This window comes from Pistacia vera, unplaced genomic scaffold (assembly GCF_008641045.1).
Source record: "Pistacia vera cultivar Batoury unplaced genomic scaffold, PisVer_v2 Contig135, whole genome shotgun sequence".
Taxonomy (NCBI): Eukaryota; Viridiplantae; Streptophyta; class Magnoliopsida; order Sapindales; family Anacardiaceae; genus Pistacia; species Pistacia vera.
This window is the reverse complement of record NW_022195412.1, coordinates 340,156-484,334: the sequence shown is the minus strand read 5'-3', so window position 1 is coordinate 484,334 and position 144,179 is coordinate 340,156. Positions and strand designations below refer to the sequence as shown.

The 144,179-nt window shown below is 35.9% G+C and overlaps 8 protein-coding genes, 2 long non-coding RNA genes and 2 pseudogenes across 14 annotated transcripts; all 12 read right to left on the bottom strand.

Moving 5' to 3' along the window:
* Positions 1-1,966: 1,966 nt before the first annotated feature.
* Positions 1,967-5,155, bottom strand: LOC116122535 (probable LRR receptor-like serine/threonine-protein kinase At3g47570). Its single transcript, XM_031408376.1, is given in 3 exon segments — positions 1,967-2,376; positions 2,462-3,253; positions 3,256-5,155. Coding segments are annotated over 3 exon segments (3,102 nt in total).
* Positions 5,156-30,876: 25,721 nt separating this feature from the next.
* On the bottom strand, positions 30,877-38,532 carry LOC116122568 (probable LRR receptor-like serine/threonine-protein kinase At3g47570). Of its 5 annotated transcripts, none has more exons than XM_031408404.1 (8): positions 35,848-38,532; positions 34,634-35,762; positions 34,474-34,528; positions 33,676-33,884; positions 33,112-33,204; positions 32,146-32,286; positions 31,942-32,046; positions 30,877-30,968 (listed from the first exon to the last, which is right to left on the bottom strand). In XM_031408404.1, exons 1-2 carry the CDS (start codon positions 38,480-38,482, stop codon positions 35,350-35,352), a joined length of 3,048 nt encoding a protein of 1,015 aa, XP_031264264.1. In that variant the 5' UTR covers positions 38,483-38,532; the 3' UTR covers positions 30,877-30,968; positions 31,942-32,046; positions 32,146-32,286; positions 33,112-33,204; positions 33,676-33,884; positions 34,474-34,528; positions 34,634-35,349. The 5 variants fall into 5 exon arrangements, with proteins under 5 accessions (XP_031264264.1, XP_031264262.1, XP_031264263.1 ...); XM_031408402.1 differs by lacking the exon at positions 30,877-30,968 and adding an exon at positions 31,604-31,750 and having other exon boundaries at positions 31,938-32,046; XM_031408403.1 differs by lacking the exon at positions 30,877-30,968 and adding an exon at positions 31,604-31,750.
* A 1,715-nt stretch (positions 38,533-40,247) lies between these two features.
* On the bottom strand, positions 40,248-43,700 carry LOC116122569. Its single transcript, XR_004126919.1, has 3 exons — positions 43,309-43,700; positions 40,450-43,121; positions 40,248-40,333 (listed from the first exon to the last, which is right to left on the bottom strand). It is a non-coding gene; the product is annotated as an uncharacterized LOC116122569 (long non-coding RNA).
* Positions 43,701-45,034: 1,334 nt separating this feature from the next.
* LOC116122534 (receptor kinase-like protein Xa21) lies at positions 45,035-48,275 on the bottom strand. Its single transcript, XM_031408375.1, has 5 exons — positions 46,875-48,275; positions 46,055-46,198; positions 45,841-45,896; positions 45,555-45,655; positions 45,035-45,473 (listed from the first exon to the last, which is right to left on the bottom strand). The coding sequence occupies exons 1-5, from the start codon at positions 48,273-48,275 to the stop codon at positions 45,061-45,063; spliced, it is 2,115 nt and encodes a 704-aa protein (XP_031264235.1). The 3' UTR covers positions 45,035-45,060.
* A 4,092-nt stretch (positions 48,276-52,367) lies between these two features.
* Positions 52,368-84,994, bottom strand: LOC116122502 (annotated as a pseudogene).
* LOC116122503 lies at positions 56,160-69,107 on the bottom strand. The gene is made up of 3 exons (XR_004126912.1): positions 69,033-69,107; positions 61,842-61,882; positions 56,160-56,225 (listed from the first exon to the last, which is right to left on the bottom strand). It is a non-coding gene; the product is annotated as an uncharacterized LOC116122503 (long non-coding RNA).
* LOC116122501 (GDSL esterase/lipase CPRD49-like) lies at positions 78,876-81,439 on the bottom strand. The gene is made up of 6 exons (XM_031408344.1): positions 81,082-81,439; positions 80,911-80,988; positions 80,513-80,653; positions 80,252-80,328; positions 80,011-80,160; positions 78,876-79,089 (listed from the first exon to the last, which is right to left on the bottom strand). The coding sequence occupies exons 1-6, from the start codon at positions 81,190-81,192 to the stop codon at positions 78,876-78,878; spliced, it is 771 nt and encodes a 256-aa protein (XP_031264204.1). The 5' UTR covers positions 81,193-81,439.
* Positions 84,995-86,938: 1,944 nt separating the features above from the next.
* On the bottom strand, positions 86,939-90,215 carry LOC116122533 (probable LRR receptor-like serine/threonine-protein kinase At3g47570). The gene is made up of 4 exons (XM_031408374.1): positions 88,955-90,215; positions 87,517-88,701; positions 87,046-87,432; positions 86,939-86,946 (listed from the first exon to the last, which is right to left on the bottom strand). The coding sequence occupies exons 1-4, from the start codon at positions 90,213-90,215 to the stop codon at positions 86,939-86,941; spliced, it is 2,841 nt and encodes a 946-aa protein (XP_031264234.1).
* Positions 90,216-95,775: 5,560 nt separating this feature from the next.
* On the bottom strand, positions 95,776-98,880 carry LOC116122532 (receptor kinase-like protein Xa21). The gene is given in 4 exon segments (XM_031408373.1): positions 95,776-96,185; positions 96,273-96,562; positions 96,564-98,490; positions 98,676-98,880. Coding segments are annotated over 4 exon segments (2,832 nt in total).
* A 9,129-nt stretch (positions 98,881-108,009) lies between these two features.
* Positions 108,010-115,254, bottom strand: LOC116122531 (probable LRR receptor-like serine/threonine-protein kinase At3g47570). The gene is made up of 3 exons (XM_031408372.1): positions 112,629-115,254; positions 112,116-112,506; positions 108,010-108,139 (listed from the first exon to the last, which is right to left on the bottom strand). Exons 1-3 carry the CDS (start codon positions 115,252-115,254, stop codon positions 108,010-108,012), a joined length of 3,147 nt encoding a protein of 1,048 aa, XP_031264232.1.
* A 2,583-nt stretch (positions 115,255-117,837) lies between these two features.
* On the bottom strand, positions 117,838-120,227 carry LOC116122530 (annotated as a pseudogene).
* A 2,416-nt stretch (positions 120,228-122,643) lies between these two features.
* LOC116122563 (GDSL esterase/lipase CPRD49-like) lies at positions 122,644-125,409 on the bottom strand. Its single transcript, XM_031408396.1, has 6 exons — positions 125,227-125,409; positions 125,058-125,135; positions 124,661-124,801; positions 124,402-124,478; positions 124,164-124,313; positions 122,644-123,066 (listed from the first exon to the last, which is right to left on the bottom strand). The coding sequence occupies exons 1-6, from the start codon at positions 125,335-125,337 to the stop codon at positions 122,853-122,855; spliced, it is 771 nt and encodes a 256-aa protein (XP_031264256.1). The 5' UTR covers positions 125,338-125,409; the 3' UTR covers positions 122,644-122,852.
* Between the last annotated feature and the right edge of the window lie 18,770 nt (positions 125,410-144,179).

Below are 144,179 nucleotides of genomic sequence, written 5' to 3'. Positions count from 1 at the left end.
ACAGGTATTTTTAAACCGGTTAATCGAAACCAAACTCTAAAACCGGTTTCAAAAATAAATAATACATATTATTATAATTAATCCCACTGCCACTTTTCTATTTTATCTATCTTTTCCATCATTTTCAATCCTCTCCTCACTTTTCTCTTTCATCTTTCTCCGTCACTTCTCTCTTTCATCTTCCTTTTTCATCATCATCTTCTCCTTCACTTTTCTCTTTCATCTTCATCTTCATCTTCTTCTTCTCCATTTCTTCTTTTCACTTTTCACTTTTCACCTATTTTTCGTCTTCTTCTCTATCTCTTCTCCTTATGTTTTCTCAGTCTCATTCTCTTTGAGTCTCATTCTCAGTCTCTCACTCTCGCGCTCAGTCTTATTCTTTGTCTCTCACTCTCTGTCAGACTCTCATTGTCTCTCCGTTTTCAGATATGTGTTCTCACGTCGTCGTTGCTCAGCTGCAGTCGCTGTTGTCGCAGTCGCCATCGTCGTCTGTTGCCGGTGGGTTTTAGATCTGGGTTTTCAGATCTGTGTTGTCACATTTTCAGATCTGGGGTTTGACATTGAAAATTTTGGTTTTAATTCTTGTATATGTACTGATGGTGATGGCTGTGTATTTGTTAGTTAGAACTTAGAATGAATGATTTAGAACTACAAGTTTTTTGTGTTACTTCATCAATAAATGAATAATGATTTTGGAGTTGAGAATCAATTGTTATTTGGTTAGAAATGACTCAGTTGTTTGATTTTGGATCTTGGTGTTTCAACGTCATTAAACCTGGAAAAAAAAAAAAAGGACTGAATTGGCCAAAAAATGCAGCCCATAATGTTGACCGAATTGGGCCGAAAAAGGCAGCCCATCATAAATTTTAATTAACCAATTTAAAAACTGGTTAACCGAACCGAATTTTCGGTTCGGTTTATAACCGAAACCGGTCTGGTTTCGGTTCAATTTATTTTTGAAACCGAAAATCGGTTTGGTTCAAACAACAGGTTAACCGGTTTGGTTAACCGGATTTTTCCACCCCTAGCCAGGGGTTATTCACCTGCCCAAACCCTACGCAATTTGATGATATTTTTCGTACAGATAACCAATGGGATGCAAGGAAGGACTTGCACAACACTTACCCATTTGCAGACTTGTCATCATTACCACTCTCATTTACGAGATTGACTAATCTTAGTTTAAAATAGCTTAAACACATTCTCTCTAGATTGTAACTCAGCTCACCACACGCGACTTGATTGTACCCATCTATTAATACAATAGCAATGGACGTATGATTCGGTTTTGAGCATCCGAACCACTTTAAAAATGGCTTCCCATTTATTCTCTCATTTCATATTTTCTTATCACATGTAATTTCTAAGTCTGCTTAGCACTTTGCATGTGCGAGTCGTTGGTGTTAAAGTCAAGCATCAACATTTTTGAAATTTTATTCTATATATGTGAATTTCTTTGAAATTTTCTAAAATTGTGAATGTAAATTAGGGATGGTGTGAGCTTTAATCTTGAATTCTTTTAGTTTATATGATGATTTTAATTTCATAGCCCTGCTATTAATAAAAGGCATAGGCTAAAAGTAATTGAAAGAAAAGATCAAAAACTGTTTGACACATTTTAGCTCATTAATCAAGAAGAGAGGTAGTTTAAATCTTAGGAGCTGCAATTCATGATCAACACCGCTTATATTTAACTTCTTAAATCAAACATTCAAACTCAATATAAGTATCCATCAAAGGGATTTAACTTTAAAATGAAAATAAAATACAAATAGGTTGATAAAATGCTGGTGACCTAGCAGATCATCCCAAAAACTCCGTTCTCTTTTCACCTTGCTCAACTTGCTTGACGAAGATATTAATATCTTAGCCTTGTGATTAAAAACAGCAACAACATAGAAAAAAAAAATTAGAAAAATAGTTGAAAAATTACAAGGAAGTTTATCTCCTAAACAAAAGAGAGGGTTTAAATCATACCTCCCTGCCTGATGAGAACAGTTCTAGGCTGGAGAAGGATGTTCTTGACCTCTTGTAATTCATGAACAACATTGGTTATGTTCATTCGATCTTGTGGTATCTCCATTGAACATGCCACTCCGACCCTTACCATTGAAATGAGGCATTCCTTTCTTTTAATGTTTCTTTCTTGTGCCAGTATACGATTAATAGCAGCAACCTCTTCAACCTCATTTAGAAGTACTGGATCGACAATGTCCATCACCCGGTCAGGCAAGGCCATTCTAGCAAAATTGTGAAGATTGAGGCCTCCCTCAAACATAAGGTCTATGGGCCTTTTCCTTGTCACCATCTCTAACAACAAGATCCCATAACTGTAGACATCCCCATTTGTCGACACCTCACTTCCAAGACCATACTCTGCAATTCACAATAATATTATATTAGAAAGAATATGATCTTTGACGAGTAATTAACTGTTCAAATTATCCAATCTTGTCGTTACCTGGGGCTGCATAGCCTATTGTTCCTCTTACACCAACAGAGTTGCTTTGATTTGGATTTGAGACTTCTGGGAGAAACCTTACTAGACCGAAATCTCCAACATGAGCTGTCATGTCATCATCTAGAAGAACATTGCTGGGCTTTAAATCACAATAGAGGATTGGCTCATGGCAACGATAATGGAGATAATCTATTGCAGATGCCACATCAATTGCAATGTTTATTCTCTGAAGAAGGGTAAGATTCTGAATTTCAGGTTGCTCTTCTTCTATTTCTAGAGCTGGGTGCAGCCACTTGTCAAGACTCCCATTTGGCATGTACTCATAAACAATAGCTTTAAAGTCATTGCCCTGAAAATCAATACTTGAGCAAGAAGTTATGACTTTTACAAGATTCCTGTGACGGATATTTCTCAACGCTTTACACTCTGCCATGAAACTCTTGGAAGCTCCTCGACGTTGAAGATTTAGTACTTTGATTGCAGCAATAGTTCCATCTTCATCAAGGATACCCTTAAACACAGAGCCGAAACTTCCCGCACCAATTAAGTTTATTGAAGAAAACCCATCGGTCGCTTTGAGTAGCCTTTCATATGATACATTCAAAAGTTCTTTTATCAACCTGGATCCAGATTCAGAAGGTTGTTTCCTGCTTCTCTTTCTTCTCTTTCTGAGCCAACAAAAAATGAATAATGACATCATGGTTAGTCCTGAAAGGACACTTGCAATTGATATCAATATTTTGGTTCGCGAAGAGATCCTCTCTTTCTTTGCGTTCTTGCTAGTGCATTGAGCAAATGTAGTTCAGCTATTCCTCCACAAAGTCTACCACTATTTCCGACAAGTGATATTGCACTTGCATTTGCAAAAACACCTTTTGATGGCACTTCACCCTCAAAGTTATTGAAGGATAGGTTTAGATTCTCCAAAGGGAGAGTCTCCAAGAATTTTGGAATTTGGCCAGACAAATTGTTGCAAGAAAGATCAATGATTCGAATACCTCTCAGATAACTCAATGATGCAGGTATAAATCCTTGGAAAGCATTGCCATCAATTACAAGATATTCTAGACTAGAACAAAGACTAAATTGACTCGGAATTTCACCTGACAAATTATTATCAGACACATCAAAAAAGGTCAAAAGTTTTAGGTTACCAATGTTTGAAGGTATGGATCCAGTCAATTGGTTTTGGGATAGTTTTAGTAAAATTGACAGATACGTTATTTCAAAAACTTGTGCGGGGATGGTTCCACTAAGTTCATTTTGGGACAGATCCAAAATTTTCAACTGTTTCAAATTTCCTAGACTACTAGGGATGACTTTTGATAATTTGTTATCTGTCAACCACAAGATAATGATTTTCGACATGTTCCCCAAAGAAGGAGGAATTTCCCCAGAGAGTTTATTGATTGACAGATCTAAATATTCAAGGTTCTGGAGCTTACCTAATTCTTCAGGAATTGTGCCCGAAAATTTTTCTCCATCCATTCTCAACGCAGTCAAGTTAAGAAGGCAGCCTATCCCTGATGGGATTGTTCCATAGAAATCATTCACTCCAACATCTAAATCTTGCAGGTTAGTTCTAGAAAGGTTAGCTATTGAATGGGGCAAGGGTCCTCTGAATTGGTTATCAGCTATGGAGAGTACCCTCAAATTGCTGCAGTTGGCCAACGAATTCATAAAATTCATCTGATCACCGTCGCCACTTTGTATATTAGTGCTGGCCAAATGCAGGAATTGAAGGTGTTGCATTCCTCCAAAATCAACACACAATTTTCCCGAAAATTTATTATGTCCCATCTGAATATATTTGAGTTCTGAAGCATTTGATAAAGATACTGGAATAGATCCACCAAATGAGTTATTTGAGATTTGAAAAAGCTGGAGACGAGGAAGAGTAAGGCCTAAATTTGCTGGAAGACTTCCCTCAAGTTGATTGCTAGGTAAAGAAAAATTAACAAGGAAGGAGAGGTTGTATATAGAGGGAGGGACAACACCAGATAGGTTGTTTCTACCAATTCCAAGAGATGTTAAATTTTTCAGCTGACCCAATGAATCTGGAATATTTCCTCCAAAAGGATTTGAACCAATAGATATAATTTCCAGGGAGGTAAGATTCCCAAGAAATGACGGGATTCCTCCTGTCAAACTGTTATACTGCAGAGCTATGATTTTGAGGTTGAACAAGGAGACAAACTCCGGTGGAATTTTCCCAACTAGGTTGTTTTTTGGTAAAAATAAGAATGTGAGCCTGGAACAACGGGACAAGTTGGCTGGAATTTCTCCCACCATGGAGTTATTTTGAATCTGTAAATCTTCTAATCTGAACAGACGACCAACTTCTGGAGGGATTTCTCCTTGGATACTATTGTTTGAGAGATCGAACTTCCGTAGGAAGCTGAGGTTGCCAATGTGTGGTGATAGGGATCCAAACAAGCCTTTAGAACGTAGGCTTAGGACGGTGACTCTTTGATGCCTGCGACCACAGGTAATCCCCTCCCACTCGCAAAAGTGGCGAGAATCATTCCACGAGTTTAGAACCCCTTGAGGATCATGAATAATCTTTGACTTGAAGGCCTGCAAAGAAACGCGATCTGTCTCCTGTTGAGCCAATCTGGAACTAACAAAAGTGGTAACTTGCATAAGCAAGATGCACATAAGTAAAACAGAGCGAAAGCATATCATTGTGTTCATTTCTATGAGTGAGATGTGAGCCTGCTTCACCAAGCCTTATACCTTCATATAAATATGGTGCGCTTGTGAGACTCTTAGGCCTATTCAGTGGACTAATTATAGCAAATATGAACTGAAGACAAGGAATGGACTGACGGTACATAACTTAACTAAAGATTTCCTTGTTGTGTATATGACTAATGGTATGAAAAGGAGAATTGTGGTTCACTTGTGGCCCAAAAGCTTCACCATCAAATTCACCACGCATGGCCCTCTCTCCTGAATTATTATCGAAAACGACAATACTGACAGTTGTTATCCAAACAATAACATATATATTCCCACACGTAAATCATATACATTTATCGTACCTTCCTTCTCCTCTCCTACAAGTATAAACTTGAGGCAGAAGCGTATTAAGTAATTGTTTTGCGGAAGAAAATGTTACTGTCTTAGTTAGCATGAGTTGAATTGATAAAGAAATTTTATATTCGTATTGCACATGTTAAATTTTATGTTCTTGTTCTTTTCATCTTATAATACACTATTCACAAGTGAGAGCTCATTATATGATTTCATCTAATATATATATATAATCTTCGTGGCATGAGATTCAAATTTCATTTATTTATGAATTTCGTGCGCTAGGAAATATGTATTAACAGCTTTTGGATTTGATGGATTGGACCGTCAAATTTTTTTATTCCAATACGACTTACAAAATTTTTAGTGAAGAACAACCTTTCAAGTAGAAATCCAGGTTGTCATACGTCAAACAAGATAAGAATCACTAAAATTTAATAGAAGGGATATAACTTTAAAATCATATAAGTTGATAGAATGTAAGTTGTTAGGCAAATCTCCCGAGAAAAGCTTTTTCACACTGCTTTTCTGCTTTTCTGTGAACCTCTAATTTTTTTTATAATGCTTTTTATGAGAGACATGTAAAGTTTTCTTCTTGTTTTTTATCTGAGAATAGCTTATAAAAGTTATGGCTTAAAGGGCAATCTTGCTCCATTGAATCTTCTTGTAGTTTGTTTGTGTATCATTTTTATTTATTTCATCAACTTGAGGGCTAATAGTTCTCTGCTTCATTTTATGCTTCTTTTCAATTTTTTTTTTTTTTTTTTTTAGTCTAATTGGATGTTACAATGCTTCAATCTGCTTAGGATTCGAAAAATCAAATATTCTCCTCTTGCTGAGAAAATATTTATCCTTCAATTCAATTTTAAAAATTCCAAGGGCCTCCTGCAGTTGGTCTGCTACACACAAGAAATTAATCAATGCATAATCTTTTCTTTTCTCAATTTGAAGTGGAGTCAAGTCTCTTACCGTCTTAGTTAAGTGGAGTCAAGTCTCTTGCAGTCTTGGTTAAGTGGAGTCAAGTCTCTTACAGTCTTAGAAAGGAACAACCATTCATGTATGTACACCCAAAACAAAAAAGAGAAAAAAATTAACTAAATGATCGCATAATTTAAGAAAAAAAAAAAAAAAAAAAAAAAAAAAAAAAAAAAAAAAGGCGACAAAAGCTTCAAACAAGTTAAGCTTTGTTCAGAAAATGTTTGTACCCCAATTCATTTTTCAAAATACTCAAGTCCTCTGTGCTGCACAGAAGAAATTGGTCAATTCCGTAGTTTTTTGTCAAATTTAAGTGGAGTCTAGCCTCATTCCTCTTGATTTTCTGGTAAAGAACTGATGAGCATGAGTATATAATATTAAATTTCTACAAATAATCATAGAATGGTGCAGAAGTCAATATCATGAATAATCTTTGACTTGAAGGCCTGCATCGTAGCAAGATATGTCTCGTTTGTGAAACTCAGGGTTCAATTTAGTGGTATTAACGCGAGTCTGGACTCCAAAACGACTTCGATTCACTGTACATAGACTTTTATCGTTCAGTTTGGTGTCTGAATATTTGAATGATATTATTCTGATTCTCCATTTCAAGAAATTTCATGGAATGGTGATCATAATTGCACATAATTTTTTTTTTTTTTTTTTTTTTTTTCCTTACTTGAAGTCCACAGGAATGAACAAATTTCCGCAACGATCATAGAAAGTTGCAAAGGTCAATATCAAACAGGTTTAAAAAATATATATTACATATAGCCCCGACATCTATCAAGTGGCAAAGAGAAAAACGGTTTATTAAAGACACCTTAGTGGTGTCTAACGCTGAAGAAAATATGACCCGACATCTATCAAGTGGGCTTTAGCCATCTAAAATGTAGTCGATTTATTTTCTATCTTTAAAATCTTAGAAAATTTTAGACCAATAATTCACTTTAAAGTTACCAAGATCAAGAGCTAACAAAGTCTAACACTAAACTCATGGATCAATGAATTATAGCCATATCACTGTTAAATTTGGTTATTTGTATTCAAATTTGTTGGAGTTTTATCACTTGTGTGAAGAGGGACTTATTAATATGACCAGTTTTTCAAGTTCTCGCTAGTAATTTAAGGAAAGCTATGACTATGTTAATTACAAATTTACGTTTTAAATTGAATCAAATGATAGAGAGCATAAATTCTTTGATTTTAACTATTAACTACTATTTATTGGATAATGAAATACAAAAAGGTTGGAAGAAATAGCTGAGAAATTTTACGTTTTTCGAATCTCTAGTGGAGTCAATTCTACCCTAGTCACGCAAACAGTATCCTATTAGTAACGCAAACATCGATCAATCAATTCTTCTCCATAATCACACAAACGTGTCATTGATTATCATGAACAGACTGAAGAACATAATTATTTCTCCTTTGTCTTTAATTTATTGTGATTTTCCACAGCGTTAGAAAGTTGTATCAATTTTTTGCAAGAAATTTCCAATGAAACCTACAAATTTAGTTCATATTCATTGCATACATATAAAAGCACATGTGAATGCAAATACTCGAAAGACCCCAACTTGAAAATTCCAATTCCATAAAGTCTCTTACCGTCTTCGTTAAGGTAAAAAAAGGTAAACACTATCCAGTACTAAGTGGAGTCAAGTCTCTTAACAGTCTTGAAAGTTGAAACAACTTTTTCCCAGAAACTTCCCAGTGAACATAAATTAAAAATTAAGAACACGTGGCATGCACAGCATAGTAAAGAACAACCTTTCAAGTGGAACAGGGTCCTCATCTTATGTGGCTGCATCAAAATTGAATAATCTTCAAGTTTTATTAAAATCATCAAATTTTAAACCATCCTCCAAGAGTTTTTAGACAATATTAATTATTTAATGATATGTAGATTTATCGACTTTTACAATCATTCTAATACCAATTAATGATACTAGTCAACAATTCATAATAATTCTATTTAGTTCCTATAAGGCTTTCAAAAGCTTTATATAACTGAATTTTACCCCTTTTTTAATTTAAAGCAATCTGTGGGTGGATTTCACTCTCAAATCCATTTTCTCATCTCCCCATCGTCTCGCATTTGACAATAAAAAAGTGTGACAATAAGAAATAGCTAGAAAACTTTACACCCGTAACTTACGATCGAACTAGCTAAGAAATTTTATGATTTTTGAATCTCTAGTGAAGTCAGTTCTACTTTATAGTCACGCAAATATCGATCAATCAATTCTTCCCTCAAGTCACACAAACATATCATTTGATTATCATGAATGAGATTAAGAAGCTATTATTTCTCCTTTTCTTTAACTCTGTTTGTGATTTTTCCACAAGGAGTAGAAAATTGCATCAATGTTTTCCAAGAAATTTCCAATGAAACCTACAAATTCAGTTATATTCATTGCATTCATATAAAAGTACACCTGGAATGAAAACTACTTGGCAAACTCACAACTTTGAAAATTCCAATTTCCATGAAGTGTCTTATTCTGAAATGGGCCAGTTTTCCTCTTCCCATGGGCTAGCATTAATTCAGTCAATTTTTTCAACACAAATATATATATATTATATATATATATATATATATATATAATTATATATATATATATATATATTATATATATATATTTTAATAATCGAAATGTCCGGCCTAGTTTGCACCTTATAATCCCAAATGTTTCAAATAAGCCACAAATATAGTAGGTGACCCCAAGGTGGTTGAACCCAAAAATTCATTTAAAGAACAACTTTCTTGACCACCAAACTAATCCTTAAGGTTACAAGTTATCCTTCTTTACTTTTATTTCTACTAAATCTCGGGTAACCTCATCGTTGCCATTTTTTTTTTTTTTTTTTTTTTTTTTTTTTTTTTTGCCTTGGATAATTTAATTAGTCCTTGTTTTTTTTGGTAAAACTTAAATTATGCAATCATTTAGTTATTTTTTTCTCTTTTTTGTTTTGGGTGTTCTACTGAGTATTAAAAAAATAGAGAGTTTAACTTGCAAGTCTAATCAAGAGTTAAATTGAATCTCTTGAAGCAACCCTAAAACATGAACTGTTAATGGAATACCCATTGTGATTCTATTTTATTGTTTGATTCCATCTTTCATTTTAGGGTTTAAGAAAGAAAGAGATTTTTAATATATAGGTGTACTAAAAGAATAAATGCCCTTATGGTAATCAACAATTTAAAGAATATATATATTTAAAAAAATTATTATTGGGACTTAGAAAGAAAATTAGTAAGGCTTAAACAACTCTACTCATGTAATACCTAAACTTTTATCCACGGCAAAAAGTTAAAAATATGGTAAACATATATAGAAGCACAATTCCATAAAATATCCACTTTAATGGAGAAACATATTACTATATTCTCAGCTTTTAGTTCAATCAAAGTGCAGTTTTGATGACGATATTAATAGCATAGCCCTGCTATTAATAAAAGGAATAGGCTAAAAATAATATAAATGAAAGAGCAGAACCTCCTTGATCATTTTAGCTCATTGTCAAGAAGAGGTAGCTTCTTAAATATATTCATTCAATCATGTGGTGACTCCATTGAACATGCCACTCCAATCCTTGCAATGGAAATGAGACATTCCTTGCTGATGTTGTTTACTGTTTCCTTCAGCCTATGGTTAGTAGCAGTCTTCTCTTCATCAACATTTGGAAGTACCGGATCCACAATGTGCACAAGATTAACACCTGCCTCAAACATAATATCTATGGGTCTTTTCCTCGTGGTCATCTCCAATAACAGGATTCCAAGACTGTAGACATCCCTGTTTGTTGACACCTTATGACTTCTGAGACAATACTCCAATTCACAAGAATAACATTAGAAAATACATGATCTTTTTGACAAGTAATTAATCGTTCATATTAGATAGAAAACATTATAATGTTCGAATGGTGACTGATTAATTACAACTGTATATTGCCTAGTAACTATCTTGCTAAACTGGGCATTTTGGTTGGAATTGTCTTTGTCATTTTTATTGTAATTTTATTTCAATCCATCCAAATGCAATAAGATTTGAAGAAATGTTGAAATTCTTAAATCAAACATCCAAACTCAATAAAAAGTATCCAACAAACTTTCATCAAAGGGATTTAACTTTAAAATGAAAATGAAATAAGTATAAGTTGATCAAAAAGCACAATTCATCCTTGTCAGAATCAGAGTCAGATATGCCACGGAAGATTAAAAAGCACAATTCATCAGAATCAGATAATCAGGCAATAAGCGTAAGATGAAAAAATATCTTCCGACCAAAATATCTAATCTCATCACTTAAACAATAACATAAAGTCATCACATGCAACAAATCAATTCTACCAATCACCTAGCTGGAATATATTAGGCCCACTGATGTGAAGATTAACGCTCCACTCAAGCATCATTTTTAATTCCAAAAAAAAATAATAAAAAAATAAAATAAAATCTAAATAACATATTTATTATTGAAAAAGTGTTCTTTTGAAGCCACGTAGACAAGGGCTTCAAAATTTTATAAATAGCAGTATCTAGCTATTGACAAATTACCAAACCATCACAAACAGCAGTAGGCTTTCCTTATTTCTTTACTACTTCTGCAACATATAAACTAATATTATCAATGGAAAAGGTCAAAGAAACTTATAAATTCTTAAAATCTAAACTCAAGTACTACTTTCTATGTTGCATCAAGCATGTATGAAGCCTCTTGGCATCACACTTACACTTACAAAGTAGACTCACATGGTGTACAACAAATTATAATTAGGTTAGGAAAAGCACCTACTCAATTGGTTTCCTCTTCCCCCAAGAACTGAGGCCCTCTGAAATTTGGGGCCACCTATCCACCACTTTTTAAAGGCTACCATGGAGTTTTGTGCGGCTATTTACACTACACAGACAAAAGCATTTTATCATTATTGCTAATATGGGTAATAGATGTGACATGAAAATGGAAGATATGTGGTTAAATGAGCAAAAATAATCTCACGGTTAGTTTCTTCTTTTGTTAAAACCATCAAGAATTTGGAAGCCACTGCATAAGCCATGGTGTGTGCCTTGGTAAAGTCCTTATACCTCATCCGAAATGTAGACAGGAGCATCTTTCCACTTGTTCGATCACCAATCCTATCAAGGAAAACAAGAGCCAAGTAAATAAAAACTCAAGAGTGAATTTCATTTTGGGAAGTTGAAAAATGATTAGTGCAACTGCACAGTTCAAAGCAATAGCTAGCAACTAAAACTGCTTATGAATTGCTTAGTGTTAATTAATTACAAGTATACCATCCATCCTACACAACTTTATATGTGTTAACTGTGCCCTTCCTGAATTAGATGTAATGAATAGGGGTGTTCAAAAAAATGCAAAAACCAAACCGAACTGCTAACCGAACCGAAAAACCGGTTAACCGAAAAAACGGTTCGATTACTGTTCGAAAAATTCAAAAAACCGAATATTCGAATTACTAATGAAAAAGCATTATTATGTTTAGAGATAAAGGAACAAAAAAGTGTCCACTAACCACATTACTAGGCTGACGCACTTGATACAAGCTACCAACATTTAAGATAATAAAAACATGAACAGGTTATCCTGTTCATTTCTCTTTTCACTCTACTGTTTTCAACATTAACTTTTCGATGAATCCTATCTCTAACATACATATTGATCTTCTGAGACAAGGAACTGACCACATCCTTTATTCCATCCCAAGTCATGAAAATGCAAGTTTAGCTCTATACCTTCAATATGCTTCACAGTTTCAATAAGATACAGAAACTAGGAAAAACTAGCGACCAGTTCAAATTTTTTATGCAATAAATAACCAGATCAACTTTGTTCTAAAAAAGTGGTGAAACATAACATAGGAAATTTGTAATAACATCAAATCTTTAGCGCATTGCTTTCTTTTCCAAATTGACAAAGTGCCGTATAATGACATTATGAAAACAACATATATGAAGATAGCAATTTACTATATAAGGGACAAGAAGAATGGGAGAGATGCATTATAAAGAAAGCTATCAGAAGGCAAGAAAAACTATATGCATGTGAAGAAGCTAGTGAGTAGCAGAAACTCACATTGGTGCTATCTTACAGCCAAATTTGTAGAAATATGGACACCTAGATCTCAGATCCACATTTGCAGCATCAGCCTGGATTTCCCGCCTTGTTTTGGTATTCAATTAAAACAAAGAAGACTAGAAAAGTAAATAAATATTCACATCTTCAGATTCTCATTCACATAAATAAATATGTCATTCTTCATGCATTCATTAGAACGTAGGACAACTTTGCAAGAAATTGCGATCATAGAACTTGGTTAAAACCACCTAATTCCAGAGGGGGTTTGGTCAGTCGAAAAAGCAAAAGAGGAGGGAGGGATCAAAGAAATACAATAAGAACAACAAACTCTAGAAGACTTTGACAAAATAATTTGACCTAGTTGGACTAGTGAACAAAAGTAACCCACATATTATAATACAAAATCTGATTGCTTTTTAATGACCAAGGGCCCATTCTACACCACTCACACATAAAGCAAAATCATGTTGAAAATTCTTCTTGCAAGTCAGTTTTTAATGAATTTCTTAGTGTTATTACTATCTTTAGTTAGAAATAAGAATAACACTAGAAACTACTATGGAATTACTTTTGATTGAAACAAGCTGAACATTTATTGATACAGCTTGCCTCAAATATAACTCCTGAGCAAGCCAAAATGGCTGCTCTACCTTCCCACCTTCTTCAACCTGAGAACAACCACCAAAAAACAGAATATATTATGATACAGTCATTGAACATCAATTTCCACCCAACTCCAGTAAACTTACATAGTGTTCAACACTGGGATCAACTTTCACTTCATTAGCTGACTTGTGGAACACAACAGGGACGAGCTGAAATCTAGCAAAAGAAAAAAAGAAAAATCATTAAGCAATTTCAAAGTTGAATTAAAGACAACTGCGAGTATGAAGAACAAGATAAGAATCTCTTCCTATACAAGAATATCATCAATGTCATAATAATTTATGAGACATTAAGCAGTTTCTCTTGATTTTGCCTTCACAATTTATGAGATATTTAACAGCTGGGGAACAAAATATAAAAAATTAATTATAATAAATTGTGAATATAAATGAATTTCAACGTAGAGAATGCAGGTGATTTGAACCGTTTATGTGATTCCATCAAAATCAACGAATCAGATTTCCCAGTTGCAAGAATATAAACACATTGACTAAAACATCCAAACCAGGATTAAAGCAAGAAAACATCTAAGCTCTACGCGAGAATTAGATCCAATTCCAACCTGGAACTCACTATTCCTCAGCAACAAGAAGAAATGTAAGCTAAAATAAATTCTAAAAGATCTGAAACCCTAGAGTGAGCAAAATTTATAGCTAGAACAGATTGATATAGAAAATGAAATTCGGAAAAGTAAAAAGTTGACGACGAACTTTTAAGAAATTAAAATTACCTCAAATGTTCCCACAGAGCTTGCTTGTGTTTGTTTGGCTCTCATTCTCTAGAGTCTCAAGTGAATGACGAGGGAAAATTTCAGATAAAATACAAAAAAATCTTAATTTAGGGGCTTTTATATAAATAAAAATGAACAAGGGGTTTAATAAAGTTACTCACCGATCCGTATACCAGTAGAAATCAATTCTTTTCGCTTCCGCCTTCTTTCTTTTCTCGTCCTCTCACCTCTCTCTAATTCTCTCCTCTCGAGTCTCAGATGTTTCAATGGAGTTATAATCTAACAAGCAACTTAAGAATTTTGTGATGTCTCCCCCACCATACAAAGTTTTTGACTTAAATTCATCATCCTTTCGCAAAGTTAAGAAGATTAAGGCCTCCCTTAAACATACTTTCTCTAGGCCTTTTCCTCGTTATCATCTCGAATAACAGGATTCAAAAACTGTAGACATCCCTTTTTGTTGACACCTCTAGACTTCCGAGACCATACTCCAATTTGCAAGAATAACATTAGAAAATACATGATCTTTTTGATAAGTTATTGAGTATTCAAATTAGATAGAAATTATTCTAACGTTCAAATGGTGACTGATAGATTGAAACCGTTTATTGCCTAATGACCTTTCTAATAAACTGGGCGTTTTGGTGGGAATTGTCTTTGTCTTGTTTATTGTAATTTTTAAGTCACTCCATCCAAATGAAATAAAATATGTAGAAATCTTGAAACTCTTAAATCAAACATTCAAACTCAATAAAAGTGTCTAGCAGACTTCCATCAAAGGGATTTAACTTTAAAATGAAAATAAAATACAAATAAGTTGATAAAATGTGTGTGGCCTGGCAGATAATCACAGAAACAGCATTCACATTTCACCTCGCTCAAGCTGATTAACCTCCTTGCCTGATGAGAACAATTCTAGGCTGGAGAAGGATGTTCTTGACTGCTTGTAATTCATGAACAACATTGGTTATGTTCATTCGATCTTGTGGTATCTCCATTGAACAAGCCACTCCGACCCTTACAATTGAGATGAGGCATTCCTTTCTTTTAATGTTTCTTTCTTGTGCCAGTATACGATTAGTAGCAGTAACCTCTTCAACCTCATTTAGAAGTACTGGATCAACAATGTCCATCACCCGATCAGGCAAGGCCATTTTAGCAAAATTGTGAAGATTGAGGCCTCCCTCAAACATAAGGTCTGTGGCCCTTTTCCTTGTTACCATCTCTAACAACAAGATCCCATAATTGTGGAAATCCCCATTTGTCGACACCTCACTTCCAAGACCATACTCTGCAATTCACAATAATATTATATTAGGAAGTATATGATCTTTGACAAGTAATTAACTGTTCAAATTATCCAATCTTGTCATTACCTAGGGCTGCATAGCCTATTGTTTCTCTTACACCAACAGAGTTGCTTTGGTTTGGATTTGAGACTTCTGGGAGAAACTTTGCTAGACCGAAATCCCCAACATGAGCTGCCATGTCGTCATCTAGAAGAACATTGCTAGGCTTCAAATTGCAATGGAGGATTGGCTCATGGCAACGATAATGGGGATAATCTATTATAGATGCCACATCAATTGCAATGTTTATTCTCTGAAGAAGGGTAAGATTATGAATTTCAGGTTGCTCTTCTTTTGTTTCTGGACCTGGGTGTAACCACTTGTCAAGACTTCCATTTGGCATGTACTCGTAACGCTACATCCTCTAACGCTAGCTATTGAATATAATAATAACAAGTAGTAAAGCATAAATAAATAGCCAAAATTAAATACAAAAATAAAGAATATCAAGAATTAACGAGGTTCGGTATTGAAACCTACATCCTCAGGCGCTGCAAAAGAAAACTCCACTATCTCCAAAACATTACAAACTTTTGGGCAATACAACAAATACCCAAAACAAAGGGGAGATACAACAAAACTTGCAAACTAAAGGGTCCTTAAAGAAAGAACCCTAAACAAAAAAAGTAGAATGGAATTACAACTTGGGATACAAATAACAATGATTTAGGTCCTTATATATAGGTCCCAAAAGTTTCCCACTTTTCATTCCCAAGCAATGTGGGACAAACTAACATTTTAGCCTATTACATATAAGTCCCTAAACCTTTTTTCATTATCACTTCCACCCCCATGTGATTTGCTAAATAAGCCATTTTTCCAACAAATCTCCACCTTGGCGAATTAGCAAACCTTCAAAGTTTTGTATTCTTCTGTCAAATTTTGCAACACCTTCAAATACGCCAAAAGACACAATCAAGCTCGCAGGATATTGATCAAGTTCAAACAATAAATGAACTTGACCCTTGTCACTATTGAAGTCAACATGTCTGTAGGATTATCTTCTGTGCCAATCTTCTGGAAAATTATTTTCCCGTTTTCAATATAATCCTACACAAAAACTAAACCAATATCTATAGTACATAAAATATACTGTAGAAACCATTTCACAACTTGCAAATGTCCTTTACCAGGATCATGTATATGCCTGCTCACCATACTAACTGCTTGTGAAATATCCTGCCTTGTGTACCCATGGCCCATCATACATTGATCAAATCGCTTGTACCACTGTCTTGGTGACTGCTTCAAACTATATAGCGATTTCTTCAATCTGCAAACCCAATTTTTCTTTCCAGTAACCCTATAATTATCTGGCTGGGTCTTGTAGATTTCCACTTCCAAACTACCATGTGAAAACGGGATTTTCACATCCAATTGAACTAGTTCAAAATCAAACTGTGCCATCAAGGTTAACAAAATTAGAATGGAAGAATACTATACCACAGGAGAAAACACTTCACTGTAATCAAATTCTTCCATTTGAGCGTATCCCTTTATGACCAACCTAACCTTGTCCCGAACATCTTCTCTATTAGGAAATCCCTTCTTCTTTGCATACACCCATTTGCACCCAATCACCTTCTTATTTAGGGATCGCATTTCATCATTCATGGCTTGTTTCCATGATTCACAATTTGAACTCCTAACTACTTCTTTATAAGTAGTAGGAATATCATCACCTACGATTGGAAGTACATAAGCCACCATATTAGCGAAACGAGCAGGCTTGCGAATTTCTCATCTTGACCTATTGTATGCAATCGATTCCTGTTGCTGAGGAGATTCTTGGGGTAAAATCTCATTTTCATCTATAGTATCCACATTAGTCACCTCAGAATCACTTTCTGTCTTGTGGACACTATCTGGTTCAACTGTTGTTTTAAACTTCACCTGCTGCCGAGTATGCTCCACACACACATGCCATAGCTTGAGCATTTCTGAATCTGCATCCTCCTGTACGACTGCAGGTGTCGTTCCAATAACTGTACTACCATTATAGTAATACAAGTTATTTCTCCTTGTGCCTTTCATTACCACAAGAGCTCCTGAAGAAACTTTTAGAATTCCATCTCTCATATTCAATGTGAAGCATTTAGATTCCAAGGCTCCTAAAGAGATGAGATTCTTTTTCAATTTCAGTACATACCGAACATCTGTCAGAGTTCTAGTTGAGCCATCATGATTCTTCAACCGAATTTAACCTATCTCATTTGTTTTATAAGCATCATCATTGCCCATATAAACAACTCCACCACGTTCTTCAAAATTAAAGAACCAGTCCTGGTGAGGACACATATAATAGGTACTACTTGAATCCATAATCCACTCATTTGATCCAAAGGTGGATGGTAGGTTAACTAGACAGAAATCTGACTCATCCTCTTCATGCTCAACAACGCATGCATCAGAAGTAGCTTTGCCTTCTTTCTTTTGCAACTTCGGACAATCTTTCTTCCAATGCCCATTCTCATGACAAAAGGCACATTGATCCCTACTGAGTTTTCCCTTCGAACGAGATCTTCCTCTTCTCTCCTTCTTACGACTCTGATTTTGACTCCGCCCTCTTGCCACAAGAGCTTCTGCTGACTCATCTCTATTCTCCTTCTGATCCTTCTTCCGAATTTCATGATTGGACAGAGCAGAATAAACTTCTTCAAAGGACAATTTTTCTTTCCCATGAAGAAGTGTAATACTAAGATAGTCCAACTCATCTGGAAGAGATCCAATTAACAACATAGCCTTATGCTCATCTTTGAATGTTTCATCCAAATTTAACAAATCAGCAATTAATCTGTTAAATGTATCAATATGGCTACTGATATTCATACCTGGTCTCAACTGAAGACGAAACAGTCTTTTCATCAAATAGAGCCGATTCTCATTACTTTTCTTCATGTATTTGTTTTCCAACAAAAAAAAAAAAAAAGTGTGACAATAAGAAATAGCTAAGAAACTTTACCCCGTAACATTTACGATCGAACTAGCTAAGAATTTTATGATTTTTGAATCTCTAGTGAAGTCAGTTCTACTTTATTAGTCACGCAAATATCGATCAATCAATTCTTCCCTCTAAGTCACACAAACATATCATTTGATTATCATGAATGAGATTAAGAAGCATAATTATTTCTCCTTTTCTTTAACTCTGTTTGTGATTTTTCCACAAGGAGTAGAAAATTGCATCAATGTTTTCCAAGAAATTTCCAATGAAACCTACAAATTCAGTTCATTCATTGCATTCATATAAAAGTACACCTGGAATGAAAACTACTTGGCAAACTCACAACTTTGAAAATTCCAATTTCCATGAAGTGTCTTATTCTGAAATGGGCCAGTTTTCCTCTTCCCATGGGCTAGCATTAATTCAGTCATTTCTTTCACAAAATATATATATATATATATATATATTATTATATATATATATATATATATATATATATATATATATATATATATTTAATAATCGAATGTCGGCCTAGTTTGCACCTTATAATCCCAAAGTTTCAAATAAGCCACAAAATAGTAGGTGACCCCAAGGTGGTTTGAACCCAAAAATTCATTTAAAAGAACAACTTTTCTGACACCAAACTAATCCTTTAAGGTTACAAGTTATCCTTCTTTACTTTTTATTCTACTAATCTCGGGTAACCTCATCGTTGCCATTTTTTTTTTTTTTTTTTTTTTTTTTTTTTTTTTGCCTTGGTAAATTTAATTATCCTTTTTTTTTTTGGTAAAACTTAAATTATGCAATCATTTTTGTTATTTTTTCTCTTTTTGTTTTGGGTGTTCTATGAGTATTAAAAAATAGAGAGTTTAACTTGCAAGTCTAATCAAGAGTAAATTGAATCTCTTGAAGCAACCCTAAAACATGAACTGTTAATGGAATACCCATTGTGATTCTATTTATTGTTTGATTCCATCTTTCATTTTAGGGTTTAAGAGAAAGAGATTTTAATATATAGGTGTACTAAAAGAATAATGCCCTATGGTAATCAACAATTTAAAGAATAATATATTTAAAAAAATTATTATGGGACTTAGAAAGAAAATTAGTAAGGCTTAAACAACTCTACTATGTAAACCTAAACTTTTATCCACGGCAAAAAGTTAAAAATATGGTAAACATATATAGAAGCACAATTCCATAAAATATCCACTTAATGGAGAAACAATTACTATATCTCAGCTTTTAGTTCAATCAAAGTGCAGTTTTGATGACGATATTAATAGCATAGCCCTGCTATTAATAAAAGAATAGGCTAAAAATAATTAAATGAAAGAGCAAACCTCCTGATCATTTTAGCTCATTGTCAAGAAGAGGTAGCTTTTAAATATATTCATTCAATCTGTGGTGACTCCATTGAACATGCCACTCCAATCCTTGCAATGGAAATGAGACATCCTTGTGATGTTGTTACTGTTTCCTTCAGCCTATGGTAGTAGCAGTCTTCTCTTCATCAACATTGGAAGTACGGATCCACAATGTGCACAAGATTAACACCTGCTCAAACATAAATCTTGGGTCTTTTCCTCGTGATCTCCAATAACAGGATTCCAAGACTGTAGACATCCTGTTTGTTGACACCTTATGAATCTGAGACATACTCCAATTCACAAGAATAACATTAGAAAATACATGATCTTTTTGACAAGTAATTAATCTCATATTAATAGAAAACATTTAATGTTCAATGGTGACTGATAATTACAACTGTTTATTGCCTAGTACTACTTGCTAAACTGGCTTTTGGTTGAATTGTCTTTGTCATTTTTATTGTAATTTTATTTCAATCCATCCAAATGCAATAAGATTTGAAGAAATGTTGAAATTCTTAAATCAAATCCAACTCAATAAAAAGTATCCAACAAACTTTCATCAAAGGGATTTAACTTTAAAATGAAAATGAAATAAGTATAAGTTGATCAAAAAGCACAATTATCCTTGTCAGAATCAGAGTCAGAATGCCCGGAAGATTAAAAAGCACAATTCATCAGAATCAGATAATCAGGCATAAGCGTAAGATGAAAAAATATCTTCCGACCAAAATATCTAATCTCATCACTTAAACAATAACATAAAGTCATACATGCAACAAATCAATCTACCAATCACCTAGCTGGAATATATTAGGCCCATGATGTAAGATTACGCTCACTCAAGATCATTTTTAATTCAAAAATATAAAAAAAAATAAAATCTAAATAACATATTATTATTGAAAAAAGTGTTCTTTTGAACCACGTAGACAGGGCTTCAAAATTTATAAATCAGGATCTAGCTATTGACAAATTACCAAACCACACAAACAGCAGTAGGTTCCTTTTTCTTTACTACTTCGCAAATATAAACTAATATTATCAATGGAAAGGTCAAAGAAACTATAAATTCTTAAAATCTAAACTCAATACTACTTCTATGTTCATCAAGCATGTATGACCTCTTGGCATCACACTTACATTACAAAGTAGACTCACATGGGTACAACAAATTATAATTAGGTTAGGAAAAGCACCTACTCAATTGGTTTCCTCTTCCCCCAAGAACTGAGGCCCTCTGAAATTTGGGGCCACCTATCCACCACTTTTTAAAGGCTACCATGGAGTTTTGTGCGGCTATTTACACTACCAAGCAAAAGCATTTTATCATTATTGCTAATATGGGAATAGATGTGACATGAAAATGGAAGATATGTGGTTAAATGAGCAAAAATAACTCACAGTTAGTTTCTTCTTTTGTTAAACCATAAGAATTTGGAAGCCACTGCATAAGCCATGTGTGTGCCTTGGTAAAGTCCTTATACTCATCCGAAAGTAACAGGAGCATCTTTCCACTTGTTCGATCACCAATCCTATCAAGAAAACAAGAGCCAAGTAAATAAAAACTCAAGAGTGAATTTCATTTTGGGAAGTGAAAAATGATTAGTGCAACTGCAAGTCAAAGCAATAGCTAGCAACTAAAACTGCTTATGAATTGCTTAGTGTTAATTAATTACAAGTATACCATCCATCCTACACAACTTTATATGTGTTAACTGTGCCCTTCCTGAATTAGATGAATGAAGGGTGTCAAAAAATGCAAAACCAACCGAATGCTAACCGAACCGAAAACCGTTACCGAAAAAGGTCGATTATGTTCGAAAATTCAAAAACCGAATATTCGAATTATAATGAAAAAGCATTTATGTTAGAGATAAGAACAAAAAAGTCCTAACCACTTACTAGGCTGACGCACTTGATACAAGCTACCAACATTTAAGATAATAAAAAATGAACAGGTTTCTATTTCTCTTTTCACTTACTGTTTTCAACATACTTTTCGATGAATCCTATCTCTAAACAATATTGATCTTCTGAGACAAGGAACTGACACATCCTTTATTCCATCCCAGTCATGAAAATGCAAGTTTAGCTCTATACCTTAATATGCTTCACAGTTTCAATAAGATACAGAAACTAGGAAAAAACTAGCGACCAGTTCAAATTTTTATGCAATAAATAACCAGATCAACTTTGTTCTAAAAAAGTGGTGAAACATAACATAGGAAATTTGTAATAACATCAAATCTTTAGCGCATTGCTTTCTTTTCCAAATTGACAAAGTGCCGTATAATGACATTATGAAAACAACAATATGAAGATAGCAATTTACTATATAAGGGACAAGAAGAATGGGAGAGATCATATAAAGAAAGCTATCAGAAGGCAAGAAAAAATATATGCATGTGAAGAAGTAGTGAGTAGCAGAAACTCACATTGGTGCTACTTACAGCCAAATTTGTAGAAATATGGACACCTAGATCTCAGATCCACATTTGCAGCATCAGCCTGGATTTCCCGCCTTGTTTGGTATTCAATTAAAACAAAGAAGACTAGAAAGTAAATAAATATTCACATTTCAGATTCTCATTCACATAAATAAATATGTCATTCTTCATGCATTCATTGAACGTAGGACAACTTTGCAAGAAATTGCGATCATAGAACTTGGTTAAAACACACTAATTCCAGAGGGGGTTTGGTCATCGAAAAAGCAAAGAGGAGGAGGGATCAAAGAAATACAATAAGAACAACAAAACTCTAGAAGACTTTGACAAAATAATTTGACCTAGTTGGACTGGTGAACAAAAGTAACCCACATATAATACAAAATCTGATTGCTTTTTAATGACCAAGGGCCCATTCTACACCACTCACACATAAAGCAAAATCATGTTGAAAATTCTTCTTGCAAGTCAGTTTTTAATGAATTTCTTAGTGTTATTAATCTTTAGTTAGAAATAAGATAACACTAGAAACTACTTGAATTATTGATTGAAACAAGTGAACATTTTGATACAGCTTGCCTCAATAATCTAGCAGCCAAAATGCTGCTACCTTCCACCTTCTTCAACCTGAGAACAACCACCAAAAAACATATATTATGATACAGTCATTGAACATCAATTTCCACCCAACTCCAGTAAACTTACATAGTGTTCAACACTGGGATCAACTTTCACTCATTAGCTGACTTTGGAACACAACAGGACGAGCTGAAATCTAGCAAAAGAAAAAAAGAAAAACATTAAGCAATTTCAAAGTTGAATTAAAGACAACTGCGAGTATGAAGAACAAGATAAAATCTCTTCTATACAAGAATATCATCAATGTCATAATAATTTATGAGACATTAAGCAGTTTCTCTTGATTTTGCTTCACAATTTATGAGATATTTAACAGCTGGGGAACAAATATAAAAAATTAATTATAATAAATGGAATAAAATGAATTCAACGTAGAGAATGCAGGTGATTGAACCGTTTATGTGATTCCTCAAAATACGAATCAGATTTCCCAGTTGCAAGAATATAAACACATTGACTAAAACATCCAAACAGGATTAAGCAAGAAAACATCTAAGCTTACGCGAGATTAGATCCAATCCAACCTGGAACTCACTATTCCTCAGCAAAAGAAGAAATGTACTAAAATAAATTCTAAAGATCTGAAACCCTAGAGTGAGCAAAATTTATAGCTGAACAGATGATATAGAAAATGAAATTCGAAAAGTAAAAAGTTGACGACGAACTTTAAGAAATTAAAATTACCTCAAATGTTCCACAGAGCTTGTGTTGTTTTGGCTCTCATTCTCTAAGTCTCAAGTGAATGACGAGGAAAATTTCAGATAAAATACAAAAAATCTTAATTAGGGGCTTTTATAAATAAAAGAACAAGGGGTTAATAATTACTCACCGATCCGTAACCAGTAGAAATCAATTCTTCGCTTCCGCCTTTTCTTTCTCGTCCTCTCATCTCTCTCTAATTTCTCCTCTCGAGTCTCAGATGTTTCAATGGAGTTAATCTAACAAGCAACTTAAGAATTTTGTGATGTCTCCCCACATACAAAGTTTTTGACTTAATTCATCATCTTTCGCAAAGTTAAGAAGATTAAGGCCTCCTAAACATACTTTCTCAGGCCTTTCTCGTTACATCTCGAATAACAGGATTCAAAAACTGTAGACATCCTTTTGTTGACACCTCTAGACTTCCGAGACCATACTCCAATTTGCAAGAATAACATTAGAAAATACATGATCTTTTTGATAAGTTATTGAGTATTCAAATTAGATAGAAATATTCTACGTTCAAATGGTGACTGATAGATTGAAACCGTTTATTGCCTAATGACCTTTCTATAAAAACTGGGCGTTTTGGTGGGAATTGTCTTTGTCTTGTTTATTGTAATTTAAGTCATCCATCCAAATGAAATAAAATATGTGAAATCTTGAAACTCTTAATCAAACATTCAAACTCAATAAAAGTGTCTAGCAACTTCCATCAAAGGGATTTAACTTTAAAATGAAAATAAAATACAAATAAGTTGATAAAATGTGTGTGGCCTGGCAGATAATCACAGAAACAGCATCACATTTCACCGCTCAAGCTGATTAACCTCCTTGCCTGATGAGAACAATTCTAGGCTGGAGAGGATGTTCTCCTGCTTGTAATTCATGAACAACATTGGTTTGTCATTCGATTTGTGGTATCTCCATTGAACAAGCCACTCCGACCCTTACATTGAGATGAGGCATTCTTTCTTTTAATGTTTTTCTTGTGCCAGTAACGATTAGTAGCAGTAACCTCTTCAACCTCATTAGAAGTACTGGATCAACATGTCCATCACCCGATCAGGCAAGGCATTTTAGCAAAATTGTGAAGATTGAGGCCTCCCTCAAACATAAGGTCTGTGGCCCTTTCCTTGTTACCATCTCTAACAACAAGATCCCATAATGTGGAATCCCCATTTGTGCACCTCACTTCAGACCATATCTGCAATTCACAAATATTATATTAGGAAGTATATGATCTTTGACAAGTAATTAACTGTTCAAATTATCCAATCTTGTCGTTACCTGGGCTGCATAGCCTATTGTTTCTCTTACACCAACAGAGTGCTTTGGTTGGATTTGAGAACTTCTGGGAGAAACTTTGCTAGACCGAAATCCCCAACGAGCTGCCATGTCGTCATCTAGAAGAACATTGCTGGCTTCAAATGCAATGGAGGATTGGCTCATGGCAACGATAATGGGGATAACTATTATAGATGCCACATCAATTGCAATGTTTATTCTCTGAAGAAGGGTAAGATTTGAATTTCAGGTTGCTCTTCTTTTGTTTCTGGACCTGGGTGTAACCACTTGTCAGACTTCCATTTGGCATGTACTCGTAACGCTACATCCTCTAACGCTAGCATTGAATATAATAATAACAAGTAGTAAAGCATAAATAGAAAGTTGCAACAACTTTTTCCAAGAAACTTCCCAGTGAACATAAATTAAAAATTAAGAACACGTGGCATGCACAGCACTAGTAAAGAACAACCTTTCAAGTGGAAATAGGGTCCTCATCTTATGTGGCCGCATTAAAAATTAAACAATCATTCCAAGTTTTATTAAAATCATCAAATTTTAAACCATCCTCCCAAGAGTTTTTAGACAATATTAATTAATTTAATGATATGTAGATTTATCGACTTTTACAAATCATTCTAATACCAATTATATGATACCAGTAAACAATTCATAATAATTCTATATTTAATTCCTCATAAGACTTTCAAAAACTTTTATATAACTGAATTTTACCCTTTCTTTTAAATTTAAAGCAATCTTGTGGGTGGATTTCACTCTCAAACTTCATTTTCTCACCTCTCCATCATCCCGCATTCGACAATAAAAAAAGTGTCATTTTTTAGTGTCCAAAGAGGCAATAACCAACCATTGTCGCAATTTGCAACAGCCAAGACTTCAAACTCTCTTCCACAATGAATAATAGAAAGTTGCAACAGCCATCTCTAACAACAAGATCCCATAACTGTAGACATCCCCATATGTTAACACCTCACTTTCAAGACCATACTTTGAAACCCAACAAGAATAACATTAGAAAGTATATAATCTTTTGAAAATTAAATTACATGTTCAAATTTTGTAGAAGGCACGAGTTAATATTAATGTAGCAGAAGATCAAAAGTCTTGCAACTCTCTGTAGTTGCATAACACGACTTCAGGATACCTTGAGGATCATGAATAATCTTTGTCCTACATCTGATATAGGACAGAATTACAATCTTTATCCTACATTATTTTTTGTTATTAGATTTTCTAATGATGGAATGTGGAAGTAAATCATGCAAATATGGAAGGAAGATTGCTAGAATTAAGCAACCTGGAATCAAGATAATTGACATGATTTCCAGGAGCAACATCAGGAAATCCTTTACTGTCAAATTTTCTGTCTTTATAACTCTGATTACATCCCTTGTATAGCTTTACATTTTCTGTATAAATTGACTCAATCATGTAAGCTCAAAACACAAGAAATATACATACTTTTTCTCTCTATTTTGGCATTCTTCAGCAACCTTTGTTTGCTCCTTTTGCCACTCCTGCTCATATTTTAACATGGTATCAGAGCCCAGGTTTAGTTGAGCTGAGCGTTTGACCAGCGAGTGAGGAGTTAAAGCCAGCAACTACCTCCAATAACAGGCATGATCCAACATATGGGCTTGACCGTGAGGGGGAGTGTTGGAGTCCCACATCGACTAGGCATGCTCAAGCCTATTGGGTTATAAGAGGGGGTAATTGTAGATGCAAAAAATCTACCGTCATGAAAATAGGGTGTGATCCCGTGAGGTTGAGGTCACTGACAATCCGTTAGACCTGCACACATGAAAGGGCAAGCGTGAAGCTTCCGGAAAACACCGAGGTGGTGTTTGCCGTAGGCACTCCGACGCTCAAGTCAGCAAGGCTGAAAGAGATTTAATAAGAATTAAGGAGAAGAAGAATTACCAGGAGTCTTGTCGGAGGCTAGGACTACGGCGGAGGCGTCGGGTTCTTGGGAGCAAGAACTTAGGAGCAAATAGATGGTTTTGAGTGGTGTAGATTGACTGTGGGAGATTGCCTGCTTAATGAGAGGGCAAGCCTCTGTTTTTATAGTGAACCTAAGGGGTTGGAATCCTAGTAGGACATTGAGTCCTCTTTTGGGAGATAATCCCTATCATAAAAGAGATATGATTTCTTAACCTTATCAGATTAAGTTTAATAGTTTAAATAAGAGTTGGAATCTTAGTAGGACACTAAGTCCTATTTTGGGAGATAATCCCTATCATGAAAGAGATATGATTTCTTGACCTTATCAGATCAAGTTTAATAGTTTGAGTGAGATTTGAAATCTTAGTAGAAGAGGAAATAGAATGAGATTCTGATTTCCTATTTATACTTTGTTGCAGGCTAATGGGCTGAAACCCAGTTTAGCTTAACTTATAGGATAGCCCAACTCATAGAGTGGGTAGGTCGCAAGGTGATTTTAAGCGTGGTCCTAATCGGGATTGGGTTGAGGCCTTGGGCCGTGACATGTTTATTTCGTTATTGGGCCCCGTCAAGCCCAAGATGATTTTTGGCCCTAACAGTAATCCTCCCATTCAACAAGGCATTTTGGGTGAGGAGTTAGACCCACCTCAAATTCTAACATCTAACATTAATTATGATTTTATATTTGGGAAGTTTAATTATTTTAGGATTTTGGTAAAATTAGGACGGTCTATTTTAAGTTAATTTTAGTTTTTTATTTAAGAATTATTCCTTGTTCTAGTAACACTAAGATTAGTTTAGTATAAATAGACTTGTTATCCTACAAACAAACAATAACAATGGCTTATCAATAAAATTTCTTAATAGTTGTTTCATGAATTGTTTTATTGTAGATTTGATATTTTCTTGTGGATTCAAGAAGTCTCCTTATGGATTCGGGAGTTTCATTCTTGGATTCAGGCCGCTACACTAGAGCGTATTTAGTGCCTATCCTATTTGCTGCGTCACAAAGAGAATGGCATTTCTTCATAATCAGTTCTGAAAATGAGAAGCCAATTCCTTGAGCTTGCTTTTCCGTGTACTTTTATGTGAAGCGAGTATTGCAAGTGTTTGCGAAAGACAGGGTTCAGTTTGGTGGCATAACTGCTAGTCTGTACTCAAAAGGACTTTGACTCACACTACATACTCCGTAGACTTTTATCATTCCGCTTGGTGTCTCAAGGTGAAGAACTGAATATTTGAATAACACTATTCTTTTCAATATTTCCAGGTCAAGAAATTTCATAGAATGGTGATCATAATTGCACATAATAATTCTTTTTTTGACTTGAAGTCCACTAGGAATGAAAAAAATTAAGATGCGAGTGAGTGGAGCTTTTATACAAGAGGTATAAATAAGTTTCCGCAATGAATCATAGAAAGTTGCAAAAGTCAATATCTTCCACTGAAAATATAGAAAGTTGCAAAAACACTTTTCCGGGAAATTTCTAGTATTGTGGTTCATTATGATGCTTGGAGAAGTTGAACTCTCCATAGTGAACGTATTCACCCTGGCAAAAACTTTTTACAAGAAACTTCAAATGAAAAACACAAATTAAGCACATATTTCAAACGAAAAATAAATTGGCATCATGATTTAATCGGTGTTTGACGTTGGCTCTTTAAGAAGGACACCTTGAGGATCAAGAATAATCTTTGACTTGAAGGCCTGCAAAGGCAACACGATCTGTCTTGTTTTTAGCCAATTCAAAATTGATAGAAGTTGTAAACTGTATCATCGTTCTGCAAAACAGTAAAACGGATTGAAACTGTATTAATGTATTCATTTCTCAAAGCAAGATGGCTACTGATCTTTGATCTTGCCTTCCAGTGCTTTTTTCATTAGCTAACTTCACCTCCCTGTCACAAATGGTGTGCTACAGTGCCAATTCAGAGTTGACAAAAGTCCTAAAATGATTTGATTTCTGTGACATAACTTTATTAAAGATGCCATAGTGGTGTCTCATGCTGAAGAAATGTGACCTGACATCTAACAAAGTGGGCATTAGCCACCTAATTTATGGCTGTTAAAAGATATTCTAGTGGTGTCTGATGCTGAAGAAAATATGATCGGACATCTAACAAGTAGGCTTTAGCCATCTGAAATATAGTGGTTTATTTACTAGTCTTTAAAATCATTGCAAAAATTTAGACCAATAATTCATTTTATATGTTATCAAGATCAAGAGCTAACAAAGTCTAACACTAAACTCATGGATCAATGCATTATAGCCATCTCACTATTAAATTTGGTTATTTGTATTCAAATTTGCTAGAGTTTTTATCATTGTCAAGACTCACTTATTAATATGACCACTTTTATTAATATGGTAATTTAAGAAAAACTATGAGTATGTTAATTATAAATCTACGTTCTAAATTGAATCAAATAATAGAGCATTAAATTATTTGATTTCAACTATTAACTACTATTTATTGGATAATTAAATACATAAAAGTTGAAAGAAATAGCTGAGAAATTCTACGATTTTTTAATCTCTAGTGGAGTCAATTCTACCTCATTAGTCACTCAAACATCGGTCAATCAATTCTTCCTCATAAGTCACGCAAACGTATCATTTGATTATCATAAACAGGACTAGAGAGCATAATTATTTCTCCTTTTGTCTTTAATTCTATTCGTGACTTTTGTCTTTAATTCTATTTGTGATTTTTCCAGGAGGAGTAGAAAGTTGCATCAATGTTTTCCAAGAAATTTCCAATGAAACATACAAATTTAGCTCATATTCATTGCATACATATAAAAGTACGCTTAGAATGAAAACTACTTGGCAGACCCACAACTTTGAAAATTCCGATTTCCATTTACTGTAGTGTCTTATTCTGAAATGGGCCAGTTTCCTCTCCCCATGGGCTAGCATTAATTCAATCAATTTCTTTCAACACAAATATATAGAGATGGGAATGGGCTGGTATTTCCCGGTACCTGGCCAGCCTAGCCCAAAAATGTCAGGCTTTATCCGATGTTAACGGGCTTGGGCCTGAGACTGAGATTGAGACTAATTTTAAGGCCTGTCCTCGGGTACGAGCCAGACATGGGTATGTCTTCAATCCCAACCTAGCCTGGCCCGATAATTTTACTATTAATTTTATTAAATTACTGTTATACTATATATCTAATTACAGAATTATCATATATATATATAAAATTGAAATTTATTAATATTTGATGAGTATTCAAAAATACATTAATATTTAAAAACTGTTTCTAGAATTAAAAATATAAAAAAATTAAAATTTATTAATATTTAAAAATTCATATTATAAAAATGGGTTGGCTTGAGCCGGGACTAAGATTACAAAAAGCTCGTCGAGCTAGGCTTGGGTTTTACCCGTCATCCCCGTGATAGGCTTGGGCCCGACCCGGCCCATTGCCATCTCTACAAACATATTTGTTAGTTTTTAATATTAGCAAATTGTCTTTTTTTTTTTTTTTTTTATAATCAGAGTATTCGCCAAATATTTCAGATAAGCCACAAATATGATAGGTGGTCGCAAGGTGGTTTGAACCGAAGAATTCAATTAAAGAAACAACCTTCTTGACCACCAGACTAATTCTTTAAGCTAACAAATTATCCTTCTTTACTATTTATTTCTACTAAATCTTTGGTAACCTCATCATCGCCTTTTCTTTTTTTTTTTTTTTTTTTTTTTTTTTTTTTTTTAAATTTTTTTTTTTATTCTTTTTTTTTTTTTTTTTTTTTTTTGTTTGGTAAAACTTAAATTATGCAATCATTTAGTTATTTTTTTTTTTCTCTTTTTTGTTTTGGGTGTTCTCCTGAGTATTAAAAAAAATAGAGTTTAACTTGCAAGTTTTGATGAGGATATTAATAGCATAGCCCTGCTATTAATAAAAAGAATAGGCTAAAAATAATATAAATGAAAGAGCAAAACCTCCATGATCATTATAGCTCATTGTCAAGAAGAGAGGTAGTTTCTTAAATATATTCATTCAATCTTGTGGTGACTCCATTGAACCTGCCACTCCAATCCTCGCAATGGAAATGAGACATTCCCTTATGATGTTGTTTACTGTTTCCTTCAGCCTATGGTTAGAAGCAATCGTCTCCTCATCAACTTTTAGAAGTATCGGATCCATAATGTGCATCACCCGGTTAGACAAGATTAACACTGGCCTCAAACATAACATCTGTGGGTCTTTTCCTCGTTATCATCTACAATAACAGGATTCCAAGACTGTAGACATCCCTATTTGTTGACACCTTATGACTTCTGAGACCATACTCCAATTAACAAGAATAACATTAGAAAATACATGATCTTTTTGACAAGTAATTAATCATTCATATTAAATAGAAAACATTCTAATGTTCAAATGGTGACTGACTAATTACAACTATTTATTGCCTAGTAACTCTATTGCTAAACTGGGCGTTTTGGTTTGAATTGTCTTTGTCATGTTTATTGTAATTTTATTTCACTCCATCCAAATGAAATAAGATCTGAAGAAATGTCGAAATTCTTAAATCAAATATCCAATAAAAAGTATCCAACAAACTTTCATCAAAGGGATTTAACTTTAAAATGAAAATGAAATAAGTATAAGTTGATCAAAAAGCACAATTTATCCTTGTCAGAATCAGAGTCAGACATGCCGCGGAAGATTAAAAAGCACAATTCATCAGAATCAGATAATCAGGCTATAAGCGTAAGATGAAAAAATATCTTCCGACCAAAATATCTAATCTCATCACTTAAACAGTAACATAAACTGTTTAAGCCCATAGTCATCACATGCAACAAATCAATTCTACCAATCACCTAGCTGGAATATATTAGGCCCATTGACGTGAAGATCAATGCTCCACTCAAGCATCATTTTTAATTCCAAAATATAAAAAAAATTCTAAATAACATATTTATTATTAAAAAAGTGTTCTTTTGAACCCACGTAGACAAGGGCTTCAAAATTTTATAAATAGCAGTATCTAGCTATTGACAAATTACCAAACCACCACAAACAGCAGTAGGCTTTCCTTCTTTCTTTACTACTTCTGCAAAATATAAACTAATATTATCAATGGACAAGGTCAAAGAAACCTATAAATTCTTAAAATCTAAACTCAAATACTACTTTCTATGTTACATCACGCATGTATGAAACCTCTCGGCATGACACTTACACTTACAAAGTAGACTCACATGGTGTACAACAAATTATAATTAGGTTAGGAAAAGCACCTACTCAATTGGTTTCCTCTTCCCCCAAGAACTGAGGCCCTCTGAAATTTGGGGCCACCTATCCACCACTTTTTAAAGGCTACCATGGAGTTTTGTGCGGCTATTTACACTACACAGGCAAAAGCATTTTATCATTATTACTAATATGGACAATAGATGTGACATGAAAATGGAAGATATGTGGTTAAATGAGCAAAAATAATCTCACAGTTAGTTTCTTCTTTTGTTAAAGCCATCAAGAATTTGGAAGCCACTGCATAAGCCACAGTGTGTGCCTTGGTAAAGTCCTTATACCACATCCGAAATGTAAACAGGAGCATCGATCTTTCCAATTGTTCGATCACCAATCCTATCCATGAAAACAAGAGCCAAGTAAATAAAAACTCAAGAGTGAATTTCATGTTGGGAAGTTGAAAAATGATTAGTGCAACTGCACAGCTCAGAGCAATAGATAGCAACTAAAACTGCTTATGAATTGCTTAGTGTTAATTAATTACAGGTATACCATCCATCCTACACAACTTTATATGTGTTAACTGTGCCCTTCCTGAATTAGATGTAATGAAAAAGCATCATTATGTTCAGAGACAAAGGAACAAATAAGTATCCCTAACCACATTACTAGGCTGACGCACTTGATACAAGCTACGAACATTTAGGATAATAAAAACATGAACAGGTGATCCTGTTCATTTCTCTTTTCACTCTACTGTTTTCAACATTAACTTTTCGATGAATCCTATCTCTAATATACATATTGATCTTCTGAGACAAGGAACTGACCACATTCTTTATTCCATCCCAAGTCATGAAAATGCAAGTTTAGCTCTATACCTTCAATATGCTTCACAGTTTCAATAAGATGCAGAAACTAGGAAAAACTAGAGACCAGTTCAAATTTTTTATGTAATAAATAACCAGATCAACTTTGTTCTAAAAAAGCAGTGAAACATAACATGGAAAATTTGTAATAACATCAAATCTTTAGCGCATTGCTTTCTTTTCCAAATTGACAAAGTGCCGTAAAATGACATTATGAAAACAACAAATATGAAGAGAGCAATTTACTATATAAGGGACAAGAAGAATGGGAGAGATTCATTATAAGGAAAGCTATCAGAAGGCAAGAAAAACTGTATGCATGTGAAGAAGCCAGTGCATAGCAGAAACTCACATTGGTGCTATCTTACAGCCACATTTGTAGAAATATGGACACCTAGATCTCAGATCCACATTTGCAGCATCAGCCTGGATTTCCCGCCTTGTTCTGGTATTCAATTAAAACAAAGAAGACTAGAAAAGTAAATAAATATTCACATCTTCAGATTCTCATTCACATAAATAAATATGTCATTCTTCATGCATTCATTTGAACGTAGGACAACTTTGCAAGAAATTGTGATCATAGAACTTGGTTAAAACCACCTAATTCCAGAGGGGGTTTGGTCACTCGAAAAAGCAAAAGGGGAGGGAGGGATCAACGAAATACAATAAGAACAACAAACTCTAGAAGACTTTGACAAAATAATTTGACCTAGTTGGACTGGTGAACAAAAGTAACCCACATATTAGAATACAAAATCTGATTGCTTTTTAATGACCAAGGGCCCCTTCTACACCATTCACACATAAAGCAAAATCATGTTGAAAATTCTTCTTGCAAGTCAGTTTTTAATGAATTTCTTAGTGTTATTACTATCTTTAGTTAGAAATAAGAATAACAGTAGAAACGAATTACTTTTGGTTGAAACAAGCCGGAACATTTATTGATACAGCCTTCGCACCTCCTTCAACCTGAGAACAACCACCAAAAACATAATATATTATGATACAGTCATTGAACATCAATTTCCACCAAACTCCAGTAAACTTGCACAGTCTTCAGCACTGGGATCAACTTTTACTCCATTAGCTGACTTATGGAACACAACAAGGACGAGCTGAAATCTAGCAAAAGAAAAAAAGGAAAATCATTAAGCAATTTCAAAGTTGAATTAAAGACAACTGCGAGTATGAAGACCAAGATAATAATCTCTTCTTATACAAGAATATCATCAATGTCATAATAATTTATGAGATATTATGAGACATTAAGCAGTTTCTCTTGATTTTTCCTTCACAATTTATGAGATATTTAACAGCTGGGGAACAATACATAAAAAATTAATTACAATAATTGTGAATATAAATGAATTTCAGTGTAGAGAATGCAGGGGATCTGAACCATTTATGTGATTCCGTCAAAATGAACGAATCAGATTTCCCAGTTGTAAGAATATAAACACATTGACTAAAACATCCAAACCAAGATTAAAAAAAGAAAATGGTCTAGATCTAAGCTCTAAGCGAGAATTAGATCCAATTCCAACCTGGAACTCACTATTCCTCAGCAACAAGAAGAAATGTAAACTAAAATAAATTCTGAAAGATCTGAAACCCTAGAGTAAGCAAAATTTATAGCTAGAACAGATACATATAGAAAATGAAATTCAGAAAAGTAAAAAGTTGACGACGAATTATAAGAAATTAAAATTACCTCAAATGTTCTCACAGAGCTTGCTTGTGTTTGTTTGGCTCTCATTCTCTCAAGTCTCAAGTGAATGGCGAGGGAAAATTTCAGATAAAATACAAAAAATCTTAATTTAGGGCCTTTTGTATAAATAAAAAAGAACAAGGGGTTCAATAAAATTACTCACCGATATATATGCCAGTAGAAATCAATTCTCTTCGCTTCCGCCTTCTTTCTTTTCTCGTCCTCTCATCTCTCTCTAATTCTCTCCTCTCAAGTCTCAGATGTTTCAATGGAGTTCTAATCTAACAAGCAACTTAAGAATTTTGTGATGTCTCCCGCACAATACGAAGTTTTTGACGTAAATTCTTCATCTTTTCGCAAAGTTATGAAGATTAAGCCCTCCCTTATACATAATTTCTCTGGCCTTTTCCTCGTTATCATCTCCAATAACAGGATTCAAAAACTATAGACATCCCTGTTTGTTGACACCTCTAGACTTCCGAGACCATACTCCAATTTACAAGAATAACATTAGAAAATACATGATCTTTTTGACAAGTAATTGAGTATTCAAATTAGATAGAAAACATTCTAACATTCAAATAGTGACTGACAGATTGAAACTGTTTATTGCCTAATGACCTTTCTAATAAACTGTGCGTTTTGGTGGGAATTGTCTTTGTCCTGTTTATTGTAATTTTTAAGTCACTCCATCCAAATGAAATAAAATATGTCGAAATCTTGAAACTCTTAAATCAAACATTCAAACTCAATAAAAGTGTCTAGCAAACTTCCATCAAAGGGATTTAACTTCAAAATGAAAATAAAATACAAATAAGTTGATAAAATGTGGGTGGCCTGGCAGATAATCACAGAAACTGCGTTCACATTTCACCTCGCTCAAGCTGATTGACCTCCTTGCCTGATGAGAACAGTTCTAGGCTGGAGAAGGATGTTCTTGACCGCTTGTAATTCATGAACAACATTGGTTATGTTCATTCGATCTTGTGGTATCTCCATTGAACATGCCACTCCGACCCTTACCATTGAGATGAGGCATTCCTTTCTTTTAATGTTTCTTTCTTGTGCCAGTATACGATTAGTAGCAGTAACCTCTTCAACCTCATTTAGAAGTACTGGATCGACAATGTCCATCACCCGGTCAGGCAAGGCCATTTTGGCAAAATTGTGAAGATTGAAGCCTCCCTCAAACATAAGGTCTGTGGGCCTTTTCCTTGTTACCATCTCTAACAACAAGATCCCATAACTGTAGACATCCCCATTTGTCGACACCTCACTTCCAAGACCATACTCTGCAATTCACAATAATATTATATTAGGAAGTATATGATCTTTGACAAGTATTTAATTTTTCAAATTATCCAATCTTGTCGTTACCTGGGGCTGCATAGCCTATTGTTCCTCTTACACCAACAGAGCTGCTTTGGTTTGGATTTGAGACTTCTGGGAGAAACTTTGCTAGACCGAAATCCCCAACATGAGATGTCATGTCGTCATCTAGAAGAACATTGCTAGGCTTCAAATCGCAGTGGAGGATTGGCTCATGGCAACAATAATGGAGATAATCTATTGCAGATGCCACATCAATTGCAATGTTTATTCTCTGAAGAAGGGTAAGATTCTGAATTTCAGGTTGCTCTTCTTCTGTTTCTGGACTTGGGTGTAACCACTTGTCAAGACTTCCATTTGGCATGTACTCGTAAACAATAGCTTTAAAGTCATTGCCCTGAAAATCAATACTTGAGCAAGAAGTTATGACTTTTACAAGATTCCTATGACGAATATTTCTCAACGCTTTACACTCTGCCATGAAACTCTTGGATGCTCCTCGACATTGAAGATTTAGTACTTTGATTGCAGCAATAGTTCCATCTTCATCAAGGATACCCTTAAACACAGAGCCGAAACTTCCCGCACCAATTAAGTTTGTTGAAGAAAACCCATCGGTCGCTTTGAGTAGCCTTTCATACGATACATTCAGAAGTTCTTTTATCAACTTGGATCCAGATTTAGAAGGTTGTTTCCCTCTTCTCTTTCTGAGCCAACAAAAAATGAATAATGACATCATGGTTAGTCCTGAAAGGACACTTGCAATTGATATCAATAGTTTGGTTCGTGGGGAGATCCTCTCTTTCTTTGCGTTCTTGCTAGTGCATTTGAGCAAATGTAGTTCAGCTATTCCTCCACAAAGTCTACCGTTATTTCCAACAAGTGATATTGCACTTGCATTTGCAAAAACACCTTTCAATGGCACTTCGCCCTCAAAATTATTGAAGGATAGGTTTAGATTCTCCAAAGCGAGAATCTCTAAGAACTTTGGAATTTTGCCAGACAAATTATTGTGAGAAAGATCAATGATTCGAATACCTCTCAGAGAACTCAATGATATTGGTATAAATCCTTGGAAAGCATTGCCATCCATTACAAGATATTCTAGACTAGAACAGAGACTAAATTGACTCGGAATTTCACCTGACAAATTATTATCGGACACAGCAAAACTGGAAAGAAGTTTTAGGCTACCAATGTTTGGAGGTATGTGTCCAATCAATTGGTTTTGTGAGAGATTTAGTGAAATTGACAGATACGTTATTTCAAAAACTTGTTTGGGTATGGTTCCACTAAGTTCATTTTGGGACAGATCCAAATCTTTCAATTGTTTCAAATTTCCTAGACTACTAGGTATGACTCCTGATAATTTGTTATCTGACAACCATAACTCATTGATTTTTGACAAGTTCCCCAAAGAAGGAGGAATTTCGCCGGAGAGTTTGTTGCTAAACAGATCTAAATTTTCAAGGTTTTGGAGCTTACCTAATTCTTCGGGAATTGTGCCTGAAAAATTGTTACCACTCATACCCAACCAATTTAAGTTAAGAAGGCCGCCTATCCCTGATGGGATTGTTCCATACAAATTATTCTCACTAACAAATAAATGTTGCAGTTTAGTACTAGAAAGGTTACCTATTGAATTGGGCAAGGGTCCTCTGAATTGGTTTCCATATATGGAGAACTTCCACAAATTGCTGCAGTTGGCCAAAGAGTCGATAAAACTCATCTCATCACCTTCCCCACTTCCTAAATTATTGATGGCCAAATTTAGGAATTTAAGGCATTGCATGCCTCCAAAATCAACACGCAATTTTCTTGAAAATTCATTAAAACCCATCTGAATATTTTGGAGTTTCGAAGCATTGGATAAAGATACTGGAATAGATCCACCAAAAAAGTTGTCTGTGATTTGAAAATATTGGAGACGAGGAAGAGTAAGGCCTAAATGTGGTGGAAGACTTCCCTCAAGTTGATTCAAAGGCAAAGAAAAAATAGCAAGGAAGGAGAGATTGTACATAGAAGGAGGGACAACACCAGATAGGTTGTTTCCACCAATTCCAAGAGCTATTAAATTTTTGAGCTGACCCAATGAATGTGGAATATTTCCTCCAAAATGATTGAAACCCATAGATAGCACTTCCAGGGAGGTAAGATTCCCAAGAAATGGTGGGATGCCTCCTATCAAATTGTTATAGTGCAGATATATCTTTTTGAGGTTGAACAAGGAGACAAACTGCGGTGGAATTTTCCCAACTAGCTTGTTAAATCCTAAAAATAAGAATGTCAGCCTGGAACAATGGGACAAGTTGGCTGGAATTTCTCCCACCATAGAGTTATTTAGAATCTGTAAATCTTCTAACCTGAACAGACGGCCAACTTCAGGAGGGATTTCACCTTGGATACTATTGTTTGAGAGATCGAACTTCTGTAGGAAGCTGAGGTTGCCAATGTGTGGTGACAAGGATCCAAACAAACCTCTAGAACGTAGGCTTAGGATGGTGACTCTTCTATGCCTATGACCACAGGTAATCCCCTCCCACTCGCAGAAGTGGCGAGAATCATTCCACGAGTTTAGAACCCCTTGAGGATCATGAATAATCTTTGACTTGAAGGCCTGCAAAGAAACACGATCTGTCTCCTGTTGAGCCAATTTGGAACTGACAAAATTGGTAACTTGCATAAGCGTGATGCAAAAAACTAAAACAGAGCGAAAGCAAAGTGAGTGACTTATCATTGTGTTCATTTCTAAGAGTAAGATGTGAGCTTTCTTCGCCTTGTCGCATTATATATGGTGAGTTTGTGAAACTCTAATGCCTATTCAGTGGCATTAATTATTACAAATCTGGACTTAAAACAGGGAATTGACTAGTGTTACATAACTTTACTAAAGATTTCCTTGCCGTGCATATAATGGTGAAGAAATTTGGTGTATCGGTCTATTTAAGTACAATTTTTTCACCAAATGACAATGTCTTTTTCAGATTTGTTTTCCTTCTTTGACAATTTTGAATGAGTTTTATGCCCTGTGTGATAGTTGTTGGAACCGAATTTGACGTATCCAACACAAAAAGCTGGATATGTGAGCTACGCTTCAATGTGATAATGTTATATGTTTGCGCACATTATATAATGGTGAAGAAATTTGACTATTTATTTATAATTTTTTCTTACAACAATCTCATGAAATATGATTTTTACTCTTAATATACCCTAAAAAAGTATCAAAATCAGTTGAATTTTTGTTAACCTTTATTTATTTATTTTTTAAAAGAGATGTGTGGGCCTCCTGCATTTGGTGTGCTACACACCAGAAATTAGCCAAGGCAAATTTTTTCTTCCCTCAAGTTAAAGTGGAGTCAAGTCTCTTACCGTGTTAGTTAAGGTAGAAAATGTGTCCAGAACTGTGACTTTCATGTAAAAAAATGGTGAACGTGATCCACATTTATTCTCTTTTTCATTTATTTTCAAAAGGTGTAAATTATCTTCCACCATGAACCAAAGAAAGTTGCAACAACTTTTTCCAAGAAATTTCCAAAGAAAATGAATTAAAAATTAAGAGCACATGGGATGTAGAGATCAACCTTTCAAGTGGAAATAGGGTCCTCGTTTTATGTGGCTGCATGACTCGTGTTTAGTAATCTCATTGCTAAATCGGCAATTATTATTATTATTTGGAGCAAACTTTAGAAAGTGCAGTTTATATTTTGACAAGATTCTTGAATGAAGTTCTGTTTATTGTAATTTTACAATAACGTCTATAAAGTAAGATAAGTTCAAAAGAAGAATAAAAAAAATTTACTAGAAGCGGTGAAACTTTAAAATCATATAAGGAAAGCCTATCATTGTATTCATTTTTTAGAAGGAGACGCTAGCTTGCTTCACCTAGCTTTGTCGCTTTATATATGGTGAGTTTGTGAAACTTTACTGCCTATTTAGTGGTATTGATTATAACAAATTTGGACTTTAAACAAGGAGTTGACTCGTGTTACATAACTTTAATAAAGATTTCTTTGTCGGTGAAGAAATTTGGTGTATTGGGCTATTTCGTTATAATTTTGTCACAAAAGGCCTGATATTAAATAATCAAGAATCCAAAAAGCCCGCTTTATTAACCTTTGCATATTTTCACAACAAATTCTAGCTGTGTTTTGATTTAAGTTTTTTAAACTTGGAGCTTGTAAGTTGTAACAAGTGAATTAACAATGATACATAACAATGTGTTTTTCAGATTTTTTTTCCCTTAATCTCATGAAATATGATTTTTACTATACCTTAAGAACATCAAAATCAGTTGAATTTTTGTTAGCCTACACTTATTTATTTATTTTTTATAAGAGATGTGTAAATTTTTCTTCTTGTTTTTGATCTGAGAATAGCTTATTAAATTTTTATTTATTTCATCAACTTAAGGCTACCAGTTCTCTGTCATGTTATGGCTTCATTTCAAACTTTTTTTTTTTTTTTTTTTTTTTTACCGGTTCTCTGCTCTTTCACCCTGCTTTCGCTTCAAGATTATATTTTCTTAATAGCCCTGCAATTCGTGAAAAGGATTAAGAGCGTAAAACTAATTTAAAGAATATTGCTAAATTAAAGGACAATTTACGTAATTATCAGCAAGTGAAGTTATTTAAATCTTTGGAATCTTACCTCCTTGCCTTAGGTTCCAGAAGGATGTTCCTGGCTGATAGCAAGTCATGGACAACATCCGTTATGTTCATCCAGTCTTGTGGTGACTCCATCGAACATGCCACTCCAATCCTTACCATAAAATTAAGACATTCTTTTCTGCTGTTGATATTTGTTTCTCTCTTGCTACGGTTTGTAGAAAGACAACTCTTTATCATCTTTTAGAAAAATTGGATCCACAATGCCCATCAAACGGTCAAGCAAAAGTTATGAACATTAACGCCTCCCTCAAACATAAGGTCTGTAGGTTTTTTCCATGTTACCATCTTTAACAACAGGATCCCAAAACTGGAGACATTCCCATTTGTTGACACCTTACTTCCAAGACCATACCCTGAAACCCAACAAGAATAACAATAGAAAGTATATAATCTTTTGAAAAGTAAATTACCTGTTCAAATTTTGTAGTAGGCATGAGTTAATATTAATGTAACAGAAGATCAAAAGTCTTGCGGTCCCTGCGGCTGCACAACCAATTGTTCCTCTTACTCCAGAAGAGCTGCTGTGATTTGGATTTGACACTTCTTGAAGAAACCTTGCTAGCCCGAAATCCCCAACATGAGCGGTCATGTTGTTGTCTAGAAGAATATTGCTTGGCTCTAAGTAGCAATGGATGACTGGCTCTTGGCAGTGGTGATGGAGATAATTTAGTGCAGATGCCGCATCAAGTGCCATGTTTATTCTTTGCAGAAGGGTAAGATTTTGAATTTCATGTTGCTTTTCTTCTTTATTTGGAGCTGGGTGCAACCATTCTTGAAGACTCCCATTTGGCATGTGTTCATAAACTATAGCTCTGAAGTCATTTTGGTAATCATTACTTGAACAAGAAGTTATGACTCTAACAAGATTTCTGTGACAGATATTTCTCAATGCTATACTCTCGGCCATGAAGCTGATTGCTCTTTGATGACCAAAGGCCACTTCCTGCCAAAAAGTTTCTCCACCCATTCTACATCATTCACACATAAAGCAAAAAACAAATTCTGCTTGCAAGTCGGTTTTTAATGAATTCCTTAGTATTACTACCTTTACACAGAAACAAGAATAACACCAGAAACTACTATGGCAATTGCAAGAATATAAACACATTGAGTGAAACATCCAACCCAAGATCTAAGCTCTAAGTGAGAATTAGATCCAATTCCAACCTGGAACTCCCTATTCCTAAGCAGCAAGAAGAAATGTAAACTAAAAAAAATCAGAACCATCGTCCCAAGAGTTTTTAGACAATATTAATTTAATTTAATGTTATGTAGATTGTATATGAAAGGAGGGATTGAACCTGAGAGATTGTTAGTGCCAAGTCACAGAAATGTTAACCTCGTCAATTGATCCATTGAATCTGGAATAGTTCCTCTTAAAGCATTGTGAGCTAAAGATAAAGTTTACAGGGAGCTAAGATTCGCGAGAAAAAGTGGGACCCCTCCTGTTAAATTGTTTCCACGTAGGCTTATACTTTTCAGGTTCAACAAGGAGACATATTTAGGAGGAATTTTCCTACTAGCTTGTTAAATCCTAAATGTAAGATTTCCCGGCTGGAGAAATGGGACAAGTTAGCCGGAATTTCCCCACCAGGGAGTTAGAAGAAAGATTTAAAAATTCCAACCTGAACAGACGGCCAAATCCTGGAGGGATTTCACCTTGGATACTGTTGTCTGACTTTTATATGAAGTGTGCTCTTCCTGACTTAGATGTAACCAAGAAGCATTATTTATGTTAGAGATAAGGAACAAAGAAGTATCCATCACCACAGTACAAGGCTCACACACGTGATATAAGCTTCCCAACATTTAGGATAATACATGAAGAGGTGATCCTCTTCATTTCTCTTTTCATTCGAATGTTTTCAATATTAACTTTCCAACGAAACTTATCTCTAACATAGAGAGATATTCTGAGACAAGGAACTGATCACATCCTTCATTCCATCCCTAAACAAGAAAATGCAGGTTTAGCTCTAAACTTTCAATTTGCTTCTCAGTTTGAATAAGATGCAGAATCTAGGAAAACACTTGAGGTTACATCAAATAGATCAACTTTCTTGTGAAAAAGCAGTGAAACATAACAATGAAAATTTGTAATAACATCAAATTATCAGGGCATTGCTTTCTCTTCCAAATTGACAACGTGCCACATAATGACATTATGAAAACAACAAATATAATGATAGCAATTTACTATTTAAGGGACAAGAAGCATAAACTTACAGAAGGCACAGAAAGACTTATTATCTGCATTGAAATATGCATGCATAGAAATTTTTTAGAAGCATAAACTCACAATGGTGCTATCTTACAGCCAAATTCGGAGAAATATGGACACCGAGATCTCAGATCCACATTTGCAGCATCAGCTTGGATTTCCCTCCTTGTTTTGGTATTCAAATGAAACAAAGAAGAATAGACTAGTAAATAAATATTTACATCTTCAGATTCACATTCACCACATAAATAAATACGTCATTCTTCATGGATTCATTTGAACATAGGACAACTTTGCAAGAAATCACGACCATAGAACTTGGTTAAAACCACCTAATTCCTGAGGAGGTTTGGCCACTAAGGGTTAGGAGGGATCAAAGAAATACAATAAGAACAACATCAAATTTTTGAAGACTGACAAAATAATATGACCTAGCTGGACTGGTAAATGCAGGTAAGCAAGACCAAGAAATATCATACGCGGAAAAATCGTGTATCAGAACATAATATAACACAAAAGCTGGTTGCTCTTTGATGACCATAGGCCACTTCCTACCAAAAAGTTTATTCACCCATTCTACATCATTCACACATAAAGCAANTGACAAAATAATATGACCTAGCTGGACTGGTAAATGCAAATAACCCACATATGAAAGCAAGACCAAGAAATATTATACGCGGAAAAATCGTGTATCAGAACATAATATAACACAAAAGCTGGTTGCTCGTTGATGACCATAGGCCACTACCAAAAAGTTTCTCCACCCATTCTACATCATTCACACATAAAAAAAAAAAAAAAAACAATTCTTCTTTCAAGTCAGTTTTTAATGAATTCCTTAGTATTACTACCTTTACACAGAAACAAGAATAACACTAGAAACTACTATGGCAGTTAATTTTGGTTGAAACAAGCCGGAACATTTATTGATACAGCTTGCCTCAAATATAACTCCTGAGCAAGCCAGAATGGTAGCTCCACCTTGGCACCTTCTTCAACTTGAGAATAACCACCAAAAACAAAATATATTATAAGAGTCATTGAACATCAATTTTCACCAGACTCCAGTTAACTTACAGGGTCTTTTTTAGCACTGGGATCAACTTTCACTCCATTAGCTGATTTATGGAATAAAACAGGGACGAGCTGAAATCAAGCAAAAGGAAAAAAGAGAAATCATTAGCAATTTCAAAGTTGAATTAAAGACTATTGATGTTATGAAGACATGGGATCTGAACCGTACATGTATTTCCATCAAAATAAACGAATCAGATTTTGCAATTGCAAAATATAAACACATTGAGTGAAACATCCAACCCAAGATCTAAGCTCTAAGCGAGAATTAGATCCAATTCCTACCAGGAACTCACTATTTCGAAGCAACAACAAGAAATGCAAACTAAAATAAATTCTAAAAGATATGAAACCCTAGAGTGAGCAAAAATTATAGCTAGAACAGATAGGTACAGAAAATGAAATTCAGAAAAGTAAAAAGTTGACGATGAAACTTTAAGAAATCAAAATTACCTCAAATGTTCTCACAGAGATTGCTTGTGTTTGTTTGGCTCTCATTCTCTCAAGTCTCAAGTGAATGGCGAGGGCAATTTCAGATAAAATACAAAAAATCTTAATTTAGGGGCTTTTGTATAAATAAAAAAGAACAGGGGGTTTCATAAAATTGCTCACCGATACATATACCAGTAGAAATCAGTTCTCTTCGCTTCCGCCTTCTTTCTTTTCTCGTCCTCTCATCTCTCTCTAATTCTCTCCTCTCAAGTCTCAGATGTTTCAATGGAGTTCTAATCTAACAAGCAACTTAAGAATTTTGTGATGTCTCCCGCACAATACGAAGTTTTTGGCGTAAATTCTTCATCTTTTCGCAAAGTTATGAAGATTAAGGCCTCCCTTAAACATAATTTCTCCAATAACAGGATTCAAAAACTGTAGACAACCCTGTTTGTTGACACCTCTAGACTTCCGAGACCATACTCCAATTTGCAAGAAAATACATGATCTTTTTGACAAGTTATTGAGTATTCAAATTAGATAGAAAACATTCTAACGTTCAAATGGTGACTGACAGATTGAAACTGTTTATTGCCTAATGACCTTTCTGCTAAACTTGGCGTTTTGGTGGGAATTGTCTTTGTCCTGTTTATTGTAATTTTTAGGTCACTCCATCCAAATGAAATAAGATATGTAGAAATCTTGAAATTCTTAAATCAAACATTCAAACTCAGTAAAAGTATCCAACAAACTTCCATCAAAGGGATTTAACTTTAAAATGAAAATAAAATACAAATAGGTTGATAAAATGTGGGTGGCCTGGCAGATAATCACAGAAACTGCGTTGACTTTTCACCTCGCTCAAACTGATTGACCTCCTTGCCTGATGAGAACAGTTCTAGGTCGGAGAAGGATGTTCTTGACCTCTTGTAATTCATGAACAACATTAGTTATGTTCATTCGATCTTGTGGTATCTCCATTGAACATGCCACTCCGACCCTCACCATTGAGATGAGGCATTCCTTTCTTTTAATGTTTCTTTCTTGTACCAGTATACGATTAGTAGCAATAACCTCTTCAACCTCATTTAGAAGTACTGGATCGACAATGTCCATCACCCGGTCAGGCAAGGCCATTTTAGCAAAATTGTGAAGATTGAGGCCTCCCTCAAACATAAGGTCTGTGGGCCTTTTCCTTGTTACCATCTCTAACAACAAGATCCCATAACTGTAGACATCCCCATCTGTCGACACCTCACTTCCAAGACCATACTCTGCAATTCACAATAATATTATATTAGGAAGTATATAATCTTGAAAATAATTATGTTCAAATTATCCAATCTTGTGGTTACCTGGGGCTGCATAGCCTATGTTCCTCTTACGCCAACAGAGCTGCTTTGGTTTGGATGAGACTTCTGGGAGAAACTTGCTAGACCGAAATCCCCAACATGAGCTGTCATGTCGTCATCTAGAAGAACATGCTAGGCTTCAAATCGCAATGGAGGATTGGCTCATGGCAACGATAATGGAGATAATCTATTGCAGATGCCACATCAATTGCAATGTTTATTCTCTGAAAGGGTAAGATTATGAATTTCAGGTTGCTCTCTTTTTGTTTCTGGACCTGGGTGTAAACACTTGTCAAGACTTCCATTTGGCATGTACTCGTAAACAATAGCTTTAAAGTCATTGCCCTGAAAATCAATACTTGAGCAAGAAGTTATGACTTTTACAAGATTCCTATGACGGATATTTCTCACGCTTTACACTCTGCCATGAAACTCTTGGAAGCTCCTCGACGTGAGATTTAGTACTTTGATTGCAACAATCGTTCCCTCTTCATCAAGGATACCCTAAACACAGAGCCGAAACTTCCTGCACCAATCAAGTGTTGAAGAAACCCATCGGTCGCTTTGAGTAGCCTATCATATGATACATTCAAAGTGCTTTTATCAACCTGGATCCAGAATCGGAAGGTTGTTTTTCCTCTTCTTGTCTGAGCCAACAAAAAATGAATAATGACATCACAATTAGTCCTGAAAGGCCACTTGCAATTGAGATCAATATTTGTGTTCGCGAGAGATCCTCTCTTTCTTTGCATTCTTGCTAGTGATTTGAGCAAATGTAGTTCAGTTATTCCTCCACAAAGTCTACCACTATTTCCGATAAGTGATATTGCGCTTGCATTTGCAAAAACTCCTTTCGAGGCACTTCACCCTCAAAATTATTGAAGGACAGGTTTAGATTCTCCAAAGGGAGAGTCTCTAAGAATTTTGGAATTTACCAGACAAATTGTTGAGAGAAAGATCAATGATTCGAATACCTCTTAGAGAACTTAATGATGCAGGTATAAATCCTTGGAAAGCATTGCCTACATTACAAGATATTCTAGACTAGAACAAAGACTAAGTGACTAGGAATTTCACCTGACAAATTATTATCAGACACATCAAAATGGATAGAGTTTAAGGTTACGATGTTTGGAGGTATGGATCCAATCAATTGGTTTTGGGATAGATCTAGTGAAATTGATAGATATGTTATTTCAAAAATTGTTTGGGTATGGTTCCACTAAGGTCATTTCGGGAAAAAAGCAAAATTTTCAATTGTTTCAAATTCCTAGACTACTAGGATGACTCCTGATAATTTGTTATCTAACAACGACAACTTACTTGATTGGGCAGGTGCCCCAAAGAAGAAGGAATTTCGCCGAAGAGTTTGTTGCTAGACAGATCTAAATATTGAAGGTTTTGGAGCTTACCTAATTCTTCGGGAATTGTGCCTGAAAATTTGTTATTAAACATACTCAACCAATTTAAGTTAAGAAGACAGCCTATCCCTGACGGGATTGTTCCATACAAATTATTCCGACCAACAAATAGACGTTCTAGTTTAGTACTAGAAAGGTTAGCTATTGAATGGGGCAAGGGTCCTCTGAATTGGTTTGCACCTATGGCGACCACCCTCAAATTGCTGCAGTTCGCCAAAGAATTGATAAAACTCATCTCATCAGCTTCCCCACTTCCTAAATTATTAGCCTCCACAGAAAATGTTTCAAGATTTTGGATGCCTCCAAAATCAACACTAAATTTTCCTGAAAATTCATTAAAATCTATCAGAAGACGTTGGAGTTTTGAAGCGTTGGATAAAGATACTGGAATAGATCCACCAAATGAGTTAACTGATATTTGAAAAAATTGGAGACGAGGAAGAGTAAGGCCTACGTTTGGTGGAAGACTTCCCTCAAGTTGATTCTGAGACAAAGAAAAATTAACAAGGAAGGAGAGATTGTATATAGAAGGAGGGACTACACCAAATAGGTTGTTTCCAGCAAGTCCAAGAGATGTTAAATTTTTCAGTTGACCCAATGCATCTGGAATTTTTCCTCCAAAAGGATTATATGCCATAGATAGCCATTCCAAGGAGGTAAGATTCCCAAGAAATGGTGGGATGCCTCCTGTCAAACTGTTATAGTGCAGATGTATGAATTTGAGGTAGAACAAGGAGACAAACTCCGGTGGAATTTTCCCAACTAGCTTGTTATATCCTAAAAATAAGAATTTGAGCCTGGAACAATGGGACAAGTTGGCTGGAATTTCTCCCAGCAAGGAGTTATTTTGAAGTTGTAAATCTTCTAACCTGAACAAACGGCCAACTTCAGGAGGGATTTCACCTTGGATACTATTGTTTGCGAGTTCGAATTTTCGTAGGAAGCTGAGGTTGCCAATGTATGGTGACAAGGAGCCGAAGAAACCTCTAGAACGTAGGCTTAGGACGGTGACTCTTTTATGCCTGCGACCACACGTAATCCCCGACCACTCGCAGAAGTGGCGAGAATCATTCCATGAGTTTAGAACCCCTTGAGGATCATGAATAATCTTTGACTTGAAGGCCTGCAAAGAAACACGATCTATCTCCTGTTGAGCCAATTTGGAACTGACAAAGTGGTAACTTGCATAAGCGTGATGCAAAAAAGTAAAACAGAGAGACAGCAAAGTGAGTGACTTATCATTCTGTTCATTTCCAAGAGTGAGATATGAGCTTACTTCACCTAGCTTTGTCCCTTTATACATGGTGAAGTGGACTCAAGTCCCAATTTGAAGTGGACTCAAGTCCCTTACCGTCTTAGTTAAGGTTAAAAAAAGGTATCCACTATCCAGGACTAAGTGGAGTCAAGTCTCTTAACAGTCTTTGCAAGTTGCAACAACTTTTTCCAAGAAACTTCCCATTGAACATAAATTAAAAATTAAGAACACGTGGCATGCACAGCATTAGCATCTTATGTGGCTGCATTAAAAATTAAACAATCATTCCAAGTTTTATTAAAATCGTCAAATTTTAAAACCATCCTCCTAAGAGTTTTTAGACAATATTAATTAATTTAATGATATGTAGATTTATCGACTTTTACAAATCATAATAATTCTATATTTAATTCCTCATAAGACTTTCAAAATTTTTTATATAACTGAATTTTACCCTTTCTTTTAAATTTAAAGCAATCTTGTGGGTGGATTTCACTCTCAAACTTCATTTTCTCACCTCTCCATCGTCTCGCATTTGACAATAAAACTCCCTCATCTACCTTATTAGTCACGCAAACATCGATCAGTCAATTTTTTCTTGTAAGTCACTCAAACGTATCATTTGATTATCATGAACAAAACTAAGAAACATAATTATTTCTCCTTTTATCTTTAATTATGTGTATGATTTTTCCACAAGGAGTAAAAAGTTGCATTAATGTTTTCCAAGAAATTTCTAATGAAACATACAAATTTAGTTCATATTCATTGCGTACATATAAAAGTAACGTGGAATAAAAACTACTTGGCAGACCCACAACATTGAAAATTCCAATTTCCATAAAGTGTCCCTTTTTGAAATGGGCCAGTTTTCCTCTCCCCATGGGCCAGCATTAATTCAGTCAATTTCTTTCATCACAAATATATTTGTTTGTTTTTAATATTAGCAAATTGTCCTTTTTTTTTTTTTTTTAAAATAATCGGAGTGTCCAGTCTAATTTACCCTTTATAATCCCAAAACGGAAGTTGTAAACTGTATCACCTTGATGCAAAACAGTAAAACGGATTGAAATTGTATTAATGTATTCATTTCTCAAAGCAAGATGGCTACTGATCTTTGATCTTGCCTTCCAATGCTTTTTTTATTAGCTAACTTCACCTTTCTGTTTTAAATGGTGTGTCTACCACTAAACTCATGGATTAATGAATTATAGCCATATCACTATTAAATTTGGTTATTTGTATTCAAATTTGCTAGAGTTTTATCATTTGTGTCAAGATTGACTTATTAATATGACCACTTTTATCAATATCTTGGTTGGTAATTTAAAGAAAACTATGAGTATGTTAATTATAAATTTATGTTCTACATTGAATCAAATGATAGAGAGCATTAAAATTATTTGAATTTAACTATTACCTACAATTTATTGGATAATTAAATACATAAATGTTAAAAGAAATAGCTGAGAAATTTTACACCCTTAATGCTATTGAAATAGTTGAGAAATTTTACGATTTTCGAATCTCTAGTGGAGTCAATTCTACCTTATTAGTCACGCAAACATCGATCAATCAATTCTTCCCTGTAAGTCACGCAAACGTATCATTTGATTATCATGAACAAGACTAAGGAGCATAATTATTTCTCCTTTGTCATAAATTCTGTTTGTGATTTTTCCACAAGGAGTAGAAAGTTGCATTAATGTTTTCCAAGAAATTTCCAATGAAACCTACAAATTTAGTTCATATTCATTGCATACATATAAAAGTACACCTGGAATGAAAACAAGTTGGCAGACCCACAGCTTTGAAAATTCCAATTTCCATGAAGTGTCTTATTCTGAAATGAGCCAGTTTTCCTCTTCTCTTCAGTCAATTTCTTTCAACACAAATATATTTGTTTTTTTTTTTACAATTTCAAATCTTTCAAATAAGCCACAAATATGGTTGGTGGCCTAAGGTGGATTGAACCTAAAAAAATCATTTAAGAAAACAACTTTTTTGACCACCAAACTATTCCTTTAAGGTTACAAATTGTTCTTTTTTACTTTTTATTTCTACAAAATCTTTGGTAACCTCGTCTGTCACATTTTTTTTTTTTTTTTTTTTTTTTTTGGGCCTTGGATTAATTTAAGTATCCATTTTATTTTATTTTTTTGGTAAAACTTAAATTATGCAATCATTTAGTTATTTGTTTCCTCTTTTTTGTTTTGGGTGTTCTCCTGAGTATTAAAAAAATAGAGAGTTTAACTTGCAAGTCTAATCAAGAGTTAAATTGAATCTCTTGAAGCAACCCTAAAACATGAACTGTTAATGGAATACCCATTGTGATTTTATTTTATTGTTTGATTCCATCTTTCATTTCAGGGTTTAAGAAAGAAAGAAATTTTTAATATAGAGGTATACTAAAAGAATAAATGCCCTTATGGTAATCAACAATTTAAAGAATATATATATTTAAAAAAATTATTGTTGGGACTTAGAAAGAAAATTGGTAAGGCTTAAATAACACTACTCATGTAATAACTAAACTTTTATCCACGGCAAAAAGTTAAAAATATGATAAGCATATATAGAAGCACAATTCCATAAAATATCCACTTTAATGGAGAAACATATTACATTTAACAAGGATCAATTATTGTATTCTCAGCTTTTAGTTCAATCAAAGTGCAGTTTTGATGAGGATATTAATAGCATAACCCAGCTATTAATAAAAGGAATAGGCTAAAAATAATATAAATGAAAGAGCAGAACCTCTCAATCTTGTGGTGACTCCATTGAACATGCCACTCCAATCCTTGCAATGGAAATGAGACATTCCTTGCTGATGTTGTTTACGATTTCCTTCAGCCTATGGTTAGTAGCAGTTGTCTCTTCATCAACATTTAGAAGTACTGGATCCACAATGTGCACAAGATTAACAACTTTCTCAAACATAATATTTGTGGGTCTTTTCCTCGTGGTCATCTCCAATAACAGGATTCCAAGATTGTAGACATCCCTATTTTTTGACACCTTATGACTTCTAAAACCATACTCCAATTCACAAGAATAACATTAGAAAATACATGATCTTTTTGACAAGTAATTAATCATTCATATTAAATAGAAAACATTCTAATGTTCATATGGTGACTGACTAATTACAACTGTATATTGCCTAGTAACTCTATTGCTAAACTGGGTGTTTTGGTTTGTATTGTCTTTGCCATTTTTATCGTAATTTTATTTCACTCCATCGAAATGAAATAAGATTTGAAGAAATGCTGAAATTCTTAAATCAAACATCCAAACTCAATAAAAAGTATCCAACAAACTTTCATCAAAGGGATTTAACTTTAAAATGAAAATGAAATAACTATAAGTTGATCAAAAAACACAATTCATCCTTACCAGAATCAGAGTCAGATATGCCACGGAAGATTAAAAAGCATAATTCATCAGAATCAGATAATCAGGCAATAAGTGTAAGATGAAAAAATATCTTCCGACCAAAATATCTAATCTCATCACTTAAACAATAACATAAACTGTTTAAGCCCATAGTCATCACATGCAACAAATCAATTCTACCAATCACCTAGCTGGAATATATTAGGCCCACTGACGTGAGGATCAATGCTCCACTCAAGCATCATTTTTATCTCCAAACTAAAAAAAAAAAATTCTAAATAACATATTTATTATTAAAAAAGTGTTTTTTGAAGCCACGTAGACAAGGGCTTCAAAATTTTATAAATAGCAGTATCTAGCTATTGACAAATTACCAAATCATCACAAACAGCAATAGGCTTTCCTTCTTTCTTTGCTACTTCTGCAACATATAAACTAATGAGTAACACTAGCCTTACAAAGAGGCATACAAAGAGCCATACAAAGAGACAATCCCTACCCTTAAAATTCATGATTGCCTCTTTCTCTCTCTTTTTTTCCCTTCTTTTAAATGTAAGGATTGTCTCTTTGTATGACTTTTTGTATGCCTCTTTGTAAGGTTAGTGTTACTATAAACTAATATTGTCAATGGAAAAGGTCAAAGAAACTTATAAATTCTTAAAATCTAAACTCAAGTACTACTTTCTATATTGCATCACACTTACACTTACAAGTAGACTCACATGGTGTCCAACAAATTATAATCAGGAAAAGCACCTACTCAATTGGTTTCCTCTTCCCCCAAGAACTGAGGCCCTCTGAAATTTGGGGCCACATATCCACCACTTTTTAAAGGCTACCATGGAGTTTTGTGCGGCTATTTACGCTACACAGGCAAAAGCATTTTATCATTATTGCTAATATGGGTAATAGATGTGACATGAAAATGGAAGATATGTGGTTAAATGAGCAAAAATAATCTCATGGTTAGTTTCTTCTTTTGTTAAAACCATCAAGAATTTGGAAGCCACTGCATAAGCCATGGTGTGTGCCTTGGTAAAGTCCTTATACCACATCCGAAATGTAGACAGGAGCATCGATCTTTCCAATTGTTCGATCACCAATCCTATCTATGAAAACAAGAGCCAAGTAAATAAAAACTCAAGAGTGAATTTCATGTTGGGAAGTTGAAAAATGATTAGTGCAACTGCACAGTTCAAAGCAATAGCTAGCAACTAAAACTGCTTATGAATTGCTTAATGTTAATTAATTACAAGTATACCATCCATCCTACACAACTTTATATGTGTTAACTGTGCCCTTCCTGAATTAGATGTAATGAAAAAGCATCATTATGTTTAGAGATAAAGGAACAAAGAAGTATCCACTAACCACATTACTAGGCTAACGCACTTGATACAAGCTACCAACATTTAGGATAATAAAAACATGAACAGGTGATTCTGTTCATTTCTCTTTTCACTGTACTGTTTTCAACATTAACTTTCCAATGAATTCTATCTCTAACATACATATTGATCTTCTGAGACAAGGAAGTGACTACATCCTTTATTCCATCCCAAGCCATGAAAATGCAAGTTTAGAGCTCTATACCTTCAATATGCTTCACAGTTTCAATAAGATACATAAACTAGGAAAAACTAGCGACCAGTTCAAATTTTTTATGCAATAAATAACCAGATCAACTTTGTTCTAAAAAAGCGGTGAAACATAACATGGAAAATTTGTAATAACATCAAATCTTTAGCATATTGCTTTCTTTTCCAAATTGACAAAGTGCCGTATAATGACATTACGAAAACAACACATATGAAGATAGCAATTTACTATGTAAGGGACAAGAAGAATGGGAGAGATGCATTATAAAGAAAGTAATCAAAAGGCAAGAAAAACTGTATGCATGTGAGGAAGCTAGTGAGTAGCAGAAACTCACATTTGTGCTATCTTACAACCAAATTTGTAGAAATATTGACACCTAGATCTCAGATCCACATTTGCAGCATCAGCCTGGATTTCCCGCCTTGTTCTGGTATTCAATTAAAACAAAGAAGACTAGAAAAGTAAACAAATATTCACATCTTCAGATTCTCATTCACATAAATAAATATGTCATTCTTCATGCATTCATTTGAACGTAGGACAACTTTGCAAGAAATTGCGAACATAGTACTTGGTTAAAACCACCTAATTCTAGAGGGGGTTTGGTCACTCGAAAAAGCAAAAGGGGAGGGAGGGATCAAAGAAATACAATAAGAACAACAAACTCTAGAAGACTTTGACAAAATAATTTGACCTAGTTGGACTGGTGAACAAAAGTAACCCACATATTAGAATACAAAATCTGATTGCTTTTTAATGACCAAGGGCCCATTCTACACCATTCACACATAAAGCAAAATCATGTTGAAAATTCTTCTTGCAAGTCAGTTTTTAATGAATTTCTTAGTGTTTTTACTATCTTTAGTTAGAAATAAGAATAACACTAGAAACGAATTACCTTTGGTTGAAACAAGTCGGAACATTTATTGATACAGTTTGCCTTAAATATAACTCCTGAGCAAGCCAAAATGGCTGCTCTACCTTCGCACCTTCTTCAACCTGAGAACAACCACCAAAAACATAATATATTATGATACAGTCATTGAACATTAATTTCCACCAAACTCCAGTAAACTTGCACAGTCTTCAGCGCTGGGATAAACTTTCACTCCATTAGCTGACTTATGGAACACAACAGGGACGAGCTGAAATCTAGCAAAAGAAAAAAAGAAAAATCATTAAGCAATTTCAGAGTTGAATTAAAGACAACTGCGAGTATGAAGACCAAGATAATAATCTCTTCCTATACAAGAATATCATCAATGTCATAATAATTTATGAGACATTAAGCAGTGTCTCTTGATTTTTCCTTCACATTTATGAGATATTTAACAGCTAGGGAACAAAATATAAAAAATTAATTATAATAAATTGTGAATATAAATGAATTTCAGCGTAGAGAATGCAGGGGATCTGAACCGTTTATGTGATTCCATCAAAATGAACGAATCAGACTTCCCAGTTGCAAGAATATAAACACATTGACTAAAACATCCAAACCAAGATTAAAACAAGAAAATATCTAAGCTCTAAGCGAGAATTAGATCCAATTCCAACCTGGAACTCACTATTCCTCAGCAACAAGAAGAAATGTAAACTAAAATAAATTCGAAAAGATCTGAAACCCTAGAGTGAGCAAAATTTATAGCTAGAACAGACTGATATAGAAAATGAAATTCTGAAAAGTAAAAAGTTGATGACGAACTTTTAAGAAATTAAAATTACCTCAAATGTTCTCACAGAGCCTGGTTGTGTTTGTTTGGCTCTCATTCTCTCAATTCTCAAGTGAATGGCGAGGGAAAATTTTAGATAAAATACAAAAAATCTTAATTTAGGGGCTTTTGTATAAATAAAAAAGAATAAGGGGTTTCAAAAATTACTCACCCATAGATATACCTGTAGAAATCAATTCTCTTCGCTTCCGCCTTGTTTCTTTTCTCGTCCTCTCACCTCTCTCATTCTCTCCTCTCAACTCTCGGATGTTTCAATGGAGTTCTAATCTAACAAGCAACTTAAGAATTTTGTGATGTCTCCCGCACAATACGAAGTTTTTGACGTAAACTCTTCATCTTTGCGCAAAGTTATGAAAACTAAGGCCTCCCTTAAACATAATTTCTCCGGCCTTTTCCTCATTATCATCTCCAATAACAGGATTCAAAAACTGTAGACATCCCTGTTTGTTGACATCTCTAGACTTCCGAGACCATACTCCAATTTGCAAGAATAACATTAGAAAATTCATGATCTTTTTGACAAGTAATTGAGTATTCAAATTAGATAGAAAACATTCTAATGTTCAAATGGTGACTGACAGATTGAAACTGTTTATTGCCTACTGACCTTTCTGCTAAACTGGGCCTTTTGGTGGGAATTGTTTATTGTAATTTTTAAGTCACTCCATCCAAATGAAATAAGATACGTAGAAATCTTGAAACTCTTAAATCCAACATTCAAACTCAATAAAAGTGTCCAACAAACTTTCATCAAAGGGATTTAGCTTTAAAATGAAAATAAAATACAAATAGGTTGATAAAATGTGGGTGGCCTGGCAGATAATCACAGAAACTCCATTCACTTTTCACCTCGCTCAAACTGATTGACCTCCTTGCCTGATGAGAACAGTTCTAGGCTGGAGAAGGATGTTCTTGACCTCTTGTAATTCATGAACAACATTGGTTATGTTCATTCGATCTTGTGGTATCTCCATTGAACATGCCACTCCGACCCTTACCACTCAGATGAGACATTCCTTTCTTTTAATGTTTCTTTCTTGTACCAGTATACGATTAGTAGCAGTAACCTCTTCAACCTCATTTAGAAGTACTGGATTGACAATGTCCAACACCCGGTCAGGCAAGGCCATTTTAGCAAAATTGTGAAGATTGAGGCCTCCCTCAAACATAAGGTCTGTGGGCCTTTTCCTTGTTACCATCTCTAACAACAAGATCCCATAACTGTAGACATCCCCATCTGTCGACATCTCACTTCCAAGACCATACTCTGCAATTCACAATAATATTATATTAGGAAGTATATGATCTTTGACAAGTAATTAATTGTTCAAATTATCCAATCTTGTGGTTACCTGGGGCTGCATAGCCTATTGTTCCTTTTACGCCAACAGAGCTGCTTTGATTTGGATTTGAGACTTCTGGGAGAAACCTTGCTATACCGAAATCTCCAACATGAGCTGTCATGTCATCATCTAGAAGAACATTACTGGGCTTTAAATCACAATGGAGGATTGGCTCATGGCAACGATAATGGAGATAATCTATTACAGATGCCACATCAATTGCAATGTTTATTCTCTGAAGAAGGGTAAGATTCTGAATTTCAGGTTGCTCTTCTTCTGTTTCTGGACCTGGGTGTAACCACTTGTCAAGACTTCCATTTGGCATGTACTCATAAACAAGAGCTTTAAAGTCATTGCCCTGAAAATCAATACTTGAGCAAGTAGTGATGACTTTTACGAGATTCCTATGACAGATATTTCTCAACGCTTTACACTCTGCCATGAAACTCTTGGAAGCTCCTCGACGCTGAAGATTTAGTACTTTGATTGAACAATAGTTCCCTCTTCGTCAAGGATACCCTTAAACATAGAGCCAAAACTTCCCACACCAATCAAGTTTGTTGAAGAAAACCCATCGGTCGCTTTGAGTAGCCTATCATACGATACATTCAAAAGTTCTTTTATCAACCTGGATCCAGATTCAGAAGGTTGTTTCACGCTTCTCTTTCTGAGCCAACAAAAAATGAATATTGACATCACGGTTAGTCCTGAAAGGCCACTTGCAATTGAGATCAATATTTTGATTCGCGGAGAGATCCTTTCTTTCTTTGCATTCTTGCTAGTGCATTTGAGCAAATGTAATTCAGCTATTCCTCCACAAAGTCTACCACTATTTCGGACAAGTGATATTAAACTTGCATTTGCAAAAACTCCTTTTGATGGCACTTCACCCTCAAAATTATTGAAGGACAGGTTTAAATTCTCCAAAGGGAGAGTCTCTAAGAATTTTGAAGACCAGACAAATTGTTGAGAGAAAGATCAATGATTCGAATAACTCTTAGAGAACTCAATGATGTAGGTATAAATCCTTGGAAAGCATTGCCATCCATTAAAAGTGATTCTAGAATAGAACAAAGACTAAGTTGACTCGGAATTTCACCTGACAAATTATTATCAGACACATCAAAATTGTATGGATGTTTCAGGTTACCGATGTTTGGAGGTATGTGTCCAATCAATTGGTTTTGGGATAGATCTAGTGAAATTGACAGAGACGTTATTTCAAAAACTTGCTGTGGTATGGTTCCACTAAGGTCATTTTGGGAAAGATCCAACTCTGTTAACTGTTCCTAGACTAGAAGGGATGATTCCTGATAATTTGTTATCTAACAACCATAGCTTAATGATTTTGGACAGGTTCCCAAAAGAAGAAGGAATTTCACTGGAGAGTTTGTTGCTAGACAGATCTAAAAATACAAGGTTCTGGAGCTTACCTAATTCTTCGGGAATTGTGCTGAAAAGTTGTTAAAAGGCATACACAACAAAGTCAAGTTAAGAAGGCCGCCTAGCCCTGATGGGATTGTTCCATACAATTTATTCCCACCAACAAATAAACGTTGCAGTTTAGTACTAGAAAGGTTACCTATTGAATGGGGCAAGGGTCCTCTGAATTGGTTTTCAGCTACGGAGAACGTCCTCAAATTGCTGCAGTTGGCCAAAGAGTCGATAAAACTCATCTCATCACCTTCCCCACTTCCTAAATTATTATTGTTCAAACTTAGCCATTGAAGGTGTTGCATGTCTCCAAAATCAACGGAAAATTTTCCTGAAAATTTATTTCTTTCCAGCTCAATATGTTGGAGTTCTGAAGCATTGGATAAAGATACCGGAATAGATCCACGAAATGAGTTATTTGATATCTGAAAAAATTGGAGACGAGGAAGAGTAAGGCCCAAATTTGGTGGAAGACTTCCCTCAAGTTGATTCTGAGACAGAAAAATTAACAAGGGAGGAGAGATTTTATATAGAAGGAGGGACAACACCAAATAGGTTGTTTCCACCAATTAGAAGACTTGTTAAATTTTTTAGTTGACCCAATGAATTTGGAATATTTCCTTCAAAAGCATTTGAAGCAATAGATATCTTTTCCAGGGAGGTAAGATTCCCAAGAAATGGTGGGACACCTCCTGTCAAACTGTTAACGTGCAGAGCTATGATTTTGAGGTTGAACAAGGAGACAAACTCTGCTGGAATTTCCCAACTAGCTTGTTATATCCTAAATGTAACAATGTAAGCCTGGAACAACAGGACAAGGTGGCTGGAATTTCTCTCACCAAGGAGTTATTTTGAAGTATTAAATCTTCTAATCTGAACAGTGTGATAAAAGCTGCTGTTATGGTATTTCAAAATACCAAATTTTAATTGCTTTGGACTGTTATGTGATTTGGACTGTTATGTGCTAAAATCAATTGAAATTTTAATTGCTTTTGGACTGTTATGTACAATTGATATTGAAGATTGTTTTTTTGTTGGCCTGTTACGTAGTAAAGGCAATTGAATTGTTCCAAGTTATTGCAATTCAAATAGGTAGTTATGGTTTTAAAAGCCATTGATTGACTTTGGTTACAGCAAGGGAAACGGGCAGAATTTCAAGTAAAAAAAGGGGGTGGTTTTCTCATTTGAAAGACACAACTTTTCACTTGAAAATTCTTTGTTTCTCTATGATTTTTAACTTTCCAGCTCTCCTTCATCACTGTTATTTTTCTTATATTGTTCTAAATCTCTTTTAGAGTGTGCACTCTAAAAAAAGATTCGTCATTGTATCCTGGAGATTAATCCGTTGTTGAGCCTTGTTGTATCACGAAGGTTCTTCTAATAGGGGCGGAATTTTGATCTGAAGGAAAATGCTTTTGCAAGCCTTGACGCTGCTGTCTTGCTGCTATTTCGCTGCTGTGTTCGTTGCTGTTTCACTGCTGTATTGTTGCTGTATTGCTGCTGTCTCTCTGCTGTTCTTGCTGCTGTTTTTCCTGCCTTTTCACTGCTGTTCTTTTGCTGTATCACTGCTGTATCTCTGCTGTTTTTCCTGTAGTTCTCTTGCAATTTTCCTGCTGTTTCACTATTGTTCTTCTGCTGTTTCGTTACTGTTCTTTCACTGGTTTGCTGCTGCTGTTTTGCTGCCAATTTCTTGTATTAAAATCCAACATCACGTTCACCATTTCTTTACATGAAAATCATGGTTCTGGATACCTTTTCTACCTTAACTAACTAACATGGTAAGAGACTTGACTCCGCTTTAACTTGAGGAAAGAAAAAAATATGCCTTGACTAATTTCTTGTGTGTGGCACACCAAGTGCAGGAGGCCCACACATCTCTTTTAAAAAATAAATGAATAATGGTTAACAAAAATTCAACTGATTTTGATTTTTTTACGGTATATTAAGAGTAAAATCATATTTCATGGGACTGTTGTAAGAAAAAATTTAAAAAAATAATTATGTAACAATAGTCAAATTTCTTCACCATTATATAATGTGCGCAAACATATAACATTATCACATATAGCAATTTCATAGTTGAATTGAAGACTATTGATGGTATGAAGACATGGGATCTGAACCATACATGTATTTCCATCAAAATAAACGAATCAGATTTTGCAATTGCAAAATATAAACACATTGAGTGAAACATCCAACCCAATATCTAAGCTCTAAGCGAGAATTAGATCCAATTCCAACCTAGAACTCATTATTCCGAAGCAACAACAAGAAATGTAAACTAAAATAAATTCTAAAAGATATGAAACCCTAGAGTGAGCAAAATTTATAGCTAGAACAGATAGATACAGAAAATGAAATTCAGAAAATTAAAAAGTTGACGACGAACTTTTAAGAAATTAAAATTACCTCAAATGTTCTCACAGAGCTTGCTTGTGTTGTTTGGCTCTCAAGTCTCAAGTGAATGGGGAGGGGAAATATCAGCTAAAATAGGAGGGAAACTTAAAAATGTAAAGATCAGAGACTAATTAAAAATGTAAAAAATCTTAATGGGGGGCCCTGTATAAATAAAAAAGAACAAGGGGTATATATATATATATATATATATATATACACCAGTAGAAATCAATTATCTTCTTTTTTTCTCGTCCTCTCACCTCTCTATAATTCTCTCATCTCAAGTCTCAGATGTTTCAATGGAGTTCTAATCTAACAACAAACTTAAGAATTTTCTGACGTCTATCACACAATACAAAGTTTTTGACTTAAATTCTCCATATTTTCAAAATTTTATTCAATATATTTGAATTTCTTTGAAATTGTATAAAATTGTGAATGTAAATTAGGGATGGTGTGAGCTTTAATTTGGAATTTCTTTTAGTTTATATGATGATTTTAATTTCATAGCCCCGCGATTAATAAAAAGGAATAGGCTAAAAGTATTTGAAAGAAAATATCAAAAACTGTATTGTTGGATGATGGCAGATTCAAAGGGTGTAATCTCTAGGGTGAGTTACGGGTTGAAGAAGGGGGTTTTGAGGGATTTGTGTTGCTGTGTGTGTAATCTATAATCTTGACAGTATTAGTGCAGCGAGCTCGTGTGATTCTCAAGTTCAACGTGGACGTAGTTTGCTCAAATATAGAGCAAGTGAACCACGGTAAATCTGGTTGTTCTTGTGTGTGTTTGGTGTGATTCTTGTTCTTGATCTGTTGCTATTTTGGTTGATTCTTTTTGTGAGTAGTTATAACATGTATGACACATTTTAGATCACCAATCAAGAAGAGAGGTAGTTTAAATCTTAGAAGCTACAATTCATGATCAACACTGCTTATATTGAACTTCTTAAATCAAACATTCAAACTCAATAAAAGTATCCGTCAAAGGGATTTAACTTTAAAATGAAAATAAAATACAAATAGGTTGATAAAATGCTGGTGGCCTAGCAGATCATCTCAGAAACTCCGTTATCTTTTCACCTTGCTCAAATTGCTTGATGAAGATATTAATATCTTAGCCTTGTGATTAAAAACGGCAACAACATAGAAAAAAAAATTAGAAAAATAGTTGAAAAGTTACAAGAAATTTTATCTCCTAAACAAAAGAGAGTTTAAATCTTACCTCCTTGCCTAATGAGAACAGTTCTAAGCTGGAGAAGGATGTTCTTGACCTCTTGTAATTCATGAATAACATCGGTTATGTTCATTCGATCTTGTGGTATCTCCATTGAACATGCCACTCCAACCCTTACCATTGAAATGAGGCATTCCATTCTTTTAATGTTTCTTTCTTGTACTAGTATACGATTAGCAGTAGCAACCTCTTCAACCTCATTTAGAAGTACTGGATCGACAATGTCCATCACCCGGTCAGGCAAGGCCATTCTAGCAAAATTGTGAAGATTGAGGCCTCCCTCAAACATAAGGTCTGTGGGCCTTTTCCTTGTTACCATCTCTAACAACAAGATCCCATAACTATAGACATCCCCATTTGTCGACACCTCACTTCCAAGACCATACTCTGCAATTCACAATAATATTATATTAGGAAGTATATGATCTTTGACAAGTATTTAACTTTTCAAATTATCCAATCTTGTGGTTACCTGGGGCTGCATAGCCTATTGTTCCTCTTACGCCAACAGAGCTGCTTTGATTTGGATTTGAGACTTCTGGGAGAAACCTTGCTAGACCGAAATCTCCAACATGAGTTGTCATGTCATCATCTAGAAGAATATTGTTGGGCTTTAAATCGCAATGGAGGATTGGCTCATGGCAACGATAATGGAGATAATCTGTTGCAGATGCCACATCAATTGCAATGTTTATTCTCTGAAGAAGGGTAAGATTCTGAATTTCAGGTTGCTCTTCTTCTGTTTCTAGAGTTGGGTGCAGCCACTTGTCAAGACTCCCATTTGGCATGTACTCATAAACGATAGCTTTAAAGTCATTGCCTTGAAAATCAATACTTGAGCAACAAGTTATGACTTTTACAAGATTCCTGTGACGGATATTTCTCAACGCTTTACACTCTGCCATGAAACTCTTGGAAGCTCCTCGACGCAGAAGATTTAGTACTTTGATTGCAACAATAGTTCCTTCTTCGTCAAGGATACCCTTAAACACAGAGCCGAAACTTCCCGCACCAATCAAGTTTGTTGAAGAAAACCCATCGGTTGCTTTGAGTAGCCTTTCATAGGATACATTCAGAAGTTCTTTTATCAACCTAGATCCAGATTCAGAAGGTTGTTTCATGCTTCTCTTTCTGAGCCAACAAAAAATGAATAATGACATCATGGTTAGTCCTGAAAGGACACTTGCAATTGATATCAATATTTTGGTTCGTGGAGAGATCCTCTCTTTCTTTGCATTCTCGCTAGTGCATTTGAGCAAATGTAGTTCAGCTATTCCTCCACAAAGTCTACCACTATTTCCGATAAGTGATATTGCACTTGCATTTGCAAAAACACCTTTCAATGGCACTTCACCCTCAAAATTATTGAAGGATAGGTTTAGATTCTCCAAAGGGAGACTCTCTAAGAATTTTGGAATTTGGCCAGAAAAATTGTTGCGAGAAAGATCAATGATTCGAATACCTCCCAGAGAACTCAATGATGCAGGTATAAATCCTTGGAAAGCATTGCCATCCATTGCAAGATATTCTAGACTAGAACAAAGACTAAGTTGACTTGGAATTTCACCAGATAAATTATTATCAGACACATCAAAAGCTGATATAACTTTCAGGTTACCAATGTTTGGAGGTATAGTTCCAATCAATTGGTTTCGGGCTAAATTCAGTGAAATTGACAGATATGTTATTTCAAAAATTTGCTTGGGTATGGTTCCACTAAGTTCATTTTGGGAAAGATCCAAATATGGTAATTGTTTCATTTTTCCTAAACTGTAAGGGATGACTCCAGATAATTTGTTATTGTTCAACAAAAGGTAGTTGAGTTTCGACAAGTTTCCTAGAGACAAAGGAATTTCTCCTGAAAGTTTGTTGTATTCCATAGCTAAAAGTCCAAGGTTGTCAAGCTTACCTAGTTCTTCGGGAATTGTGCCTGAAAATTGGTTAGAGGAACTCTCGAAAAAAATTAAGCTAACCAAGTTGCCTATCCCCGAAGGAATGTTTCCATACAAATTATTAGCAGAAATGTCAAAATATTGGAGTGTACTACTAGAGAGATTAGCGATGGAATGAGGCAAGGGTCCCCTGAATTGGTTTACACCTATGTTGATACTACTCAAATTGCTACAGTTGACCAACGAATTTAAAAAACTCATCTCATTACCTTCCCCACTTCCTAACTTATTAATGCCCACAGTTAGCCTTTCAAGATGTTGTAGGCCTCCAAAGTCAACTGACAGTTTTCCAGAAAATCATTGTTGTTCAATTGAATACGTTCCAGTTTTGAAGCATTGGATAAAGATACTGGAATAGATCCACTAAATAAATTATTGGACATTTGAAAAAATTTGAGATGAGGAAGAGCAAGACCTAAATTTGGTGGAAGACTTCCATGGAGTTGATTGAGACTCAAAGAAAAATTAACAAGAAAGGAAAGATTATATATAGAAGGAGGAACCGTACCAGATAGGTTGTTTAGACCAAGTCCAAGACTTGTTAAATTTTTCAGTCGACCCAATGAATCTGGAATGTTTCCTCCAAAAGCGTTGCCAGCTAAATCTAATATTTCGAGGGAGGTAAGATTCCCAATAAAATGTGGGATGCCTCCTGTCAAACTGTTTAAGTGTACAGATAATATTTTGATGTTCATCAAGGAGACAAACTCTGATGGAAATTTCCCTACAAGATTGTTTTTTCCTAGATATAAGAATGTAAGCCTTGAGCAATGGGACAAGTTGGCTGGAATTTCTCCCACCAAGGAGTTATTGTGCAGCTGTAAATCTTTTAACCTGAACAAACGACCAACTTCGGGAGGGATTTCACCTTGGAGACTATTGTTTGAGACATCGAACTTTTGTAGGAAGCTGAGGTTGCCAATGGATGGTGACAACAACCCAGACAAACCTCTTGAACGTAGTTCTAAGAAGGTGACTCTTCTATGCCTGCGACCGCAAGTAATCCCCTCCCAATCGCAGAAGTGTCGAGAATCATTCCAGGAGTTAAGGACACCTTGAGGATCAAGAATAATCTTTGACTTGAAGGCCTGCAAGGCAACACGATCTGTCTCGCTTTCAGCCAATTCAGAATTGACAAAATTTGTAAACTGTATCACCATGATGCAAAAAAGAAGAATAGATTGAAGGGTAAGTGAGTGACTCATCATTGAATTCATTTCTGAAGGTGAGCTGTGATCTAACCTTACTTGGCATTGTCAGTATATATAGGTTGAGTTTGTGAAACACTAACGCCTATTCAGTGGCATTAATTATAGCAAATCTGGACTTAAAACAGAGAATTGAGTAGTGTCACGTAACTTTAAGATTTTCTTTATCGTGTATATAATGGTAAAGAAATTTGACTAGTGTTACATAATTATATTTTTTTTATAATATTTTAAATTCTTTCCTACACCAATCTCATGAAATATGATTTTTTCTCTTAATATACCGTAAAAAGATCAAAATCAGTTGAATTTTTGTTAACTGTATTTATTTATTTATTTATATTTTTTATAAGAGATGTGTAAAGTTTTCTTCTTCTTTTCGATCTGAGGCTAGCTTATTAAATTTATGGCTCAAATCAAAAGGCAATCTTGCTCCTTTGAATCCTCTTGTAGGTGTATCATTTTTATTAATTTCATCAACTAGAAGGCTAACAGTTCTCTGCTTCATGTTATGGCTTCTTTTCACCATTTTTTTTTTTTTTCAGTCTAAATAGACGTTCTACAAATGCTTCTATCTGCTTATGATTTGAAAAGAAAACAAATATTCTTCTCCTCTTGCTGAGAAAATATTTATCCTTCAATTCAATTTTCAAAATTCCAAGGGCCTCCTGCACTTGATGTGATACACACAAGAATTAGTCAATGCATATTTTTGTCTTTTCTCAATTTAAAGTGGAGTCAAGTCTCTTACCATGTTAGTTAAGGTAGAAAAGACATCCAGGATAGTGATTCATGTAAAGGAAACGGTGAACGTGATCCACAATTATTCTCTTTTTCATTTATTTTCAAAAGGGGTAAATCCTCGTGTTATGTGACTGCATGACTCAAGTGTTTAGTAATTTACAGTGTGACCAAGTTAAAGTGGATCAAGTCTCTTACCGTGTTAGTTAAGGTAGAAAAGGTATCCAGGACCGTGATTTTCATGTAAACGGTGAACGTGATCCACAATTATTTTCTTTTTCATTTATTTTCAAAAGGTGTATATCCTCATGTTATATGGCTGCATGACTCAAGTGTTGTTTAATAATTTACGGTGTGACCAAAGCTCATTGGTAACTCAGAATATATTTCTTTTTTGAGCAAACCTTTGAAACCCAAGTGTATATTGTGAGAGGCACTGGGTTGTTAAATAAAGTTTTGTTTATTGTAATTTTAAAGTAACACCTATGAAGTAAGATAAGATATAATGAAAAACCCAGGTACTATTTCATCATGATCTTTTCCTCAAAACCCTGTGGTTAGCAAAAAGGATTAAGAGGGTAAAATTAATTTAAAGAATATTACAAAAACTACCGGACATTTTATCTAACTATCAACAGGAGCGGTGGTTTAAAACTTTTGAATTTTACCTCCTTGCCTGTTGCGCAGAGTTCTAGGTTCCAGAAGGATGTTCCTGGCTGATAGCAATTCATGGGCAACATCTGTTATGTTCATTCGATCTTGTGGTGACTCCATCAAACATGCCACTCCAATCCTTATCACAGAATTGAGTCATTCCTTTCTGCTGTTGATTCTTGTTTCTCTCTTGCTATGGTTTGTAGCAGACACCTCTTCATCATCATTTAGAAAAAATAAAAAAAAAGGTCCACAATGTCCATCACACGGTCAAACAAGGCCATTCTAGCAAAGTTATTAAGATTAAGTCCTCCCTCAAACATGTATGTAGGTTTTTTTCCTATTACCATCTCTAACAATAGGATCTCATTGATAAAGTAGGCTTGGGTAGAACTCAAGCTTGAAAGTTAGCTCAAGAGAGGAGGGAGCCCAACCACATAAATTTGGCGATGTGGGACAAATTTAACTTTAATATCCTCTCTCACGCTTGGCGTGCAAGGTTGGGTCCAAACCCATCATTGCCTCAAACAAACGTCAATACCCTCTCTCACGCTTGACGTGCAAGGTCAGACCCAAACCCATCATCGCCTCAAACAAATGTGGCTCCAAAAGCTAGCTCAAGAGAAGCAGGAGCCCAACCACATAAACTTGGCGATATGGGTCAATTCAACTTCAATACCCTCCCTCACACTCGATGTGCAAGGCTGGGTCCAAACCCATCATCGCCCCAAACAAACATCAATACCCTCCCTCAAACTCGGCATGCAAAGCCGGGCCCAAAATCCATCATCGCCTCAAACAAACTTAACAAACGTCAATAGCCTCCCTTTTGCTCAGTGTGCAAGGACGGGCCTAAACCCATCATCGCCTCAAACAAACGTGACTTTGATACTATGATAAAGTGGGCTTAGGTAGAACTCACTCTAAAAAACTAGCTCAAGAGAGGAGGGAGTCCAACCACTTATATACATAGACTTTTATCATTCAGTTTGGTGTTGACTTCAATAAACGAGGAAACCATTGGGTGTTGACTTCAATAACCAAATTAATTAGTAAAACCATTGTCACAATTTCCCAAGACTTCAAACTCTCTTCCACAATGAATCATAGAAAGTTGAAACAGCCATCTTTAACAACAGGATCCCATAACTGTAGACATCCCCATATGTTGATACCTCATTTCCAAGACCATACTCTGAAACCCAACACGAATAACATTAGAAAGTATATAATCTTTTGAAAAGTAAATTAACTGTTAAAATTTTGTAGATGGCATGAGTTAATATTAATGTAGCAAAAGATCAAAAGTCTTGTGGTTCCCTGCAACTGCATAACACGAGTTTAGGACACTTTGAGGATTATGAATAATCTTTGTCTTACATCTGATGTAGGACAGAATTCTAATCTTTGTCCTACATTATTTTTTATTATTAGATTTTCTAATTTTAATTATGATTTTACATTGGGGAGGTTTAATTATTTTAGGATTTTGGTTAAATTAGGAAGGTTTATTTCAGTTTATTTTAGTTTCTTTTTTAATAATTCCTTGTTCTATTTATGTCTTGTTCTAGTAACACTAGGATTAATTTAGCATAAATAGACTTGCTATCCTACAAACAATAACAATGGCTTATAAATAAAATTTCTTAATGGTTGTTTGGTGAATTGTTTTATAAAATAATTATAGAATCCTCCATGGGATTGGTCTTCCATTTTTTGTTAATTTCATCAACTTAATTGAAAGCGAACAGTTACTCTGTTTCATGTCATGGCTGTTTGTTTTCACACGTTTCGCTTGCTTTAGTCTAAGTGGACGTTCTGCAAAAGCTTCAAAAAAGTTAAGCTTTGTTCAGAAAATGTTTGTGCCCCAATTCATTTTTCAAAATACTCAAAGTCCTCTGTGCTGCACAGAAGAAATTGGTCCATTCCGTAGTTTTTTTGTCAAATTTAAGTGGAGACTCTAGCCTCATTCCTCTTGATTTTCTGGTAAAGAACTGATGAGCATGAGTATATAACATTAAATTTCTACAAATAATCATAGAATAGTGCAGAAGTCAATATCATGAATAATCTTTGACTTGAAGGCCTGCATCGTAGCAAGATCTGTCTCGTTTTGAGCCAATTCTCTAGTGATCAAACTGGAAGAACTGGCAATAGCTGTAACTTGCATCATAGTGATGCAAAAAAAGAAAAGCGAACTGAAAGCAAAGAGAGTGGAGTAGCCAATTCCTTAGCTTCTTTTCCGTGTACTTTACGTGAAGCGAGTATTGCAAGTGTTTGTGAAACTCAGGGTTCAATTAGTAGTATTAACGCTAGTCTGGACTCCAAAAGGACTTCGACTCACTGTACATAGACTTTATCGTTTAGTTTGGTTTCTCGTTTTCTGATACTCCTGGTCAAGAAATTTCATGGAATGGTGACATAATTACACATAATTTCTTTTTTTTTTTTTTTTTTTTTTTAAATTTTACTTGAGCCACTAGGAATGAACATATAAAGCAAATGTGAATGCAAACTACTCGAAAGACCCACAACTTTGAAAATTCCAATTTCCTAAAGTCTCTTATTCTGAATGGGCCAGTTTAAATCTACCTCTTGCCTAATGAGAACAGTTCTAAGCTGGGAAGGATGTTCTTGACCTCTTGTATTCAGAATAACATCGGTTAGTTATCCGATCTGTGGTATCTCAATTGAACATGCAACCCAACCCTTACCATTGAGATGAGGCATTCCTCTCTTTTAATGTTCCTTTCTTGTACCAGTATACGATTAGTAGCGTAACCTCTTCAACCTCATTTAGAAGTACTGGATCGACGATGTCCATCACCCAGTCAGGCAAGGCCATTTTAGCAAAATTGTGAAGATTGAGGCCTCCCTCAAACATAAGGTCTGTGGGCCTTTTCCTTGTTACCATCTCTAACAACAAGATCCCATAACTATAGACATCCCCATTTGTCGACACCTCACTTCCAAGACCATACTCTGCAATTCACAATAATATTATATTAGGAAGTATATGATCTTTGACAAGTAATTAACTGTTCAAATTATCCAATCTTGCGGTTACCTGGGGCTGCATAGCCTATTGTTCCTCTTATGCCAACAAACCTGCTTTGGTTTGGATTTGAGACTTCTGGGAGAAACTTTGCTAGACCGAAATCCCCAACATGAGCTGTCATGTCGTCATCTAGAAGAACATTACTAGGCTTCAAATCGCAATGGAGGATTGGCTCATGGCAACGATAATGGAGGTACTCTATTGCAGATGCCACATCAATTGCAATGTTTATTCTCTGAAGAAGGGTAAGATTCTGAATTTCAGGTTGCTCTTCTTCTGTTTCTGAACTTGGGTGTAACCACTTGTCAAGACTTCCATTTGGCATGTACTCGTAAACAATAGCTTTAAAGTCATTGCCCTGAAAATCAATACTTGAGCAACAAGTTATGACTTTTACAAGATTCCTATGATGGATGTTTCTCAATGCTTTACACTCTGCCATGAAACTCTTGGAAGCTCCTCGACGTTGAAGATTTAGTACTTTGATTGCAACAATAGTTCCATCTTCATCAAGGATACCCTTAAACACAGAGCCAAAGCTTCCCACACCAATCAAGTTTGTTGAAGAAAACCCATCGGTCGCTTTGAGTAGCCTTTCATAGGCGATTTTGGGCTTTTCCATGTATAACTGCTGTAGGATTTCTTTTAAGTTATTAATTCCTTTTTGGGTTGGGGTTAGGAATAAGAATCCTTGTAAAACTAGGTTTAATCTCTTAAACCTAGTATATAAACATATTTTTCTCTTGTTATGAGTGAGAGAGCAATTCATTCATTGTAAACGAGAGAGGTGAGGCATATTGCAATAATATTGACTGAGCTGGACGTAGTATACATTGGGTGAACCAGGGTAAATCGCGCGTATTATTTTCTTTGTTTACTGTTTGTTTTGTTTTACTATTATTATTTTGTTCCTGCTGTTGTCTCTATTTCATCCAATTAGTGGGCCTATTGATTTGATTTTGAAACCCCTGGTGATTTGTCTTCCATTTTTTTGTTAATTTCATCAACTTAATTGAAAGCGAACAGCTTCTCTGTTTTCATGTCATGGCTGTTTGTATTCCACACATTTCGCTTGCTTTAGTCTAAATGGACGTTCTGCAAAAGCTTTAAACAAGTTAAGCTTTGTTCAGAAAATGTTTATGCCTCAATTCATTTTTCAAAATACTCAAGTCCTCTGTGCTGCACAGAACGAATTGGTCAATTCCGTAGTTTTTTTGTCAAATTTAAGTGGAGTCTAGCCTCATTCCTCTTGATTTTCTAGTAAAGAACTGATGAGCATGAGTATACAACATTAAATTTCTACAAATAATCATAGAATGGTGCAGAAGTCAATATCATGAATAGCCTTTGACTTGAAGGCCTGCATCGCAGCAAGATCTATCTCGTTTAGAGCCAATTCTCTAGTGATCAAACTGGAAGAACTGGCAATAGCTGTAACTTGCATCATAGTGATGCAAAAAAAGAAAAGCGAACTGAAAGCAAAGAGAATGGAGTAGCCAATTCCTTCAGCTTTCTTTTCCTTGTACTTTACGTAAAGCGAGTATTGTAAGTGTTTGTGAAACTCAGGGTTCAATTTAGTGGTAGTTGACGCTAGTCTGGACTCCAAAAGGACTTTGACTTACTGTACATAGACTTTTATCATTCAGTTTGGTTTATCGTGGTCAAGAAATTTCATAGAATGGTGATCATAATTGCACTTTGCACATAATTTCCTTTTTTTTTTTTTTTTTTATTACTTGAAGTCCACCAGGAATGAACAAATTTCCGCAAGGATTCATAGAAAGTTGCAAAGGTCAATATCAAACAGTTTAAAAAAAGATATAATTACTTATATCACCCGACATCTATCAAGTGACAAAAGAGAAAAGCGGATTTATTAAAGATATCGTAATGGTATCTAATGCTGACGAAAATATAACCTAATATCTACAAATGGGCTTTAGCCATTTAAAATATAGTCGATTTATTTTCTAGTCTTTAAAATTATTGGAAAATTTTAGACCAATAATTCATTTTAAATGTTATCAAGATCAAGAGCTAACAAAGTCTAACACTAAACTCATGGATCAATGAATTATAGCCATATCACTATTAAATTTGGTTATTTGTGGGAGTTTTTATCATTTATATGAAGAGTGAATTATTAATATGATCACTTGTATCAATATCCTGGTCATAATTTAAGGAAAAGTATGAATATGTTAATTATAAATTTACTTTCTAAATTGAATCAAATGATAGAGAGTATTAAATTATTTGAATTTAACTATTAACTACTATTAATTGAATAATTAAATACATAAAGGTTGAAAGAAATAACTGAAAAATTTTACGATTTTCAAATCTTTACTGGACTTCTGTCAATTCTACCCTATTAGTAACGCAAACATCGATCAACTAATTCTTCCTTAAGTCACGCATACGATGTCATTCCCATTTAATTACAAGGCAGACCCTTTACTTTGAAAATTCCAATTTCCATACTCTTATTCTGAAATGGGCCACTTTTCTCCTCCCGTGGGCCTGCATTAATTAAGTCAATTTCTTTGAACACAAGTATATTTGTTTGTTTTCAATATTAGCAAATTTTCCTTCTTTACTATTTATTTCTACGAAATCTTTGTTAACCTCATCATCAGCCTTTTTTTTTTTTTTTTTTTTTTTTTTGCCTTGGTTAAATTTAAGTATCCCTTTTTTTTCTTTTGGGTAAAACTTGAACTATACATCCATTTAGTTATTTTTTTTCTTCCCTTTTTTGTTTTGGGTGTTCTCCTACGTTTTAAAAATTAATAGAGTCTAGCAATTGTTTAACTTGCAAGTTTAAACAAGAGTTAAATTGAATCTCTTGAAGCAACTCTAAAACATGAACGGGTAATGGAATATCCATAACTTGTTTGATTTCATCTTCCATTTAAGGTTTGAGAAAGAAAGAGATTTTTAATATATAGGTGTATTAAAAGAATAAATGCCCTTAATTGTTATTGGGGCTTAGAAAGAAAATTGGCAAGGCTTAAATAACACCACTCATGTAACACTTAAACCTTTTCCAAAGCAAAAAGTTAAAAAATACGGTAAGCATATATAGAAGCACAATGCTATAAAATATCCACTTTAATGGAGAAACATATTACATATAACAAGGATCAATTGTTGTATTCTCAGCTTTTAGTTCAATCAAAGTGCAGTTTTGATGAAAATATTAATTTCATAGCCGTGCGATTGGTAAAAGGAATAGCTAAAAATAATATAAATGAAAGAGCAAAAACTCCATAGAAATGAGACATTCCTTTCCGATGTTGTTTATTGTTTCCTTCAGCATATGGTTAGTAGCCGTCGTCTCCTCATCAACATTTGGAAGTACCAATGTGCATCTCCCAGTTAGGCAAGGCTACTTTAGCAAAGCTAGAAAGATTAACACCTCCCTCAAACATAACATTTGTGGGCCTTTTCCTCATTATCATCTCCAATAATAGGATTCCGAAACTGTAGACATCTTATTTGTTGACACCTCATTACTTCTGAGACCATACTCCAATTCACAAGAATAACATTAGAAAATGCATGATCTTTCTAACATTCCTTTATACTGTTACTTCTTGTTTCCCTCAGCCTAATAGTAGTAGCGACTTCTTCGTTATCAATTATAAATATTGAATCCATAATGTTTTATCATTCGATCAGACAGATTACATCTTATATCGCTAATAAAAGAGTCTACACTCAATTTATAAGACCTAGGTCTTCATAACTACAAAAATTTCTCTGAATTTTTAAAAACAATCTACTATTATTAAAAGTTAGTCAGTTATTTAACACCTAGAGTTCATAAATATTTATTTACTTAATTAACATCCTACAGTCATTAAACCTTTCTCTATCTATTATTTTGATAATTATGTAGAGGTTAGATCGACCTCCTAAGGTTTAGTTAAATACAAGAATCTTCCTAAGTTTTAAAAATTAACAAAACTCCTACTTCTATTAACAAGCCGATACTGAATTGTTAGAACTTATTTATTATAAGTTCATAAATATTTACTAAAATTATATTCATAAAGTTTTGTTGTTAGTGCAAGTAAGAAATTTTTTTTATTCAATTAAACTTGAGGGCTTATGTAATTAACCCATTTTAGTCTGTGTCCACTCAAATGATTCAAACTAGTACAAAGAAGACTTTTCTATTTTTGTGGGCTGCATTTGAGAGAATCTTCTACTACAAGGAAATTTCTCCTTATCTTTAGGAAACCTTGAATGAATTCAGTCACATCTTTAAATTTCCCGGGTCTGCCACATATCGAAGATGGACTGTAGATTAAACAAAAACAAAACCCAAAAGCAACCGTGTCGTTTTGACTCAGTCGGAAAGAGATAAAGGAGGTCAAGAAAAGGGTACCCGACTTGAGGGTTTGATGAAAAGAAAGTGATATAGTTTTGGTCAAGCCGCCACACTAGAGCGTATCTAGTGCCTATCCTATTTTGTTGCGTCACAAAGAGAATGACATTTCATTATAATCAGTTTTGAAAATGAGTAGCCAATTCCTTTAGCTTGCTTTTCCGTGTAGTTTACGGGAAGCGAGTATTGCAAATGTTTGTGAAACTCAGGGTTCAGTTTAGTGGTATTAACCGTTAGTCTGGACTCCAAAGGATTTTGACTCTCTGTACATAGACGTTTATCGTGAAGAACTGAATATTTGAAATAATACCGCTCTTTTCTGAGTCTCCAGGTCAAGAAATTTCATAGAATGGTGATCATAATTGCACATAATTCTTCTTCTTTTGACTTGAAGTCCACTAGGAATGAGAAAAATTAAGATGAGAATGAGTGGAGCTTTTCTACAAGAGGTATAAATAAATTTCCGCAATGAATCATAGAAAGTTGCAAAAGTCAATATCTTCCACTGAAAATATAGAAAGTTGCAAAAACTTCTTTACGGGAAATTTCTGAGTATTGTGATTCATTATGATGCTTGGAGAAGTTGAACTCTCCCTAGTGAATGTATTACTCACCCTGGCAAGATGTAAACAAAAAGAAAACAGAAAAAAAAATATGCAAAAACTTTTTACAGGAAACTTCAAATGAAAAAATACAAATTAAGCACATATTTCAAACGAAAAATAAATTGAGATCGTGGTTTAATCGGTGTTTGACACTGGTATTAGTCACGCAAACATGGATCGTGTCCTTTGATTATCTGAACAGGAATGAGAAGCATGATTATTTCTCCTTTCTCTTTAATTCTATTTGTGAAAACATCTTCCACAAGGAGTAGAAAGTTGCATCAATTTTTTACAAGAAATTTCCAATGAAACTTACAAATTTAGCTCATATTCATTGCCTACATTAGCTCAGTGAATTTCTTTCAACACAAATATTTTTTAATAGTACGAGGGTGTTTTGTGACGAAAACCCCGTAAGCGAAATTAGCTCCTACGTCTCTTTCGAAGCTCCTGATAATTATTGAAAGAAAATTAAAATTTTTAATTCACAAATTTATTTTATTTCATTCAAAATTATCCTTCTTTACTATTTTGTTCTTCTAAATCTTTACTATTTTGTTCTTCTAAATCTTTACTATTTATTTTATTCAAAATTTTCCACCTTGCCTGTTGATCAAATTTCTAGTAGAGCAAGAAGGATTTTCCTTTATGAACAACATCCTTTATGTTCATTCGATCTTGTGGTGACACTACATCACTCCAATCTTGATCTGAGAAATGAAACATTCCTTTATACTGTTACTTCTTGTTTCCCTCAACCTAATAGTAGCAGCGACTTCTTCATTGTCATTTATAAGTATCGGATCCATAATGTTTATCATTCAATCAAACATGATCAACTCTTACATTGCTAATGAAAGACCACAAAAATTTCTCTACCATTATTGAAAGTTAGTGAGTTATCTACCTACTCTGCCATTATTTTAACATCTAGAGTTCATAAATATTTATTTACTTAATTGACATCCTACTACTATTTTAACACCTAAGTCATTAACCCTTTATATATCTATTATTTTGATACTTAGATCGACCCCCTAAGGTTTAGTTAGGTACAAATATCTCCCTAAGTTTTTAAGAATAACAAAACTCCTAATTTTGTTAATAAGTCGTTATTGAAACATTAAAACTTACTTATTTTAAGTTATGATTAACTACTTACTAAATTATATTCATGGTGTTATTTTAACACCTAAAACATAACATAGGAGAATTTTTGTTGTTAGTGCACTGCAATTGAGAGAAAATTTTGTTATCAATTAAACTTGGGGGTTTAAGTAATTAACCCATTATTTAGTTGGTATCCACTCAAATAATTCAAACCAGTACAAAGAAGACTTTTCTATTTTTGTGGGCTGCATTTGAGAGAAGCTTCTACTGACGAGGAAATTTTTCCTCATCTTCAGAAAACCTTGAATGAATTCAGTCACATCTTTCAAATTTCCCGGATCCGCCACGTATCGAAGATGGACTGTAGATTAAACAAAAATAGAACAGAAAATCAACCGTGTCGTTTTGACTCAATCAGAATGAGATAAAGGAGCTCAAGAAACGGGTACCAACTTGAGGATTTGATGAAAAGAAAGTACTATACTTCTACTAGCTTTGATTTCTTACTTATCCTCTTTCCTGTAATGTTATTTGGCATACCCACTTGTTACACACAACACATTATAAATTGAAATTATATATACATGATGTGAGAATTACATATGATTAGTTGATTCAAAAGTCAGGATAAGGTTAAACAATATTATTGAATGCAAAGACTGAATAATAAATGAAAGAGATGATTTTTAAAGTTGCTCGGATGCCTAAAGCGATTGTTACATCCACTGTTTCTTTTATATATGAGAGTTTACAGGTGGTCGTATATAGCGAACAACGAGCAGAAGTACAATAACTGAGTATTCAAAGAGAATATCAAGTCAGTCTCTTTCTCGTAGGTTGTCTTTGCCATTGAGTATTTATCAAAGTAAACATCGGAGATCTTGAAAATGAGAAGGGGGAGTCTTTTATATATAATAGTTGAATTCAAGGTAATGATTATAAATCTATAAGTAGGTAGGTGCCGTGCAAATCCTTCCTTGCCTTTTATTGGCCGATAACTTAAGAAATATCTTCAAATTATCTGGGGCTTGGACAGGTATATGGTCCTTATTCACTCATATACAAAACCTGAATATGTTAGGTTAGTGACAACCGTATCCTTCCTGTCTTGAGGTGACATGGCAGCTTCTGGACGACGCAAAGCCTTCCTGAACTCTGATTGATGCTTGCTAATGTAAGCTTACATCAACCCTTATTTTTTTTAAGCATAAAAGGGTCTAATTAGTCTTGTCTTTAATTGACTCTGTTAGAAACTCATATCTGCGAGCGAGTATCGAGAATTTCTCATAGATTTTGATGGTATAATCATGCTTTTCAACAGGTGGAAGACCGACCATTGAAGTTTTCAACAATTACGCGCCATGCAAGTGTGACTCAGTACATTATGCATCTGGAAGATCCAAATTTTCCAATTGTTTCAAATTTCCTAGACTAGAAGGGATGACTCCTGACAAGTTTCCCATAGAAGAAGGAATTTGGCCAATGAGTTTGTTGGTAAACAGATCTAAAAATTCAAGGTTCTGGAGCTTACCTGTTCTTCGGGTATTGTACCTGAAAATTGGTTACTGAACATATCCAACGCATTTAAGTGAACGAGATTGCTTATCCCCGAAGGCATGTTTCCATACAAATTATTACTATCAATATCAAAATTTTGGAGTTTAGTACTAGAGAGATTAGCGATTGAATAAGGCAGTCGTGCTCTGAATTTGTTTTCAGCGATGATAAAGCTGCCTATTGGCCAAAGAATCGACAAATCTCATCTCATCGCCTTCCCCACTTCCTAAATTATTACGGCCAAAAATTATAACTTCAAGATGTTCCATGCCTCGAAAATTGTATCAACGGACAATTTTCCTGAAAAACCATTAATGGCCATTTGGATATGTTGGAGTTCTGAAGCATTGGATAAAGATACTGGAATAGATCCACCAAGTTTTTTTCCGAGATTTGAAAAAAATTTGAGATGAGGAAGAGGGGTGTTTGTCTAAGCTTATAAGCTGGTCAAACTTGCTTATAAGCTCTAAAATTAAGCTGACATGTTTGTTTATGACTTTTTTGAGCTTATAAGTTAAGCTTATAAGCCCAAAAAAATAAGTTGGGGAGGGGGGGAGGTACTTTTTTTTTGTGGCTTATAAGCACTCTGCTTATAAGCTAGTTTGACCAAGTATATTACCACATTATCCCTGTTTAATTTTAAAATTTCATAGTATACCATTGTTTAATGTAGTACCCTTTTTAGTCATTTTATAATAAAATGTACTTATAAGTCATATTTTACCAAACACGTCAACTACTTATCAGTCACTTATAAGTACTTTAACCAAACACGTAATTGCTTAAAATTTCAAATGCTTATAAGCTAAAATTAGCTTATAAGTACTCGTTACTTATAAGCTAATTTTCATAAGCTCAGACAAACACCCCCTAAGACTTCCCTTAAGTTGATTGCCACCCAAAGAAAAAACAATGAGGAAGGAAAGATTGTATAATTAAGGAGGGACTGTACCAGATTGGTTGTTATGACCAAGTCCAAGAGAGTCTAAATTTTTCAGTTGACCCAATGAATCTGGAATATTTCCTCCTAATTGATTATAAGCCATTGATATACTTTCCAGGGAGGTAAGATTCCCAAGAAAATGTGGAATGCCTCCTGTCAAACTGTTACAGTGCAGAGTTGTTTCTTTGAGGTTGAACAAGGAGACAAACTCCGGTGGAATTTTCCCAACTAGCCTGTTTTTTTCCTAAATATAAGAATGTGAGCCTGGGACAATGGGACAAGTTGGCCGGAATTTCTCCAACCGACTTATTGTGCAGCAGTATTTCTTCTAACCAGATCAGACGCCAACTTCAAGGGGGATTTCACCTTGGATGCTGTTGTTTGCGAGATCAATCTTCCGTAGGAAGCTAAGGTTGCCAATGTATGGTGACAAGGACCCAAACAAACCTCAGAACTGTGACTATCTATGCCTGTGACTACATGTAACGCCCTCCCATTCTGAGAAATGAAGAGATTCATTCCATGAGTTGAGGACCCCTTGAGGATCATGAATAATATTCGACTTGGCATGCCTGTAAGGCGATAAGATCTGTCTCTTTTTCAGTCAATTCGGAATCGACGTTGTAATGTGCATCACCGTGATGACAAAAACGAAAACTGATTGAAAGCAAAGTGAGACTGATCATTGTATTCATCCTTGAAAGCAAGAAGGCAAATTCTTTGATGATGTGATTGTGAAACACTTTAAAAATCTACCAAGGGGTATATATAAATGCCAAGTGATTGATGCTGAAATCAGAGACTTCACACACTGTATACGCCTTTATTAAAAAACTTATTAATCATACTGTTTTCTAGCAATATATAATCCAATAGTTTAGAACAATTTTAACTTGAGATTGTATTTTTGCATATCGCATATCAGAAGTTTTTAGAGTGCTAATATAATAAAAAGGAAATTTTACTTGGTATATGTCATCTCATTTAATCCTGGATTATTGCACCATTACATATTGGAAAAGAACTTCAATAAATAAAAATGAACAAGTGAACATCTATAGAAGTATAAATTTCATATAAAATCTGAGAACATATGACAATATTAAGGATGAATGGTTCTATTCTCAGCTTTACTGATAAACTAAAATGTTTTAAGTTGATTCATCCCTCAATCTCTGATTTCGGGTGCTTATCATTTAAATCTTTTCCTTTTTGGTTGTGAGATTTTTGGCCAACAGCTCTGGTGTAGGACAAAATAGCATTAGGATGATTCTGAAACAGCAGCCTAGTCCCATTGAATCTCTCGGTGGAATGTCCATTCAGAAGGATTTAACGTAGTCTTTCCGTTAGCCGCCACAAGATCATATGCTGAATCCTCTGCAAATTCAGTGGGCATGGACTTCCAGTGCAGAGATGGCTTCCACTCAGCTTCTTTGAGCACTTTCAGTATCTCTGCCACCACAATCTTACTCCCCTCCTCAGACAAATGAATTCCATCTCTGGGCAAGAGAAAATAATTTACTATATTTGCATTCGACAATTCATTGACTGGTTTGTGTCATTTCAATGACAGACAAATGTCACTATAGAGAATGACAAATGAATAACAATTGCACTAAAATGACAACCTATTATTCAACTTTCTTAGACGAGAAGAGAAAGAAGACTGCCCAAATGGACCACACATAAATTTACCACGACAACGTAAAGCAAATTTTCAACTTCCTGGGCTTGGTGCATGTCTCTTGCTCTCAGAGGAAAATTTCTTTTGGTATGCAAGCAAAAAGATGTGAACAGTAATCAAAACTAAACTGGAAATAAACTAATGGCTATAAGCTGTCTTCGGAAGTGAGAAAAACCAAGTTGATTTCCATAGCTCATCTTTCTTTAGAAACAAAGGCCTGCTCATAGTAATCTCATCGATTATATAGACCACTATAAAACTGCCAAAATTGATTCTGACAGCCAGAAACCATGAGTTTCTCACTACCCACAAAAAAGTTTAAACAAATACAATGCATTAAAGGAAACACCGTGCTGAAGATAACCGGGACAATTTTTTCCCCAAGACAGTAGTGGAATATAACATCTAATATGAGAAAAGTAATACATAAATGAGACGGGTCACAAGTGCGCATATATAATAAAAGGAATTCCAATAAGTATCTTCCCACTAACTACTGCTTTATGGCACCATAGCCTATTGGAGAAGACCCAAAACAAGTATGTAAATTTCAACTTTCTTTTTAAGTGAAAATTCTCCAGCTAATTTATGAATATAGAAAACAGAGAAACTTCAATTGCAGAAAAAACAAAAACCAGATACATAAGTTGGCCTAAGAAGATCAGAAATGATGATATTGTCAATCTTGATCATGTCAGAAAAAAGGAAGTGCAGTAAATATGGCAAGCAGACTTACGTAAAGCAATCAGTCATCCAATTCTCTCTCTGCTGAAATGCAGTGAAAAGATCAACCACATTCACATCTAACTCCTGGCACATCTTTATACAAGCTTCTGAGTAATTCTTGCATAGCTCATTTGTTCTTACTAGCTCACTAAAAATTCCACTGGAATATTTAAAAGATATACCAGCCTTAGAATTGACATTTTGCCAGAAAAAACACAGAAAATTCAACACAGATATATACATCACAGCACCTTGTGCCTCGATTAACTCTGTCTTCATCAACAGGAGGACAACTTAGAAAAATAATGCGGGTACCACCTGGAAGACTCTGTTTTCAAACATTTAGACTGAGGGTCAAATATCATTCTTCATTAGAAACATGAAATGTCAGTTAAGTTTGAGAGATGTTCAATGGCAACACATACAAAACTAAAACTGAATACATTTAAGCATTGAGGGTTAAATGCCTAACGAAACCGAAGCTTTAAAAAACTTGTGCGTGAAGAAATAACCTTGAGATGATTTGCAATCTTTTTCATGTTTTCAACATATTCAGAAAGCGGAACGTGAGGACCTAGGCCAGATGAATGAGGCCCCATTGAATCATTACCACCAAAGTAAACAATCACCAAAGAAGGCTGTGTAGCATCATCCTGTATGGCCAAACAAAGACAATACAATAAAATAAAGATGGGATCAGAGAACCACCTCAAAAGGAACCACTTCAAACATATCTAGTAATTATCACATTATACAGAATCTCAACTTTTTATATCCCTGGTAATTATCATATCATTTATCATCTTATTCCATCGTCTTGTTACTAATAAGTGCTTAAACAACATACGGAATGAATTAATCTAAATAAGCTACATTTAGTAATATTAATACAAAAATGTAGTAATAATACCTTGGGAAAAACTTGATCAAGAACGTCAACGGCACGTCGTGAGTTCCATCCGTAATATCCTCGAAGAATAATGTCCGCCTAAATATGAAAAATCATACACAAATAAATAAACAAAATTCAAGCTCCTTAAAATAGTCCTAACAAGAGAGAGAGCGAGGGGGGGAGAAAAACTTTGCGAGAGTAAACGTCGGCGAGAATGGCGCCCCAACCGCCATTGCTGAAGCTGAGCTGGACAATGGAGGATCCAAAGAGGACAAACCGAGGCCTAAGAGGTCCCACCATTTTGTCAGTTTATCAGTGAATCACCGACTCTTGGCGGCCGAGGAAGAATCGAGAGTTGACGATATGGTTTAATCAGCTTCTTCTTTACAATAAATAGTAGTTAGAATTTCGGTGATGTTGATATAAATTTAATAAAACTCTACGCAATGCAAAACCCGCCATGTTAACCAGCTTTTGTATTTAATGGGGTAGCTACCGTAATTAGCATTCCATCTTTCTCATTAACCATTCCGTCCATTCCTACTTTTATACATTGACATTGATGTGGACTCAATATTCTTAAAACGATGCTGTCAAAAGTGCACAGGTGACGAGTATCTGAATTATGTAAACGCGGGATTTGGGGGTATGAAGTTGTCTCTGATTGTATTTGTAAGTAACTCACCAAACTTTAACTTGCCAACCGTCTGTAGCCGCAGCCTTTAATACAGTCGATGACGAGTCGTTTGACTATTGGTTCAAGCCGATCAAAAGATGACATTACATGCTTCCACTTAATTATCACCGTGCGATTAGGTTAGGTCCTCGAGATTGTCGTAGCCTTCTTGATTACAGTCTTCTGAGTCTCGGACAGTAAACGATCGGAGCGGTGGGACCATTACTCTTTAATTGTATCACCCAATATTTCTTTTCTTTCATTATTATTAATAAATTTAAATCTAGATAGTTAAATCAATTTTGATATTTTCAAAGGAACAAATAGTATGGCTGCGGCGTATCATATTTGAATCATAAATCTAATTTTTCAAACGTGTATCGTTTATCATCGTATAATAAGATGTCTTTTAAAAAAAAAAAAAATTAATATCACCCCAAAATTAATTAACGAATTTTATAATATTATTAATCTTAAATTATACTATTATATAATCAAAATTAAGAATTTATATCATTTATAAGATTAATGTCAATATCTCTATTTGTGTTATTATTATCATGCAAAATAAGTAATACATCTATATCTTCACTTTTTTCATGCAAAATGAGTAAATTTGGGTAGGTTTTAGTAAACCAGGTTGGATGACCCAGATTCGACACAAAAAAATTTTTTGACTTCGGCTCAAATTAATAAAGTCGTATTAATATTTTTAAGGATATGAACTGATACGTATCATATTGTAGGATATATATCAACGTATTGAAAGGTTTATGATATACTCTTTAATATGTATCGTTGGTAACCTATATCGAATCATACCGTAAGATATATATCACATATTGTAAGATACTAATAACCATTATAAATAGCCTATATAAAACTATATGAATATGATAGCACATTAGCACCTAATTTTTCATATTTGGCAGTTTGATAGATGGTTCATCTAAACCATTCATGAACATTGATAAGATTTTCTATATAGCAGCATCTTAATAGGATGGCATAGCTTTAAAATAAAGCGAACGAGGAGGTTCAAACAAGAAAATGATGAGAAATGACATGAGAAGACTCTTCAAGAGTTCAATTTTTATTCATCAAAAGCTCCCCATTACAATGCAAAGTTGGCTTTAAATAGCCTTACAAATTGCGCTCACAAAAAAAAAAAAAAAAAAAAAAAAACTAAAAGACATAAAATAATAAAATAAAGGCTTCATGTGACGTCCCAAGAAAAGAGAATCATTCACGTGTTTACAAGAGCACATGGGTGCTTTAAATGCTAGTCTAAGTCTTTGACTTTCCAAATGACGAAGGGGGACAAGAAGCCGCCGACTTGTCATGGATTGTCCATTCCCGAAAGGGAAAGTTAGTTGCCTTTTGCCATAGGTTATCTCCTTGAATTCTTGACCCATGTGCTTGTACTTTCTCCCAAGTTTGAATTTTCCCCCTCATTTTGACTCATTGGTTTCCCTGATAGAATATTATACCCAAATGTTGGAATACGGTTTAGGAATTGGACTAGGCTTGCCTTGGGCCACGTGGGCCCACCTTGAGTGGCCAATTTGAGTTGGGCCGAATGGTTTAACTCCTCTTGCAGGTTCTTATCAATGTGGGCCAAGATGTATGGAGTGACCAAGGTTGTTCCCTTGGCTTGGGTCGAACCTACATCACAAGTTTGGGTTTATTTCTCCTTGGACTTTACTTGGCTTGTATTGGTGGGCATATTTGCATCAACTTTCCAATGAATCATATCTCTAACATACATATTGATCTTCTGAGACAAGGAACTGACCACATCCTTTATTCCACCCCAAGGCATGAAAATGCAAATTTAGCTCTCCACCTTCAATATGCTTCACAGTTTCAATAAGATGCAGAAACAAGGAAAAAACTAGAGATTATTTCAAACTGTTTATGCAATAAATAACCAGATCAACTTTTTTCTAAAAAAGCAGTGAAATATAACATGGAAAATTTGTAATAACATCAAATCTTTAGGGCATTGCTTTCTTTTCCAAACTGACAAAGGGCCATATAATGGCATTATGGAAACAACAAATATGATGTTAGCAATTTACTATATAAGGGAGAAGAAGAATGGGAGAGTCGCATTATAAAGTAAACTAACAGAAGGCATAGGAAAAACTGTATGCATGTAAAGAAGCTAGTGAGTAGTAGAAACTCACAATGGTGCTATCTTATAGAAATATGGACACCCAGATTTCAGATCCACATTTGCAGCATCAAACTGGATTTCCTGCCTTGTTTTGGAATTCAATTGAGACAAAGAAGACTAGAAGAGTAAATACCTATTCACAACTTCAGATTCTCATTCACTTAAATAAATATGTCATTCTTCATGCATTCATTTGAACATACGACAACTTTGCGAGAAATTGCGATCATTAGAACTTAGTTAAAACTGCCTAATTCCAGAGGCGGTTGGGTCACTCAAAAAAAGTAAAAGGGGAGGGAGGGATCAAAGAAATACAATAAGAACAACAAACTCTAGAAGACTTTGACAAAAAGTTTGACCTCGTTGGACTGGTGAACAAAAGTAACCCACATATGACAGCAAAACCAAAAAATGTCATACATAGAAAAAATCATGTATCATAACATATTACAATACAAAATCCAATTGCTTTTGACAACCAAAGGCCATTTCTTGCCAAAAAGTTCCTCAACCCATTTTACATTATTCACACATAAAGCAAAATCATGTTAAAAATTCTTCTTGCAAGTCCGTTTTTAATGAATTTCTTAGCATTATTACTATCTTTAGTCAGAAATAAGAATAAAACTAGAAATCATATGGATTTACTTTTGGTTGAAACATGCTGGAACATTTATTGATACAGCTTGCCTCAAATATAACTCTTGATCAAGCCAAAATGGCAGCTCTACCTTCGCACCTTCTTCAACCTGAGAACAACCACCAAAAACAGAATATATTAAGATACAGCCATTGAACAACAATTTCCACCAAACTCCAGTTAACTTACACAATCTTTTTCAGCACTGGGATCAACTTTCACTCCATTAGCTGACTTATGGAACACAACAGGGACAAGCTGAAATCGAGAGGAAAAAAAAAAATTCACTAAGCGATTCCAAAGTTGAATTAAATACTATAGAGGTTATGAAGACCAAGATATTAACCTCTTCCTCTATAACAATATCATCAAGGTCATAATAATTTGCATTTCTCGAAGCCCCATCGTTCATTTTTCTTTTTTCAGTTTCTCTCGATTTTTATTTCTCAATTTATGAGATATTTAACAGCTGGAGATCAAAACATAAAAAATTAATTACAAATGCAGGAGATCTGAACCGTTCATGTGATTCCTTAAAAATACACGAATCAAATTTCGCAATCGCAAGAATATAAACACATCGAGTGAAACATCCAACCAACGATAAAAAAAAAAAATGGCCTAGATCTTAGTACCAACAGAGAATTAGATTCAATTCCAAACTAAAACCCACTATTACGCAGCAACAACAAGTAATGTAAACTAAAACATATTCTAAAAGATCTGAAACCCTAGTGTGAGCAAAATTAATAGCTAGAGCAGACAGATATAGAAAATGAAATTCAAAAAAGTAAAAGTTGGGGACGAAACGAGAATTTCAATTAAAGATATAATTTGAAATTTTAATTAAAATTACCTTAATTGTTCTCACAGATCTTGCTTGTGTTTGTTTGGCTCTCTGGCGGATGGAGAGCGAAAACATACTCACATTTTTATTCAATAATTCTCGTACAATCTAACTAACGTGGTAAAAATATGATTAGACGAAAGTTTATTTTTAATTTAAAATCAATCAGTTATATTTTATCAAGTCAGATAACTCAGATTATACGGAAAATTTTGTATAAAAATTTTGTTATAATATTATGCATTTAAAATTGTGAAAATTAGAGATTATATAGTATGAGGTGCTTTGTACTACAAGTTTTGGTGTTACAAAAAATTTAATGAAATTTTAGGTCTTTTATAAATAAAAAAGAATAAGAGGTTTAATGTTATTACTCATTCTTTGTTTTCTCATTCTTGTCACCCCTGTCTAATTATCTCATCTCAATCCTTGGACGATGGACAAAATCAGAAATTAATTTTTGAGAGGTTTAACAAAATGTGTAAGTAGACGTACAAGCATTACAAATTTTGTTAAATTGTTATTTATTTTAATTATATTCATTAGAAATTCTTTTCTTTAAAAATCATTAGTGATCTATATTAACCACATGGTGGATTGTATATATCCGATTACCAGGTTAAAGTGGTTGTATGGTATCCCGCATCACTAGGTTGAGGTTAAAGTGGCTGTATATATTTGGTTGGGTATTAGGGCTTAAAGCTTACTTTATGGCAGAATGTATCTTTTAAAGTCTATTGAAGACATTTAAGGAGTTTATATCAACTATTTTAAAACCCAACCCAGCCCATTGGTTAAATCGGGACCCAAAAGCTTTACCAGGCTGGGTTAACAATTTTCCTATTCACCCAAAACCCTAGAATTTGGGATGATGATCGACGAACAATTAATGTCCAGGATGTTGAGGCTCTTGAACAGAAAGTGTCGGTGAGTGCAATGGTGATGACGATATTGATTTTTAGTGAGTGAATAGACTAGGAATTAAAAAAATCAGGCTACGGCAACATCAAACTTTTTTCAGTGATTGGCAAGGCTAACGGGGGTTGGGTGAGATGTGTTGTGGTCGAGAGGCAGAAGAGAGTATTTTTTGGGTGATGGGGAGGGTTGTCGATGTTGGCATCGATGATATATGGCCTAGAATGTCAACATCGACATCGATGAGATCTAGTCGAAATCGAATCAATTTTGGTCAGATTTTGAGTAGATTTTTTGGGGAATGGGCTCAAATGATGATTGGGATTGCATTTGGAGTGTCACCGTGCCAACCAGTCAACCGCCAATTTGTATTTGGGTCGTGTTTGCTAAATTTCAAACCTGCAGAGACTTCCATATAATTTTCAAGGGTGTATTTGCTAAATTTTAAAAGTTGTCATCCGGTTTGACCATCCAATCAAACCGGTTAAACCGGTCAACCTAGGACCCGACAACTTTGTCGGGTTTCACCCAAGGCTGGTTATTAAAATATTGTTTATAGCAATAAATTTGAGATACATGGATAGTGTTAAATAACAAGACATAAACTACGTGCTTAATGTAAAATATTAAATAATTGGAATTTAATTGATACATAAATTCAAACAGAATACATATAATATAAGTTAATAAAATATGTAGCTCAGAAGAACTCCTCCTTGATAATTTTTGTTATATCATCTACCTCCTCGTTTGTCCATCGATAACAATCTGCCGATGATGATATTCATTTCATAACCCTGCAATTAAAGAAAAGAATTAAAAAATAGTGCAAAAATGTTGGGAGATTTTACCTCCTTATAAAAAACAGAGGTAATTTAAATCTTTTTTCGTCTTACCTTCTTGCCTGTTGAGCTTCAGATGGATGCTCTTGGCTAATTTTAGTTCATTCACAACATCTGTTATATTCATTCGATCTTGTGGAGATTCCATTGAACATGCCACTCCAATCCTTACCATAATATTGAAACATTCCTTTTTGATGTTGTTTCTTGTTTCCCTCAGCCTATGCTTAGTAGTAGACACCTCTTCTTCCTCATTTAGAAGAACTGGATCCACAATGTCCATCACCCGGTCAGGCAAGGCCATTCTTGCAAAATTGTGAAGATTCAAGTCTCCTTCAAATATAAGACTTGTGGGTTTTTCCCTTGTTACCATCTCTAACAACAAGATCCCATAACTGTAGACATCCCCATTTGTCGACACCTCACTTCCAAGACCATACTCTGCAATTGATAATCATATTATATTAGGAAGTATATGATCTTTGACAAGTAATTACTTTTCAAATTAAAAAAATTTGTGGTTACCTGGGGCAGCATACCCTATTGTTCCTCTTACTCCAACAGAACTACTTTGATTTGGATTTGAGACTTCTGAGAGAAACCTTGCTAGACCGAAATCTCCAACATGAGCTGTCATGTTATCGTCTAGAAGAACATTGCCCGGCTTTAGATCGCAATGGAAGACTGGCTCATGGCAATGATGATGAAGATAATCTATTGCAAATGCCACATCAATTGCAATATTTATTCTCTGAAGAAGAGTGAGATTCTGAATTTCAGGTTGCTCTTCTTCTGTTTTTGGTGTAAAATGCAACCACTTCTCAAGACTCCCATTTGGCATGTACTCATAAAGAAGAGCTTTAAAGTCGTTACCTTGAAAATCAATGCTTGAGCAAGAACTTATGACTTTGACAAGATTTCTATGACGAATATTTCTCAATGCTTTACACTCTGCTAAGAAACTCTTGGAAGCTCCTTGACGTTGAAGATTAAGTACTTTAACTGCAACAATGGTTCCGTCTTGACTAAAGATTCCCTTATACACTGAACCAAAACTGCCCACACCAATCAATCTTGTTGAAGAAAACCCATCAGTTGCTTTAAGAAGCTTTTCATAAGACAAATTCAAAAGTTCTCTTATCAACGTAGATTCAAATTCAAAAGGTTGTTTTCGTCTTCTCTTTTTGAGCCAACAAAAAATGAAAAAAAACATCACGACCAAGCTTGAAAAAGTGCTTACGATTGGGATTAATATTTTGGACAGTTTAGAGATCTTTTCCTTCTTTGACTCATTGTTGACGCATTTCGGGAGATATAGTTCAGCTATACCCCCACAAAGTAGATTACTATTCCCGACAATTGATATCGCACTTGCATTTGCAAAAACTCCTTTTGATGGCACTTCACCCTCAAAATTATTAAAGGACAGGTTTAGATTCTCCAAAGAGAGAGTCTCTAAGAATTTCGGAATTTGACCAGACAAATTGTTATGAGAAAGATCAATGTCTCGAATACCTCTGAGAGAACTGAACGGTGAGGGTATAAATCCTTCAAAGAAATTGCCCTTGATATAAAGATATTCAAGACTAGAACAAAGACTAAGTTGATTTGGAATTTCACCAGATAAATTATTATCAGACACATCAAAAGTTGATAGAACTTTCAAGTTACTGATGTTTGGAGGTATAGATCCAATCAATTGGTTTCGGGCTAGATTCAGTGAAATTGACAAATATGTTATTTCAAAAATTTGTTTGGGTATGGTTCCACTAAGTTCATTTTGGGAAAGTTCCAACTGTTTTAATTGTTTCAATTTTCCTAGACTGTAAGGGATGACTCCAGATAATATGTTATTGCTCAACCAAAGGGCTTCGAGTTTAGATAGGTTTCCCAAGAGACAGAGGAATTTCACCTGAGAGTTTGTTGTAAGATAGATCTAAAAATTGAAGGTTGTGAAGCTTACCTAGTTCTTCGGGAATTGTGCCTGAAAATTGGTTAATCGAAATCTGGAAAGAAATTAAGTTAACCAGGTTGGTTATCCCCGAAGGAATGTTTCCATACAAACTATTATTATAAACACCAAAATGTTGGAGTGTAGTACTAGAGAGATTAGCTATGGAATGAGGCAAGGGTCCTCTGAATTGGTTTTGAAGTAGCATGATAACACGTAAATTGCTACAGTTGACCAAAGAACTTAAAAAACTCATCTCATCACCTTCTCCACTTCCTAACTTATTAGTGCCCACATGTAGAAATGCAAGATGTTGCAGGCCTCCAAAGTCAATTGACAATTTTCCAGAAAAATCGTTGTTGTTCAAATGAATATGTTCCAGTTCTGAAGCATTGGATAAAGATACTGGAATAGATCCACTAAACAAGTTATAGGAGATATGAAAAAATTTGAGACGAGGAAGAGCAAGGCCTAAATTTGGTGGAAGACTTCCATGGAATTGATTGAAAGGCAAAGAAAAATTAACAAGAAAGGAAAGATTGTATATAGAAGGAGGAATCGTACCAGATAGGTTGTTTTGACCAAGTCCAAGACCTGTTAAATTTTTCAATCGACCCAATGAATCTGGAATGTTTCCTCCAAAAGCGTTGACAGCTAAATCTAAAATTTCCAGGGAGCTAAGGTTCCCAATAAAATGTGGGATGCCTCCTGTCAAACTGTTACTGAATACAGATAATCTTTTCAAGTTTCTCAAGGAGACAAACTCCGATGGAAATTTCCCTACAAGATTGTTTATTCCTAGATTCAAGAATGTAAGCCTTGAGCAATGGGACATGTTGGCCGGAATTTCTCCCACCAAGGAGTTATTGCGCAGCTGTAAATCTTTTAACCTGAACAGACGACCAACTTCGGGAGGGATTTCACCTTGGAGACTATTGTTTGAGACATCGAACTTCTGTAGGAAGCTGAGGTTGCCAATAGATGGTGACAACGACCCAGACAAACCTCTTGAACTTAGTTCTAAGAAGGTGACTCTTCTATGCCTGCGACCGCAAGTAATCCCCTCCCAATCGCAAAAGTGTCGAGAATCATTCCAGGAGTTAAGAACGCCTTGAGGATCAAGTATAATCTTTGACTTGAAGGCCTGCAAGGCAACACGATCTGTCTCGTTTTCAGCCAATTCAGAATTGACAGAAGTTATAAACTGTATGACCGTGATGCAAAAGAGAAAAACATATTGAAGTCTAAGTGAGTGACTAATCTTTGAATTCATTTCTAAAGGTGAGATGTGAGCTAGCTTCAGTACACTAAACTAGAATATTAGGTGAAACAATATATAGGAATCCAGTATGGCGGGATTAGCCAATTAGTCAACCAGCACTAAAATTAAAATCTAGTCATTGCTTGGCCGGCGACCTGTAGTATCAAGTTGAGATTATTATTGTAAGAGTGATGCTATGGGTACTAATGGATGAGTACTAATATGTGTACTAACTAAAACATAGTACCCGTACTATGCACATAGTACGGGTACTATGCTTTAGTTAGTACACATATTAGTACTCATCCATTAGTACCCAAAGTATTATTGTTAGAGTGATGCTATGGGTACTAATGGATGGGTACTAATTTGTGTACTAACTAAAGCATAGTATCCGTACCATGCGCATAGTACGGGTACTATGCTTTAGTTAGTACACATATTAGTACTCATCCATTAGTACCCAAAGTATTATTCTTATTGTTATTGTAATTGAAGAAGCAGGCCATTGACGTTGGAGTTTGTACATGTCGTTTAGAAACAGAGGTGTCATGCATTAGGAATATGTCCATTTTCATGCAGGATCAATCTCTATCAAGTCAACCTCCTTATTTATATCATAATTTTATGACATACATCAAGCCCAACAAGAGGAAGAAGAAAAGTTTTGTAATGAAAGAAATTAGGCCGACTTTACACTAAGTTATTTCTCAATCTAATAAATTAATTTTTCTTTTACAAATAAGATGACCAAATCGAAGTGTTGAATTTTGGAAAAAAATGTGTCACGAAAACCACTGGGTACTAAAAGAAAGAGTGTCGCCAATTGGCAGAAGTTAGTTGAAATTATCTCCAAGTTAAATAGCACACTCCATTTGAGAGACGATGTATTGAAGGTCAATCACACTCTTACCCCCAAGGTCTGTGAGAATATTTTTTGAGTAATATTATGCTTACTCATGATCTTACTAACTATTTTACTATCCTTTGTAAATATACCGCATAGTACGGATACCATACGCATAGTACGAGTACTATATATAATTTTAACAAAGATAGTAAAGCGGTTAGTAAACTTCGTGAGTAAGCATAACATTATTGATATCTTTTATCTAATACTTGCCGGACAAAAGAAATACATCCAATTTTTATCACAATTACCATTTTACCCTCAATTTTCTTTCATGTGCAATTGAATAACTCATATTTCTTATTAGGGAAGGGTAGTGCTATGGGTACTAACGGATTTTACTAATTCGTGTACTAACTAAAGCATAGTACGGGTACCATACGCATAGTACGGGTACTATGTGTGATTTTAACAAAGGTTAGTAAAATCTATTAGTACGCAAAGTATTATTCATTGAACCATACTATACTTACTCACCATCTTACTAACCATCTTACTATCCTTTGTAAATATAACGTATAGTACTGGTACTATATGCATAGTACGGGTACCATGTAAAATTTTAACAAAGGTTGTATGGCAGTTAGTACAAGTGGTGAGTAAGCATAGTGTTTTTCTTATTCATTAGGAAATGTTCTCTATACCTCATGAGGGATAACATAATCCAATAAACCTCCTCTTGTTTTGGAAATGGCTCTTGACCCCTTATTATATATAATTTTTTGTTAAATTTAACCGAAAATGGGTATAAGAGTAAATGTAACTTAAAATATCAACATAAACAATTAAACATTTCCTTAAAGAAATGATAAAAAAAACAAAAAAAAAAAAAAAGAAACTCCACTGCAACCCATTATATACCTAATCTCAAGACATCTCTACTGCCTCAATTGACAATTGAGCACACTCACCTCCAACCAATCATCACCGTGATCGTAAGGTGAGGTTCGAATCAAAAGGAAAGTGTTCTAAGCCCCACTATTTGAGGTGGGTAAGTAATAAAAATCCAACAATATTTTAACAGTAAGCCGAAATGTTTGATCAAGGTGAGTGGTTCTTTTTATTTTTATTTTAAATTTGGGATATTAATTATAAAAAATAAAAAACTTATTTATTCAATTAGGACATACAAGGATTTTCTGGTAACTTTGTTTAAAAATAAATAAATAATAAGTGCAAAAAGGGTAATCACTTCTTTGGTGTGGATTAGGACTAAGGAGTCAAAAATCAATAACTTTGACAAGCGACTGAGACTAAAGAGCCAATTTTAGAACAAGAAGTGATTTATGGAATTAGAGTATAACTCAAGGGGTTTAGAAATTTTCTCTTATTATTAAACAAAATTTAGGAAATAAAAAAAAGTAATAAATAATATCAAAACTAAATTTCAATATCTCTTTGCTTAGTTGGCAGTGTGAAAAAAACTACTTCAATATAATATTCAATTCTTCTTCCCAAATAGCATTAATCTCTACAGCAAACCACCTTAAAACCTCCTCAATCTCCCAATTTCTTCTTCAGGTTGATTCTACTCAAGAGTCAAGACTTGATCTCTTTCTCTTAATTTCCTCTTTAAGCATTATTAGTTTTCACTTTGTTTATTCTTAATTATATAGTTTGTCAAAGTTGAGAGATCTCAAATGTCTTAAGGAAAATAAACTTCTCAGGCTGAGAACGGCTGAAATGGGAGTTGAAAAATGAAATTTAATATTACCAACCATCTAACGTTTAATGATATTTCAGTTATAGAAACCATTAAAGATATTTGAATCTTCAATAAACATTTACACATTAGCTTATATAAAACTATTATATTTATATAGGTTGATAGAAAACAAAGAAGACTAGACTATTAAATAAATATTTACATCTTCAGATTCACATTCACCACATGAATAAATACGTCATTCTTCATGCATTCATTTGAACATAGGAAAATTTGCAAAAAAATCACGATAAAACCACCTAATTCCTAAGGAGGTTTGGTCACTCAAAAAAGCAAAAGGTTTGGGAGGGATCAAAGAAATACAATAAGAACAACTTTAAATTTTTGGAGAATGAGAAAATAACATGACCTAGCTGGACCGGAAAACACAAGTAACCCGCATATGACAGCAAGACCAAGAAATATCATACACGGAAAAACATGTATCATAACATATCATAACACAAAATCTGATTGCTCTTTGATGACCATAGGCCGCTTCCTACCAAAAAGTTTCTACACCCATTCTATACATCATTCACACATAAAGCAAACAAAAATAAAAAATTCTTCTTGCAAGTCGGTTTTTAATGAATGCCTTAGTATTACTACCCTCGCACAGAAACAAGAATAACACTAGAAAGTACTATGGCGATTACTTTTGGTTGAAAGAAGCCGGAACATTTATTGATACAGCTTGCCTCAAATATAACTCCTGAGTAAGCCAGAATGGTAGCTCCAACTTGGCTCCTTCTTCAACCCAAGAATAACCACCAAAAACAGAATATATTATAATACAATCATTGAATATCAATTTTCACTAGACTGCAGTTAACTTACACAGTCTTTTTCAGCACTGCGATCAACTTTTACTCCACTACATTATTTATGGAAGACAACAGGAACGAGCTGAAAGCGAGCAAAGGGAAAAAAAATCATTATTTCATATTATATTAAGCAATTTGAAAGTTGAATTAAAGACAACTGAGGGTATGAAGGCCAAGATAATAATCTCTTCGTCTACAAGAATATCATCAAATGTCATAATAATTTGCATTTCTCGAAGCCCCATCATTCATTTTTTTTTGTTCAGTTTCTCTTGATTTTTCCTTCACAATTTATTAGATATTTAACAGCTGGGGAAAAAAACATAAAAAACTAATTACAAGAAATTGTGAATATAAATGAATTTCAGCATAGAGAATGCAAGGGATCTAAACCATACATGTATTTCCATCAAAATAAACGAATCAGATTTCACAATTGCAAGAATATAAACACATTGAGTGAAACATCCAACCCAAGAATTAAGCTCTAAGCGAGAATTAGATCCAATTCCAACCTGGAACTCACTATTCCTCAGCAACAACAAGAAATGTAAACTAAAATAAATTCTAAAAGATCTGAAACCCTAGAGTGAGCAACATTTATAGCTAGAACAGATAGATAGATATGGAAAATGAAATTCAGAAAAATAAAAATTTGACGACGAACTGAGAATATGAATCAACGATATAGAAAATGAAATTACCTCAAATGTTCTCACAATCACAGAGCTTGCTTGTGTTTGTTTGGCTCTCAAGTGAACGGGGAGGGATAATATCAGCTAAAATAGGAGGGAAACATAAAAATGTAAAAATTAGAGACTTATTTATTATGCGGTGTGGTGTACCATAAGTTCTGGTGTTACAAAATTTAATAGAATTTTTTTTGTCGTAAGTACAAAAAATTTAAAGTTAGGGGTTTTTGTATAAATAAAAAAGAACAAGGGGTTTAACAAAATTACAACAGACAACATATATACTAATAGTAATAATACTAATACTCCAGTAAAAATAATTTTCTATTAGTTTATAGGCCGAACGACTTGCACCCACCCAAAATTTTCTGTAAAGACAACGTGGTACTCAAAAGGTTTGAAAATGACAATTACCTACTTTCTGTTAGGTTCTCTTAGTGAAATCCGTTAGAGGAAGGATAAAATAGTAAATTTTCATTTAGCCGAAAAATCTTTTGATTTAAAATTCTTGTATCTATTTTTAATATGAATTTTTATTATTCTATTTTTATGATTAATTTTAATTAAAATTACACAATAACTCTAACAGCAAACATATCCGCCTTTGCCACACCTCTTCTCCTTCTGTGTTTTTTTCTTAGTCACCTTTCTTCTTTCTTCTCTTCTCTGTTTTGTCTTCATTTCTAATTTGAAAATCAAAATCAAAATAAACAACAAATCTTGTTCTACGCAATCAAGAAGTCAAGCTAAGAGAAAGAAAAAAGGCGGAGAAAGGATGAGATGAGAAGAGATGAGAGAAAAAAAAGAAAGGGAAAAGGCGGAGAAGAGAGGAGATGTAAAGAGAGATGAGGAAAAAAAAAAAGAGATAAAATTTAGGGATTTTATAAAATAGGAAAAGTCAAAATTACCCTTTAAGTATGAAAGAATATCAATAATACCATGTCATCTAACAGATTTCACTGACATAACCTTACGTAAAGTGGGTAATTGTCGTTTCCAAACATTTTGGATACCAGATTATCATTACGGCAAACCTTGGGTGGGTGCAAGTCGTTCAGCCTTAGTTTATATGATGATTTTAATTTTATAGCCCTACGATAAATGAAAGGAATAGGCTAAAAGTAATCAAAAGAAAAGAGATCAAGAACTGTATTACACATTTTACCTCAAACATTCAAACTCAATAAAAGTATCCAGCAAACTTCCATTAAAAGGATTTAACTTTAAAATGAAAATAAAATACAAATAGGTTGATAAAATGCCGGTGGCCTAGCGTATCATCCTAGAAACTCTGTTCTCTTTTCACCTTGCTCAAATTGCTTGATCAAGATATTAACTTCTTAGCCCTGCGATTAAAAACGGCAACGGCATAGACAAAAAATTAGAAGAATAGTTCAAAAATTACAAAGAAGTTTATCTCCTAAACAAAAGAAAGAGTTTAAATCTTACCTCCTTGCCTGATGAGAACAGTTCTAGGCTGGAGAAGGATGTTCTTAACCTTTTGTAATTCATGAACAACATTGGTTATGTTCATTCGCTCTAGTGGTATATCCATTGAACATGCCACTCCGGCGCTTACCATTGAAATGAGGCATTCCTTTCTTTTGATGTTTCTTTCTTGTGCCAGTATACGATTAGGTGTAGCAACCTCTTCAACCTCATTTAGAAGTACTAGATCGACAATGTCCATCACCCGTTCAGGCAAGGTCATTCTTGCAAAATTGTGAAGATTGAGGCCTCCCTCAAACATAAGGTCTATGGGTCTTTTCCTTGTTATCATCTCCAACAGTAGGATCCCATAACTGTATAAATCCCCATTTGTCGACACTTCACCTCTAAGACCATATTCTACAATTCAAAAGAATTACATTAGAAAGTATAACGATCTTTGACAAGTAATTGACTGTTCACATAAAAAAAAAAAATTATGGTTACCTAGGGCTGCATAGACTATTGTTCCTCTTATGCCAACAGAGCTGCTTTGATCTGAATTAGAGACTTCTGGGAGAAACCTTGCTAGACCGAAATCTCCAAAGTGAGCTATCATGTCATCATCTAGAAGAACATTGCTAGGCTTTAAATCGCAACAGAGGATTGGCTCATGGCAACGATAATGGAGATAATCTACTGTAGATGCTACATCAATTGCAATGTTTATTCGATGAAAAAGGGTAAGATTCTGAATTTCAGGTTGCTCTTCTTCTACTTCCGGAGCTGGGTGCAACCTTCTCAAGACTCCCATGTGGCATGTACTTGTAAACAATAGCTTCAAAGTCATTGCCCTGAAAATCAATACTTGAGCAAGAAGTTATGACTTTTACAAGATTCTTGTGACGGTTATATCTCAGCACTTTACACTCTGCCATGAAACTTTTGGAAGCTCCTCGACGTTGAAGATTCAGTACTTTGATTGCAACAATAGTTTCATCTTCGTCAAGGATACCCTTAAACACAGAGCCGAAACTTCGTGCAACAATCAAGTTTGTTGAAGAAAACCCATCAGTCGCTTTGAGTAGCCTTTCATATGATACATTCACAAGTGCTTTTATCAACCTGGATCCAGAATCAGAAGGTTGTTTCCCTCTTCTCTTTCTCAGCCAACAAAAAATGAATAATGACAACATGGTTAGTCTTGAAAGGATACTTGCAATTGATACCAATATTTTGGTTCGCGGAGAGATCCTCTCTTTCTTTGCATTCTTGCTAGTGCATTTGAGCAAATGTAGTTCAGCTATTCCCCTACAAAGTCTACCGTTATTTCCGACAAGTGATATTGCACTTGCATTTGCAAAAACACCTTTCGATGGCACTTCACCCTCAAAATTATTGAAGGATAGGTTTAGATTCTCCAAAGCGAGAGTCTCTAAGAATTTTGGAATTTGGCCAGACAAATTGTTGTGAGAAAGATCAACGATTCGAATACCTCTCAGAGAACTCAATGATGCAAGTATAAATCCTTGGAAAGCATTGCCATCCATTAAAAGATATTCTAGACTAGAACAAAGACTAAGTTGACTCGGAATTTCACCTGACAAATTATTATCAGACACATCAAATTTGGATAGAAGTTTCAGGTTACCTATGTTTGGAGGTATGGATCCAGTCAATTGGTTTTTGGATAGATCTAGTAAAATTGACAGATATGTTATTTCAAAAACTTGTTTGGGTATGGTTCCACTAAGGTCATTTCGGGAAAGATCCAAAATTTCCAATTGTTTCAAATTTCCTAGACTAATAGGTATGACTCCTGATAATATGTTATCCAACAATCCTAACCTAGTGATTTTCGACAGGTTCCCCAAAGAAGAAGGAATTTCATTGGAGAGTTTGTTGCTAGACAAGTCTAAAATTTCAAGGTTCTGGAGCTTACCTAATTCTTCGGGAATTGTGCCTGAAAATTTGTTAAAAGGCATACTCAACCAAGTCAAGTTAAGGAGGCCGCCCATCCCTGACGAGATTGTTCCATACAAATTATTCCCACCAATAAGTAAATATTGCAGTTTAGTACTAGAAAGGTTAGCTATTGAATGGGGCAAGGGTCCTCTGAATTGGTTTCTTCTTATGAAGAGCACCCCCAAATTGCTGCAGTTGGCCAAAGAATCGATAAAACTCATCTCACCTTCCCCACTTCCTAAATTATTGCCGTTCAAATTTAGGTGTTGAAGGTGTTGCATGTCTCCAAAATCAACGGAAAATTTTCCTGAAAATTCATTATCTTCCATCTGAATATTTTGGAGTTTTGAAGCATTGGATAAAGATACTAGAATAGATCCACCAAGAAAGCTATATGAGATTTGAAAAAATTGGAGACGAGGAAGAGCAAGGCCTAAATTTGGTGGAAGACGTCCCTCAAGTTGATTGTCAAACAAAGAAAAATTAACAAGGAATGAGAGATTGTATATAGAAGTAGGGACCACACCAGATAGGATGTTTCTACCAAGTCCAAGAGATGTTAAGTTTTTAAGTTGACCCAATGAATCTGGAATATTTCCTCCAAAAGGATTTGAAGCAATAGATATCACTTCCAGGGAGGTAACATTCCCAAGAAATGGTGGGATGCCTCCTGTCAAACTGTTATAGTGCAGATGTATGAATTTGAGGTTGAACAAGGAGACAAACTTCGGTGGAATTTTCCCAACTAGCTTGTTATATCCTAAAAATAAGAATTTGAGCCTAGAACAATGGGACAAGTTGGCTGGAATTTCTCCCACCAAGGAGTTATTTTGAACAAACGGCCAACTTCAGGAGGGAATTCACCTTGGATACTATTGTTTGCGAGTTCGAATTTTCGTAGGAAGCTGAGGTTGCCAATCTATGGTGACAAGGAGCCGAAGAAACCTCTAGAACGTAGACTTAGGACGGTGACTCTTTTTTGCTTGCGACCACACGTAATCCCCGACCACTCGCAGAAGTGGCGAGAATCATTCCATGAGTTTAGAGCCCCTTGAGGATCATGAATAATCTTTGACTTAAAGGCCTGCAAAGAAACACGATCTATCTCCTGTTGAGCCCATTTGGAACTGACAAAAGTGGTAACTTGCATAAGCGTGATGCAAAAAAGTAAAACAAAGAGACAGCAAAGTGAGTGACTTATCATTGTGTTCATTTCTAAGAGTGAGATATGAGCTTCCTACACCTAGCCTTGTCACTTTATATACGATGAGCCTGTGAAACTCTAACGCCTATTCAGTGGCATAAATTATAGCAAATTTGGACTTTAAACTGGGAATTGACTGGTTGAGGTAAAAAAAGGTTTATTCTCTTCTTCATTTAGATTCATGCGGTGTAAATTATCTTCCACCATGAACCAAAGAAAGTTGCAACAACTTTTTCCAAGAAATTTCCTATGAACATGAATTAAAAATTAATAACACATGGGATGCACAGCGATAGTGAAGAATAACCTTTCAAGTGGAAATATAGGGTCCTCATCTTATATGGCTGCATGACTCGTGTTTAGTAATTTAGAGTGTGGACAAATCGGCAATTATTAAAATCATCAAATTTTAAACAATCGTTCCATGTTTTGTTAAAATCATCAAAACTATCCTCCCAAGAGTATCTGTGTTCTATATGGCAATTCAATAATATACGGTATCAGGTGCGTGAATTGGCAGAAAAAGAGCCAGATAACGGGCTCTGCACTGATGTTACTCAGTCTTTAACAACTATTCTCATAGGCACAAGATAACTACAATGTTTTGTGGTGTAAGAAGAAATTAGTTCATGGCAAGTAACCTTTATGCATTCTAGAAAGTAAAATTAGTATTCATTCATTTAGTTAGTGAAATTTGGTCTAGCCAGTTAAATGGGCAAACTAGAATGCACAGTGTTATGCCTAAAAAGTTAGGGCAGACGTGGACTCTTATCAGCAAGAGCCAATCATGATTCAGGAAGGTTTTTGTACTGTACGTCTAGGCCCTGCCATGTCATGTAGTGACGAGAGAGGTACAGTTCTTGTTAGCATAGCAAATGAATGTCAGGCTTGCGAGTGGCCAGAGGTTATTCACCTGCCAAAGCCCTACGCAATTTGAGGATATTTCTCGTGCAGATAACCAATGAGATGCAAGGAAGGACTTGCACGACACCTACCCACTTGCAGACTCGTAATCATTACCTTGAACTCTCCCACTATAAATAGAGGACACCCCTCTCATTTACAGGATTGGCTGATCTTAGTTTAAAATAGCTTACAAACATTTTCTCTAGATTGTAACTCAGTCCGCTACTCGTGATCTGACTGTACCCAACTATTAATACAATAATAGTGGACGTAGGATTCGCTTTTGAGCATTCGAACCACTTTCAAAATCGCTTCCCATGCATTCTCTCGTTCCATATTTTCCTATCACGTGTAACTTCTAAGTCTGCTTAGCATTTTGCACGTGTGAGTCGTTGGTGTCAAAATTGAGCATCAACAGTTTGGCGCTAGAAGGAGAGTCTGATTTAGTATCTGCTCTTCATCAGAAACCTCTGAATCATCGGTCCTAACAATCAACAAATGGCTCGCATTTCGAACCTGAGCGAACCGACCTTGACAATGAGGAAATCCCCCAGGTACAGGATGACATTTCTCCCGAAGCACTGCTAGCCCAACATAGTATCATGGCGGATATTCCTTCAAGCTCATGACTTGACCCAGCCGTAATGATTTACCTGGAGAGGTTCAATAATACTCTCCAAACGGTTAGCCAAAGGCTAGACCATTTGGATCGGGTCATGCCACTAGAATCCAATGAATCGGTGCTATTACAAAAAATGTCTGCAGGTCACGCGAAAGTGTGAAAAAGGGCAAAAGCCCATACCATGCGCACTGTAGTGCACCAAAGAAGGGGAAAGCAAGTGGCGAATAGCGGACCAAAGGCCTCCGAGGGACCAACAAACACCGGTGGCACAACAGGTAGAATACCTGTGGCACTGCGACTCGGAGACATATCACAGCATGAGCCGTCCCACACCACATCGCATGGGCACTCCCACAAAAGTGCAAGGTGGGGGGATTCCCAATATCGCCGAAATGACGACCTCGACCATTGTCATGCGGGAAATCCCTGTCATCTGCAGGTCAGTTAGGACCACCATGGAGATCGGGAAAATTCTCTGAATCACTTAATGCCTTCACACGGCTCCAGCCAGCATGTGTCAAGGTTTACTGGAGCTTTCGACCAAGTTGAGGAAGAGCCCGATTTGCGGTCTTTCCTCAACTGCAACCGTTAGGGTCAAAGCCACGTTGCGGAAAGTAATCCCCAAGCAGCTATATTGCCTCAGATTGAGGAACTACAGCGAGCGTTGGATCAGCTTAAGGCTCAGTAGAATGAGCGTGGGAAGGTTATAGAGGTGTCTCCCTTTTCTCTAGCAGTTCTAGTTGCTCCTCTCCCATCGAGATTCAGAATGCCCTAAATGCGGGCATTCGATGAGAATTCAAACCCACAGGATCACCTGTACGAGTTCAACGACCTCATGGAACTCAACTAAGTCTTCGACTTAGCCAAATGTCATTGCTTTGCAGTAATCCTGACTACCCATGCCAAGCGCTGGTTCAAGTCGCTTCCCGCGAGATCAGTCAACTCATGGCCTTAAATGAACTCATCGTTCTTGAGACACTTCCAGGCGAACAGGAAATTCTTAATGTCGTTGAGCTACCTAAGTAACATACGACAACAGAGAGATGAATCTCTCCAATCTTACATAGACAGATTCCATAGGGAACTCTACAAAGTGGCTCATACTTCTAAAGAGTCTATTCGGACTCTCATTATCGCGAAAGTTCGCTCGCAGACAGATTTGTGGAAGGAACTGTAATCCAAGGACGATGTTTCCCTTACTTGCTTTTATAACCTCACCAAGAAATAGCTCCGAATTGAAAATTATGTGGCCGTTCTCAATTGCCATGACCCCGGTCCCTCGAGCAGTGTTCTCAACCGGGGGGAGAGTAGTAGGAGGATTGATCACAGATGGGCTAATAACGATCAGCGAAAAGGAAAGAAGTAGCAGTTTGAGCCCAAGAAATCTTATACCCCAGTTCCTTGTTGCGATCGCGACAAGAATCAATACACTCCTCTGAATGCCTCAGTATCTGTCATCCTGAATAAGTCAGAGGAGGCCAGCCTGCTCGGAGAGCCAAAGCCCATGAAGAATCTCTCCTTAGCCAGAAACAATGGAAAGTATTGTCTCTATCATAGGGATAATAGACATCACACCGATGAGTGTCGGGATCTTAAATAGGCAATCGAAGACCTCATCAAGCAAGAGAATATTTGAATAATACTATTCTTTTCTGAGTCTCCAATTCAAGAAATTTCATAGAATGGTGATCATAATTGCACATAGTAATTCTTTTTTTGAATTGAAGTCCACTAGGAATGAGAAAAATCAAGATGAGAGTGAATGGAGCTTTTATACTGTTGAGTTTGTTCAGAAGCAAGTTGACAGAGGAGAAGCTCAGATGTGAAAGTTCGTTATGTTGAGTGCTGAGCTGGAAGTTATAGTTAGAGTTTGTTAGCTTTTAGTTAGAGTTATTTAAACGGTTGTTTTACAAGTTGTATATATATGTATATTGATGTAAACGTTGTTATTAATGAGAATAGATTAATTCCTTTCTTTTCATTGTTTTCAGTTCTTCTAAATACATTTTCTTAACATGGTATCAGAGCCTTGATCTAAGGCTTGAAATTCTTGTTCAATCATCAAATTCTTTTTCACCTGATTTGGTACTGCTTTGCTATTCAATTTCAGCTCTGTTTTGTCAAATCTTTTAATACTTTTTGTTTGCTTTTCCTCACTCAAACTCTTGAGCAAGCTCGGTTTTATAAAAACATCAATGGCAACTGAAGGAAATGACAACATCTCGACTGGAATTGGATCTCAGAATAATCAAAGTTCATTAGTAGTGGACTTCAATCATCCCTTGTACTTGCATCCCTCGGACACTTCAGGTTCTATCTTAGTTTCTTTTCAACTCATTGGAATAGAAAATTACTCACTATGGAGTCGATCAATGAAAATTGCATTGCTTGCTAAGAACAAAATAGGTTTTATTGATGGAACTTGTAAAAGAGACACAAATTCACTTAACTTGCAACAGTAGTGGGACAGATGCAATGCCATTGTACTCTCTTGGATTATGAACTCTATAAGTAAAGAATTGCTGAGTGATATAATGTATGCTTCTAATTCACATCTGGTATGGCAAGATTTAAAGGAGAGATTTGACAAAATCAATGGTTCAAGAATCTTTCAGTTGCATCGAGTATTGTTACTTTAACACAAGGAACCTCAACTATATCCACTTATTATACTAAACTCAAACTTTTAGGGATGAATATGGATCTATCATACAACTACCTACGTGGGAATGTGAGATTTCAAAAACGTATGTAGAACATATGTAGAATAAAAAACTTCTGCAATTTCTCATGGGGCTGAATGAGACATATGTGCAAGCAAGAGGACAGATCTTGATGATGAATCCACTTCCTAATATCAACCAAGCCTATTCCATGCTTGTAACAGAAGAGAGTCAAAGGAGCATAACAGGATCTACCACATTAGAGTCTTCCCTGGAATCCACTGTCTTATACTCATCATCATCATCATAGCAACAGTCTAATGGAAAGAAAAACTGGAATATTACCTGTGAGCGCTGCAGTGTGAGAGGCCATAAGAAGGAAAATTGTTATAGGCTCATTAGCTATCCTCCTGATTTTAAGTTTACTAAAAAGAAATTTACAGGAACTCAATCTTCAGTCAACACTGTTTCAGCTCCATCTACTAATCATGCTGAGCCCAACAATTCAGGATCTGCTGCTCCAGTATTCTCTAAGGAACAATATGAAGAGATCCTCAAACTCTTGAACAAGGACTCAACTGCTCCTACAGCAGATGGAATGGTGAACATGATAGGTATAAAGTGTTTTTTATCCTCACTAGGCAAAAAACATCTTGAATTCTAGACACAGGGGCTAGTCATCATATGTCCCCTTGTATTGATCTATTATCAGATTTAGCATCATCACCTGTTTCTACATCAGTTCGATTACCTAATGGTCATGTGTCTAAAGTTTCTCATATTGGATCACATTATCTTGCTTCTGACCAGAAACTCACCAATGTTCTCTATATTCCAGATTTCAAATTCAACTTGATTTCAGTTGCAAAGATGACAAGAGATTTGTCTTGTTACATATCTTTTTTTCCTGACTTTTGTATACTTCAGGACCTCTTCGGTGGGAAGGTAAAGGGGATTGGTAGAGAACTTGAAGGTTTATATTTTTTGTTGCCTTTCAAACACCATGCAACACCAACTGTGCCTCAACATCTATCTGCTGTCTCCAAAGTTTCTCAAGTTTTTGCAGTACACGAAGATCTTCCTACTTTACATAATAATTATTGTTTATCTTCTATTGAATTGTGGCATAAAAGGCTTGGTCATGTGCCTATTCTCAAATTGAAATATTTTCCTTCAATAAAGTTTACTCAGAATGATATAAAATGTGTGGCAGATTGCAAAATATGCCCCTTAGCTAAACAAGTCAGATTACCATTTACTTCAAGTCATACTAGAGCATCTCATCCTTTTGATTTATTGCATATAGATGTTTAGGGCCCTTATGCTCATCCCATCGTTGATCATCATAAGTTTTTTCTCACTATAGTAGATGATCATACAAGGATCACTTGGGTTTTCTTAATGAAACATAAGTCAGAAACCATCCTCCATCTTAAAAAATTTTGTTTGCTGGTCCAGAATCATTTTGCTGCTTCTATCAAATTCATTCGATCAGATAATGGGGGAGAGTTTTTCAACACTGCTTGTACTGAGTTGTTTACATCCTTGGGCATCATCCATCAAAGCTCTTGTGTCTACACCCTCAATAAAATGGGGTGGCAGAACGCAAACATAGGCACTTGTTGGACGTGGCTAGATCTTTGAAAATCCAAGCTGGAATTCCACTTCAATACTAGGGTGACTGCATTCTCACTGCATGTTATTTGGTGAATAGGTTATAATCTCCTGTTTTAGGCAACAAGTCTCCCTATGAAATGTTGCATGGAATACCACCACCAATTGATCATCTTAGGGTGTTTGGTTGTCTCAGTTATGTAACTCATCTACCTTCAACAGATAAATTTGCCAAGAAAGCTATTCCATCAATTTTCATGGGATACTCAGCAACTCAAAAGGGATATAGGCTGCTGAATTTGGAAACCCGCATGTTTTTTGTAAGTAGAGATGTGAAGTTTGTGGAGCATGTTTTCTCCTTTCTTTCTCAATCATCTTCAGCTTTGCCTCTTTATCATTCTTCTTCACCTATACATCCTGAGGACTTTGAGTTGCCTTACCAACTTTCACCAATTAATGCACCACAACAGACTCTTCCACATGACAATTCACCTGAGCCACTTGATTTATCAGAATCTTCTGCGCATGACCCTTCTCCTAATATTTCATCACCTCTTATACCATCTCCAGTCCTCAAAAGATCCTCTAGGACTGTTAAACCACCAATCCGGCTCACTGCTTGTATATCTCCTACTGCTCATTATGCAATCACCAACTATGTTTCTTACAAGCATCTTCAACCTTCCTATCAATGCTTTCTCACTACTATCTCTTGCATACATGAACCTACTACATATGAAGAGGTTGTTCATGATCCCCAGTGGGTGGCTGCAATGCAGGCAGAAATTGCTGCCTTAAAGGCTAACCAAACATGGACCTTGGTTCCTCTTCCACCAGGCAAATCTGCCATAGGATGCAAATGGGTATTTAAGGCTAAGTATCACTCAGATGGCAGCCTTGAGAGGTACAAGGCATGGCTTGTAGCCAAAGGCTACAACCAACAGGAAGGCAATGACTATACTGATACATTCAGCCCAGTTGCTAAAACGGTGACAGTTAGGGGTGTCTTGGCTTTAGCATCTATTCATGGTTGGCCACTCATGCAAATGGACGTGTATAATGCTTTTTTACAGGGGAATCTTTTTGAAGAAGTTTACATGGAATTACCTAAAGGTTTTCTCAATCAGGGGGAGCCATTGGTTTGTAGATTGCTCAAATCCTTATATGGATTAAAGCAAGCTAGCAGACAATGGAATATTAAGCTGACAGAAGCACCAATCAAGCATGGATATCAGCAGAGCAAATATGACTTTTCTCTATTTACTAAAAGGAATAGCAGCAAGATAGTGATTGTATTGGTCTATGTAAATGATCTTTTAATCACTGGCAATGATCAGGAGATGTTGCTTGGTTTGAAATATGTTCTACAAAGGAGCTTCAAGATAAAAGACCTTGGTGAGCTAAAGTACTTCCTTGGCATTGAGATTGCTAGATCAAAGGAAGTTTTGATTATGAGTTAAAGGAAGTATGCGTTGGAGCTCATATTAGAAGCTGGACTAGCCAATGCAAAGCTTGCTAAGACTTTACTTGAACAGAATTCAAAACTTACTTCATTCGAATATGATAAACAATTTCATCCTGCATCAGAGGATAAGCTGTTAAAGGATTCATCCATTTATAAAAGGTTGATTGGTAGACTGCTTTATTTGACCATGACAAGGCCTGACATAGCCTTTTCAGTACAAACACTTAGTCAATACATGTATGCACCTAAGGAGTCCCACTTAGAACCAACATTAAGCGTTGTTAGGTATATTAAACAAAATCCTGGACTTGGGTTGTTAATGCCCTCAAGCAATAAAATGGAACTTGTTGCATATTGTGATTTAGATTGGGGAGCTTGTCAAATGAGTAGAAAGTCAGTAAGTGGGTATTGTGTCAAGCTTGGAGAATCTCTTATATCGTGGAAGTCAAAAAAACAAAGTACTATAGCTAGATCATCTACTGAAGCAGAGTACAGAAGCATGGCAGCATGTGTATCTAAGATAATTTGGCTACTTGGTTTGTTGGATGAATTAGGAGTAGAAGGAATACAACCTGTGTTGTTGTATTATGATAACAAAGTTGCATTACAAATAGCAGCCAATCCAATGTATCATGAAATGACCAAACACATTGAGATTGACTGCCATTTTACAAGAGAAAAAATTCAGCAAGGAGTTATACGCACAGGATATATTGCAACTGGAAACCAGATTGCAGATATTTTGACTAAAGGTTTAGGTATACAGCAGCATGAGAAATTGATGGCTAAGCTTGGTATTAAGGACATCTACAAAGTGTCAACTTGAAGGGGAGTGTTGAGTTTGTTAAGAAGCAAGTTGACAGAGGAGAAGCTGAGCTGTGAAAGTTCGTTATGCTAAGTGCTGAGCTGGAAGTTATAGTTAGAGTTTGTTAGCTTTTAGTTAGAGTTAGTTAAACGGTTGTTTTACAAGTTGTATATATATGTATATTGATGTAAACGTTGTTATTAATGAGAAGAGATGAATTCCTTTCTTTTCATTGTTTTCAGTTCTTCTAAATACATTTTCTTAACATATACAAGAGGTATAAATAAATTTAGTGGAGCTTTTATACAAGAGGTATAAATAAATTTCCGCAACGAATCATAGAAAGTTGTAAAAGTCAATATCTTCCACTAAAAATATAGGAAGTTGCAAAAACATTTTTCAGGAGATTTCTGAGTATCGTGGTTCATTATGATGCTTGGAGAAGTTGAACTTTCCATAGGGAATGTATCATTCACCCTAAGTATAGGAAAATCAAATAATAAAAAGGAAATAAAATAAAATTCTAAGTTTAGAAAAATATGTCCTACATCACTAGTTTATTGTAATTCGCACCAAATGCAGACTAAAATCATTCCCCAGTCCATTCTCAAATGCCGACTGAGTCAAGTTAGTGGGCCTGTTGATTTGATTTTGAAACTCCTGGTGATTTCTCTTCCATTTTTTTGTTAATTTCATCAACTTAATTGAAAGCGAACAGTTTCTCTGTTTTCATGTAATGGCTGTTTGTTTTCCACACGTTTCGCTTGCTTTAGTCTAAATGGATGTTCTGCAAAAGCTTTAAACAAGTTAAGCTTTGTTCAGAAAATGTTTATGCCTCAATTCATTTTTCAAAATACTCAAGTCCTCTGTGCTGTACAGAAGAAATTGGTCAATTCCGTAGTTTTTTTGTCAAATTTAAGTGGAGTCTACCTCATTCCTCTTGATTTTCTAGTAAAGAACTGATGAGCATGAGTGTATAACATTAAATTTCTACAAATAATCATAGAATGGTGCAGAAGTCAATATCATGAATAATCTTTGACTTGAACGCCTGCAACGCAGCAAGACCTGTCTCGTTTTGAGCCAATTCCCTAGTGATCAAACTGGAAGAACTAGCAAAAGCTGTAAGCCTGTAACTTGCATCATAGTGATGCAAAAAAAGAAAAGCGAACTGAAAGCAAAGAGAATGGAGTAGCCAATTCCTTCAGCTTTCTTTTCCTTGTACTTTACGTAAAGCGAGTATTGCAAGTGTTTGTGAAACTCAGGGTTCAATTTAGTGGTAGTTGACGCTAGTCTGGACTCCAAAAGGACTTTAACTCACTGTACATAGACTTTTATCATTCAGTTTGGTTTATCGTGGTCAAGAAATTTCATAGAATGGTGATCATAATTGCACTTTGCACATAATTTCTTTTATGTTTTTTTTATTACTTGAAGTCCACCAAGAATGAACAAATTTCCGCAAGGATTCATAGAAAGTTGCAAAGGTCAATATCAAACAATTTTAAAAAAGATATAATTACTTATATGACCCGACATCTATCAAGTGACAAAAGAGAAAAGCGGATTTATTAAAGATTAGTGATGGCAATGGGCCGGGCCGGGACCGGGTACCCCTTGGCCCAGGCCCAAACCCGACTCATGACATAGGTTCAAGCCCAACCCGAGCCCGTTACGAGTATGATAGGCAAAGCCCAAGCCCGACCCGACGGGTTTTTTATAACCGCAGGCCCGGCTCAAGCCTGTCTTTTTTAATAATGTTTATTTTTAAATATTTTTAATTTTTAATTTTTTTATATTTTTAATTTTAGAAATAGTTTTTAAATATTAATTGAAGCTATTTTTAAAAACTATTTCCGCAAATAATTTAAGCAATATGTGAGCAATTAAAACTCCATAATATTTGATTATACTAACTTTTCAATTGTGCATAATATGTTATGGTGAAATCCACTTTTAGAAGTTGAACCAAAACCATCTAACTCATTTAAAGGCAATTTTAACATGTTAAACCTTCAATATGGGATGAAAATTGAGGTTAGGGTTTGAGAAAAATGGATATGTATATGTAGGATAATATTGTAATTAAATATATAGTATAAGGATAAATTAGTAAAATTAATACTAAAATTTTTGGGGCTAGGCCTAAAGATATACCCATGTCCGGCCCGTACACGAGGTCGGGCCTTAAAATCAAGCCCAAGCCCAAGCCCAAGCCCAAGCCCACCCTTTTCGGGCCGGGCCAGGCCGAATACCCGAAAATATCGGGCCCATTGCCATCTCTATTAAAGATATCGTAATGGTGTCTAATCCTGACGAAAATATGACCCAATATCTATCAAATGGGCTTTAACCATCTAAAATAGAGCTGGGCAAGGGACCGGTCCCTTGCGGGCCCAGGCCTGGGCCCGTTTGGGACTAGTCCCTTGGGACTGGTCCCAAATGGGACCAGTCTCTCATGGGCCTGGGACCAGTCCCAGGCCCATGAGAAAAACCAGGACCCGGACCAGGCCTTAGGCCTAGTCGGGACTGGTCCCATGGGGTTTGAAAAATTTTATTTTCCCCCCTCAATTTTTTTATATTTTGGGGGCAAAACGAAATTTTATAGGGGGTTTTTAGTATTTTTTAGGGGTTGATTAGTAAGTTTCTAAAAATTAATTAATTTTAAAAAATAATAAATTAATAGTTAATTTTAATTTTTAACATAAATGTAATATTCACATTTCACACATTCACGCTTCACAAATAAACAATTAAATAATTTTTTTTATTAAATTATTCATCTTCAATTTCATCGTCAACACTAGTTACATTATTCAAATCTGTATCCCCTCTAAAGAGTTCGAGTAGTTCGGGATCTTCAGGGCTGTTTGTAGTCTCTTTCTGCATGATCCATCCCGTAAACACGTTATCACTTCAATCATCTCATCGGTTAAAGAACATCTTCTGTCTTCAACAATCCGACCACTCATTGAAAATGCTGACTCGGATGCAATTGTAGAAACCGGCACAGATAAATGTCACGTGCCATTTGGGATATAATGGGGAATTGACTTTCTTGTTGGTTCCACCATTGAAGAATATCCAGTCAAGTTGCTCTTTCATCGTCATAAAGGTCAAGTCCACCTGTAGGTAGCGAGTCATCTCATTTGGTCTGTATGTACGACTGGAGCTAGAGCTGGAGCTTCCGCCACGTCCCACAACGCCCACTTGCTCGATCCTTGAGGGGGGGCTACATCAAGGTCCTGATCGCCTTTCCTAGACGTTCCACTTCCACTTCCCTTCACTTCCATTATATCTGTTCTCATATAAAGAAAAAAGCCTATCCAATTTGTGTTTAAAGTCAGTCAAATAAGACGTATAATCATGTCCTAAATAATGGCCTAACTTAGTAATTATATCGTTAACTACGGATAATTTAAACCTAGGATCTAGAAAAAGGCCTAATCCATATAAGAATGGAATATCTAACCAATATCTCTTATATTTTTCTTCCATACTTGAAACAATTTCACTAAAAATGTTATCATATATATATTGATCAAAAGTTTTAGCATTTGAACTAAACATCTAACACTAAATTAGTAGTTGGATAATAATACCACTTAATGTATTAGTAGCATCATAAAAAAATTTTAAGAAATGAATAAAGTTCACAAACCTCCCAATCATTATAGTTGACAACTTCCTCTGATAGTTCTTCCGGTTGACGAAATCTGTAATTTGTTTCGCGGTTGGCAAAACTTTTTCCAACATCAGTAGTTAGAGTTCCAACTGATAGGCATGTCTGTACATAACTTCAAAGGTCGAACCGTGGGTCCTCTTGCTTACAATATTTGATGTACCCTGCCATCTTTTATTGCTACCGCCGACGATAATCCGATAGCTCTACGCACCCTCCCATCTTTGAATGTATAGCATCTAAACCTACTTTAACTATCAAATTGATGATGTGACAAGCACATCTCTGGTGATAAAATTTGCCTTCACCAAGCGGATCCAATTTCTTTTCAAATAAAGATATTGTCGCAGTGTTAGCAGCTGCATTATCAAGCGTTAGTGCTACAACTCTATCGTAATAAATATTCTTGCAAAACTTCAAGAATTGTAAAATAAATAGTTTCAGCACTATGTTTTTCATATAATGGTTTAAAACCTATCATTTTTGTTGTAAACCCCAATTTGATCTAAGAAATATACTATAACAGTTAAAAAATCAGTTTTTGGTCTACAGCCCATATGTCTGATTGAGTCAATAGAATATTCCTAAAATTTTGAAATTCGTTTTTAAGTTGATTATTTATTTTGTTATAAAGTTTTAGTATATCTCTTCTACTTGCAGTTCTACTAACAGGGGTTATGCTGGACAAAATGCAATTTTACCATATTAACAAAAAAAGGATTTCAGATAAACAATGGGAGAGTCCTGTAGCAACTATATATCTTGTTATTTCCTCTCTGTGCAACATGTGTATTGTATTGCATGTTGAGAGAGTTGAAGATTGTGGATTAAAATTAAGTTGGTTTGAATTTGTCTACCTGATCCGCTTGAAGATGCATTTATTTGGATGCTTCTTCTCTACGTGTCGTCGCATCGTCGAAGTCCCCTTCTCAGCCCCAATAATGGTTCCACATAAATTACATATCCCACACGATTCTTTCCCCTCCCCATTTATCTTTGGCCGTTTTGATTTGGTGAAGTATCGCCAGACATCGGACACGACCCTCTTTGACGGTCAGGGGGGTTGGCTATGTCCGTGCCCGTTGACTCGCAGCTCACATGTGTTTGGCTACACCTCGTCCTGACTGAATGTGGTTGTGAATTACAACTCATCCTCTGAGGAAATGGTGAAAATGATTGAAGGCTTCAATTTCTTCGTGGATGGAACGTAAAACTCATTTGGGAAGACATTATAAATTTATGTAAAATAATAATAATTAAAATGAAAGAATTAAATATAATATGAAATTATGATGATATTGAAAATAGAAAAAGAAATTGAATAATATAATAATTAACCAGGAAAAAAAAAAAAAAAAAAAAAAGAGAAAACAGAATATAATACAAGCAAGGTTATTTGAATCTTTTGAAGTTTACCTCCTTGCCTGTTGAACAAAGTTCTATGTTCAAGAAGGATGTTCATCACCAGTTGCAACTCATGAACAGCATCTGTTATGTTCATTCGATCTTGTGGTGATTCCATTGAACATGCCACTCCAATCTTTGCCATAGAATTGAGACAGTCCTTTCTGCTCTTGTCTCTTGTTGCCCTCAACCTATGGTTAGTTGCAGACGCCTCTTCATCATCATTTAGAAGCACTGGATCCGCAATGTCCATCACCCGGTCAGGCAAGGCCATTCTAGCGAATTTGTGAAGATTAAGCCCTCCCTCAAACATAAGATCTGTAGGTCTTTTCCCTGTTATCATCTCCAGCATCAGGATCCCATAACTGTAGACATCCCCGTTTGTTGACACCTCACTTCCAAGGCCATACTCTGTAATCCAACAAGAATGATATCAGAAAGTATATAATCTTTTGACAAGTAATTTCCTGTTCAAGTTTTATAGAAAGCATGTGTTAATATCAATGTATCATAATCAAAAGTCTTGCGGTTACCCGGGGCTGCATAGCCAATTGTTCCTCTTACTCCAATAGAGCTGCTTTGATTTGGAATTGAGACTTCTTGAAGAAACCTTGCTAGCCCAAAATCCCCAACATGAGCTGTCATGTCATTGTCTAGCAGAACATTGCTTGGCTTTAGGTCGCAATGGATGATTGGCATGTGGCAACGGTGATGGAGATAATCTATAGCAGATGCTACATCAATTGCAATGCTTATCCTCTGAACAAGGGTAAGATTTTGAACTTCAGCTTGCTCTTCTTCCGTTTCTGCACCTTGGTGAAGCCACTTGTCAAGACTTCCATTTGGCATGTACTCGTAAACAATAGCTTTGAAGTCTATACCCTGAAAATCAATACTTGAGCAACAAGTTATGACTTTGACAAGATTCCTATGACGGATATTTCTCAATGCTTTACACTCTGCCACAAAACTCTTGGAAGCTCCTCGGTGTTGAAGATTTAGTATTTTGATTGCAACAATAGTTCCATCTTCATCAATTATACCCTTAAACACAGAGCCAAAGCTACCCACACCAATCAAGTTTGTTGAAGAAAACCCATTGGTTGCATTATGTAGCATTTCATAAGACACTTTCAAAAGAGTTTTTGGTTCAGATTCAGAATTTTGATTTTCTCTTTTCTTCCTACGCAAACAAAAAATGAAAAACAACACCATGACTAATCCTGAAATGACAGTTGCAATAGAGATCAGTATTTTGAATGTTGGAGACATATTTTCTTTCTTGGAAACATCATTGATGCATTTAGGCAGATGAAGTTCAGCTGTGCCCCCGCAAAGTCTATCACTATTTCCAAAAACGGATATTGCACTTGCATTTGCGAAAACTCCTTTCATTGGTACTTCTCCCTCCAAATCATTGAAGGATAAATTTAGATTCTCCAAAGAGAGAACCTCCAAAAATTTTGGAATTTTTCCAGACAAATTATTACGAGAAAGATCAATATTTCGAACACCTCTCAAAGAACTCAAAGATGGAGGAATAGATCCATGAAAGAAGTTGCTCTCCATTTTAAGGTATTCAAGGTTAGAACAAAGACTGAGTTCACTTGGAATTTCACCGGACAAGTTGTTGTCTGACACATCAAACTCTGATAAAACTTTTAGATTACCAATGTTTGGGAGTATGGATCCGACCAAATGGTTTTGGGCAAGATTTAGTGAAATTGACAGATAGGTTATATCGAAGATCTCCTTTGGTATGGTTCCATTGAGGTTATTTTGGAAAAGATGCAGAACAGACAATTGTTTCAAATTTCCTAGACTAGAAGGAAGGACTCCTGATAACTTCTTGTTGCTTATACGAAGTTCATTAAGCAACGTTAAGTTTCCAAGAGAGGAAGGAACTTGTCCCGAGAGTTGGTTGTTGAAAAGAATCATCCTCTGTAATTTCAGAAGCTTACCCATTTCTTCGGGAAGTGTTCCTGTAAATTGGTTATTATCCATAGCTAATATATCTAAGTTAACAAGATTACCTATCCCTGGAGGGATACTTCCATACAATTGATTGGCATGAATGACTAGATCTTGGAGTTTAGACAGATTAGCTAATGAATGAGGCAATGCTCCTCTGAATTGGTTTTCAGCTAAAGTCAAAGACCACAAATTGCTACAGTTGACCAAAGAATCGATAAAACTCATCTCATCACCTTCACTGCTTCCTAGGTTATTCATGCCTACGTTTAGGTATGCAAGATCTTTCATGCCTCCAAAATCAACGGACAGTTTTCCAGAAAAATTGTTAGAAATCATTTCAATGAACTGAAGTTTTGAAGCATTGGAGAAAGAAACTGGTATGGATCCACTAAATAAGTTTCCTGAGATTTGAAAATATAGCAGTTGAGGAAGAGTAAGCCCTAAATTTGTTGGAAGACTTCCATGAAGTTGACTCTCAGACAAAGAAAAAATTTCAAGGGAAGAAAGATTGTACATGGAAGGCGGGACTGGACCGAAGAGGTTGTTTCCGCCGAGTCCAAGCTGTGTTAAATTTTTCAGTCGACCCAATGAATCTGGAATAATTCCTCCCAATCCAATGTAAGACATAGATATAACTTCCAGGGAGGAAAGGTTCCCAAGAAAAGGTGGGATGCCTCCTATCAACTTGTTGTAATGTAGAGTTACTTCTTTGAGATTGTACAAGGAGACCAACTCCGATGGAATTTTCCCCGCTAGATTGTTACGTCCTAAATACAAGAATGCTAGCCTGGAGCAACGGGACAAGTTTGCTGGAATTTCACCCACCAGGGAGTTATTTTGCAGCATTAAAGATTCTAACCTTTGCAGGCGGCCAATTTCGTTAGGAATTTCACCTTGGATGCTGTTGTTATACAGTTCAATATCCCTCAGGAAGCTGAGGTTGCCAATGTAAGGAGTGAGAGAGCCAAACAAACCTCTTGAATTTAGGGCTAGGACGGTGACTCTTCTATGCTTGCGACCGCATGTAATGCCCTCCCACTCACAGAAGTGATGAGAATCATTCCATGAGTTCAGGACCCCGTGAGGATCATGAATAATCTTTAACTTGAAGCTCTGCAAGGCAACAAGATCCATCGCCTTTCCAGCTAGTTCTCTAGTAGTAGCTAAATTTGTAACATGCATCATAGTGATACAAAAAAGAAAGAATTGGAAGTAAACTGAATTGCATAAATTTGTACTCATCTCTAAAACTGAGAAGGCAATTCTTTGAGCTTGTCTTACTGTTTCTTTATAGGGCTTCTCCCACCTTTTCGATTAGTCTAGACTTTAAACGAAGGACTTGAGTTAATTGTGATGCAGTAATTTTCACCCACAAATAACTTTGAAAATATGAATCTAAAACGCCCCCTTCATACAGAAAATGATCGCAACTATTTGTGATAAGATAGACGCTATTTCCTCCACTTACCGTTGATCAACCCTTGATATTGATGGGAGTGATTAACAGTCTTATTCTACGTTGACCTCTGAATTTCTATGGTGCATACACACTTTCTTGTCATTTGATTAGCATGAACAGGAAAGAGGGGCATACACATCTTCCACAAGGACTAGAAAGTTGCATCAACTTTTTCCAAGAAATTTCCAATGAAACCTACATATTTAGTTCATATTCATTGCATCCATATAAAACTACACCGGGAATGCAAACCAGTTGGCAACCCACAACGTTTTGAAAATTCTAATTTCCACAAAGTAAATTGGGCAGTTGTCTTCCTCTCCCCATTGGCCTGCATTCATTCAGTCAATTTCTTTCAACACAGATATATTTGTTTGTTCTTAATATTAGCAAATTTATTTATTGCTAATGTTAATTTTGGCGAATGATATCTGACACATGATAGAATGTAATGAGGTGGATCAAGAGACTTGACGAGGAGAGGACTAGTCAATGAAGGTGGGTAAGATTACTCAAATACCCTTGCAACGTTGGTGCTCTTTTATCGACGTTAGTGAAAAGGGAGGCTTCGCATAGTTTTTAAATCTTAAATCAAAATCTTAGATTATTCTAGTTTCATATCATAGATTTGGTTCCTTTCCAACAAAATGCAGTACAGGCACATAAATGGCATGCCAAACTAGTGCACCATTTACTTGGATAATTCTTCAGTATATGAATGGCGAGCATTGTTTTAAAACCCAGTCTGGCCAGTTGAATCGGCTCAATCGAGACCCAAAGCCTAAACCAGGTCAGGTTACAAATTTTTCTATTCATTGAAAACCCTAAAAATTAGAATATTAATTCATGAACAATTGAAGGTTGAAATGTTAAGGCTTTTGAAGATGAATGGTCGATGAGCGCAATGGTGGCAGCGACATCAATTTCCAACTAGTGAATCAACCAAAAATTGTAAAATAATATCTTCGGAAAAAGCCCATTCTCGCCGCGATTGGAGAGACAAACGGGAGAGGAGTGAGATGGGTTTTAGTCAAAAGACTGGAAGGAGTATTTTCATGATGATAGGGAGTGTTGTTGTCGTGGGAAACATGCCCTATTTGTCGACGTCAACGGTGGTGCTTACGGTTTTTTTTTTTTTTTTTTTTTGCAAGATTTCAAACCTATAGGGACTTACATGTAATTTTTAGGAGTATTTTTGTTATATGTCAAACCTTTGGTCACTGGTTTAACCTGCCGGTGAAAGCAGTTAAACCTATCAACCCAAGACCCGACCACTTTGCCGGGTTTCACCCTAGGTTAGGTTTTAAAACATTGATGGCGAGTACCGATCACATAAAAAGAAGAACTCCACTCTGACTCTTCTTAAATTAATGCAACTTATAAATTTAATTAATATACCAATACACAAATGAATCAACGAATAAGTGCAGAACCTAACACGTATTCTTACTTACAGATGAATTAACGATATAGAGAGCTGAAAAAGGATGGAGAGACAGTTCATTCAATATCTTCAGATCTTATGGTCTCTATACAATCCCGATCAACCCAACTTCACTGGAAGGATTTCCAGCAAACCAACAGTTGAATCACTATGACAGGACAAATCTTTCCCATTTCGAAGGCTTCGCAGCGAAATATCACAGCAATACATATTTCGTTGTAGCTTCAATTTCATTAGCTTCAATTTCATTAGCTTCTTCGATTTGCATATTGCACAAAATTTGGGGGAAATAAGTCATTAACCTTATCAATTGCATCTCTTAAACTCCAATCCATTTATCTTCTAGAGTGGGAGAATGCACAATTTATACAAATTTGATTCAAAAACAAGGGTAAGAATACACGATATGGACACAAGCCACAGACTTGCAATATCCGTGCTTGAATGTTGTTGGTTTCTCATTTCCTTGCTATGAAATATAATCAGTAAGGTAAGGAGTAGGCACACATTCATTATCTTGCCCACTTCACTAATAGCAGCAACTTATTTTCAAACTTTTAATACATGTATACACATACACAATACACTGCAACGTATGTATATCGATCTATGGCACTAACTATACAATGTGCACCAGCGTTCAGACAATGCATCTACCTCCATCATTTAATTCCAAATATCAAAAAATTATAAATACAATGAAATACCACAAACCATATCACACAAAAGGGGAATTGCAAGCTAGCAGGATCTTCAGTAAATAAAACAACTTCTGGTATAAAAAACTTGCCTTTTGTGTTCAATAGCAGCTGAATCTATGTCAAACTGCTCTCATTTGATGCTGTTGTGAAGCATCCAGGAGAGATTAGCTACTATAGTTAGCTTTTGAAATGCATTTTCGCCTTTTGATTAGTCCATCCATTAAATTCACGTAGGTTGATTTGTTTATAGTGATACCCTTTTGTGTTGTTTCTTCAAAAATGCGCATTGCATCCTTGTATTCCCCTTGACTACAGAGCTCATTGATCTGCTCTGAGTAAGCAATGGAACTTGAATCAAATCCCTTAGAAGTCTCAGTAGGCATCGCACTCTGCCCCTGTACCAGTTGAATTGGCAGATCCTTCAATTTTCCTTATTCAACCATTTTAGACTTGAAATCCTCTGATCTTGAAGCCTACCAGCATCAGCTAGTGCCCCATGAATGTTTTTAAATGTATAATGATCAGGCCCTAATTTTTTTTCTTCCATTTTAGATAGAAGATCAAATGCATCCTTGAATCTCCCTTCCTTGCATAGACTTGATATCATCGTGTTGTAAGTAACTGCATCAATTGTCCTCCCTTTTGAAATCCATGTGTTGAAGAGTTTAAGAGCCTTTTCTAGCATACCCTTTCTACAAAGCCCTCTAAGAAGAATATTACAGGTAAACACGTCAGGTTTGAATGAATTCTCAACCATTTTGTTGTGAAACTGAAATGCTTTTTCAACTTGTCCTCCCTGCAGTACCCAAGCATAATTGTATTGTATGTGGTTTCATTCGGGAATAAACCACTCTCAAGAAGCTCATTCAACTCGTCAATGGCTTGCTTAGTCTTCTTTGAATGACATAGCCCAGCAATTATAATGTTATAGGTAACAATACTCAGAAAAAAAAATTTCTTCTTCATCTCATCCCAAAGCTTCAAAGCTCGGTCCTCCTTTTTGTCCTTAAAATATCCATTGATAAGAGTACCATAGTTCATCTCATCAAGATACTAACCCCTCTCGCTGCTTTATTAAGCAAGTCATACGCCTCATCAAGCTTCTTCTCCCCACAAAGAGTATGAAGAATGGTATTAAGTGTAAAACTATCCATCTTCAAACCTTTCCTACCCATCTCATCCATTCTTCTGAAAGCTTCAACCATCTTCCCTGCTTTACAATATCCATCTATCAAAGTATTGTAAGTAACAGTGTCTGGTGGAAACCCACTTTTTTCCATTTTCCGCGTAGTATTACTCGCTTCTTCTATTTTGCCTTCTTTCAAATACCACTGAATTATAATATTATGAGTAACTGCATTCGGCTTCACTCCTTTCTCACCCATCTCATCAATCAACTTAAATGCCTCTGCACTACTACACCATTTAAAACATCCATTTATCATAGAACTATAAGTAACCACATCAGGCAACAACTTCAGATTCTTCATCTCATTCCTCAACCTAAAGGCCTCCTCCAACTTTCCGTCATTACACATCTAATTAATCAACATATTATATGTCCAAACATCCAGTAACAAATTATTCAATGTCATCAACTCTATCATCTTCACCGCCTCCTTCAACCACCCCAACTTACAATACCCACATATCAAAATATTATATGTACACCGATCGGGTAACAACCCTTTATTCTTCATATCTGACAAAAAATCCCTAGCCTCACCTAACCCACCTAACCCACCTAACCCACCTTTCTTACAAAAAGCACACAATATCGTATTATACGTTATATTATCAGGTAAACAACCAAAAGCCTCTATGTTTTTCAGCCACTCAAGTGCATCTACAAAATTTTTCTCCAAGCAACATCCATATATCAACACATTAATAGTAGTAGTATCAGGTTTAACTCCAAGAACACTAGTCATATCTTTAAAAACTTTATTAGCAAGCAAAATCGAATGCAAAGAAGGGTGTCTTACCAATCCAGTTATAAGCACATTGCAAGACAACAATCCAGGCTTAACTTTCAACCTCTTCATTTTACTGAAAATCTAAGCAGCCAAGTGGGGCTTCCCGGACTGAACATAGGCACTAATACACGTGTCGAATAGCGGTTTCGACAGCTTGATACCATATTTCTTGGGGTCCCAGTTACTGGGATTAACAATGTAGCTATGAAGAACGCGTTGGCGATCAGAATTTATGAAAGAAACGAGCAAAGATTTGGCGTCCAAGTACTTGTGATGTTGAAAGAGTGAAGGGAGGAGAGAAAGAAGAGGGAGTGGGGATTTTATGAGAGAGGGAGGTAAATGGGACTGGGCCCATTTGAAGAAGGAGATGAGAGTGTTTGGTCTCTTGGCTAGGGTTTTGGAAGAGAGAAGAGAAAGGAGGATTGGCTGAGCGAGGTGTTGAATGTGTGGAGTGAGTGATTCAAGGCAGTTGTATCTTCCGTTAGAATCTTAATTAGGGTTCTTAAGAACAGGGGTTTAGTTGATTCCTGGTTTGGGTTTGGTGGTGGTGGTAGTGGTGGTGGTGTAGTTTTGTTCATGGCAATTGTTTATCTGTCACTGCGTGTGACTCGAATTATGGTCTTGGGATTTATTTGGAGATGGAGGGTAAAACGATGAGTATTGTGGAGGGTAGTTTAAAATTTGAGGATTAATTTTAATCACCTTCCCTGACCTTTAGTATAATTTTAAAGTAACCCTATAATATGAGAATTATTCTAAGTGCCCTAAATAGTTTATTTAATTACAAGGACCTCCCCGAGAAGAAGGTCAGAGAAATATGATTGTGTTGGTTATTTTTATTAGATCAACGTAAAGGTAATCATTCACCTTTCAAATTTCTATCATTGGATTTGTGGTAAGCTATGTTTGGAATTGGATTCTGTTTGGCTTATATTTCCGAGAAAATGAAGGATTATGGGAAATAAAGAAGCAAGAAGAGGTGGTGAAATTGAAGCCAATAGATGCAACAAAAGAAAGCTTTGCGGAATTTGGACAAATGATTGAAGCTTCACCTGATGGTGAAGAGTTTGGTCCTCGAGATGCTCAACTAGAGATCAGCCGTGGCACGCTGAGGTGTTAAAAAATTTTCATTATAATGAGTTTTTGCATTATAATTTGGCTCTGTCTCGTATGATCCATAAGCTTTTTTGTTTTTGTTTAGTCGATTGCATTCGGAGGAAATTGTAGCTTTACAAGTTCATAGTAATTCAAAGTTCTGAACTTTAAGCCACATATTTTGCACAAATTCAAATCAGCTAAGCTTTCTGCGTTTGGTTTTGTTAATGCATGGTTTTGACACTAATGGCTCGCAAGTGTAAAGTATTAAGCTATTTTTAGAAATTACATATGATTAGCTGATTCAGGAGTCAGGATAAGGTTAAACAATATTATTGAATGCAAAGACTGAATAATAAATGAAAGAGATGATTTTTAAAGTTGTTCGGATGCCTAAAACGATTGTTACATCAACTGTTTCTTTTATATATGAGAGTTTACAGGTGGTCGCATATAGCGAACAGCGAGCAGAAGTACAATAACTGAGTATTCAAAGAGAATATCAAGTCAGTCTCTTTCTCGTAGGTTGTCTTTGCCATTGATTATTTATCAAAGTAAAAAACAGAGATCTCGAAAATGAGAAGGGGGAGTTTTTTATTTATAATAGTTGAATTCAGGATAATGATTATAAATCTATAAGTAGGTATGTGCCGCGCAAGTCCTTCCTTACCTTTTATTGGCCGATAACTTAAGTAATATCTTCAAATTATCTGAGGCTTGGACAGGTATACGGTCATTATTCACTCATAGACAAAACCTGAATATGTTGGGTTGGTGACAACCGTATCCTTTCTGTCTTGAGGCGACATGGCAGCTTCTGGACGACGCAAAGCCTTCCTGAACTCTGATTGATGCTTACTAATGTAAGCTTACATCAACCCTTATTTTTTTAAGCATAAAAGGGTCTAATTAGTCTTGTCTTTAATTGACTCTCTGTTAGAAACTCATATCTGCGAGAGAGTATCGAGAATTTCTCATAGATTTTGATGGTATAATCATGCTTTTCAACAGGTGGAAGACCGACCATTGAAGTTTTCAACAATTATGCGCCATGCAAGTGTGACTCAGTACATTACGCATCTGGAAGATCCAAATTTTCCAATTGTTTCAAATTTCCTAGACTAGAAGGGATGACTCCTGACAAGTTTCCCATAGAAGAAGGAATTTGGCCAATGAGTTTGTTGGTAAACAGATCTAAAAATTCAAGGTTCTGGAGCTTACCTGTTCTTCGGGTATTGTACCTGAAAATTGGTTACTGAACATATCCAACGCATTTAAGTGAACGAGATTGCTTATCCCCGAAGGGATGTTTCCATACAAATTATTACTATCAATATCAAAATTTTGGAGTTTAGTACTAGAGAGATTAGCGATTGAATGAGGCACTCGTGCTCTGAATTTATTTTCAGCGATGATGAAAACCCTCGACTTGCAATGTGCATCACCGTGACGACAAAAACGAAAACTGATTGAAAGCAAAGAGGGAGACTGATCATTGCACTCATCATTGAAAGCAAGAAGGCAAATTCTTTGATGATGTGATTGTGAAACACTTTAAAAGTCTACTACTGGGTATATATAAATGCCAAGCGATTGATGCTGAAATCAGAGACTTCACACACTGTATACGCCTTTATTAAAAAACTTATTAATCATACTGTTTTCTAGCAATATATAATCCAGGAGTTTAGAACAATTTTAACTTGAGATTGTATTTTTGCATATCGCATATCAGAAGTTTTAAGACAGTGCTAATATAATAAAAAGGAAATTTTACTTGGTATATATCATCTCACCAAATCCTGGATTATTGCACCATTACATATTGGAAAAGAACTTCAATAAATAAAAATGAACAAGTGAACATCTATAGAAATAAAAATTTCATATAAAATCTGAATAACATACGACAATATTAAGGATGAATGGTTCTATTCTCAGCTTTACAATTTCAGGCTGATACACTAAAATGTTTTAAGTTGATTCATCCCTCAATCTCTGATTTCGGGTGTTTATCATTTAAACCTTTTCCTTTTTGGTTGTGAGATTTTTGGCCGACAGTTCCATTATAGGACAAAATAGTATTAGGATGATTCTGAAACCGCAGCCTAGTCCCATTGAATCTCTCTGTGGAATGTCCATTCAGAAGGATTTAACGTAGTCTTTCCATCAGCTGCCACAAGATCATATGCCGAATCCTCTGCAAATTCAGTGGGCATGGACTTCCAGTGCAGAGATGGCTTCCACTCAGCTTCTTTGAGCACTTTCAGTATCTCTGCCACCACAATCTTACTCCCCTCCTCAGACAAATGAATTCCATCTCTGGGCAAGAGAAAATAATTTACTATATTTGCATTCGACAATTCATTGACTGGTTTATGTCATTTCAAAGAGAGACAAATGTCACTATAGAGAATGACAAATGAATAACAATTGCACTAAAATGACAACCTATTATTCAACTTTCTTAGACAAGAAGAGAAGACTGCCCAAATGGACCACACATAAATTTACCACGACAACGTAAAGCAAATTTTCAACTTCCTGGGCTTGGTGCATGTCTCTTGCTCTCAGAGGAAAATTTCTTTTGGTATACAAGCAAAAAGATGTGAACAGTAATCAAAACTAAACTGGAAATAAACTAATGGCTATAAGCTGTCTTCGGAAGTGAGTAAAACCAAGTTGATTTCCATAGCTCATCTTTCTTTAGAAACAAAGGCCTGCTCATAGTAATCTCATCGATTATATAGACCACTATAAATTGCCAAAATTGATTCTGACAGCCAGAAACCATGAGTTTCTCACTACCCACAAAAAAGTTTAAACAAATACAATGCATTAAAGGAAGGGAGTTGCTATTCTTACAAAGAAGCCTACAAAGGAGGCATACAAAGTTAATCTCCACCCTTCATCTTCATCATTTCTCTCTCTCTCTCTCTCTCTTTTTCCCTTTTTCTTTTGTTTTTTCCTTCACTTTGTAAGCTACTTTGTAAACTTCTTTGTAAGGATAGATTTATCCTTAAAGGAAACACCGTGCTGAAGATAACCGGGACAATATTTTCCCCAAGACAGTAGTGGAATATAACATCTAATATGAGAAAAGTAATACATAAATGAGGTGGGTCACAAGTGCGCATATATAATAAAAGGAATTCCAATAAGTATCTTCCCACTAACTACTGCTTTATGGCACCATAGCCTATTGGAGAAGACCCAAAACAAGTATGTAAATTTCAACTTTCTTTTTAAGTGAAAATTCTCCAGCTAACTTATGAATATAGAAAACAGAGAAACTTCAATTGCAGAAAAAACAAAAACCAGATACATAAGTTGGCCTAAGAAGATCAGAAATGATGATATTGTCAATCTTGATCATGTCAGAAAAAAGGAAGTGCAGAAAATATGGCAAGCAAACTTACGTAAAGCAATCAGTCATCCAATTCTCTCTCTGCTGAAATGCAGTGAAAAGATCAACCACATTCACATCTAACTCCTGGCACATCTTTATACAAGCTTCTGAGTAATTCTTGCATAGCTCATTTGTTCTAACTAGCTCACTAAAAATTCCACTGGAATTAAAAGATATACCAGCCTTAGAATTGACATTTTGCCACAAAAAACACAGAAAATTCAACACAGATATATACATCACAGCACCTTGTGCCTCGATTAACTCTGTCTTCATCAACAGGAGGACAACTTAGAAAAATAATGCGGGTACCACCTGGAAGACTCTGTTTTCAAACATTTAGACTGAGGGTCAAATATCATTCTTCATTAGAAACATGAAATGTCAGTTAAGTTTGAGAGATGTTCAATGGCAACAAATACAAAACTAAAACTGAATACATTTAAGCATTGAGGGTTAAATGCCTAACGAAACCGAAGCTTTAAAAAACTTGTGTGAAGAAATAACCTTGAGATGATTTGCAATCTTTTTCATGTTTTCAACATATTCAGAAAGCGGAACGTGAGGACCTAGGCCAGATGAGTGAGGCCCCATTGAATCATTACCACCAAAATAAACAATCACCAAAGAAGGCTGTGTAGCATCATCCTGTATGGCCAAACAAAGACAATACAATAAAATAAAGATGGGATCAGAGAACCACCACAAAAGGAACCACTTCAAACATCTAGTAATTATCACATTATACAGAATCTCAACTTTTATATCCCTGGTAATTATCATATCATTTATCATCTTATTCCATCGTCTTGTTCAAATAATAAGTGCTTAAACAACATACGGAATGAATTAATCTAAATAAGCTACATTTAGTAATATTAATACAAAAATGTCGTAATAATACCTTGGGAAAAACTTGATCAAGAACCTCAACGGCACGTCGTGAGTTCCATCCGTAATATCCTCGAAGAATAATGTCCGCCTAAATATGAAAAATCATACACAAATAAATAAACAAAAATCTAGCTGCTTAAAATAGTCCTAACAAGAGACAGAGTGAGGGGAAAAAAAACTTTGCGAGAGTAAACGTCGGCGAGAATGGCGCCCCAACCGCCATTGCTGAAGCTGAGCTGGACAATGGAGGATCCAAAGAGGACAAACCGAGGCCTAAGAGGTCCCACCATTTTGTCAGTTTATCAGTGAATCACCGACTCTTGGCTGCCGAGGAAGAATCGAGAGTTGACGAAATGGTTTAATCAGCTTTTTCTTTACAACAACTAGTAGTTAGAATTTCGGTGATGTTGATATAAATTTAATAAAACTCTACGCGCTGCAAAACCGGGGGAGTATACTATAAGGACATGCTCTACGCGCTGCAAAACCGGGGGAGTTTAGTAGTACATCTTTGCATTTAATTAAAAGGCTATAAATTTTAAAATGTTAACTAAATAGCCATGGGTGCATTTGGCGTATTATTTTTATCCATATTCTTAATCTTATTTTTCAAATATTGTTTGACACGTTATTCTCAAATATTAGCCTATTTTTTTAATTACGTTGAGACCCTATAAGTTTATTAATTTCATTAAATACCTCTCAAAAAAAAGTTTAAAAACTAACAAAAACATCCCCACCTACCAATACCTGCTAGATTCTGGCAACCACCACTGATGGTAGCTAGAATCTATCACAATAGTAACACAGTCACCAGAAATAGTCGGTAATGGCCAGATCCAGATCCACAATGGATCTGGCTAAAAAAGGCCAGATCTGTCGTCAACGACGGCCAAAGAAATGGCCGTCATTTTAGTCTGTTCTGGTCGTCACAGCCAAAACAGTTCGTAGATCTGGCCTTTTCCGACCAAATCTGTGGTGGATCTAGCCGGAAAAGGTCATAACGACGCGTTACGACACAGATCCTACCGGTCTGTGTCGTAACAAAAATTTTCGGCCAGATTCAGGCGGTGGTGGCCGAAATCTAGCACTGCAGGTGGTGGGGGTGTTTTTGTCATTTTATATAGCTGGGTCTTTAATTAAATTAATAAACCTAAGGTCTTTTTCATAAATTTTTAAAGTTCACCTCGTAATACTCCCCTATCCAACAACCCAATGCTATCCCCAAAATCTTATACAAAATAATAAACCAAACGCACCCCATATTACTGATTAAGGGTAATTAGTGCTTAATTAGGATTAATGAATTGTTATGTAAGCTTTTCAAAATTATACTATATTCCCACAAACCATAAATTGTTGCAAACAAACCCAAACACCTTCCCGCCATTAACGCATCTCTACCTCTGCATCTTTTTTTCTTCTTCTTAGCTTCGTCTACATCTTCTTCTTCTTCCTCTGCATCTTCTTCTTCTTCCTCCTTCCTCTACATCTTCTTGTTCCTCATTCCTCTATATCTTCATGTTCCTCCGCCATTAACACTTTATTCTTCCTCCACCATTAACATCTTCTCCGCCAAAGATCCCCTTCCTCCTCCTCCTGACATTTCTTCTAAGTATGTGTATCTCCTTTTTACATTTTATATTTAGATTTACAAAGATTTAATAATGGATGGGGTTTGGGTTATGATTTTGATTTAGTTGTTTAGGTTGTTGGGTTGTGTTTGATATAATGCAAGTTGAAATGAGTGAAATTTGTTAAAAATTTGTTCTGGGTATGATGGAATCGATTGTAAGTGGAGATGACTGAAAATGTGTTCTAGGTATGGTGTATCGCTTAAGCGATCTGGTAGGTCTGTTAAGCGATCTGGTAGGTCTGGTAATGTAGTAGATAGATCGCTTAAGCAATCAGGTATGCAGCAGATAGATCGCTTAAACGATCTGGTAAAAGTCTGGTGTATAGGAGCAGATCGCTTAAGCGATCAGTAAATGGCATAAGATCGCTTAAGCGATCATGGTTATTTATACTGGATCGCTTAAGCAATCAATTGTATTGCTTAAGCGATCCAGTATAAATAACCATGATCGCTTAAGCGATACAGCAGACCATATAAGCGATGGTGCAGATTCTTTTTAAAATATTTGAACCCTTAGTACAGCCTTTAAGAATTTTTTTTTTTTTTTTCTTGCATTACAGGTAATTGGCTATTATTACACATGGGACAAGTTGTTTTGGGTGTTGAATATTTTGGTGAGTGGGTGGAGGAAGCACGTAGCTGGCAATGGATTGGGAAGAGCAAAGAAGCTATACCAATTACTGTAAGCACAAAGGTTAGTTTTGATGAGTTGATTGATGAAATAATTAGAAGAGGTAATTTGAGTTGCTCGCGTAGTGACATAGTTGTGAAGTATGTTTTAAGCAGAGTTCCTGAAAATTATAAGGTACCTCCTGTTATATTAAAGTCGGATGAAAGTGTGAAGTTATATATGATTGATGTGGCCGATAATGGTTCGAGGCCGATTTTAAGGGTTTCTCTTATAGAAAAACCGTTCGAAGTTGGTTCAAAGGAAGGGGATAACGAGGAAGTAGGCGAAGATTTGCCTGGTTTTAATTTGAATTATGAGGCCAATGATTTGTTAGTTGAAAAATCAAGAGTAGACGGTGAATTGGGTGGTGAGGAGGACACTGTAGAAGAGGTTGGTGATGGGAGGCAGAATGAAAATGTTGAGGAGAAAGACCCCGTAGATGTTCCCACAGATGTAGAGATTCCTTTAAATACAGATTATGCAAAAGGCGTAGATTGTGAGGAAGAGAACACTATGGCCGTTTATGCAGGTTCAGAGAGGGCAATTGGAGGTACTAGTGAATCAGCTCATGTTTTTACGGATGGATCGGAGTTGCACATAGGGTATTTATTTGACAATAGAGGAAGTGGTGAGGAAGCTAAAACTTGTTGCCGTGAGAGGTAATTTTGAGTTCATCACCAAAAAGTCAAATTCATTAGCTGTGACGGTTGCATGTCGTGACCAAAAGTGCAAGTGGCAGATTTATTGTAGAAGGTTGGCGGAGTCGAAAAAATTTATGCTTAGCACATATACTCGCGAGCACACTTGTGGTTTGGGACATATTTTAGGTAAGCATTGACAAGCGTCTGCTGATGTTATTGGACAATTTGTTAAAAGTTGGTTCGTTGAAGGGAAAGGTCCATCTCTTAAAGACATTCAGAGACTTGTGCGCACAGAGTTGGGATGTGTTGTTAGTTACTAGAAATGCTGGAAAGGGAGACAACATGCACAAGATTTTGTTAGGAGCACGCCGGAGCACGGGTACGCAGTATTAGAAGCATACCGTTATATGCTTGAGTTGACAAACCAAGGCAGCAAGACGGCTTTGAAGTGGGACATGAATATGATGTTTAAATATTTTTTTGTTGCTTACGGTTCTGCTATAAGGGGTTTTGTAAACATGAGAAAGGTGTTGGCTGTTGATGGTTGCTTTCTGGCGGGAAAGTATGGAGGTACATTGTTGGTGGCCACTGCACAGGATAGCAAGAATCACACATATCTTGTTGCATGGTATGTGGTTGACTCTGAGAATGACGAGTCGTGGACTTGGTTTTTTCATCAGTTACGTACGATAGTGCCTGACAATGACGAGTTGTGCATAATATCCGATAGGCACAACTCTATAAAGAATGGGATTGCCAATATTTACCGTCAAGCACATCATGGATTCTGTATGAGGCACCTTGGTGAGAACATAAAGCAAAAGTTTAAGTGTGCTGGCCTCCTTCAGACATACTACATGGCAGCAAAAGCTTATCGGGTTGATGCATTCGAAGAGCAGTTCCAGCAAATCTGAATCAAGGATGATAAAGTTGCTAAGTATCTTCAGCATGATGTTGGTTTCGAGTGATGAAGTAGAGCTTATTTTCCTGGAAGAAGGTTTGATGTCATGACCACGAAGATAGCCGAGTCCATAAATTCGAAGTTGTTAATAGAAAGAGAGTTTCCAATAGTTGCACTTTTTGATGCAATCCAAAGGACACTGTCATGGTGGTTCCATGAGCGTCATACGGAGTCAGATAATTTTACTATAACCCTTTTTTCGTCAGCTGAAAAATTATTGCGAGAACGTATGGAACTGTCAAATGCACTGTTTGCCTATCCTCTTAATGCTCAAGAGTTCACTGTGAGCGGTTGTGGTCCGGATGCTCTAGTTAACCTTGTTAGAAAAACTTGCAGCTCTAAATTGTTTGACATTCAACGTTTACCTTGTCCTCATGCACTAGCAACACTGAAACACCAACGGAAGCTGGATTTTGGTTCAAGAATTTACATGGAACTTTGCTCCCCTCTCTATATGACAGATCACTACATGCTAGCTTATTCAGAAATGATATATCTGGTGCCTCCAGAAAATGAGTGGGTAGTGCCGCCAGAGGTGGCTAACATTATCATCCACCCACCATTCAAGAAGACAGCAAATGGGAGAAAAAGAGTTAAGTGTATTCCATTAGCCTTTGAGGTTCTGCGAAAGATGAATAAATGCTCAATTTGCAAGCAACCTGGCCACAAGAGAAGCAGTTGCCAAAAGCAATCACATTTAGATCCATTAAATTAGGTTTTAAGAAGGATGAAATTCAGGGAGTTGCCAAGGCCAATCGTTGATGAGTTATTGTTTTCAATTATTGATGTTATAAATTTTATTGTTACCTTTAATAAATCATTCTTTATATTTCTTGTTACATGGCCTAAATATTTGTTGTTGATTTTAGTTTGGAATTAGGTTGTCAAATTGAGGAGAAAGTATGGCATTAATACGTGTTGGTAATTTTAGTTTGTCAAAATTTAGGAGAAAAACAGGAAAAGTATATATCGCCAATGATCGCTTAAGCGACTAAGTATATCGCTTAAGCGACTAAGGGTTTTTAAAAAGGATCGCTTAAGCGATATCACAGATCGTTTAAGCGATCGTGCACCTGGGAAGATGATTCTGCCCACATGTACGATCGACCAAGAAAAAAAAGAAAGAATCGCTTAAGCGATATCTAGGATCGCTTAAGCGATCGTGCAACAGGCAGATGATTGTGCCCAGGGGCACGATCGCCTAAGCGATCCACGATCGCTTAATCGACCAAGACAAAAAGACAAGAATCGCTTAAGCGATATCTCGGATCGCTTAAGCGATCGTGCACTTGGACAGATTTGATTCTGCCCAGGTGCACGATCGCTTAAGCGATTTACGATCGCTTAATCGACCAAGACAAAAAGAGAAGAATCGTTTAAGCGATTCTTATAGGATCGCTTAAGCGATCATGCACCTGGGCAGATTTGATTATGTCAATCACATGATCACTTAAGCAATCCACGATCGCTTAATCGACCAACTGAAAAAGTAAAGAGTATGATCGCTTAAGCGACCCTGTGTAAACGAAGTTCTTTTTATTACGATCGCTTAATCGATCAACGAAAGATTTAAAAATTTGACAAATACACCCCCACCTACCCAACTTCCCAAATTCCGACCACCACCGCCGGAAACCTACTGGGAAAGGGCGTTACAACGCATTGCGGCTGGATCAGGCTGATAGGGCATCGATATGGCCTTTTTCGGTCGATCGACCGCGGATATGGCTGGAAAAGGCCAGATCACGGCCATATCTGGCCGTTGACAGACAGAAAATGCGAATCTGGCCGTCGCAAAGATATGGCCGTCGTTTTCGATCAACGATGCCTAAGATTTGGCCGTCGTTGACCAACAACGTCAGCCATTTCATTTGAAAGTCGATGACGGCCCGATATGGCCTTTTCTGGCCAAATCCATAGTGCATTTGGCCGAAAAATGTCACATCTGTGAATTACCGGCCATTTCTGGTCGTTTATAGCTGTCGATGGTGTCGAAATCTGGGAAGTTTGGTGGGTAGGGGTGTTTTTGTTACTTTTGAAAATTTTTCTGGCGATATTAATGAAATTAATTCAGTTAATGGGTCTAAAATTTATTTAAAAAATACTAATATTTGCTAAATAATTAAACAAAGAAATATTATGGGAATAGGATTTATAATATTTATACGAATATTCAACCAAGCGCACCCTTTATGTTCTGAACAAAGACGAATCGTAAACCCTATATGTTTAGCATAGNCGCTTAAGCGACTAAGTATATCGCTTAAGCGACAAAGGGTTTTTCAAACATGATCGCTTAAGTGATATCACGGATCGCTTAACCGATTGTGCACCTAGGCAGATGATTCTGCCCACGTGCACGATCACTTAAGCAATCCACGATTACCTAATCGACCAAGACAAAAAGAGAAGAATCGCTTAAGCGATATCTAGGATCGCTTAAGCGATCGTGCAACTGGGCAGTATCACTTAAGCGATCCACGATCGCTTAATCGACCAAGACAAAAAGACAAGAATTGCTTACGCGATATCTCGGATTCTGCCCAGGTGCACGATCGCTTAAGTGATCCACGATCGCTTAATCGACCAAGACAAAAAGACAAGAATCGCTTAGGCGATATCTAGGATCGCTTAATCGACCAAGACAAAAAGACAAGAATCGCTTAAGCGATATCTCGGATCGTTTAAGCGATCGTGCACCTGGGCAGATCCACGATCGCTTAACCGACCAAGACAAAAAGAGCTGAATCGCTTAAGCGATATTGAGGATCACTTAAGCGATCATGCACCTGGGCAGAATCATCTGCCAATCACATGATTGCTGAATCGACCAAGTAAAAAAGAAAAGAATCGCTTAAGCGACCCTATGTAAACGAAGTTCCTTTTATTACGATCGCTTAATCGACCAATGAAAGATTTGAAAATTTGACAATTACACCCCCACCTACCCAAATTCCCAGATTCTGGTCACAATCGTCGAAATCCTATCGGGAAAGGGCATTACAACACATTGCGATCGGATCAGGCTGATAGGGTGTCGATATGGCCTTTTCCGGCTAGATCGACCATGGATGTGGCCGGAAATGGCCAGATCACAACCAGATCTGGCCGTCGACAGACGGAAAAGGAGATATCTGGCCGTCAAAGTCAACCATTTCTTTTGAAAGTCGATGACGGCCCGATGTGGCCTTTTCCGGCCAGATCCACAGTGGATCTGGCTGAAAAATGTCACATCTGTGAATTATCGGCCATTTCCGATCGTTTGTAGCCATCAGTGGTGTCGGAATCTAGGAAGTTTGGTGGGTAGGGGTATTTTTGTTACTTTTGAAACTTTTTCATACATATTAATGAAATTAATTCAGTTAATGGGTCTAAAATTTATTAAAAAAATACTAATATTTGCTAGATAATTAAACAAAGAAATATTATGAGAATATGATTTATAATATTTATAGGAATATTCAACCAAACGCACCCTTAAAGTTCTGAACACAGACGAATCGTAAACCCTATATGTTTAGCATAGACGTAAACATTCTACACTTTATATGTTTCATACTGACGTAAAAGAACTATATGTTTAATATAAATATAATAACGGTCATAGTCCACTGAACGAATCGTAAACCCTATATGTTTAGCATAGACGTAAACATTCTACACTTTATATGTTTCATACTGACGTAAAAGAACTATATGTTTAATATAAATATAATAACGGTCATAATCTACTGAACAAATCGTAAACTCTATATGTTTAGCATGGTGTTAATCAGTAAACCGATGCTCTGAAATACAATAAATAATATCCGAATACATAGGAACACTTAAGTGATTCTTTGCTTTTACTCCTGCTCGCTTAACCGATCAGTAATCGCTTAAGAGATCTAGCTCGCTGCAGATCCCCATATCGAAAATCGTTTAAGCTATCCTCTTGTATCGCTTAAGCGATTTTCGTAAAACACTCTTGATCGCTTAAGCGATCTCAAATCGCTTAAGCGATCTTGGCCAAGGTAGAATGAATCTGCCCAGATCTATGATCACTTAAGCGATCTCATGTATCGCTTAAGCGATTCATTGCTTTTACTCCTGGTCGCTTAAGCTATCCATTTGTATCGCTTAAGCGATTTTCGTAAAACACTCTTGATCGCTTAAGCGATCTCAAATCGCTTAAGCGATCTTGTTCAAGGCAGAATGAATCTGCCTAGATCTATGATCGCTTAAGCGATCTTGTCCTGTGCAAAAGGAATATCTGCGCAGATCTATGATCGCTTAAGCGATCTCATGTATCGCTTTAGCGATGCTTTCTAAACGAGTCTCTGTCGCTTAAGCGATCTTTGTCAAGGCAGAATGAACATCTGCTGAGATGGGTAATCGCTTAAGCGATCTGACGTATCGCTTAAGTGATTTGAGATCGCTTAAGCGATCATATCTGGAAAAGTCTTGGTCATTTGGGAAATATTTGTACATCACTCATTTCCTTGCCAAATAGGAAAAGCATTTGTATCAATCAAATTCATCACAAATCAAAATATAGGAGACATCAATGTAATCAAAACAGAAAATAAAAAATTATGGACAAGCTAACCATTAGCCCCAACTTGGGTGAGTCAAATAATCACACCAGTATATCACACGTTGTAGTGATACACAAAATGAAACAAAACGCTAAAAAACCATTATCCGGCTTGGGTGAAGCAAATGATCACACCATACATAGTAAATTCAACCTGCTAATGAGATATCTTATATGAACAAAAAAAATTATCTCCCAAATGTCAGATCCAATTCTTTACAAAAATTTCCTATACACTGACGCAAGAAGAGCCACAGCACAAGAATTTCCTATACACTGCCTTTAATTTACTTTTTCATGCCAAAGAGTTTAATGTCACTAACACCTTTGCACAATCCCTTTATTGCAGATGCCTCCTCCTGCCAACCAGCCTTTGTTTTGACAAGTTTTCAAATTCTGTTTGCCAGCAACCTCTCTAAGATCATTGTTTTGTACCATGCCTTCCCAGCAGCCTTTATTGCAGATGCCTCATTTCCTCTTGCCAACCAGCCTTTGTTTGAGAAGTTTCCTCTCATTGTTTGCCAGGAACCTGCAGACACCTCAACTTTTGTAAATAAAAAAAAACGCGTAAATAAGTTACAGTGTGTGTAAGTGAGAAGTTCACTCAGTCCGTGTCTTTCGATAAAGCTCCATATAAGCATGACACCTGCAGCATCAGCACCACAACCGAAGTATCAACATCAACATCACATAAACTATAAAATTCAAAGTCCAACTTTCAAACCTTTTTATTGGGTTCTGCTCACTCAAAACGGATCCATCTGCCCATGGAAGCAGTAGACAGCCCAGCCCTCCCGATAGTCTCTTATTGTTTCGTCATTCAACCTATCCATCGGGGTCTTGGTCATGTCGAACTCAATAAATTTCAGGGCATATACCCCACATTCAGCACTACAATAGGAAGAAGACATTAACATTAGAATAAACTTATAGAACAATTGTATTATATAAGTTAGTTTTATATAGAAGTTACCTTGACTCATTTATTGGGCCGGTAGAGCCCTTAATTGGCCACTTCCGGTTAGTACTTGATCACCCAAGTGCCCAAACATCCCGCTGTCACGCAACAGCCGCAGGAACAACCTGGATAGTGGCTCCAACTCGACCTCCAACTGCTTGTCTCGACAAATAGTGGGGTTGCAGTCAAGGATCTTCAGCAATCCCTCTCCTAGATACGCAACGACTGCTATCCAGTGCATCTCTTTGACGAGGATGATGCAGTATACTCTTTTAACAAAGGCCCAACTGTGGCCATATTTGGGCTGATCCGCCCGTATATACTGCATAATTTTGTCATCAAAATGAAAATCATCAGGGATGCAGTCCAACTGTACTTGGGCCAATCTTTTTCGCTTCGGTCCTTTTACTGCACCACTAGCAACGACATTTTTAATTAAAGTGTGATATGCTGAAACAAGCCTTTGGCCAAATGCCACATCAGTGATGGCACAGTCGGGATACAATAGATCACCATCAGTAGTCTGTCGTAGCCTCATCAGTGCCAATATCTCATCGATGTGCTGCATCAAATAAAAACAACAAGATAAGTATGGAAAACATAGGCAAAAATAAGGAAAATTAAGCGAAAATAACTCACCGAGTCCTCAAGCCATGTGCCCATCATCAACAACTTCCTAAACCATTCCCGGGGATAATCCCCTGTCTTACACTTTATATGGCTATTACTTCCTGATCCATTGTAATAAGCATAGAAGAGTTTTTTCTTTTCCTCTATTGGCCTATACAAATCGACATTTGAGTGCAATTTCCCTTGCCCACTTCCTTCCGCTTCCTCCATTTTTACATCCCCGCTTTCTTCGCCTCCTACCTGGCCCTCCTCCATTATCACCGTCTCACTTCCTCCACCAACCTCCTTAACCTCCTCTATTTTTGGTTCTTCCTCCATTTGTTTCTTAATTTTCTTCTTCTTTACCTGTGTCACTACCATGTAAGGCGATTTCACAAACTTTCTCTTTTGGCTCTTTTTTTTCATTCCACTTTGCACTTCAACCGCCTTTAATTCTCCACCAACTTCCTCCTCCATTGTACCAGCTTCCTCCTCCACTGTACCAGCTTTCTCTCCTAGCTTATCCACTTTTTCCTCCACCCTTTTCATGCACTCTTCCATCTTGTCAAACCTTGCATAAACGGCTGTTGTAAAACTCTCAAACAAGCCGTTTATGAGGTCAACAACCTCATTCTCCTGACGTCGATGTCTCGGCAAAGCGGTACTTGTTGTACCGGTTTGCTGAGGCATATGAACCTCTTGCTCCCTCTTCTCCTCCTCCTCTTCCTTGGACCTCCGGCCGATTGGAGCTTCATCCTCCTCGGCATCAACCACGTTGTGAAGCAGTGGCCCCGCAACTGCCATCACATGCATGACCCTTTTTAGGTCCCACATCAGGCGGTCTATCCGTTCATCGCTTGCATCCTCCAGTGCGTTGATAGATTTGACATAGTCCTCTTCCGCTTCAGCCCCAGTAGCGGTGAGAAAGGGACGGACGAGTCCCTGCAATAAGAAACAAAATCAATTAGATTAACGCGACATTTTAAAGCAACTGCATATTCAAAAGCTTANTTCTCAAAATTCAGGAGAAAAGCAGGAAAAATATATATTGCCAATGATCGCTTAAACGACTACGTATATCGCTTAAGCGATCCACGATTGCCTAATCGACCAAGGCAAAAAGAGAAGAATCGCTTAAGTGATATCTAGGATCGCTTAAGCGATCCACAATCGCTTAATCAACTAAGACAAAAAGACAAGAATCGCTTAGGCGATATCTAGGATCGCTTAATCGACCAAGACAAAAAGAGATGAATTGCTTAAGCGATATCGAGGATCGCTTAAGCAATCATGCACCTGGGCAGAATCATCTGCCAATCACATGATCGCTTAAGCGATCCACGATCGCTTAATTGACCAAGTGAAAAAGAAAAAAATCGCTTAAGCAATATCTACGATCGCTTAAGCGACCCTGTGTAAACAAAGTTCCTTTTATTACGATCGCTTAATCGACCAACGAAAGATTTAAAAATTTGACAATTATACCCCCACCTACCCAACTTTCTAGATTCCGGCCACCACTGCTAAAATCCTACCGGGAAAGGGTGTTATGATGCATTGCGGTCAGATCAGGCTGATAGGGCATCGATATGGCCTTTTCCGGCCAGATCGACCATGGATGTGGCCAAAAAAAGCCAGATCACGGCCAGATCTGGCCGTCGACGGACGAAAAAGGCAACATCTGGCCGTCAAAATCAGCCATTTCTTTTGAAAGTCGATAATGGCCTGATGTGGCCTTTCTCGGCCAGATCCACAGTGGATCTGGCTGAAAAATGTCACATCTGTGAATTATCGGCCATTTTCAATCGTTTGTAGCTGTTGGTGGTGCCGGAATCTGGGAAGTTTGGTGGGTGGGGGTGTTTTTGTTACTTTTGAAACTTATCCAGGCGGTATTAATGAAATTAATTCAGTTAATGGGTCTAAAATTTATCAAAAAAATACTAATATTTGCCAGATAATTAAACAAAGAAATATTATGGGAATAGGATTTATAATATTTATAGGAATATTCAACCAAACGCACCCTTTATATTCTGAACAAAGACGAATCGTAAACCCTATATGTTTAGCATAGACGTAAACATTCTACACTTTATAAGTTTCATACTGAGGTAAAAGAATTATATGTTTAATATACATATAATAACGGTCATAGTCCACAAAGACGAATCGTAAACCCTATACGTTTAGCATAGACATATTCAACACTTTATATGTTTCATACTGANAATAGCTTTTGTTGAGTCACCAGCCAATAAGATCGAATGTAAAAACAAAACCAAGCACACTTTTATCTTCTCTTTATCAGTAAATTCAATTGTTTCTAGCCTATTCTCTAATACATGTGCTGTAATAGACTTAGCCCCTTGCAAAACCTTATTACAATACTGTATGGCTCCCCGACTATTCTTTACTGCCTCTACCTTCTTATCTGGCACTTCCCCACATCCTAAACCCATCACCAGGGCATATTCCATCATGCCAAAATGTAGTGGCTTTCCGTCCACTACAAACCACATTTCTTTTTTTTTTTTTATTACATCTTATTAAGTGCAGCAACATGTAATGCACTCCCTGCCCCCAAAATGCCTTTTTCCAATGATTTCCGAGTCCTAAAAACCGACCGAAATGCCTAATTCCATCTAATATTTCCTGTATTCTGTCAAAAACTTTCCAACTTGACCTAACCATCACCCTTGCAGGGAAGTAGGGCACCTTATCGCTTATAAGGTCCAACTCATACTCTGTGATGTTTATGGTCCACACAATCTACACAATCGATATAAACAAAATGTCAGAAACAAAAATAAACCAAAACAACTAATAAACAAAATATTAGCAACAAAAAATTACGACTATCGTCGGTTAAGTAATTTCAGATCGCTTAAGAGATCTTGACTCTGCCTAGTGCAAGATCGCTTAAGCGCTTAAGCGACCAAGAGTAAACTGAAAGAATCTCTTAAGCGACACAAACGATTGCTTAAGCGATCTTATATCTATGATTCTGCCTCGAAAAGATTGCTTAAGCGATCTGAAATCGCTTAAGCGACCAAGAGTCAACTTAATCAATCGCTTAAGCGATATAAAGGATCGCTTAAGCGATCTTAGATCTGGGCAGATGGAGTAAAAGAGGTTAATCGCTTAAGCGACACAAATGATCGCTTAAGCGATAGTTCAGAACGTATCCTTACTTCGGCAGCCTGCTCGTTCTCGCCGGCCTTGTCCTCGTCGCCTGAATCCTCAAAAGACTCCTCCTGCCCTGAATTCTCATCGAAATCCTCCTCTTGGCCTGAATTATCACCTGACTCCACGTCTTCAGAACTGTTTGACAATTCTTCCCTCTGTTCAAGTGCCGCCGACGTCTCCTCTCCCTGTTGACCAACTTCACTGATCGGATGATCCACCGGAGCAGCCATTGAACTGGTTGCGCCACCAGAATCTAGGATTCGAAGTGGCATTGGGTTGTCCTCGTCATTGCGAGTGTCAGCCATGGTTTTGGATTGAATTTAGTGTGAAAATTTGTAGTTTGGATCAGAAATGTGGGTTGTATCGCCGGAAATCGAGCAGATTCCGTTTAGGGTTCAAGAAATCGATTTTAGGGTTCAAGAAATCGATAGAAAATCGTGACTTATCACTAAAAATCGTGACTATATTCTGTTTAGGATTTAAGAAATTGAGTTTACGATTGAATATGGTGTGGAAATTTGCGGGTTGGATCGGAAATCGCCTGTCTCCATTTGGTTCAAGAAATCAACTTTTGCCCTAATGAATTTCGATTAAGCGAGGTGAATAGTTATTGGGGCTTGTTTTGAGAAATTTCAAATTTTAAAAACTTTAATTACATCTATTCGGCCCAAATATGTTTTAATCCTTTCATTTTAACCCATTTTACGTGTTTAGTTAGTGGGGCTTGATCGCTTAAGCGATCTCTTCCAAAGCAGAATAAAATCTGCCCAGATAGATGATCGCTTAAGCAATCCTCTGGTATCGCTTAAGCGATTCTTCGCTTTTACTCTTGGTCACTTAAGCGATTTAAGATCGCTTAAGTGATCTCTTTCGAGGCAGAATAAAATCTGCCCAGATCTATGATCGCTTAAGCAATCCTCTGGTCTCGCTTAAGCGATTCCTCGCTTTTCCTCTTGGTCGCTTAAGCGATCTCTTCCCAGGCAGAATAAAATCTGCCCAGATCTATGATCGCTTAAGTGATCCTCTGGTCTCGCTTAAGCGATTCCTCGCTTTTACTCTTGGTTGCTTAAGCGATCTCTTCCAAGGCAAAATAAAATCTGCCCAGATAGATGATCACTTAAGCGATCCTCTGGTATCGCTTAAGCGATTCTTTGCTTTTACTCTTGGTCGCTTAAGCGATCTCTTCCTTGGCAGAATAAAATCTGCCCATATCTATGATAGCTTAAGCGATCCTCTGTTATCGCTTAAGCGATTCCTCCCTTTTACTCTTGGTCGCTTAAGCGATTTCAGATCGCTTAAGCGATCTCTTCCGAGGCAGAATAAAATCTGCCAGATCTATGATTGCTTAAGCGATCCTCTGGTATCGCTTAAGTGATTCTTTGCTTTTACTCTTGGTCGCTTAAGCGATTTCATATTGCTTAAGCGATCTCTTTCGAGGCAGAATAAAATCTGCCCAGATCTATGATCGCTTAAGCGATCCTCTGGTATCTCTTAAGCGATTCTTCGGTTTCACTCTTGGTCCCTTAAGCGATTTCAGATCGCTTAAGCGATCATTTGAGAAAAAATCTTGGTCGCTTAAGAGATATATGTGGTCGCTCATATNTACAAACTTCACCCAATCAATATCAATGGCTTTTGTTGAGTCACTAGCCATTAGGATCGAATGTAAGAACAATACCAAGCACAGTTTGAACGTCTCTGAATTGTTAAACTCACCATCTTTTAACCTGTCCTCTAATTCATGTGCCTTAATAGACTTGTTCCCCGGCAAAACCTTGTTAGCCAACCTTTTGGCTCCCGTATTGTCTGTTATTCTTTTTTCCTCAACCTCACCTGGCAATTCCCCACATCTTAAGCCAGTCACCAACGCATATTCCATCATCCCGAAACGTACTGGCTTTCCATCCACCATGAACCACATTTCATGTTTTTTGTTGCTTTTTATTGAGTGCAGCAACATATACTGCACTCCCGACCCCCAGAATGTCTTTTTCCATTTTGTGTCCATATCCCAAAAATGACTGAAACAAGTCTTTTTGAATCTCCTTTCACCATTCCTCACTATCCCTAAAATCACTATTATTCTCGTTAAAACATCCCAACTTGACCTCACTGTCATCCTCACAGGGAAGTACAGTACCGTATCGCTTACAACCTCCAATCCGTACTCTCTATAGTTTACGCTCCGGAAAATCTGCACAATCAATATAAACAAAATATCAGCAAAAAAATTAAACCAAATCAAATATAAACAAAATACGCTCCGAAAGAATCGCTTAAGCGATGGACAAATGATTCTGCCTCATACAAGATCTCTTAAGCGATCTGAAATCGCTTAAGCAATACAAAGGATTGCTTAAGAGATTATAGATCTAGGCGGATTTGGTTCTGCCTCGGAAGAGATCGCTTAAGCGATCTTAAATCGCTTAAGCGACCAAGAGTAAAAGCGATTCAGATCTTGTACGAGGCAGCATCAACATCTGCCAGATCTAAGATCGCTTAAGCGATTCATCGCTTTTACTATTAAGCAATCCAAAATAGCTTAAGCGATCAAGAGTAAAAGCCATCAATCGTTTAAGCGATACAAAGGATCGCTTAAGCGATCTTAGGTCTCGGCAAGTACAAATACCTTTTCTTCGGCGGCCTCCTCCTCTTTGGCGGCCTCCTCTTCCTCCTCCTCTTCCTCCGCCTCCTCCTCCTCTTCTGAACTCTCCCCAGACTCCTCTTCCTAGCCTGAATTCTACCCAGCCTCCTCTTGCTCTTCAGAACCGTTTTGCTCCTGTTCTATCTCTTGTTGTGCCGCCATCGTCTCCGCTGCTGAAACACCTTCACTGATCAGAGGATCCACCGGAGCAGCCATTGAACTGCTTGTGCGGCCGGACTCTACGATTTGAAGAGGCGTTGGGTTTTCCTCCTCATTGTGAATGTCAGCCATAGTTTTAAGAAAGGAAGAAGCTTTATGATTGAATTTGGATGTGAAAATTTGTCGAAATGTAGACTGTTATCGCCGGAAATTGCACAGATGCGTTTAGGGATTGAAGATGTCGATTTTTGCCTTAATTGGTTTCGATTAAGCGATTTGAATGGGTGGGGCTCGTTTTCAAATTTCAAATTTTAAAAACTTACATTAATTATTATTTTGTCCTTATATGTTTTAATCTTTTCATTTTAACCCATTTTACATGTTTAATGGATCCTAACTGTGCCACGTCAGCTCCTCTAAATTGAAAAAAAATGAAAAACAGTTTCAAGGCCATTTTTTTAAATCCAAACTTGAGATGGCCGGTCAGCTAAATTTTCTCTTGAAAGCTAGCATGTATGGTTGAATACTAAGTGTGATAGTGGAAACCTTCAAGGGAGATACTTGACGGAGTGGTCCAAGAGGACGTAGGCGGGTTTGCTAAACCACTATACATCGCGTGTTTGATTTTTCTATCCCTTCTCTTTAATTTGTGTTATTACTTGTTTAACTTATTTATGTTCGTATTTGGTCATATTACAAAAAAATTGACTTAGCAACTTTGGAGGCAAAAATTGGGTAATGTTATGTATAATTTGTAATTAGTTTTATAAATCCAATTAGTCCCCTGTCATCGATCCTTTCATATCTCAATAAGTCCTATTGGATGATTAAATAACCTATTTAATGTTTTCTTTTAATAGAAGCCCAAAATTTGAGCGTCTCCCGTGAACTCTTTTTTTAGCTTACTTAAATCTTTATAATATTTTAGATATTTCACTTCATCCCTTCTTGACATTAAAACCTATTTTTTGCAATTTAATACTAGAAAATTCTTTTACATTTTCATAATCAAACATTTAATATTTTTATCTTTTTTTTTTTAATTTATTTATACAAATTGTATTTTCAAAAGATTTACTACTAGAAGTTCTTCTCAAGGGTGTAGCTAAAATAGTTATTTATGGGGGTCAAAATTCAAACAATAATATGATTANATCTGGAAAAGTCTTAGTCATTTGGGAAACATTTGTACATCACTCATTTCCCTCCCAAATCCGAAAAGAATTTGTATCAATCAAATTCATCACAAATCAAAATATAGGAGACATCAATTTAATCGAAATAGAAAATAAAAAATAGGCATGGGATGCGGTAAATATCAAAATATATGGACAAGCTAACCATTAGTCCCAACTTGGGTGAATCAAATAATCACACCAGTATATCACACGTTGTAGTGATACACAAAATGAAACAAAACGCTAAAAAACCATTATCCGACTTGGGTGAAGCAAATGATCACTCCATACATAGTAAATTCAACATACTAATGAGATATCTTATATGGACAAAAAAAATTATCTCCCAAATGTCAGATCCAATTCTTTACAAAAATTTCCTATACACTGCCAGCAACCTCTATGAGATTATTGTTTTGTACCATGCCTTCCCAGCAGCCTTTATTGCAGATGCCTCCTCTCTTCTTGCCAACCAGCCTTTGTTTGAGAAGTTCCCTCTCATTGTTTGCCAGGAACCTGCAGACACGTCAACTTTGTAAATAAAAAAACACACGTAAATAAGTTACAGTGTGTGTAGGTGAGAAGTTCACTCAGTCCGTGTCTTTCGGTAAAGCTCCAAATAAGCATGACACCTACAGCATCAGCACCATAACCCAAGTATCAATATCAACATCACATAAACTACATAATTCAAAGTCCAACTTTCATACCTTTTTATTGGGTTCTGCTCACTCAAAACGGATCCATCTGCCCATGGAAGCAGTCGACAGCCCAGCCCTCTCGACAATCTCTCATTGTTTCGTCATTTAACCCATCCATCGGGGTGTTGGTCATGTCGAACTCAATAAATTTCAGGGCATATACCCCACATTCAGCACTACAATAGGAAGAGACATTAGCATTAGAATAAACTTATAGAACAATTGTATTATATAAGTTAGTTTTATACAGAAGTTACCTTGACTCATTTATTGGGCCGGTAGAGCGCTTAATTGGCCACTTTCTGGTTAGTACTTCATCACCCAAGTGCCTAAACATCCCGTTGTCACGCAACAGCCGCGGGAACAACCTGGACAGTGGCTCCAACTCCACCTCCAACTTCTTGTCTCGACAAATAGTGGGGTTGCAGTCAAGGATCTTCAGCAACCCCTCCTCTAGATGCGCAACGACTGTTATCCAGTGCATCTCTTTGACGAGAATGATGCAGTACACTCTTTTAACAAAGGCCCAACTGTGGCCTATTTGGGCTGATTCCCCCGTATATACTGTATAATTCTGTCATCAAAATGAAAATCATCAGGGATACAGTCCAACTGTACTGGGGCCAATCTTTTTCGCTTCGGTCCTTTTACTGCACCACTAGCAACGGCATTTTTAATTAAAGTGCGATATGCCGAAACAAGCCTTTGGCCAAACGCCACATCAGTGATGGCATAGTCGGGATACAACAGATCACCATCAGTAGTCTGTTGTAGCCTCATCAGTGCCAATATCTCATCGATGTGCTGCATCAAATAAAAACAACAAGATAAGTATGGAAAACATAGGCAAAAATAAGGAAAATTAAGCAAAAGTAACTCACCGAGTCCTCAAGCCATGTGCCCATCGTCAACAACTTCCTAAACCAGTCCCGGGGATAATCCCCTGTATTACACTTTATATGACCATTACTTCCTGATCCACTGTAATAGGCATATTATAATCATATTTTACACTATGATTTGGCATTGAATTTTGATAGGATTTAGGATACTTTTCATTCAATTTGGGCCATAATTGCTACCTAATTCTATTAATTTGTCTTTGCAGGCCTAAATGATGATTTTGAGCATAAATGACAGTTTTGAGCGTAAATTGTGTAACTTGAGCTTGGAAACTCGGAATGACCTGAATTAAGAAGCTTTGGAAAGCTAA

What these genes read in the sequence shown, in the direction of transcription:
- LOC116122531 (XM_031408372.1), bottom strand. Translation starts at nt 115,254, where the DNA reads ATGATGCATGTTACAAATTTAGCTACTACTAGAGAACTAGCTGGAAAG. An exon ending in AATTGGCTATGCAGCCCCGG is followed by an intron (nt 112,507 to 112,628) that starts GTAACCGCAAGA and finishes GTTGGATTACAG; the next exon opens with AGTATGGCCTTGGAAGTGAG. An exon ending in CATAGAACTTTGTTCAACAG is followed by an intron (nt 108,140 to 112,115) that starts GCAAGGAGGTAA and finishes TGCAAGTTACAG; the next exon opens with GCTTACAGCTTTTGCTAGTT.
- LOC116122534 (XM_031408375.1), bottom strand. Translation starts at nt 48,275, where the DNA reads ATGTATAAAGGGACAAAGCTAGGTGAAGTAAGCTCATATCTCACTCTT. An exon ending in GTTTCGGCTCTGTGTTTAGG is followed by an intron (nt 45,897 to 46,054) that starts GTATCCTTGATG and finishes ATTGATTTTCAG; the next exon opens with GGCAATGACTTTAAAGCTAT. An exon ending in CATAGGCTATGCAGCCCCAG is followed by an intron (nt 45,474 to 45,554) that starts GTAACCACAAGA and finishes TGTGAATTGCAG; the next exon opens with AGTATGGTCTTGGAAGTGAG.
- LOC116122568 (XM_031408404.1), bottom strand. Translation starts at nt 38,482, where the DNA reads ATGCAAGTTACCAATTTTGTCAGTTCCAAATTGGCTCAACAGGAGACA. An exon ending in AATAGGCTATGCAGCCCCAG is followed by an intron (nt 35,763 to 35,847) that starts GTAACGACAAGA and finishes TGTGAATTGCAG; the next exon opens with AGTATGGTCTTGGAAGTGAG.
- LOC116122563 (XM_031408396.1), bottom strand. Translation starts at nt 125,337, where the DNA reads ATGGTGGGACCTCTTAGGCCTCGGTTTGTCCTCTTTGGATCCTCCATT. An exon ending in CCGACGTTTACTCTCGCAAA is followed by an intron (nt 125,136 to 125,226) that starts GTTTTTTTTCCC and finishes TTTCATATTTAG; the next exon opens with GCGGACATTATTCTTCGAGG. An exon ending in TTGATCAAGTTTTTCCCAAG is followed by an intron (nt 124,802 to 125,057) that starts GTATTATTACGA and finishes TTGGCCATACAG; the next exon opens with GATGATGCTACACAGCCTTC.
- LOC116122533 (XM_031408374.1), bottom strand. Translation starts at nt 90,215, where the DNA reads ATGAATTCAAAGATTAGTCACTCACTTAGACTTCAATATGTTTTTCTC. An exon ending in CACAATTCCCGAAGAACTAG is followed by an intron (nt 88,702 to 88,954) that starts GTAAGCTTCACA and finishes CACTGAATCTAG; the next exon opens with CCCGAAACCAATTGATTGGA. An exon ending in AATAGGGTATGCTGCCCCAG is followed by an intron (nt 87,433 to 87,516) that starts GTAACCACAAAT and finishes TATCAATTGCAG; the next exon opens with AGTATGGTCTTGGAAGTGAG.
- LOC116122501 (XM_031408344.1), bottom strand. Translation starts at nt 81,192, where the DNA reads ATGGTGGGACCTCTTAGGCCTCGGTTTGTCCTCTTTGGATCCTCCATT. An exon ending in AGATTGCAAATCATCTCAAG is followed by an intron (nt 80,329 to 80,512) that starts GTTATTTCTTCA and finishes GTTTGAAAACAG; the next exon opens with AGTCTTCCAGGTGGTACCCG. An exon ending in TGGATGACTGATTGCTTTAC is followed by an intron (nt 79,090 to 80,010) that starts GTAAGTCTGCTT and finishes TCTCTTGCCCAG; the next exon opens with AGATGGAATTCATTTGTCTG.